This window comes from Lynx rufus, unplaced genomic scaffold (assembly GCF_022079265.1).
Source record: "Lynx rufus isolate CCGP_SWC_20201006 ecotype Redwood Valley unplaced genomic scaffold, mLynRuf1.p SCAF_5, whole genome shotgun sequence".
Taxonomy (NCBI): domain Eukaryota; kingdom Metazoa; phylum Chordata; class Mammalia; order Carnivora; family Felidae; genus Lynx; species Lynx rufus.
Genome location: NW_025814867.1, coordinates 87,067,250 through 87,211,428, shown reverse-complemented (window position 1 = coordinate 87,211,428; position 144,179 = coordinate 87,067,250). Strand labels below are relative to the sequence as shown.

General features: G+C 44.9%; 2 protein-coding genes and 1 long non-coding RNA gene across 4 annotated transcripts in view; 1 reads left to right on the top strand and 2 right to left on the bottom strand.

Moving 5' to 3' along the window:
* The window catches only part of TNK2 (tyrosine kinase non receptor 2), a 43,623-nt gene extending 2,764 nt beyond the window's left edge, over nucleotides 1-40,859 (bottom strand). The window contains 11 exon segments of the mRNA XM_047098693.1: nucleotides 457-548; nucleotides 1,958-2,152; nucleotides 7,104-7,198; nucleotides 7,283-7,429; nucleotides 7,842-7,968; nucleotides 9,411-9,688; nucleotides 10,197-10,349; nucleotides 11,335-11,556; nucleotides 13,491-13,561; nucleotides 14,586-14,766; nucleotides 40,424-40,859. Of these exon segments, the coding sequence (XP_046954649.1) occupies nucleotides 457-548; nucleotides 1,958-2,152; nucleotides 7,104-7,198; nucleotides 7,283-7,429; nucleotides 7,842-7,968; nucleotides 9,411-9,688; nucleotides 10,197-10,349; nucleotides 11,335-11,556; nucleotides 13,491-13,561; nucleotides 14,586-14,748 (1,543 nt within the window). The 5' untranslated portion in view covers nucleotides 14,749-14,766; nucleotides 40,424-40,859.
* A 15,623-nt stretch (nucleotides 40,860-56,482) lies between these two features.
* TFRC (transferrin receptor) lies at nucleotides 56,483-134,347 on the bottom strand. Of its 2 annotated transcripts, XM_047098827.1 has the most exons (21): nucleotides 134,196-134,347; nucleotides 132,207-132,370; nucleotides 90,587-90,606; nucleotides 79,440-79,498; nucleotides 78,661-78,871; nucleotides 77,239-77,452; nucleotides 75,943-76,092; nucleotides 75,665-75,767; nucleotides 73,746-73,859; nucleotides 72,469-72,567; nucleotides 71,928-72,067; nucleotides 69,414-69,571; nucleotides 68,379-68,498; nucleotides 67,202-67,287; nucleotides 66,558-66,621; nucleotides 64,863-64,930; nucleotides 63,659-63,717; nucleotides 63,348-63,429; nucleotides 61,628-61,849; nucleotides 60,140-60,280; nucleotides 56,483-59,516 (listed from the first exon to the last, which is right to left on the bottom strand). In XM_047098827.1, the coding sequence occupies exons 4-21, from the start codon at nucleotides 79,473-79,475 to the stop codon at nucleotides 59,274-59,276; spliced, it is 2,310 nt and encodes a 769-aa protein (XP_046954783.1). In that variant the 5' UTR covers nucleotides 79,476-79,498; nucleotides 90,587-90,606; nucleotides 132,207-132,370; nucleotides 134,196-134,347; the 3' UTR covers nucleotides 56,483-59,273. The 2 variants fall into 2 exon arrangements, with proteins under 2 accessions (XP_046954783.1, XP_046954784.1); XM_047098828.1 differs by lacking the exons at nucleotides 90,587-90,606; nucleotides 132,207-132,370; nucleotides 134,196-134,347 and adding an exon at nucleotides 86,515-86,539.
* On the top strand, nucleotides 97,435-98,835 carry LOC124526090 (uncharacterized). Its single transcript, XR_006965612.1, has 3 exons — nucleotides 97,435-97,617; nucleotides 98,120-98,403; nucleotides 98,759-98,835. It is a non-coding gene; the product is annotated as an uncharacterized LOC124526090 (long non-coding RNA).
* Nucleotides 134,348-144,179: the final 9,832 nt, after the last annotated feature.

Below are 144,179 nucleotides of genomic sequence, written 5' to 3'. Positions count from 1 at the left end.
AGTGGACATACACACCCAAGAGCAATGGGAAGCAATGGGGTGGCAGGATGGGGGAAAACGGGTTCCGGAACAACAGGCACAGGATCCGGGAGATGGATGAGGCTCCTGGCCAACATGAAGCCCGTGGGGTGGTTTTGGCTTGGGAGAGGACAGCAGGATTAGGGGGGGGGGGGGGGGGGTGAGGAAAGCCAGGATCTGAGCACAGCGGGAAGGAGGGAGGAGGGAAGCTGAGGTGGGCAGGCCAACACAGGACGGCCGAGGATGCCCACCTCGGCGGATACAGCTGCTTCTCATCTTCCACCCCACACCCAGCCGGAGCCGGGTCACAGCTGTCCCCCGGCAGCCCTGGCCCAACTGTCCCAGAGCCAGAACAGCCAGCTCAGAGTGCCTGCACAAGACAGTGCCTTTTCCTGGGCAGCTGATGAACTAGGGGGCACTGGGGAGCCAGGCTCTTACTTTTTACCCTTCCTAGATGTTGGGTGGGTCGGGAGGTGCTCAGTTCCACGCTCAGCAGGTCAGGAGGGTCCATGGGGTTTCCCAGGTACAGTCTGTGGGGAGAGAACCGGGTCAGAGGGTGGCGGCTGGGGGAAGGGTGTGGAGTGGTGACGGTCGTGGGGAACCTCAGGAGGAGATGCCCGGGGTCAGGCAGAGAACAAAACCCTGAGTGCATGTAGGGGACCATCTTGTCCAAGCCCCGCACAGACTTGGGTCTGGAGCACAGGACGTGCGATTCCCCGAAGACCGTACTCAGGGAGGGTGTCATGGAGAGAGGGCAGAGACAGAACTGACTGCAGGGTGAAAGGCTTGGACTGAAGGGGCTCCAACAATACCCTACAAAAGCAGAGCCGGCCCTCCATGACCGCCATGGCACCCCAACCCACCTCTAGCAGCCACCTGCTGGCACACTCTCTTCTGTCCTGCCGGGCCCGCTCCCCTGTCGGGGTCCGTAGGAGGCACCCTTCTGCCCCGCTGCCAGGTGGGAGAGGGGCTGGGCCACTTGCCCTGCTCCCGATTCACCCTCTCAAACCCTGTGCTGACTGTCAGGCCTTGGGACTTAGTCACTGAGCTGATGAAAGCCTGGAGGAATGGGGCTGGGCTGGCCGCAGCACGCCAGGAGCAGGGCAGAGGGTGCCGGGCCACCTTCTGGAGGGCGTCTACACACCTCGCCCCAATTCCCACAGGCCCGTGCTGGCTCACACCAGCTGCTCTCCCAGGGCTTCGGGTTCTGGTGTGTGGGGGCAAGAGGGCAGGCCTGCTTCACTGTGCCTCTCAGGGCAGAACCGAATGTCAGGAGAAGTCAGAGGAGAAAGGGCTGCCTCGAAGCCTCCTGGGGCCAGCAGAGAGGCATGAAGCCTGGGCTGAGGAGCTGCCAGGTGGCTCGCTGGGGTAGGGCACCCAGGAAGTGACTAATTCTTCTCCTCTGTGTCCTCTACAGAGGACAGGTCCCCAGTGACCTCATCCTTTCACTTAAAGGAGACTGAACCCCCTGCCAGGTAGAGAGTGAGCACGCAGGGGCGGGGGGTGTTGCCTAACCTTCCTCCTGGGCTTTCCCCACAGGGAGCTCTTTCTCTGGGCCCCCAGCTCACCCCCTGGCACCTGTGCACACCCCAGGGCTTGACCCAGCAGGCTCCATCTCCCAGACTCTACACAAACACTAGGGGGCATGACAGAAACCCTCCTGCTGAACTCATTCCAGAGGCTGTTCTCAAGTCCATGTTCCTAAGGTCGGTGTTCTGGGGCGGGGGGGGGGGGGGGGGGGTTCCACCAAACAGAAGTGTGCCTCCATCCTCTGAAGCTCCTAACCTCAGTTCTGCCTACAGGGAACAGCTTTCAGGCAATAAGAGACCCTCTGCCCTATTGTTGTGACAAGGACCTTGGCAGTGAGAGCCTGCATGCCCAGGGAGGAGCTGCTGACTCTGGAGCCACAGGTGACCCCCACCCCCACAAATGCACTCACTCATCAATCTTGTCGGGGAAGCCCCAGCAGTGGCGGGGGTCACTGTCGCCATGTCCCGTGTGGATGAAGCTATTCTGCAGGGGTTGGCTGATGTCCTGGGCTGAAAGGCCAGCCACGGAGGTCACCACGTTGCGAGGAAAGGGTCCCACACACAGTGTCCGGGTGTTCTGTCCACGCCACCAGTAATTCTCAGCCCTGCTCAACAGAGATGACATGGTGAACACCAGGGTGTGTGAGGTGGCCCCAGGAAGTGGGACCCTTTTCATTCCAAGCTCTCTCCAGCCAGAATATATCTGACTATCTTGGCAGGAGAGGACCCAAGGGCTATGGTTCTGAGACCAGGCTGGTCTGTCATCAGCCTGCCTGCCCCACGACCTGTCACTCTCCCAGTACAGGGCCTGTCTGTTTATACACACCTTACCCTAAGACACTTAAGTGGGTCAGACAACCTTTTCCGACAGTTTACAAATAAGCAGATAGGTTACAAATAAGTGACAGGACTTGCCTACAGTTCCCAGACAGATCATAGCAGACTCAGGATTCAAATTTGGCTGTTAGTCTCCAGCTACCACCCTTCCTATAAATCTGCCTTGCCTCCCTCCTCCCTGGCAAGGCCTGTACCCCTACCCTCTGGCCACCTGACCTTGCTATTCAGCCCAGTTCCTGGGCATCCTGAGCTGCAGGGGCCAAGGAAACACCATGGCCTTAGCACTGGGCTTGGAGCCAAGCCCCCCAACCACACTCTGTCTCCTGCATGCAGCCCCTTGTGAATTTGGAAGCACTGCAAGCAACCCACGCCTTCCCATCACCAGTTTTTGTATCTCCAGTGTCTTCCACCACCTCTAGGCAGGGCTGTGGGACCTGTGCCCTTAACCCCGGTCATCTCCTGGGGAGTTCTACTCTTGTCTTAAATAAGGGATCTATAAGGGGACCCAGCCTCCCAGTGCGGCTGGACTGTGGGACCACCCCCCCCCCCCACTCTGATCTCAGACACAGAACCTCTACTGACGTAGCCTAAGCCTGAGCCTGGAGTGGGGGTTGGGGTAGGATGGTGCCCTCCTGGACACTTCAAGTGACAGGATGCAGCTCCTTTGTCTGCCACTAGGATCGCTCACACCAGACGACATGGGCAGAATCTGAGCTAAGGCAGAGGTAGTGCAGCCTCATGCCGCTGTGGTGGACACATGCACACACCCAGTCAACCCCCACCTGGGCAGCCAGGAGCATCAAGGTCTCCTCCAAACTGGAGCCAGACCACAGGGACCAAGGGTGGATGGAGGCTGAGCTCCTGGACCCCCCTCCATGAGGTGACATGGCCCGTTGGGGCAGCACGACCTCAATCAGCCTGCTCTGGAGATCACAAGTCAAACCCCATGAGCACAGCAGTGCTTGGGAAGCCAAGAGGTGGGGCGGCAGAGGGCTGGGAGCCCAGCCTCCCCATAAACAGGGCCGCTGACCAGCCTACCACCAGACACAGCAGCCCTGTGATTACACCCTGCCCTAGGGTGGGAAGGGCAGGAAAGGAAGCAAGAAGAGAGGACAACACCCAGGAAGGGACAAAGCCCATCGGAAAACAGCAGGGCTGTTCCGAGAAGAGAACGTCCCCTAGCACCCCAGTCCCAAGGACTGGCTGAGGTCGAGAGCCTCCCATGAAGCAGGGTGAAGAGGGATGCCTGACACCAGGGGACCCCCTGCTGCTCTCTGCCCACCCCCACCCCTGCACCCAATGGCTCCCCGGGTTCTGCGTACCCCTTTACAGACCTTCTAAACACCAACCCCAGGCTGGACATTGGACTCTGCTCTCCACACCTCTTCAGAGGTGCTCATTAACCTGGGTGAAAGAGGTAACCGAGGCAGAGAGATAGTTCAAAGTAGAATGGAAGCATGTCCAAGGCCAGTTCCACCCTGTGACCCTGTCTTCCCTGTGTCGACCCTGAGCAAGGCCAGACTGGCAGGTCACTCCCTCCACCCCCTTCCTTTTGCCAGCACAGCCGAACACACGGGGGCTCCTTTGGACCCACTTCTGAGAGTGAGAGATGCCAACCCACCTCCCTTTATTATAGGTATGGCTGAGGCAAGAGCCTCCAGGACTGCTGGGAGTCCCGACATCACTTCCCAAAAGATCTGTGCTACTAGGGGAGGGGAGCTGGAGGGCAGGGCAAGTGTAAGACAGACACCCTCGGAAGCAGCATCCTCTTGACAAGGCTCAAATGTAAGTCTTGAGATGGCCAATGCTATATCGTGCTGCCTACCTGTGCCCCTCTGAGAATCAGTAGGGCCAAAGTACCAGCAGCTCAGAGAGGACTGAGGCCACCCTCCCCACCCTCCTGCACTGGCCACACCCGCTCCCCCTCCTTGAACAGGCCAGAGTCTCCATAGCAATGGGAGGGCTAGGCCTACCATGGGCAGACACTGCAGTGAGGACAGAAGTCCCTGGGGGAACAGGAGAAGGGGCCAGCCCCTCCAGCACGAACTCTCTATTTCCTGCTACCTGTCAGTATCCTGGGACAAGTACAAAGTGGAGTGGCACCTGGGAAGCCAAGGCCTGAGCTGAGAACATGCCGCAGGCTGCCTCTGCTCTATTTAGGACCAGCTTCTGGAAATCTCAGACCTCTGTCCCACTCCCGGTCTAAAGTAGTCCAGAAATGGCTGATAAATGTTGCTTGAATATTCTGCTCAAAACCCCACCCCACTCACTTCTCTCTGAGAGACCCAGGCAGCCCCTGGTTTTGAGAGACAGCCTAGGCCCTTGCATCCCCCTCCCCTACCTACCACTGGGAGCAGAGGCTCCAGGGACCAGGCCAGACCAGGCCAAGGCCCAGAAGATGGACTTCAAAACCTCTGTCTCCCTTCTCTAGATCTATAAAAATGGAACATGAAACAGCTACCAGCCATCCTAATTTCCAAGTAAGAACCCATGGAAAAGACCCAAGTCATCATTTGTCCTTCCATCTAGACAGCACCTCACAGGCTCAGCAAAACATCTAGGTGTCCTGTCTCTGCCCACCGCCTGCTACCCCGAGAAACACTGAGCCTACAGAACCAATCAGAGCCAGGGACAAGGGGGCTCTCAGACTCCACTTGGAAACAAACACTGGCACAGCTTCCGCAAGAGGAGTCCAAGGCTGACAGATGAGCAGAAAGAGAGCAGAGAGCCAGGCTAAGAGGAGACACAGAAACAGAGACCCACACGTACAAGCCCAGACCCAAAAAGACACACACGAACAGAGAGCCCCTCCACTAGGAGACATGGAGACAGAGTCAGCCAAACAAACATAGAGACATCTGGGAACTGAAAAAACAAGGGGGCAGAGTTAAAGCTCTGGTACCATCCGCATACAGGCCTACCCCCAAAGCCTCACCAGCTGTTGTGGCCTCCTGCCCCTCACCTCCCACCTCCTGAGCAGCTCCAGGAACCAAGAGCAGGCGCTGTGGTCCAAGTCGGCCGTGGCCCTGGAGGAGGAGCCCAGCAAGCCCACACTGGCAGGCAGCTGCGGAGCCAGCAGCCCAGGCCAACCGGAGGCTGTGACGCAAGGGCAGGGCAGGGCACGACCACAGTGCCTCCCAAGAGGAGCGGCTCCCCTGGGGCCCCACCTGTTGCCCGCCTAGCTCTGGTGGTAACCCAGGATGCCAGCTCCAGAGACACACACCCCAGGAACACAAGAAGCAACTGAGTCACCCGCTGGGGACCACTGGGTCCCCACTGAGAGCAAGGGATGGGGGAGGTAAAGACCTGAGGGCTACGGTGCACAAGATGGGTCAGGTTCAAGGTCCTCCTGCTCTTGTAGGTAGGAATGGATATAGGTCCAGACTTCTGAATTAACACCCTGCCATGCCCCTCTAGACAGGCCCTCACCCTAATCTTCCTATTTCTGGAATGCTCCCCAGTCCCTTGTCTGGCTCCTCAGCCCCAAACCCACAGACTGTCTTCCTTCCTGTCCCCTGAGCCTCTCTCCATCTAAAAGCTTTCTGCTTTCGTTTACCACCAACTCCCCAAACTTCACCCCCACAACTTGTTGGTTTGTCATTCATATTCTCAGACTGGGCCCAAAGGCTAGGCAAGCCCTGGCCTGGGGAAGAGGTGCTGGGGCCACAGTGAGGGTAGGTCATGTTCCTCCACAACCAGCTTGGGCTCCAGGGCCTACCCTATCACTCTGACCAAACGCAGAAGCTCTCCCCTCTCACCAACACCCCATGAGGCACAGACTGAATGAACTAAAGGCCCAAGACCCCCAGACCTGAAGCCCAGGTAGAAAGGGCTCTGTAGGAAGCGAACCCTGTCCTCATCCCTGCCTGGCTCTGAGTCAGAGGAGCTGGGAGCACAGGGGATTTCCTCTGCCTTGCTCCTCTTCCTGGTCCTCCATGCTCACCCCCTACCCCAAAGGCACCTCGACCCCGCCCTGCCCCAACCAGTTCCTCGGCAGCCCTGGGGATCAGATAACAGAGGGTGGGGTGAGTGGTGGGTAGGGCCTCCTTAGCAGAAGGGCTTGAATGGGGGCTACAGGTAGGAGACATGACTCAGGAGATGCTGCCTGGAGGCAGAGACGTGTGTCCCAGGTGTCTGGGCAGGGGCGGGTAAGGAATGGGGACTGGGGACAAAGAAGCCCAGGTGGGCAGCCCAGCAGAAAATGGAGGGGAGCCCCAGGAGGCGACAGTGGGGCTCAGTGGGAGGGCAGAGGCTGCCAGGAAGAGGGTGGGGCTGCTTTGGGGTTCTGACAGGTACCCAGCCGGGTAGTCTAGAGTCCCTGTCCTGGGAGGAGGTGGGAAGGGAAGAAAGACAGGATGAGAGGAATGTTCAGGAGTTCCAGAGTCCCTAGTTGTGGCCCCAGGGCCAAGGCTGAGCCACTTCCTTCGCCTCACCATATCGGCAGTTTGGCTCTGACCCACACAGCCAGGGCTGGAGCCGAGTGGGAAAAGGGTGAAAGGGTGGTGCTAGGCAGGGAAAATCCCTCTTAGCAGCAGCATCTGGTACTTAACCCCAGGCACTCAAGACTGGACCCGGGCCTGTCCTCCCCTTACTGCCCAGCTCAGGCTCCCCACAGCCTGTGTTGCCATGGGAACCTTGGAGGCAGAAGAGCTCTCAGCCAGCAGGCCCCTCCACCCTGCACCCTTCAAGGCAGTGTAGGCGCAGCCTCACGCTCCCTACCTTCCCTCGATGACGGTGATGACATCATTCATCTGGATGTGCAGCTTGTCTGGCTCCTCAAAGTCCTGAAGCGCCCTCATGTCAGTGGGCTGGGCCTGGGGGCGGAGACCCGTCACTGCCCACCCTGGGACTGACCCCTGCTGGGATACCTCAGCCCCCATGGGCAGACCAGCCCTCACCTCCAGCAGGAAGTCCCGCAGGGCCACAAATGTGGGTCTGTCCTCTGGCTTGTGAGCCCAGCACTGAACCATGACATTGTAGATATCCTGTGGGCAGTCCTCAGGCCGCGGCAGACGTTCCCCTTCCTTGTCAATCTTATGCAGAATCTGGCGGTGGGGTGGTGCAGTTTGAGCACAAGCAGAGCACCCAGCTCTTCACTTCCCACCTTCCCTCCAGCCCATGGAACAACTGGAGCTGTGGGCTGCCATGCCTGCACCCCAAAGAAAAGGTCTGTCTCCAGGAGCCTATCCCTGGGCCTCTGACCCTTATCCCCTGGCTGGGGCCTCTGGATAGGTGGCTATTACAAGGGAAAAGAATGTGAGCAAGCCCCAGTCTGCCCCTCTCCTGACCACTGGAGGCTCTTCTCTTTGCTCAACTATTTGAGAGGTCATGCAGACACCGGGCAAGGGGGACAGGAACTCCAGCAAATAAGAGCTAGTTCCAACAGGGCCAGGTTGGGAACCAGGAATCAAATCAACCCCCACCCATCCTGTAGGGAGCACATCTCCAGCCACTCACCTGACTGCCATTGAGGCCAATCCAGGGCTCCTGGCCATAGGTGAACATCTCCCACAATGTTACCCCAAACATCCAGGTGTCACTGGCATGGGAGAAGGTACGTGTCTTCAGGCTCTCGGGAGCACACCTGGCAGAGGCAGGGATCAAAAAGAAGGCCCCTCAGAGCACACCCACCCACATCAGCCCAATGGACAGAACATATTCATTCAACAAACGTATTGTTACCCTGTGTGCCAGGCTCAACAGCAGGTACTGGGACACGTGCAAAGTGAACAGGGACAGGACATGTTGACTATGGGGTGCACAGATGGAGAAAATCATCTATGTTCATGTCTTTATTCACATGAAGCCTGGGGTAGGAAGAGGGTGAAATTCCCAGGTCAGGGAAGCCAGGAGGTCAGAGGCTACAGGAGTTGGTAAGGGGATAAGATCTCAGGCTGTTTTCTAATTGTGGTGGGAGGATGACAATTTCCGGATTTGGGGCAGGATCCTGGGATTTGGGTCATTTCAGCAGGAAGGTGTGGGTGGGAAATTTGGATAGGGTCTGGGGAAGAACCAAAACGGGTGGAAATAGTTACACTCACTTCACCCAAACATCCCACACTCCCTCTGGGACTCCCTTTTAGGTGAGGAAGAGAAATGTCACTGCAGTGAGGCCAGCAAAGGGGTATTCCGGGGTGGGGTGAGGTACAGAGCGACGGGGAAGCTGACCGAATGGAGTATCAAAGACTCTCTCCCGGGACTGGAGAGCTGGCCCTGCCACTCAAAGGGGGTGGGACCCAGGGACAGTCACTCAAGATCTCTAAAGCCTCACGGTCCTCATCTGTGAAACACGAGTAACAATAATCTGCTTATTTCACAGTGCTACGATAAGGGGACCTTATAATTTACCACCCAAACCAGGATGCTTGGGTGTGAAGGGGGTGCTATTAATTACTCCAGAACAACAGGCATAACGTAATCTGAAATGTATGGTCACTCTACATATAAAATCAGTTATTAGTTAGGGTGACCATGCATCCTGGGTGAGAAGGGTGCTCTGGCAAGAACTAGATCTACTCCTCCCGCCCCAAAACAAGGAGACTACACTCCTCTGGGTGCCTCCAAAGCCAGTGGACCACGATGGTGTCAGCACAGGATGAGTTCACACAGGAGCTAGGGTAGGGCCAGGTAGCACCTCAGTGTGCAGGTTAAACATCCCTGGTCAGTCTACAAGGCCCAGTATGGTCTGGCCCTGCCTGCAGCTAGCTCTACCTGAAACATACTTGCCAACCAGTCTGCCTGGCGAACTTCTGGTATTTCAGAAGCTTAATATGGAGTCCTATAGGATGCCTTTTTGAACTCCCGCAGCACTTATCCCCGTGCACCACAGTACCTGGTACATGGGCCCAGAGAATTCCTGGATGAATGAGTGAATGGACTGCGCACAAGAAGGGCATCCCAGACCCAGAGAAGACAAAGGCTGTTGTGGTTACAGAAGGCCTGGAAACTCTGAGGCCCGGGTACACAGGGACCAAGAGGGGTAGGACGGGGTCCAGGCCCTGTGAACCGGCAGCACCTGTCCCTCACCAGGCAAAGGGCACCTTGCGATGCTCTTGCATGACATAGTGGTCGTCATTCTGGGGTAGTGCACGCATCAACCCGAAGTCCCCAATCTTGACCAGGTCACGGGTGGCCAACAGCAGATTTCGGGCAGCCAGGTCACGGTGAATAAAGCGCTTGGACTCTAGGTAGCCCATGCCCTCAGCCACCTGCACGGCGTAGCGGCTCAGAGTTCCCAGGAGGAAGTGGCCCTGGTGCTTGCGCAGCCGGTCCAACAACGATCCCAGAGGCGCCAGCTCTGTCACCTGAGGCCACGGAGGAGGCAGGAGGAATAAGCGTGGCTGAGCCCTGCCCCTCCCTCAGTGCCCCAAGCTGGATGCTCCTTCCTGGCCTGCCCTCGGGGGACCTCTGAGAGTTCTACAGCTTCCCAAGCCTCTCCCTCCAGGTAACATGGGAACCTGAGGCCCGAGAGAAGCAACCCACAGAGGCTCAGATTAGAATTTCTAAAAACTAAACTCTAAAAAAAATAATAATAATAAAAATAAAAAATAAAAAATAAACCCTAGGGCCAGTCCCTCCTGTGAGTGCGACTCTCTGTCAATGAGCACAAACAAAATCCAAAGACAGACATGGGCTCCAGCGGACACAGTACCAGGCTGGGCCCCCTAGGAGCCAGTCTGCCACATCAGGTGGGGGACCAAAGCATCTTTGTCAGGATGGAGGGAGTAACCACCACACAGGCAGGAGGAGGGGCAGATCTGGGGGGCCCAGAGACCCTGCTTGAGCACCTTGCCCTCTGCCCACAGCACTCACCATCTTCATGGGCGGCGTGAGCACCACACCATAGAGACGAATGAGGTTTCGATGGTCCAGGGAATGCATGGCATTAACCTCCCGGATAAAGTCATCCATGGCCTCTGGCTGGCTTAGCACATCAGGCTTCAGGCACTTCACAGCCACACTCACCTGCCCAGAGTGGGGAGCAGAAGTCAGGACAGGTCCCAGGCCCCAACACTCTGAGCCAAACTGTCCCTCCCTCCAACTCAGCCCAAATATCCCTGCCTCAGATCTGCTCATCTGGATGGATGAGCATGTATGTCACAGGTGTCTGTGGGTTGGCTGGGAGAGGGCAGACCTCCCTTGGGCCTCTCCTTCCTGGGGGAACGTCCAGATTAAACAGCAACCATAAAATAAGAGATGATCAGTATGATGGCAGAATATTAAAATCTTGTAATAAGATGGGATATTAAAATGTTTTTGGTGTGGAAGGAAAATGCTGTAAATATAATGACAAGAAACTAATCTATAGTGACAGAAATCAGAATAGTGCTTCCCTTGGATAAAGAGGATACGCAGTAGAAGAGGCAGGAGGGAGCCTTCTGGGTGCTGGAACTGCTCTTAATCATGATCTGGGCAGTGGTCACATAGGTCCGTGCATATGCAAAAATTCACTAAGCTGTCCACTCAAGAACTATGTGCTTTATTGTATACATGCTACCTATCTTTCTGGGGAAAATGTTTAGAATACCAAGATGAAAAGGCAAGGTTTTAAAAGTTGCATTCAAAATTTGTATCTTCACCAAATTCAACAAAATACCTGGGGTGAAAAAAAGCAGAAATGCTAACTCTGCTTCCCCTGAGTGAGGGGATTACAAACAATTGTTTTTTCTTATTTTTTAAAAAGTTTTCAAACTTTTACAGTAAGTAAATTATTTTCATAATTGAAAAAAGAAACAGAGGTGTCTAATTAAACCTGAGCATGTAGTCCAGAGGAAGCCCCTTTCTGATCTGTGCCCAGCCACACACACCACCATCCCAGCAGAGGGGAAAGATCTGCCTCAGAGGGTAGAGTCGGGGAAGGCCAGGGTGGAGGGAGAGTGGGGATGGACTCTGCCAGAGTCTCTTAGAGGCCTGTCCCTCTGGCACACCCCACATGACCCAGAAAGCTTACCGTCTTCCCCGAGGGGGCGTCCCACTCGCCCCTGCGCACCACGCCAAAGGAGCCATCTCCTAGCTTCTCGAAGAGATGCAGGTCCTTCTCCCCAATGAGGCACGTGAGGCTCTGCAAGGGCCCCTCCCCTGCTGGGCCCCCTGGAGTGGGCGAGGTCTTCCGGAAGGTGCTCTGAGAGTGATGAGGAGGGAACTCAGCCTCCAGTCGCTTTCCACTGAACACCTGTTTGAAGGCAGCCAGGGGCCAGATGGAACTCTGAGGTCCCAGAGCCAGTCACTCAGTCCGGCCCACAGGATCCTCAGCTAGGCCTCGAGAGAGGTCCTGGCTTTGCCAAACTGCCAGGGGGCAGCCTGGCTGGAGGCCCACCCACCCCCCACCTCCAGATCACACCCTCAAACAGGAACCCACAGTCTCAGTGTGGCCTCAGAGTATGTGCCAGAAATGGACTGACAGGCATGTAGCTCATGACTGCCATAGCCCCACACCCAGCTGTAGGGTCAGGGACAGCCTAAAGCCACTCCAGACCCTTCTTGTGCACCACCTGTCCCTCCCTATCCCCCTACCCAGCACAGACTCGGGCCCCTAACCAGAGCAGATGGGCAGGAGCCTGAGGGGCCCTCCACAAACACCTCCCTCTCCATTTTTAGCCTTGGCCCCTTCTCTGGGTTGCCCATTTGGCGCTGTCTGTCTCCACCCTCCCTGGGGAGCTGACTGCCCTTCATCCTGCCAGGGGAGAGGATAATTTGAGCCTGAGGTTGGACCGTGAATGTGTGCGGGGTGGGGGTGGGGGGGTATGTGCAGATGAAGCAAGGTCTTGCTGGGGAAAGGCCTGGGAAGACAGCTGGGCTTCTGGAGGAGCTAGATCTGAGAGCTGGGAAAAGAAGACTGGAGGTGACTCTGTGACCTGGGATGTGGAGGGAAGGGGTCAAAGGTCAAGGGACAGGAGGAAGGAGACCCTGAGTAGCACAGTTGGCCCCATTAGTCTGACTGGGGCTTCCAAAGCCTTGGCCTCAGGCTGCAGACTCTGTCCAGTTGGGCCCCTGCCCCTCAAAGGCTGGCAGAACCTTGTCCGTATGGGGTAGGCGCGTTTCCAATCTGAGAGCCTCTTCTAGCCACTGCTCCGTCCTTCATCCTAGTAACTGAAATCTCTTATGTTTGTAAGCAGTGTTCAGCTAACAAGGCCCTTCACAGCCTTTATCTCCAGGGACCTTTTCCGCCGCCCCGTGAGGGGAACTGGGCACAAGTGCCACCACCACGGTTTTACTGAAGACATGCCTCAAGTCTGGAGAGGTTCGCTGACTGACCTGAAGACCTCCTGCATGGTGGTCCAAGATCCCCAAACCCTGGCACACCGCACAGCTCCTCCCTCCTACCTTCACCCGCCCAACAAACTCATCCTTCCCTAAAACCTGGGCAAGGGACCAGGACAGTGTCCCCAGAAAAGGCCACAGGCTCCCAAGAGACAGCCCCTTTGCCAGATCGCAGCCAGGAAATCTCTGCTGCCCAATCCTAGTCCAGCTGTTCTGCCCTGCCCACCCCCCATCCCAGCCCTGAGGCCAGAAGTGGGGAGGGAAGGCCCCTGGCTGGTTCACTTCCTCTCGCATTGTCTTCCAGACAATGGGCAAAGTTCCACTGAGTCAGACCAGGGACTCACCACTCCACAGACCCAAATTAGGGCAAAGGGAAAGGGGGGCAGATTGTGGGGAAGGAAGTGGTCAGCAGGGCCAGATGACCAGAGAAACCCTCTGCAGACTAGGGAGGGCAGGGGGCGGGGGAGGGAAGCAAGGCAAAGATGTGCTAGGTCCAGACAGTCCCCACCACTCTGTCCTGGACACTGGCCCCAACACTCAGACTGAGCAAGGGCTCAAGTTACGGCGCACTTGTCAACGGGTGCCTGCTCCACACCCAGCGCCACTGCACAGCGGGAGGGGAAGTAAAGCCATTGCCGCACACAGGCTACTCACGTGCCATCTCTGGTGGAGACAGACACTTAGCTGGGTGGTCCTACAAGTACCCTGCCCGGTAAGACCTTGGAGGAGGGAGGTCTGTACAAAATACAAGATCATACCTGCCTGGGAATGGGGGAGTTTCCTAGGACTAACATCAGAGCTGGGCCTGCAAGGCTGCCCACCCCATCTTGTTCCTCATTCACGCACCTTGCTCATCCAAGACTTGCGTTTGCACATGGCCTTTCTCCTCTTCACAGCCTCCCACAATCGCCGCTGTCCTGCAGAGAAAAAAGGGGAATCAAATGCTGTTAAGGTAGTTCACAGCCCCCAGGGCCCCCACTTGCATGCTTCCTTGGTCCCCCTGGGGTGGGCCCACCACTAGATACTGCCCAGCACAATGACACCAAGGAAACAGACCATTCTAACCAACCAGGGGCCATAGTTAGCCAGATGGTCACAGCATTCCACTTCTAGGCAGTGGTTCTCAAACTAGATGGAGGTGTTTAACCACCAAAATTGAACAGCAGTGGTCTTTTTCCAACCCTCAAGGGGGAAAAAAAGGCAATGTGTAGGATTTACCCAATTTTGTGTTTTTCTCCCATAAAATTTTATTGTTACCAGCATCAGATACCAACTATCCAATCCCAAAGTAGTCTATGTCAGTGTCTAATTTAGCACATTACTTATTCAGCTATTTTAAGTTGAATATACTAATAAGTTTCTAATGCTCTACAAGGAATACCATGGCTTCTAGATGCTATGATCACTACTTTTAGGATAAAAACTTATAGAGCATATTTTTGTCCATGGGAAAGAGACAGAATGAGTTCAATTTAAAGCAGATCTTTGCGAGGGAGAGAGAAAAAGAGACAGATTAAGAGAAAATTTGCAAATCATCTGAGGGTTTTTAATCTTCTCTTCTCCATACAGATCTCTGGACATTGACCCCTCTGATGTTCAGAATGGTGAACAGAGCAGACTCAATGCCATGTTTATAAAGGAGGAGGATATGGAGGAAATACATCCTACAAACGTCTGAACAAACCAAAAGCAGTATTTTTTCAATCCTGAGAATCCAGAGCTTTAAGTATGACTTCATTCTCCTCACACTCCAGTTCACCTTTACAACTGCTAACTGTTCTCATGCACTCACTGCGTGCAGCATCTACTGATGCAGCGAGAGTTCTCAGCTATGCCACCCCATGGAATAAGGAGGAGGGCTCTTCCGACTGGCAATCCTGAGGATAGAGGAGGTAAACGGTCAGTGGGGAAGCAACAAGCAAGGCCAATATCCCCACCTACCAGGCCGGCCCATGCCAATCTTCTCCAGGTCCTCATTCTTGACATACTCAAAGTGGGACAGGCGGGTAACATTGAGGTCATCGCGGAGCCGCAGGAAGTACTGTTGTAGCTGCACCTCGGACAGCAGCTCCAGCAGCCAGCCCGTGCCCTCCTCGGGCTGCATGCTGCTGCTCCCCAGCCTCTGTGGGGAGGGAAGAATGGCTCAGGGACCAAGGGATACAGGGAGGTGGCAGGGGACCCTGTCCTGAGTGTCCTAGGCTCACCCACATTCTACTAAACTGCTTCAAGGGAAGGACTCAAACCATGTTCTTGCTCCCCAAAACAACTGTACAGAATGGCCTATACTCCTGTGCCCCTCTTCCTGCCAGCAACAAGGGTAGAATTAGGGCAACTGGAATACAGCCCAGGCCCTGGAGTCAGGGTCTTAAGCCCAAACTCTGTGATCTGTGGCTGAGTGATATGAGATCAACCTCTCTGCTTTCAGAGAGTCACAAGCCCTTTGAGAACAATGAAAACTATCGATTATGTTTCCAAGAAAACACACACATTCTTACTCATGAAGTTTCCATTAAAAAATTGGGGGGTGGGGCGCCTGACTAGCTCAATCAGTCGAACATGCGACTCTTGATCTCAGGGTTTTGTATTGTAGAGATTACTTAAAAAATATTTTTAAAATATTTTAAAAAACAATTGGTGGGGGAGGGGTGCCTCCCCTCAGTCGATTAAGCATCCGACTTCAGCTAGGTCATGATCTCGCGGTTCATGAGTTCAAGCCCTATGTCTGGCTCTGTGCAGACAGCTCAGAGCCTGGAGCCTGCTTCGGATTTTGTGTCTCCCTCTCTCTGCCCCTCCCCCACTCACACATTGTCTCTCTCTCTCAAAAATAAATAAACATTAAAAAAATAGAAAAAAAAAAACAATTGGAGGGGGGGTGCAGGGTCCCTTGAGACCTATCCATAGGCTCCTTGGACCTGGTGGACCCCAGGGAAAGAAAGCACTGTGGACTAGATGAGCTCTAGCTAAGTTTCACCCAATGCCTGACACCACCAGAGGCTGTCCCCTCACCATCCCACAGACCACTCAAGTGCCCTTAGAACCACAGTGAGTGGAAGACAAGAGGCAGGCAAAGGCTGGCTGGGGTCAGCTTTCAGATGCCAGCTCAAAGAGGCAGCCCTGCTTAGCTCCATCAACAGTTGTCACCATAGACTACTGCCCAATGTCATCAAAGCTTTTAATTTTTTCAAGAAATACTGGAAATCTGAATCTATATGTGAAATCTGACCACTAAAATTCTTTTTGAAAAGGTAATATATGCACATGGTAAGATATTCAAAAAGCACACAGGAGCCATAAAGTCTCATTCCCTGCCATACTGTACAGCCACCTAGCCCCCTGTCCCCAAAACCAGCTGCCATAAATGACTTTTACACATCCTTCCAGACTTTGTTTCGCCCCCCCACACACACACATTTACCCATTACCCACACCATTCTGTTCCTTGTTTTCACTTAACATTACATCTTTCTCTTGACTTTTTAATTATATCGACTAATTCAAGTTTGAAATACACACACACACACACACACACACACACACACACACACATGCTGTGCAAGCCAAGCAAAACACATGTGCAGGCTATAATCAGCCAATAGGCCACCAGTGAGTGACCTCTGACCTACACTCTGTGCGGTCCAGAGAAAGAGGACAGGGCACCCATAACACAAAGCAGCCTGGCCCACCAGACACCAAGCCCATCCTTGTCCAAGTAAGACCCAACAGAGCTGAGAGCTTGTCCAGGCCGGCCCCTGACCTGTGTTCAATCCCCACGGAGGAAAACCCACAAGAAGGAAAAGGCCAGCTGCCCCTCGACACCCCACAAGTCAGAGGTGGCCTTGGCCTCCAGCTCTCAACACAGGCTCACCAAGAGAAGCTGGCGCTTGCAGCCCAGGCGGAGCATGAGCCTCCTGCCCCCACAGTTCCCAGCGGTGTTGCCAGCCTAGCAGCAGGACATCAGAGCTTCCCAGGCAGCTCAGGGCAATGCAAAGAGTGACAAACGGGAATGAGAAGCCCTCAGTTCAAACCCTGGCTCTTCCACCAAGGCAGCTGGGCCAGAGGGGGGTTTTTAAACTTCAAGCTGTGACCCTTTACCTAGATGGTTCCCATGAGGTCTGTGCAGCCTCCTAGGGGACATTCTTGGATGTTGGGGGGCCACTAGTGGCATTTAGTGGGTAACTGGGGGACAAGAATGTAAGTTATCCTGTAATGTGCAGGGGAGTCTCACACATTGTCCCAAATCCCACACAACTTAATTCGTGCGGGTGAAAAACTGGTTTATAAACATCTGAACCTAGAATCGAATTCCATCTTAACATGAGCAAAAATGTATTTTTTGGTTTTTAATACACACTGAATCTTCCTAGAACAGAACTATGGTGTAAAATGAGGGAACACTGACCTTTGCTTTGTTCAGAACTTAGCAAAAGTTGTTCACTAATCAGAAAAATGTCACTGAAGGCAACCTGCCCTTATTATTTCCAAACCCCACTCTTGATCAGCACTTGTAGACGCTGCCTCCACGGTGGACCTCCTAGAGGTGTTAGCACTGACTACCTCAACACGTCAGAGTGTACAGACATACCAGAATACATGAAATGCTATCATCACTTTCCTTTTATTTCTCCTTTATACTACTAGGTGACATCGTGTTGACTGACTACACACACACAGTAAAAAAGTTATATTTTTATTATTTTTATTTAAGAAGAACTATAAAAATAACTCTAACATTTCAACTACACTTATTATATGCCAGGCACGGTTCTAAGCGTTTACCTGTATTAACTCACTTATCCTCAACAAAACCATTTGTTACACACAAGGGAGTGCATGGACGTTAAGAGGGCAGGGCACTGCTGCTTTCCAGAAGAAGGCCCCAAAGGTGCACTGTGAAAATCACTGACCTAGGCCGTGTCTCTCCGCAGCCTGGCCAGGCAGGGCCAGCCAGCACTTCCACCATCACTACCCTGTCCCTGGAGCAAAGCAATTGCACCCACTACATGCCCCACGATGTGGCCTGCCAGCAGGGCAAGCAGTTTGAAGTCTCCCTCTTCTTCTTGCCCAGTCTCCAAGTCTCAGGGTTCTAGACTCCCCACTCCCACCCTCTCTGGGGGCAACTGCTCAAAGCCATGCCCTGGGTGGTCAGGACTTGGGGAGACACACAGCCCTTCCCCTGAAGCTGTGCAGAAAGCACAGTCTGGCATGTTCCTTTTCCCTGAGACACCAGCTAACAGATCTCCCTGCTCAGCTGGACACTCCCCTCCCTGCTCACCAGCCCCAGGGACAGGGTTGCTCTGCGTAGGGGTGTGTGGGGGACAGGGAGGAACACTGGGATCCCAGTGAGAAGAAAGCAATCAGGGTCTTAGTTCTGTCTCTACCACCAGGGTGACCCTGGATAAGCCCCTTCCCCTTGGCTAAGTGCCCCTTCCCCGCCAAGTTTCTTTGTCTCTGAAGCTTTCCCCCCCACCCTGCTCACAGTCTTCAGCTGTGTGTGTGCCTGGCCCCCAGCACACCCACAGTCCCACACCTGTGTCTGACGTGTGGCGTGGCACTCTCCAGACATGCACATTTCCCGCATACACTTTGCTAACATGCTCACCAACCAGAATGCAGCAGCTGAGGGGAGAGGCCCTGGTCTCAGAATCCCTATCAAGCCCTCAGCCATTCCCGGTCCTGTCCTCTGCTCCTCAGTGAAGTGCTGGCTCTGAGGGGCTGACCCAGTCCCCAGTCAGTCCTACCCACATCCCCAGCCCCCACTCACTGTGTACAGGCGTCGCCGTAGTCTGGCCAGGAGAGGGAAAGAAAGCTCCAGGCCAGGGAACCGACGGGCTGCTGGCATCTCCACGGAGCTGGACCCCCTGACTGGGACCCTGGGACTTTGGCCCAAGATATGAGGGAGCAGAGCCTTTAGCTCCTGAATTTAAGGTTCTGCCCAGAAGGGAAGTTGGCCAAAGACCTGCTCCAGGAGTCCCCCAAATCCCACAACAGGAGTGGGAAATGGGACAGAAGAAGAGGGTGGGCTCCTTTTCTTTGCTGCACAGCTGTTTCCACAGCTGGCTAGTCTGGCAGGAGGTGAGCTCTTCTCTGGGCTGGCTGCAGCCTGGGTCCTCTGTCCTGTTTCTCTGACTTCTCTTCAGTGCAGTGGTCACAGCTCAGCCCTACTCCCTGGCTCCCCCGCCTGACTGCCCTCCCGCCCTCCCTCCCTCGTCCCTCCCTCCCCGGCTGAGCAGCTCTGACACTGGCTGAAAAAGGACCTTTCTGAATCACTGCCAAAAGGGTGGCGGGAATGAGGGGACTCTTCCTCCCAGCCACCCGCGCTGGCCCCCCTGCCTCCCCATACACAAGGCCCCCTGTCTTTGGCTTCCACCCCAGCCCCCATAGCTGCAGACAACTCTTGGGATTTTAGGGTGGGGGCTATGTGAATCAAGCAGCAACATACAAAGAGGGGCTACAGGCTCCTACATGGGCTTGTCTGGGGCTGTGGGGGCTAGAACACAGCCTGAGTTGAGGGCCTGGACCCCAGACAGACATTCCTGGGCCCTGCAGGCAGACCCTTCAGAGACCCTCCCCCATCTCCCAGTCCCAGTCTTGGCTGGGCGTCTCCTGGCTCAGGCCCTAATGTGGCCCTGTTACCCTGGTGCCCGACGGAAATAGGAGGCCGGCAGCCTGCCAGAGTGGGGCAGTCCAGCCAAGAGCGAGGGGGGTTGTGGGGGTGAGGAATCTCCACCCCCTCCCCTGGGGTTGCCTTGCACTGCCCACAACATCCAGGGTGCCTCCTCCCCCAGACCAGCTAGCTAAGATCCAAAGCCCCTCTAAACAAACAAATATGCCCCTAGACCCTGCTGGGATGTCCTCACTCCAAAGCAATAGGATTCTAGGCTATAGGATGTTTCTTGTATAGCACCCCCAAACACAGGCAACAGCCTCAGCTAAAAAGAACTGGAGAAACTCCACCAAGCCCCCATTGGCCCCCCATGTTCCTACAGCTGACAAATGATCCCTCTGCCCCTCCTCAAGAGTACCAGCTGCTCCTACACCCCCCTCACTACAGCCCCCAGACACACCTGACAGCTGCAGGAAGTCCTCGCAGGCTCCCTCAGCAACCCCTCCCCCCATCAGCAGCCATGTCCAGAGAGCCCGTTTCTTGTACACTGTTCTCTTGTCCCTATCCAGCTGGCTACTAGCTCTGGGAACCCCAGCTGGATGGTGGGGCAGACAGCTGGGTGAGAGTTTTGGGGAGTTAGCATCTTAGGCTCTCTTTCCAGGGCCTCTCTTAGTGCCCAGCCTTCTTAGCAGGGAGGTTACCTGAAAGGTCAGCCATTTCCTGGTCCAACCCTGTGGAGGGGTAGGGGGTGTGGGTGTTGGGGGACATGCCAGCTCTCAAGCTCTCAGTCCCTCCTCCTCATCCCTGTGTCATCTACCACACAAAGCTCGTGGATCCAGCCAGGTATAGCCTCCCTTTGGTCCAGTGAATCACCAGTCTGAGGCTGGGGTCAGAGCTAATAGACAAGATAAGGCCGGGCTGAGATCACACTGGAAATGACTTTTCCCAAAACCCTGGCAGACAATGCCCTTGGCTCAGAGAAGCCTACTGCCTACTTCCCACCAGGCACCACCCTGAAGGAGCCCCAGGGACCTGACTTTAGGGGACAATTTAAGCAAAATTACTCCCTCTACTGCAAAAGGGGGGCTGCTGGATCAGAATGGCCAGATTAAAGAGTCTAGCTACCCCCAAAAGATGTGTCCCAAATCATTCAGAACCCCATGCCTGGCTCTTCCCTTAGACCTTGGGTAAGAACAAGCCTCAGCAACTTGGTCAGCAATCCAGCTGCAAAAGGCTGTGAGGAAAAGCAAAGCCTGGTCAGAGCTCAGGCCACTTCTTGGACCCCTTCTCTCAGACCCGGAAAACAACCTCCACCTTTTCTGTCCCCCTTAGTCCTGTCAGCTATCGCCCTCTGCCGACCAAGAGAGCAAGTGCTTGATCTCCAAGCAGAAGGGAAGCAGCCCCACGAATAACGATCATATTTCCTAAAGCAAATAAGGGCATTTCGCTTGATATGCATATTCAAAAGTAAGCAGGAATGTCCAGGGAACAAGGACTCAGTGCCCATAAAAGACTACACCCAAAGCCTGGCACTGCTTCTGGTGCTCCCACCAGGTGTTGAAGAAAGCCCAAAAGGCAGTTTAACTGGGTCCCAGAGAAACCGGAGACACTGAGGCAGGTGGCAGCATCAGTAATTTCCCACCACTGACTTGCCCCTCACCCACCACATACACACACAAACACCTCATTACCCAGCCTCTCAGCCCCCAGGATCTGTCCTGGGGCCCAGAAGCACAGACGCCCCTCACTCCTGAGAGGCTGCTGCGGAGCAGGGCTGGGCCCTCAGCTCATTGGCAGATGATGGGGTCTAGGACCCAGCTACCTGGCTATCCCCCAGGCCTCTCCCATTACCTGCTGTCCCTCCTCACCCCCAGCCAGGCGCTGATATGCAGATCTCTCCCCCATGGCACCCAAACTCCCGGGCGTTAGAGCCAGGGAGGAGAGCAGAGCCCTCCCGCAGCCCCCGCCCCTCCAGCGGCACCGGCAGCGGCAGCGTCACTGCCCTGCGTCCCGAGGGGCCGGGCCTCCAGCATCCTCCAGAAGGAGGGCAGGGGCTGCTTGAGCGCCTCAACCGAGAAGGCTGGTCCGTACCCCACAGCATACCCACCCACAGCCTCATATCCACCGCTGGTTGGCCAGTGCCGGAGATGAGCCCGGATGGTTGGATGGTCGCCGTCACCTTTGCCGGGCCTGCGACCGGCCCCTCCCCCAATCGCTTCCCCAGCCTCCATTCCAAGGAGCCGCCGCCTCTCGCCTCTCCGCAGCACCACCTGCTGACCCCCGGAGACATCCAGGTGCCTCGACCCCACCTCCACTGACCGCAGGGCCACAGCTCCCCTCAGCTCCTTGGCTACCTCCATGATCCCTGAGCTCCACTGCCACCAATTAGGTCCTGGGGAATCAAGACCTCCCACATAAGGAGGTCCACCCAAGAGGCTCACAGGAAAGGAGCCCCATCCTGACTCGGCCTGAGACCCCCCCCCCTCCGTTCACTGGGGCCTGAAGCCTATCCCCCCAATCCGCCCGGCTTCCACCAAGCTCCAAGCATGCGCCCACCTGCCGGACTCCCTGCCGCTCCACTCCGCACTCCACTGCACTCCACTCGCTCAGCGCCCCGAGAACCTGCCCAGTCGTAGAAGCCACGCCTCCGGCACCAGGAGGGAGACCACAGCCCGCCCCTGCCCCACGCCTCTTCCCAGCCCGGCCTTGACATCTCCCTAGCCTCCCCGTCCCCCTCCCCCAAGACTGCACAGGCTGTGCGCAGGGGAGCTCAGGGCAGGGCACAGTGCTGGGGCTGACCTCTGGCCTCAGTAGAGTGCCTCGAGTGCCCACACTCCCCGCCGTAGGAGCTGCTCCAACACGTGCCCACGCCGGGCTCTGCCACCCAGCACTGGGGCGAGGCCATTGCCTAGTGATCAGGAAGTCCTACTGCAGAGGCTCCTCCTCTCCCTCCCGCCCTGAGGGCCTCAAGGCGCCCCACGCACACCCTTTCATTGTGCTGGCATCTGAAGCATCCACTGACTCCTTAGTACCAGGTATTTAGGGCTGAGCTCAGGGCACCCTCCACTTCCGGGACGGTTGGGGCAGAGGAGGAGGGAGATGCTGAGACACCTGCCCTCCCATCAACCAACTCAACCTTGAGGCTAAGGAAAGGGACCCCAGGAGGATACTGGGTGAGTTCCTATAAGGCTCAATCTCCTCACAAGTTCCTTCACCTTGAAGCATGCTGAGGTAGGGGATGACCCTGCCAGGCAGGAGATCTAATCCAGGCAGAAGTCCCTGGGTATCTTACAGCAGCTATAGCAGTTTTGTGGGAAGCTGCAAGAACCCAGCCAAAGTCAGGAAGCTGTCCTGACCCAAAGTCAGAGAAAAAGAGCATGAAAATGCCAGGCCCATCCATTCTTCCCTTCACTGGATGAATGGTATGATCCAAATTATTCCTCCTTCCTGCTTTCTCCCTATCTCCTCCCCACCCCCCCCCCCAATACCCTCCCTTCCTAATGCCATCCTGCCAAGATTCCCACAGGATCCAAACTACCTTTAGGACTTGGGGGATCTACCCTACACGTATACCCCTGTAGTCTACAACTTGCCCCCATGTCTCTAAAGAGAGATGGGAGTGGCCAGGAACCAGCTTGCCTCTGCTGTCCACTCCCCTCCCCCAGCCTCTCCAGCAGCATCAGTGAAGTGACAAATCCACACTGAGGAGCAGACATGACATGTAATTTCCGGCCAAGAGATTTTTCCAAAACAATCTACCGTATTCTTGGGAATATATGCCAACCTCACCTCCAAGCCAGCCCTCTCCACCCCTGCCCTCCCTCTTCTCTAAGCTCTAGAGGGAAAACAACATATTGGGAGGAGGGGGGGGGGGCTTATAGTTCCTCTCCCAGCCAGAGGATTATCTTGCCTCCACATGCCAGCCCCACAAAGCCCAGTCAACTTCAACTCACCCCTCCATACACAGGCCCCAAACTTCTGGACCAAGGCCAGGCTGGCTCCCCTTGGGACCTCATCCCAGAGGGAACTGCACCAAGCAACCCCACACCTTCAGGTCAGCCCAGTTCTGACATCACACAGATCTGGGGAGGAGGCTGGTCTGGGGCCAATGGAGAGAGGGGGTGATTCAGACACACACCATGGCTGTCCACACCCTCTCCATCTCCAGGACACAGGGGCCCCCTCCCTCCCAGGAGAGCTTGGCAGCTGTGGTTCTGAGGAGAGGCAAAGCTGAGGCATATTTGCTAGTGGTGCTGGGCCCATAGGCCCCAAGTCTAGCCCTGGAGCCTCTTTCCCATCCTCCTTAACTATTGATATTTCCCCAAGACTTCTGAACTCACCCTTCCTTCTCTTCTCAGTGGATGCTCTGCTCCCTGGGGGGTCACTTCCTCTCCCTCCCCTGCCCCAGGGCTCCAATTACCATGTGCTGTCTGTCTTTATTTCTGACCACCTGAAGCTCTAGGCCCACATTTACAGACATTTACAGGACAGCTCCACCAGGAGGATGCACAAGTACCACAAATTCTGTATAACCATACTGAGCTCATCATCACCCCCTTCAACTTAGCTAAGGCATGCTCCTATATCCCAACTGAAAATATCACAAGCCAATGCCAGCCACCCAGGCTAGAAACCTCACCCCTGGCCCCCCTGCAACTATAACTTCCTACCTTCCCCACTGGGCAGGACACAAAATCTTGTTTCTGCCTCCTCATTAGTCCTCCCAATCAATACCATTAGGATCAAGAGTCAGACAGACCAGATCTGAAATCTTGGCTCTGTCACTTTGTACTTGAGCAACTTTGGGGCAAATACCTTAACCTCTAAGACTCAATTTCCTCTCCTGTAAAATGGGAAGAAATAGCAGCACCTCCTTCACAGAGTGCAGATTCAATGAGATAATGAACAGCACACTTAGCACAGCACCTGGCACACAGCTGCCTATTGCTATTATTGTCATCTGAAGTCCCTCCCCTGCTTATATCCTTCTGTAACTCCTCATTGAGCCAAATACAAGGCCCTTCAAGATCCTCCCCTTGCCTATTTGTCCACCTCCATACCTCATCATTTTCTTCAAATGTCCATATTCCAGCCAAATTAAATACTTGCCCTTCCCTACACACACTCCCTTCTTTAATTTTTTTTTTAAATGTTTTTGAGAGAGACAGAGAGAGACACAGAGACAGCGGGGGAGGGGGCAGAGAGAAAGGGAGACACAGAATCCCAAACAGGCTCCAGGCTCTGAGCTGTCAGCACAGAGCCCAATGCAGGGCTTGAACCCACAGACCCTGAGATCATGACCCGGAGCCGAAGCTGGACGCTTAACCGATGAGCCATCCAGGCGCCCCACTCCCTTCTTGAATCTTAATGTTTCAGGGTGCCTGGGTGGCTCAGTCAATTAAGTATCTGACTCTTGATTTCAGCTCAAGTCATGATCTCAGTTCGTGAGTTAGAGCCTCATATTGGGCTCTGTGCTGACAGTGTGGACCCTGCTTGGGATTCTTTCTCCCTCTCTCTGCCCCTTTCCCACTTGCTCTCTTTCTTTCTTTCTCTCTCTCTCTCTCAAAAATCAAGAAAGAAAACTTTAGAAAAAAAAGAACATTTCTCATTAAAAAAAATTTTAATGTCTCTGAGCTATTCTCTTTGTGACAGTCCTTCTCTTTGTCTACATGAATTCCAACACATCCCCCAAGACCCATGTCATCTCCTGTGTAAATTGCCATTTCCTACCTCTAAATGGTTATTTTTGCCATGCTTCCCATGTTATTCCGTTAAAATAATATTTGAAAACAGGAATGGTATAAACACACAACACAGTTAACTCTTGAACAACATGGGTTTGAATCGTGCAGGTCCACTAATGTGTGAATTTTTTCAATACGGTAGAGTACAATGTATTTTCTCTTATGATTTTCTTAATAACAACATTTTCTTTTCTCCAGTTTACTTTGTTCTATCTAAGAATATAGTACGTAATACATATAAAATGTAAAATATGTGCTGTTTATGTTATTGGTTAAGTTTTCCACTCAACCGTGGGCTATCAGTAGTTCAGTTTTTGGGGAGTCAAAAGTTATATGCAGATTTTAGACTGTGTGAGAGGTCAGCATTCCTAGCCCCCACGTGTTCAACAGTCAACTATAGTGTAGTACATGTGGAAAATAGCCAAATCAATGTATAATTTTCAAATTATCCATCACACTCTGATCCTTAAAGGCTCACTGTTCTTATAGCATTCTGTATCAATATATAATTCTACTGAGAGATTCTATGTACACACCTCTACTGTAGTTTGTACCCTGTAAAGTAACCAGCTGTTTTTATCTATCAACTTGAAGGCAGAAGCTGGCAAGGTATCTGGTCAAGAAGAGTTTCCTGAAAGAGACTTCAAACCCATAAGATGGACACTGGAGAAAGGGGGCCTGCTTTACTTCCAGAGGGTATCAGAAATAAGCCTCATTCCCCCACCCCACCCCCGCCCAGGCTTTGCTCCCTCCCAGTATTTCTAATCCAGAAAAGCAAGCACCTTCATAGAAAGAGGGGCTGCCAATCTCATTACAGCCACTCCAGTCCCAGTAAGCTACTTTGCTCCCACAAAGCCGTTTCAGCACCAGGGACGACAAGGCCAGTCAGTTGCTTATGCAGAGGGAGGGCCAGGAATTGGCCTTCTGCAGAAGGCTGCATTCTCACTAGACTGCAGGGACAGCTGGGGTAGGCGATACAACAATGTTGATGGGAAGGAAGCTCAGTTTGTCAGGCATCCCAGCCTCACCACGGGGGTCAAGGGAGTAACAGGGTGGGAAGGCAGGGCACAGAAGCAGGGAATCATATCAGATACAGGGACCCACTATGCCTCATCTTCAACTCCAACAGAAAAGGAGGTGTGACTTTCAGAGAAGAAAGGAAAGAATCTACCTTTACACAGAACCTATCCACTATCCAGACCCACATTGAACTCAACACCTCCCCACATGTACCAACTTGATCTTGAAAGTATTTAGTTGCTGTTTCATGCTCCAGCGGCTCAAGATTGGCATGCCAACCCTGACACTCAGAGACAGGACACTGAGAGCCCTAACACATTCCTGGAGCACTCCTCCCACCAACAAAACCCTACTCATGTGTGACAGAGGATAAATTCCGGCAGCTGTCTGGATCTTGTGCACATGCACACCATGCACGCCCTGGTGCCAGGGCTCGGATGCAGGGCACTGCAGAGAGCTGCCTCTTGCCAATCCTCTGGCCCAGGCATCATCACAACACCAAGCGATGCAGTGACTCCCAGGAAGGGAGGAAGGATGCAGCACAGCTCCCAGCAGCCAGCCACTCCCAGAGCTCTTCTAGGGCTGGGGCTGCGCAGAGGCTGCCTGGCTGGTCCTCTGCCTGCTGGCTCAGGCCTCACCCCACCCCCACCCCTTCAGCAAGAGCCTAGAGCTGAAGGGGCCTATTGTTGAGCCCCGGAGGTGGGGTGGGGAAAGAAGCCAGAGCTGTGAATGGTAGAGCATTTATTCTGCAAGAGGGACTGCTCATCCCCTCTGGACCATGTCCATACCAGAACCCCAGGAGCTAGCAACACCCAGTGAAGGACAGGCTGCAGGGCCCAGGAGACAAAGGGACTGAACCTAGGAGTAAAAGAAATGTTGGACTACCTTCCCACTATATCCTGCCTATCCATTTTAGCAATAAAGAAACTGAGATCCTAAAAGGGGAAGGGACTTGTGAAACAAGGCACTTACGGAGCTATCTTTGGAAACAGATCCCTAGGAACTAGGGGAGATCAATAGTTCAGAGCGGTGGTGACTGTAGACACAGAGGAGCAGCCATACCAAGGTCAGGGATTAGTAAACGTAAGGACTCAGGAAGAGGAGGCCTTGCCTTATTAGAAGACACAGCGTACAGGAGACAGGCAGAGACAGGAAGAGCCCACTGTTCTTACACCCAGCTAAGGCCCTTGGCTCCAGGGCTCCCAGGAGATACAGCTGCTGAAGGAAGAGACCAAGCCAAAACTCTCACTCCAAACCCCGCCTCAGTCACTCACCATGCACCTTCTATGTGCTCACCCTGTGTTAGGGTTTTGGGGAAATAGGAAAGGGAAGGTATGTTCTGGGTCCTCAAGAAGACACTATGTGCAGGTTCTTTTATTTTTTTTAATAGAAAGCAATGTTTTTTTATCTATTTATTTACTTTTATTTTTTTAGTGAGTTCTAAGCCCAATGTGGGACTTGAAATCACAACACCAAGATCAAAGAGTTGCACACTCTACCAACTGAGCCAGCCAGGGATCCCTACATGCAGTCCTTTAAAAGCTTTATCTTCACTAACTGATTAAAAACTTCCCCTTATTACTCTACATTATCCCCGTTTTACAGATGAAGAAATTGACGTTTTGAAGAAGTGACCAAGGTCATGCAGAGAGTAAGAGCTGAAGCCAGGATTCAGTCCATATACAAATGCACACTAAATTTCTTGGCTCAATGACGCGAGCCCACGGAGGGCAGAGTTATAGTCCTATTCATTAAATATATACTGGATATTGAATGAATTCATGGATTCTATGAGGAAGCTTAAAGAGGGGACAGAGGTTCCAGGAAAAAAAACCAGTAAATTGCACACATGCACATAATTCCATTCCTTCTCAAAACCCCTCCAAAACTACATTTTTAAAGAGAATTTGTTTTTCTAAAGAGAATTTTTTAAAAAATATTTATCTATTTTTGAGAGAGACAGCACAAAAATGAGCAGGGGAGGGGCAGAGAGGATCTGAGCAGAGGAGAGAGGATCTGAAGCAGTCTCTGAATTATCAGCACAGAGCCTGACATGGGGCTCAAACCCACAAACCACAAGAGCATGACCCGAGCCGAAGTTGGATGTTTAACCAACTGAGCCACCCAGGTGCCCCTCAAGAGAAATTTTTTGAATGGCAGAGGAAACAACCACAACAAGCTGGAAAGCAGATGATGGGCCAGTGACAACTGGGAGCAGAACCTAAAAAAAAAAAAAGTCACAACTCCCAAGGTGAGAAGCACCTGACTGATCCCACAGAATCCTCAAATGGCCTGGGAATTTGAAGCCCCAGAAACCCCTACAAGAAGAAGAGGTGAGAGAGGGAAGTGCTAAAAAACAGAGGATTATTTAAAAGCTATTTAAGAAGCAGTAAGACCCCACCACCAGCACCACCATACTCCTTCCCCAATACAGAGCCACTGAGTGACTGTCCCTTTACCACCCTGCAAAAAACAGGGATTTCCCTACAGTGGATAAATGGAACATCTTGAGACTGGCACAGTGGGCTTCATGGAAGATGGCAGGGGGGTGGGAGGGAGCAGCAGGCAGGTGCTACATCCCAAACAAGGAAAGCATGTATGGATGTTGAGATCCCAATCCCCTTCTCGACATGCTCCTGGAACATGGAGCCAGGCTTCCACATCTTGGCAGGAGACACAAGTGTCTTTTCTGGCAACTCTGACCTGGCCAAGAAAGATATAAAGATACCAACACTAGGAGTTCCCAACAAATGGCCCATCTAGGTCACCACACAAAGAAACTCCATCAACAAGACCATTCAGTGCTGTAGTTCCCCATCCTCCGTTGAGAGCAGACAACACAAAATTACCAGACACCCAAGACAAGCCTCTAACATGGAAGAGAGAGAGCAAAACACACAGAAAAAAGCAACCAAGGGGAAACAGACTATGCAGAAGAAAATTTCAGACCAAAAAATGCTCATTAATATACCCTCAGAGACAAGATAGTGTATCTTCAAAATAAGAACAGGATATTATTGGGAAACAAAAAATTACAAACACAATAGGTGACATACAAAATTCATCAGACCCATCCCCAACCCACCCAGCAGAGTCTGGCCCATGGCAGGTGCTCGCTCATAAATACCTGTTGAATGGATAAATGAGGTAGTGATTCTCAAATTTTAATGCACATACAGATCACCTGAGGATATTGTTAAACTGCAGATACAGATTCCATGGATATGAGGTAGGGCCTAAGATTCTCCATTTCTAACAAGCTGCCAAGTGACACATGTTTTGGTCCAGTAGACCGCACTCTGAGAAGCAAGGGTCTTCAATAAACTCTGGAGGTGCTCTTTGCCCTGGCTATGCATTAAAATCACCTTGGAGCTAGGAAAGTGTCAATGTGTAGACCCCACCCACTGAGATTCTAATCAACTTGACCTAGGTGAGACTGAGGTGTCATTTTTTTTTTTTTTTGAGAGAGAGAGAGAGAGAGAGAGAGAGAGAGAGAGAGACAGCACACAAGTGCACACGCAAGCAGGGGAGGGGCAGAAGGAGAGGGAGGGAGAGAATCTTAAGCAGGCTCCACACTCAGCATGTGGAGCCTAATCCAGGGCTCAATTTCACAACAGTCAGATCATGACCTGAGCTGAAATCAAGAGTCAGATACTTAAATGACTGACTGCGCCACCCAGGCACCCCTGAGGCGTATCTTTTTTTTTTTTTTCAGTTTATTTTAAGTTTATTTATTTTGAGAGACAGAGAGAACAGAGGAGGGGCAGAGAGAGAGGAAGAGAGAGAATCCCAGGCAGGCTCTGTGCTGTCAACGTGGAGCCTGATGTGGGGCTTGAACTCATGAACAGTGAGATCATGACCTGAGCTGAAACCAAGAGGTGGACGCTTAACCAAATGAGCCACCCAGGCGCCCCCTGAGACATCGTAATTTGAAGGCTCTTCAGATGAATCCAGACTGGAGTTGAATACCATTGCTCTGTAGAAAGCTTGTAATTGTGCCAATTCGTTTGACCTGGCCAGAACAGTCCTGTTCTCAGATGTTCTCTCCCATTATTGACACTGACCACTCTCTCAAAGGCCCTTCTCATCATAGCCATGAGCATCAGTTTATGGGACTACTTATTATACTGATAGTGATTCTCAATTCTGAGTCCCATTAACATGGATGAAAAAAATCATTCTACTGAATTCTCAATAAATTCAGTCTGAGAATGTTTTCCTTATCAAATTCTCACACTTATCTTAATCTAATTTTTTGTTACCCTTAACCTTGAAACTTTATCAGGTTAATAAGCCCTTTTGGGAAGGAGGTTTTGTTTTTGTTTTTGGTTTTGTGTTTTTTTTTAAACGTTTATTTATTTTTGAGACAGAGAGAGACAGAGCATGAACAGGGGAGGGGCAGAGAGAGAGGGAGACACAGAATCGGAAACAGGCTCCAGGCTCTGAGCTGTCAGCACAGAGCCCGACGCGGGGCTCGAACTCACGGACCGCGAGATCGTGACCTGAGCTGAAGTCGGACGCTTAACCGACCGAGCCACCCAGGCGCCCCTTTGTTTTTGTTTTTTAGTGAAATGTGGATAATTCCCTAATCAAAAATCCTAACCCATTCTCCCAAGGTTTCTATTACTAAAGTTGAATTTAGTAGTTTTGTGTCTACCTCATCCATGTCACACATGGGAGAAAATAGTATCAACAGACATTTACTGCTATCATAATTGCTAAAACTACAATAGAAGGGATGGAGGATAAAGTTCAGATCTTCTGCAACAGAGAACAAAAGACACAAAGATGGCAAACAGGAGAGGAAGAAAAAAAAAAAGAAAACCAGATGATCAGTATAAGAAGGTCCAATATCTAAACAAAAGGAGCTCAGAGAGACAAGAGAGAAAGAGAGAGAGAGATGACCAAAATAATACAAGAAAACTTCCCAGACCTGAAGTACAAGTTTCCAAACTAAAAGGGTTCACTGAGCATACAGCACAAGTTGAAAACAGACCCATACTAAGCTACTTAATTAGGAAATCATTACAAAACACAATACTGGAGATAAAGAGAAGATCCTACACATTTTGGGGCAAGGGAGAGGGTCCCATACAGGATTTGGAGTGACCTCAGACTTCAGTGTTAATTCTAGAACCTAAAAGCAATATCCTCAAGATGTGAAGGAAAGCAATTTCCAACCTAGATCTTTATATTCAGCTGAGTGAATAGCAGGCTGGCAAGGTCTCCAAATAATCTCCCACCCATACACCCTCCTCCCTCAGGAAGCTACTAAAGGACAGACTCTACCAAAACTAGAGAGTAAACCAACAAAGGAGAAGACATGGGATGCAGGAGATCCAACACAGAAGAGCAGTGAAGGAGATGCCCAGATGCTGAAAGGAGGTTCCAAGAGGATGGCTAAGCACCTGTGATAGACACCAACCAGACCATGTTGCTTCAGGGCACAAGGCTCTGAAAGAGACTTCTTCAGAAAGATAAATTTGATAGAATATCTGATGGAACTGACATCTTGAGAAACTTAGACAGCTACTGGAATTTGGCTAATTGAAAGGTGCACAGAAAACTAAGCAAACAAACAAAAGCAACTCCAGGAAGAACAAAAAGTTGTGCAGGAAAGGAAAAGTCATCACAATTTACTACACCGTAACAATAAACACAGACAGTAGAGTGAAGAGACTGAAGGATGGGAAGTGTAGAAGGGTAGCAATGGGGGAATTAAATTCAAATTCTCATCTTTGGCCAAGATGGAATAATAAGGATCAGATTTGTTCTCCTGACTGCAATAACAAAAAATTGGATGAAATATACAAAATGGTTTTGAAAATACCAGATATCAGGGAACTAAAGACAGTGATACCTGTGAGTCAGGAAATAAAAGAGGTCAGCCCTATGGTTGAGTTTCCAGGCTACAGCACAGAGAAGGGAAACTGTCAGACCCCAAAAGACTCCAGGAGTTGAGGAGATGGAGCTTAGAGTTTGGGGAGTCTTAGGGGGCCAGAGTTCACAGAACAGAGCAGCAAAGAAGAGAGAGTACCACAGAAGTCTATAAAGGGTTCCCCTCAAGTATTTAGCTAAGCACTAATCATCTATGTGAATGTGTAGAAATTACCCAAGGGTAGGGAAAATAACCACCCAAAAGGATTAGAAGAAACAATGCCTGGTGCTCCCAAGGCTGGGAAAAGTGCCTGTTCCCACCAGCCAAACTAGAAAAGGTAGGCACTGGGTACAATTCACAGATGGGTCTTGCCTCAGCAGGAAAATTAGTAGCCTTAGATTGAACATGGCTCTGGTCCTAACAAGTCTTAAAAACAAGACCCAAGATAATCAAACTGTTTCCAAGTCACTGCATCCTAGAATAAAGCTCAAGAATAGTTATAAGAATACAAAAGTATCCAGCAACCAACCAGGTAAAATTAACATTGTCTGGCATCCAGTAAAAAATTATCAGGCATGCCAAAAGCCAGGAACTAGGACCTATAATAAGGAGATAAAGCAATTAATCAAAACCAACTCAGAACTAACACAAATGGTAGAATTAGCAAGGACATTAAAATAATTAAACATTAAAACAATTATTAAAACTATTATTACTATAAAACTATATAGCTATTAAAAATATTTTTTTAAGGGGCACCTGGATGGCTCAGTCAGTTGGGCATCCAACTTCAGCTCAAGTCATGATCTCACAGCTTGTGAGTTTGAGCCCTGCATCAGGCTCTGTGCTGACAGCTCAGAGCCTGGAGGCTGCTTCAGATTCTGTGCCTCTCTCTCTCTCTGCCCCTCCCCACTTGCTCTCTCTCTCTCTCTCTCTCAAAAATAAAGATTTTTAAAAATTTAAACATATATTTTTAAAAAGAATATAATTGAACTTCTAGAATAAAAACTACATTGCATGAAATGAAAAAAATAAACTGAATGCAATTAAAGGTGATTAGATACTGCAGAAGAAAAACCTGGTGAACCTGAAGACACAGAAATAGAAATGATCTGAAATTAACTCCAGAGAAGAAAAAAAAACTTTTTTAAATAAACAAAGCATCTGCTCCTGAAACAATATTGCACTGTATGTTAACTAAATAGAATTTAAATAAAAATTTAAAAAGAGAAAAAAAAATTTTTTTTAAATAGGGGGGACACCTGGGTGGCTCAATCAGTTAAACATCTGACTTCAGCTCAGGTCATGAATTCACGGATCATAGGTTCGAGCCCCATGTCAGGCTCTGTGCCGACAGCTCAGAGCCTAGAGCTAACTTCGGATTCTGTGTCTACCTCTCTGCCCCTTCCCTGCTCATTCTCTCTCTCTCAAAATAAATATTAAATTTTAAAAAATTTAAAAGAAAAAAAAAATGAACAAAGCGTCTGTGAGCAATGGGACAATTTCAAGTGGCCTAACATTTGTATTGTTGGGGTTCCCTGAGGAAAGGAGAGAGAGCTGGAAACAGAAAAAAATATTTGAAGAAATAATGGCCTAATATTTCCACATTTGATTAAGATTATAAGCCCACAGACTCAAAAAGTTCAATGAACTCCAAGCACAAGACACATGAAGAAAACTGTACCAACATACCTCATAATCAGTAATAAAGAGAAAATCTTAAAATGTAGCTGGGGAGGGTGAGGAAGACATGTTACAGACAGGGAGCAAAGATAAAGATGACAGCAGAGGAGGCGCCTGGCTGGCTCAGCTGGGAAAGCATGCAACTTTTGATCTCGGGTGGTGAGTTTGAGCCCCATGAAGGGCACACAGAGCTTACTTAAAAAAAAAAAAAAAAATGACAACAGATTTCCTGCAGAAATGAAAATGAGAAGACAGTGGCACAACATCATTAAAGTACTGAAAAATAAACTAATGAAATGGAATTCTAGTCCAATGAAAATATCTTTTTAAAATAAAAGCTAAATAAACTTAAGCATACAAAAGCTGAAAGAATTCATCACCAACCTGCACTACCATAAATGTCAAAAGAAGTCCTTCAGACAGAAGGAAAATAATACCATATAGAAATATGGATCTATGCAAAGAATGAAGCACTGGAAATAGCAACTACAGGGGTAGACATCTAAGACATTTTTATTATGTACATTATTTTAAAAAATAAATTGTTTGAACACAAATAATACCAAATAGTGTGGTTTACAACGTGTGTAAGAATAATTTCTGAATAATAGCATAAAAGGAGGAGAGAAATAAAAATATAAATTTTTATACTATTATCACTTGAAGGCAGACTGTGATTAAAGATGTGTATTATGAATCCTGGGGCACCCGGGTGGCTCAGTCAGTTAGGCTTCTGACTTCAGGTTACGTCATGATCTCACGGTTTGTGACTTCAAGCCCCACATCGGGCTGTCTGCTGTCAGCACAGAGGCTGCTTTGGATCATCTGTACCCCCCTTTCTCTCCCCCTCCCCTGCTCACTCTGTCAAAAATAAACATTTAAAAAATTATTTAAAATAAAGATGTATATTATGAATCCCATAGCCAGTACAAGGAAAGAAAACTATCCTCATAAACACAGATGCAAAATTCTTAACAAATTCTCTAGCAAACAGAATTCAACAATACATATAAAAAATAACACACCATGACCAAGTGGAGTTCATCTAAGGAACTCAAGGTTGGTTTAACATTTGAAAATCAGGGGTGCCTGGTGGCTCAGTTGGTTAAGTGACTGACTTCAGCTCAGGTCCTGATCTCAGGGTGCGTGAATTCGAACCCTACATCAAGCTCACTGCTGCCAGTGCAGAGCCTGCTTCAAATCCTCTACCCTGCCCCCTCTCTGCCCCTCCCCTGCTCATTCTCTCTTTCTCTCTCTCAAATATAAGCATTTAAAAAACAAAAAAAAAATTGAAAATCAATGTAATTCAACATATTAACAAACTAAAACAAAAAAATCCCATAGTCACAGAAAAAACATTTTTTTTGTTTGTTTGTTTGTTTATTTATTTATTTATTTATTTATTTTAACGTTTATTTATTTGTGAGACAGAGAGAGACAGAGCATGAACGGGGGAGGGTCAGAGACAGGGAGACACAGAATCTGAAACAGGCTCCAGGCTCTGAGCTGTCAGCACAGAGCCCGACGCGGGGCTTGAACTTACGGACCGCGAGATCGTTACCTGAGCCGAAGTCGGCCGCTTAACCGACTAAGCCACCCAGGCGACCCCAGAAAAAACATTTGACAAAGTCCGACATCCATTCCTATTAAAAATCTCAGGACCTTCTGGGTGGCTCAGTGGGTTAAGCATCCGACTTCTGCTCAGGTCATGATCTCGCGGTCCGTGAGTTCGAGCCCCATGTCAGGCCTATGCTGACAGCTCAAAGCCTGTAGCCTTCTTCTGATTTTGTGTCTCCCTCTCTCTGCTCCTCCCCTGCTCGTGCTCTCAACTCTCTCTCTCAAATGCTAAAAAAAAAATTTTTTTAATAAAAAATTTAAAAATCTCAGTAAAATAGGAACAGAGGGAGTTTCTTCAACTTAATAAAGATCATATATGAAAAACCTACAGCTAATATCATGCATAATGGTGAAAAGACTGAAGGAACAAGTAACCCCTCTTCTACTCAACTTTATACCAGAAGATATAGCCAGTGCAATTAGACAAGAAAAACAAGTAATTATCAGGCATAAAGATCAGAAAGAAAGAAGTAAAACTGTCTTTATTAACAAATGACATGACAGTCTATGTATAAAATCCAATGGAAGCTACAAAAAGCTACTAGAATACATTTATCAAGGTGGTACGATTCAAGATTAATATACAAAAATCAATTGGGTATATATATATATACATATATATATATGTACATATATATATATACACACACACTCACAATAGGAAATAGAAATTTAAAAACAATACCATTTTATAGCAGCATTATTGACGACAGCCAAAAGGTGGGAAACAACCACCAGATGAATAAACAAAATGTAGCATATTCATACAATGGGTTATTACTTAGCCTTAAAAAAGAAGTAAATTCTAACACATGCCACAACATGGATGAACTCCAAATACATTATGTATGGTAAGTGAAAAAAGCCATTCACCAAGGGACAAATACTGCATGATTCTACTCCTATGAGGTATTTAGAATAGCCAAATTCATATAAAGTAGAATGTGGCTCCAAGGACTAGGGTGGAGAGGGTATGGAGAGCTATTGTTTAATAGGTACAGAGTTTTAATTTTGCAAGATTAAAAAGTTCTGGAGATGGATGGTGGTGATAGTTGCAATGTAAATGTACCTAACACTACTGAACCATACCCTGAAAGATGGTTAAGATGGTAAATTTTATGTTATATATATTTTACCAAAATTAAGATAAAAAAGTAAGAAAGCCAAATACCATTTACATAGCATCAAAAAAAAATACATAATACTTAAGTATATATCTGACAAAACACATGAAAAATCTGTATACTTAAACTAGAAAACACTGGTGAAATTCTTAAAAGTCCATATACAGACATATATATTGTTTATGGGTCAGAAGGTTTAATATTGCTAAGATAATGGGCATTTCCCCCAAAATGATCTACAGATTCAATGCAATCCCAATCAAAATCCCAGGAGGCTTCCTTATAGAAATTATCCCCAAATTGATTCTAAAATGCATGTGGAGGTGCAAAGAAGCTGGAAAAACTAAAGCAATTTTGAAAAGAACAACGTTCAAGGTTTTACCCTGATTTCAAGACTTACTATAAATCTACAATAATCAAGACAGTGTGGTATTAGGATAAAGATAGACAAAATGATCAATGAAGCAAGAGAGCCCAGATTGTATCTACACATATACAGACAATTGATTTTTTTACAAAGGTGCAAAGGCAATTCCATGGAAGGACACGTTTTTTCAACAAATGGTGCTGGAATAGTTGGATCTCCACAAGCAAAAAAGCTGAACTTCAATTCATTCCTTGCACCATACACAAGAATTAACCCAAAATGGATCATTAAACCTAAATGTAAAACCTAAAAATCACTTCTAGAAGGGGGAAGGCGGTAGAGCATGAGACTCTTGATCTCAGGGTTGTGAGTTCGCACCCCACATTGCACACAGAGATTACTTAAAAATAAAATTGTTTTAAGAATAAATAAATAAAATGTCTAGAAGAAAAATAGGAGAAAACCATTGTGCTTTGGGTTAGGCAAAGATTTCTTAGACGTGACACCAAAAGCATAAACCACAAAAAAAATAAGTTGTTAAACTGGAGTTCATTAAAATTTTAAATTTCTGCTCATCAAAAAAGGCACCGTAAGGAAAATTAAAATGTAAGCCAAAGATGGAAGGAAATATTTGCAAATCAAACATATCCAATCCCAACATATTCAATAAAGGATCTGTATTCAGAATATATAAAGAACTCATAAAACTCAATACAAAAAAACCCCTCACAATTAAAAAATGGGTAAACAATTTGAACAGACATATCACCAGATATACAAATGGCAAATAAGTACATGAAAAGATGCTCAGTAACATTAGTCATTAGGGAAATGCAAATTAAAATCAAGGAGATAACCACTGCAGACCTATTCGAAGGTCTAAAATTAAAGAAACTGGGGCACATGGGTGGTTGAGCATCTGACTTCAGCTCAGGTCACAGTCTCAAGGTTCATGAGTTCGAGCCCAGCATCAGGCTTGCTACTTTCAGGGCAGAGTCCACTTTGAATCCTCCGTCCGCCTCTCTTTCTCTGCTCCTCCCCGGCTCGCTCTCTGTGTCTGTCTCTCTCTCTCTCAAAAATGAATAAACATTAAAAAAAAATAAAAGCTAAATTAAATTAAAGAGACTGACCATACCAAGTGCTGACAAAGAGGTGGAAGAATTTGAACTTTCATATACAACTAGTAGGTATGTAAAAAAGTTTTTTTAATGTTTATTTTTGAGAGAGAGAGAGACAGAGTGTGAGCGGGGTTGGGGCAGAGAGAGAGGGAGACACGTAATCTGAAGCAGGCTCCAAGGTCTGAGCTGTCAGCACAGAGCCCAATGTGGGGCTCCAACTCACTAACTGCGAGATCATGACCTGAGCTGAAGTCAGAAGCTTAACTGACTGAGCCACCCAGGCGCCCTACAACTAGTAGGTATGTAATATAAGACAACCACTTTGGAAAAAAGTCTGGCAATTTTCTTAAAAGTTAAATGTATACCTACCGTATGATTCACAATTCCAGTCCTAAGGATTTATCCAAGAGAAATAAAATAGTATGTCCACAGAAAAACTTACACAAATGTTCACAGTAGTTTTATTTGTAATAACCAAAAACTAAAAAGAACCCATCATCAGGTGAATGGATAAACTGTGGCATATATGTGTAATGGAATGCTACTCAGCAATAAAAAATGAGCTACTGAAGCTTACACAACATGCATGAATCTCAAAATAATTATGCTGAAAAAAAAAAAAAAAGCCAGGCAAAAAAGGACACATGCTGTCTGATTTCATTTCCATAAAATTCCAGGTAATGTGAACTAATGTATGGTGACAGAAAGCAGACCAGTCTGTTGCCTGGGGAAACGGCATGGCAAAGGAGGGGCGGGAAGAAGGAATTAGGAAGGGGCACAAAGAACTATGGGGGTTGGTTGGGAATAATAGGTATGTTCATTATCTTTATTGTGGTGGTGGTTTTACAGATATATTCATACGTTAAAACCTACTGTTTTAAATGTTCCATTCATTGTATATCATTACACCTCAATAAAGCCACTATTAAAAACAAAAAGAATAACCACTTCCTTCTCCAGAATAAAGCACAGGACAGGGGATAATCGTGAATTTAGGGACCAGAGGAAAAGGTCTGGGAGCACAGACACCTCCTCCCCAACATCTGCCAGCAGGGGTCCCAGGAAAGTGGGCACCAAACTGCCAAAAAGGGGACTAAGCCCTCTGCTCTCAGGACAGTGTAAGGAAAACCATGGCCCTCTGCACAGAAACTGAAGCCCAGAGACGTTATCTTGCCCCAGGAGGTTACACAGGTAGTAGATGGTCTAAACCCAGAACTGTCAAAGTGCTTCTCTTCATCTACCACAAATTCAAAAAAGTTGACCTGAAACAGGATAAAGGTATATGCTTATGTCTATGTGTTTAGAACAGACAAATCTCTCCATTGGCTCCAGAGAGCCAGAACCAGTTTGGACACCCCAGAAGAGCCAGGCACCGTGGACACAGCAGCTGAACTTCCGGTGCATGAGTGTTTGGGGTAGCAGTGTGACAGGCAGGCGTGGGACGAAGCTGACAGTCGGTTTGGGGTTTGCATGAGGAGCAGACTAACCGGCTCCTCCAGCATAGTCCCAGGAGCTGCCTGCCTATGGCTCTGCTGCCCCAGCCACCACCACCACCACTCCCCCTGTCCAGACTAGAGAGGACTATCTCCACCCACTCTGGTTTAGACAAGCGGCTGGGGCCACCTGACTCAGACATAGGACCCAGCTAAGGCAAGCAGCAACTCTGCACCCACCCCAACCTGAGGGCCATAGGAGCAGGAACTTATAAGTGCCAAGTAAGAGGTGAACAACCCTAGGAGGATGAGGCCCATAAACTGGCCAACCAACCCCCTATGGGCCAGGAATGAGTAGGCCTGGCACTTGGGCCACCGGGGAGTCAACAGGAAGCCAAATCTAGTCCCCACCCTGTAAGCCCCACCTCTAGGCTGCGACAGGAGCTGGCCTTGGCTGGTACAGAACCTATGATGCCACAGCTGTCCACCTCCATGGGGTGGGGCTGAGCTCTGGGCCACAGAGAATGCCCAGAGTCCAGTAGTACAAACACCCTCTCCTCAAAGTGTCCCTTTCAAATTAGAGGCCTAGAGCCCACACCCAGACAGAAGGCCTCACCAGTAGTTCTCTGCCCTGCTACCCCTATTCATCCTTGGCTCCGAGCCCTCGATTATTAATCAGCTGTGACAAGAAGGTGTGGCGGGAGCAGGTCAGGCTCGTGCTCAAGTCACTGGCAGCCACACTCACATCACATGGCTAACAGGGTTACTAGATAAAGTCCGGTTAATGCAATGCTGCCCCTTCCCTTTTTTGGAATCTGTTTTGAGGACCTGAGAAAACCTGTGCTGATTGCACCATCCCAGCCCTGGCACGGAGGCACTCCTATCTCCAGGGGCAGACTGATGGAGGGGTGACTACCTCCTCCGCAACCTTGGCCTAGGGCTACCCCTCTCTGCCTTCTGCCCAGGCCTGGTAGCCTCGCAGTCTCACCTCCAGTCTAGACTCTAAGGAAATGCCCCATCACTCTAGTTGGCATTTTTAGTACTGGGGGGAGGGGTCCTGCCTCGCTGTTGAAATTGCACTGCTTCCTTCCTCCCCAGGTTTAAACACAGCAAAGTGAACAAGAGCAGTTTGGAGACCACACTCTCCTGAAATAACTGCAGCCCCCTGCTTCAAAACACGGGTTTCCTTACCTGCTGCCTTCGGCTGCCTCCCTGCAGACACAGTTTCAATGATGTCCAGGCTGAGGTGGCAGAAGAGGATCCAGCAGGACACACTGCCCGCTCTGGGGCAGAGGCTTCCAGTGCTCCAATCCCCAAACCCCTACATCTTGCGCTCACCACGGCCCTTGAGCGATCCGGGCGCTGGGCAGCCGGCCTGTAGGTTACCACCTCCTCCTCCGCCGGCGCCTCCGGATCCTGTGCCCCTCGGGGGGCCCCTCTCCCTCCTGGGACCCCTTCCCGTCCAGGTATGTCTCCTGGACAGCCCGCACCACCTGTCCTTCCTGCACCCCGGGCAACCAATTTGCTTCTTGCACCCCCGGGCGCCCCTCCCCCTCAGGCCCCTGGGGCCCCACAGGCCTGGCCCTCCCCACCAGCTCGAGTCTCTCGCGGCGTGTCGGGGCCGCTCCCAGGACCACTGCCTCCCGCCTGAGGTGCCCGCAGCTCTCCCAGTGCTGAGCCCCCGGCTCCCCGGAACTTTCGAGCCCCTCCCCGCGCTCCCAGGAACGGTCCCCGAACTCGGAGAGCGGCTCGGGCTGCTGCAGCAGCCTGCGTGGGCTCCCCTCCCCCTGTTCCTGCACCCCGGCGCGGGCCTCCCCACGCTCCTGCACTGCGGGGCTGCCTCCCCCCTTCTCCTGGTACTGCTTGCGGGGCCCCAACCCCTCCTCCTGCACCACAGGCCAGCCCGCCGAGCCCGTCCACGGCGGCGGGCGCCTCCAGTCCGCGCCGTCCGGCGGACCCCACACCACCCCCAGGCTGGGCTCGTGGCCACGGCCGCCCCGCTCCTGCACCCCCGGGCCCACCCCGCCCTCCTCCTGCACGGCCGGACCCACGCCCCCCTGCTCCTCCACGCCGAGCTTCAGCCCGCGGAGCAGCTGCGGGCCCCAGCTGAGAACTCCGACCCGCTGCGGCTGCTGCTCCGGCAGCGCCGGACTGAGTCCGCCGCGCTCCTCCTGCGCTCCCCGCTCGGGGCCCCTCGCCGGCACTGCCCAGCGCACTCGCCTGCCCCCAAGAGGCCGCGCGGTCCCACCCCTCCAGATGGTGCTGCCCTCGGCGCCCGCTTACACCGCCCCCTGCCCCGCTCCCTCCGCCCCGTCCCCCTGGGGAGGGGGCTACAGGCTGGCCTTCCCGCGGGTTCCGCGGCCACCCCCACGTCCCAGGCCCGCCTCCCCGCCCTAGCCTCCCGGCGTCGACGTCCGCCCGCCGGGCGCCGCGCCCAGCGCCGGCCCCCGCAGGTGCTGCGGCCCCGCGCGCCGGCTCGGGAGCCAGGAGCGCCCGCCCTCCCGCCTGAGTTCCTGGAGCCCGCCTGCGCCTGCGCCGCCCCAGGGGGGCGGAGTCCAGCAGGGTTGGCCCGCCCTCTTAAGGAGCCAGGTCCCGCTAGCTCCTCCCCTCTCTCCTCTCTCCGGTCCCACTACCCATCCTCCTGCTTTACTCTCCAGAATCTCCCCACCCCAGGCACAGCTTGCGCCTTCCTGTGTGTCTACCGGAGGAGAGACGAAGTCGAAGGTAGGGAGTTACACTGAGACTGTGCAGTTAACTGGGCCCAGTGGAGGAGCACTGAAACAGGAGTCTCGAATTCTCAGTAGCAGCAGTTCAGCAGCTGCTCACTTACCACGTGACAGTGTAAAAAGTCACTTCCATCTGGTCTCCGTTGCTTTGTTTCTAAAATGAGGAGGTTGGATTGGAAAGTTTCCAAGGCCACAATCCAGTGAGTGTTTGCAGAAGTGGACTTGAGTCATAATCTCTCAGCAGCAGCCCAGAGGCCTGGGAACCTGGGCCACCCCCATCCTTTCTCTGGGGCCAAAGGAGGACATTTCAACAAGGGAGAGGTGGTTTCAGACCTATGACACTTTCTGCTGGGAACACAGGCATAAACAGTCCCAGGTAAAGGGGGCCTTCCTCCCTCCTGCACCGCTCTCGTTCTTGGGTGCTTTCCTCCCTGTACCCACAAAGAAGGAGAAAATTCAGAGCTCCTCCTCCCATTAATAGAGCAGCTATCGCACCCAGATCCCTAGCTAGTTGGAGGCAGCCTTGAGGCATGGTGCTTAGAACCCAAAGGTTTAAGGCCAGTTGACACTGTTACTGACTACCTCATCTATGCAATGGGTACGATAATAAAACAAGTCCAGAGAGAATTGTCCCAAGGATCAGACATCAAAGAACTGTGTAGGATGACTCTTTCTGCACCCCTGTTGTCCAGCATTGAGCTCAAGGGCCCTGGCGGGAGGTGGGGGAAGCAGTAGGGCAGATCGGGATGGGTTAGAGACACCTAAGGGGGGGCTGGACTGGGTGGATTTGGGTCTTGGTGTCTTGCCTTGTGAGATAGGCTGGGCATCTTTCCACTAAATCATTTGATAACAGTGTGTGTAGCAGCTTACCTTAATCAGGAAGCCAGAGCATGGGGTGAATGCACCCTACCTGGTCCAAGGGAGGGTCTAGGGCAGGCAGGACTCCTGACACCACCTCTGGGTTCAGCCAAGTTCCCCCTTGCTGCCTGATCTCAGAGGAAGAAGTCAGGGAGAAGGAATCTGAGGGGAGTCCTCTCCCAAGCTCCTTTACACTACATCATCGGTAGTGACAATTGCGGAGGTTTATGGAGACTTCCTATGGGTAAGGCCCTGCATTTGGCATGTATTCTCATCTACCGGCCACCACAATCAAATGATGTTACATATTACCATCCTCATTTTAAAGATGGACTTTACATTGTTAAGTAACTTGCTCCAGGTCATACAGCTGGTGGCATTAAAACCAGGATTCAGATCCAGTTTTTGACTCCAAAGTCTGCCCTATACCACTGATATCAGCACAACAAAGCAATGCTAAACCCAGGAGCCTCACTTTGGGATGTATAAGGTCTGACTAAATTTGGGAGTCAATAGATGCAAACAACTGATTTGGAGCAAGCTTTCTGCCTGTAAATCAAGCTCCGCATCAAAGCAAAGAATCAAAGCACTTGTATCCTGGTCAGTCCTGCTAGGTGATTTTCTTAAGGGAGCCCGAGTCCCCATTCTTCCACCTCCCCTCCACCTGCCCACAAGAGCCAGATCCATCCTTCTTACATGCTTAGTGCAAGGTTATCTGGAGCTTTAGTTTCACAGAAAAGCTTCCTCCATCCTTTTTAGTCCCAACTCTTGGACTCTCTCCACCACTACGCTGAGCACCAGGGGCTATGCTGAGAGAGGTCCCTGAGGCTGTCTGTCTCCCCTGCATTGTTCTGTGAGTCCAGTACCATCGCCTAGAGACACCTAGGAAGACGGCTCTGCCCTCAGGGAGCTGACAGCATATTAGAGGAAATGAGACACAGTCTAGAAGCATAAGGCTCAGGAGCTTAAAGGTGGCTGTGGGGATAAACCCCAACCCTTTAACGTGCCTGTACCAGTCTCTTCCCAGATCTGGAACTTGAGGAAGGTTGCCCACAGCAGAGTGACTGCAGGGAGAAGGGCTTGTCAGGTCTAGTTCTAAATGGAGGTGAACCAAGCTGCTTGAGGGAGGTTTGTGGGGTGCCCTTAAGAATCCCCACCTCGAGATGACTGCACTGCAGGGTATACAGGAGGACAAGGAAGGTGGTGACGGGGCAGCCTGGCTCATACCAGCAAGCAAGTGCTCAGCGAAGAGTGGTGAATGTTGCTGAGTGATTGGGCTGAAGGGTTTTTGTTCTGTTTTGTTTCTTTGTTTGTTTTTTTTTTATAGAGCATGTTTTTTTATTTTTAAAAAAAATTTTTTTTTCAACGTTTATTTATTTTTGGGACAGAGAGAGACAGAGCATGAACGGGGGAGGAGCAGAGAGAGAGGGAGACACAGAATCGGAAACAGGCTCCAGGCTCTGAGCCATCAGCCCAGAGCCTGACGCGGGGCTCGAACTCCCAGACCGCGAGATCGTGACCTGGCTGAAGTCGGACGCTTAACCGACTGCGCCACCCAGGCGCCCCTAGCAATGTTTTTTTAAACTACTGTTGCAACCTATGCATAGGAGGTGAACTGAATTCAGTAGGTTTTAACTGGCTTTTTTTTTTAGTGGAAGAGGACAATAATGCAATAGAAAATATGAGAATGTAATTTTTTTGAACTTTTGATTAAAGTATGACATACATCCAGAGAAGTGCAAACACGTGCACATTTTACAAAGTGAAGGTACCTAGCACCCAGATCAGAAAACAGGACGTAACCAGCATCTAGAAGCACTTCCAAATTTAATTTTTATTTTATTTATTTTTTAAAAAAACAAAACAGACAATATTCTTTTATTAAAATACAGTAAAATTAGAAAATAGGAAAAAAGTCAGGAACCAAAGTTTCTTCTACCTAGAAATGTAAAGTTTATTAAACAATTTTTGTGTCAAAGAGAAAATACAAACAGCAGAATTTTTTCAATATTTTATTAAAATTATTTTATTTTATTTTATTTTATTTTATTTTATTTTATTTTATTTTATTTTTCATCATGAGTGTACTCTTTAATCCCCATCCCCTATTTCTCCCATCTCCCTACATCCCCTCTGGTAACCATCTGTTTATTCTCTATAGTTAAGAGTCTGTTTCTTGGTTTGTCTCTCTTTTTTTTTTTTTTTCCTTTGCTTGTTTGTTTTGTTTCTTAAATTCCACATATGAGTGAGGTCATTTAGTATTCATCTTTCTCTGAATGACTTATTTTGCTTAGCATTATACTCTCTAGCCCTATCCATACTGGTTTTTATTTTATTTTTTATTTTTTTAATTTACATTCAAATTAGTTAGCATATAGTGAAACAATGATTTCAGGAGTAGATTCCTTAGTGCCCCTTACCCATTTAGCCCATCCCCCCTCCCACAACCCCTCTAGTAACCCTCAGTTTGTTCTCCATATTTAAGAGTCTCTTATGGTTTGTCCCCGTCCCTGTTTTTATATTGTTTTTGTTTCCCTTCCCTTATGTTCATCTGTTTTGTCTCTTAAAGTCCTCATATGAGTGAAGTCATATGATTTTTGTCTCTAATTTGACTTAGCATAATACCCTCCAGTTCCATCCACATACTTGCAAATGGCAAGATTTCATTCTTTTTGATTGCCGAATAATACTCCATTGTATATATATACCACATCTTCTTTATCCATTCATCCATCAATGGACATTTGGGCTCTTTCCATACTTTGGCTATTGTTGATAGTGCTGCTATAAACATGGGAGTGCATGTGTCCCTTCAAAACAGCACACCTGTATCCCATGGATAAATGCCTAGTAGTGCAATTGCTGGGTCGTAGGGTATTTCCATTTTTAGTTTTTTGAGGAACCTCCATACTGTTTTCCAGAGTGGCTGCACCAGCTTGCATTTCCACAAATTTAATTTTTAAATAACTGTTATATTAATCTAGCATACCCTTCATATTCATGACTTCTCAACTTTCTGACAACCCTCCTCCCCGCTCTCAACATACAGAATGTAAACTCCACAAGGACAGAGGTTTTTGTCTGTGAGCAGATTGGCACAGACACCTACGACACTGCCTAGTAGGTGCCAGAAATGTATATTGAATGAATGAGAGTGCATCACAGCTAATAAAGGTATTGTGTTTGTGACATTTTTGTTTCATTATACGTGCATATGTGCTCTACTTCTTGATATACAACCTGTTTCTTTCTGTAGGTCACACTCAAAACTTTCTGCTCCCAAAGCCCACTGCTCCAGCTTGAGAAAGTTGTGGAGGCTCTGATTCAGGCCAGGTAATGAGCATGGGTGAAGCAGAACAATATACTGATTATATCAGTGCTTCTCAAACTCCAGTGTGCAATTGAATGAGCTGGGGATCTTCTTGAAATGTAGATTCTGATTCAGCAGGTTTGGAAGGGGATGCTAAGACCCTACATTCCTACCTATCAAGCTTCTACACTTTGAGCAGCAAGGCCTTGGACCCAGAGAGTCTCAATTACACTGCACATAAGAATCACATGAGAAGCTTTTAAAAACAATGATGCCCAGGCCCCACCCCAGAATAATTAAATTGGAAACAAACCAATTTGCACACAAACCAATTTGAAAAAGGGCAGAAGATTTCTTAGTCGGGAAGAGACTAAGAGACCATTTGTCTCTTACTGGAGGAGGTTGAGGGGAGGGATTTCTGAAGGAATTCTTAGGCATGGGGCTATCTGCTAGCCCAGGCCATGTCCTCCCAGGACTGAGAACACACTGTGCCTTTACCCTATCAAGCAAGCCAGAGCTCCCTGGAACTGCTCAGATGGGCCGGCTCATATGCCCCTAAGCAATTCAGACAGTTGCAAAACCTTACTAGGGCATTGGGAGGAGGTGCTGCCAGCTGCTCCCACGCACCTGCCCCTCTGCCCAGCTAGAGAAAGGGCTAAATGAGCCAAGAGATTACAAACCCTGGATCAACACGGGCTATTCAGAAAGGAACACCACAGACCTGGGTTCCGACGCCCCCTGGTGGACACCTAGAATTGAAGTTTAGTAACTAACAAGGACCGAGTGGTACAGGTTTTCAAGATTTTGAGCCAGTGTCTGGCACGGTCATGTAAGACATGGCCCGGTGTACATAATCCAGAAACTGCTAGTGACTAAACATATTGAAGCCTGGCTCCTTTTATGCTCTACCTACTCCTTTACGTCCCTGAAATCCAGCTTCCCCTGGAATTCACTGTACTAAGTTTGGAAATGAGCTGTCAGGGCTTATCCTTAAATGGAGAGGAGGTATTTTTTCACCTTTCCTCTCTCCTTTTGTTAAATCTCCCCATTGGTCGTGTAGACACAACACAGTCCTTTGTGGTCTGTTCCTTTCTCCTGCTGCTCCAACAATGACCATCCCAGAGAAGCCCCAGCAGCTGCTTTTTTGAGACACCCTCTCAGCTTGGTGAGCTCATGTCCACTAACCTCTCCCCCCACCACACACACACACACACACACACACGCACACATCCGAATTAGTGAGGCCTGTGTGGACAGAGCCTCCCACATCGGTGGCTGCCTCCAGAGTGATGATGTTGACTCCCAGACACTTGCATTTGGTCACAGCAATCTGAGGAAGGGTCAACTGAATTCAAACTCTCAAATCCAGCTCTGTCTCCCCTACTCCCCTAGCTCTCTCATTTGCCCAGAAACCAGCCTCAGGTCCTTTACAGCATCTTTATCCAGCTCCTCTTATAGCACTTTGTGCAGACCCCAAACACCGCAGGGCTCCACCCTCCTGCCTCATCTCCAGACTGGCTTCCTCTCAGCCACCACCTCGGCGCAGTTAGGGAGAATCCAGGCCCAGGACCCACCTTCACCACACCATTTATTCATTTAAATGGTAATCAAGGCAGTGCCTGGGTGGCTCAGTCGGTTAAGCATCTGACTCTTGATTTTGGCTCAGGTCATGATCTCACGGTTCGTGAAACTGAGCCCTGCATTGGGCTCCAGGCTGACAGCACAGAGCCTACTCAGGATTCTTTCTCTCTCTCTCCGCCTCTCCCCGACTTGCTCTCTCTCTCTCTCAAAATAAGTAAGCGTTTAAATAAATAAATAAATAGTAATCAAGCACCTTTGAAATGCTACGTATCTAATTATGCATTTACTTCCCTGTGAAGTGGAACACAGCCTTTCATCAGAAGGCCTCTGTTTCTCCCTTCACTGGAAACTTTAAGGATGTGACACGATGATACTGTGATATTTATACTCTTGAATGGTGTTTTACTGGAAATGTTCTTTCCTGACCTTACTGACTTCAGCCTCTCTGTCTCCATGTTAATTCTCCATTAATCTTTCTAAAACACTGGTTAACCTACTCCCTTACTCAAAAGCTTATAATTGCTCTCCACTTCCCCCTAGGTAGTCTGCAAATCACGGCAAGTGATTGGTTATGGTAACAGAGTGGGAAATTGGGTCCAGATGGAGCACCAGCTGAAACGAGGTCAAGATAGATAGGTCTGTGGGTTAGAACTTAAGAAAATTCTGTTTCCAGAAGATAAGGCAGTCAGTATGTCAGAAACCAGGAAAGCATCCAGAACAGCAAATACAAGTCACCAACAGCAAGGATGCTAACCTACAACTCCTGCAATAGTGGGCTTGTCCATAGTAAAAAGGCAAGTTCTGGAATATCAGTTTTAGTCCTCTAAGACACCTTAATATCAACAGCCCCAAAAGAGGTGATCAGATCATTAGACCAAGGGGAACACCCAGGACACCTGAACAAGTGCCTGAAGAATGTCTACAAGATAAATTCAGATTAACACAGTCTCATCAATAGTACATCTCTGCTCTTAGGAAAGAGAAGAAAGGATTATAATGGCACCCTTAAAGGAGAGAACTGAATCTGGGTTTGAAAGAGGAAACACACATTCTTAGTGAGAGAGGGATTTTTGTGTTAGAGCTACAAGGAATATCAGAGAACATCAGGCCTAACCCCCTCATGTAGAAGTGAGGACACTGAGGTTCTGAGAGGTATAGCAGGTTACCCAAGGATACCCAACAATTTAAGAGTGGTGACTGAATTTGGATTAGCATTTCCATGACCCAGATACAAACTCCGATTCTCTTTTAACCCAACTCCCTAACCACTCTAGCCCATACATGTATATGCCATTCCAAAGCTGTGCTGCAAGAACAAGTGGAAGAGAGTGAACATTATTTTAGTGGAGCTGAGGACTTACATATAAGGATTATATGTGGCCCAGTCTCTATGCACTTGGTTGGGGGTGATGAGATAGCACCTTAAGGGATTCATTGAGAGGACCAGCTAGATATCAACGAAGGCTGGGACTGGGTTCTAGCACAGGGATAATGCCTACACTGGTACATTTGATGGTGTTCCATGGGTCCCTTAGGCTCTGCTCATTTTTCTTTATCCTTTTCCTTTCTGCTCCTTATACTGGATAATTTCAATGGCCTTATCTTTAAGTTCACAGATCTTTTCTTCTGACTGCTCAAATTTGCTATCAAATATCTCTAGTGAGTTTTTCATTTATTTTACTTTCCAGCTCCAGAATGTGTTTGGTTTCTTTTTATAATTTCTATCTCTTTACTGATACTCTCATTTGTTCTACATAGTTTTCCTAATTTCCTTTAGTTCTTTGTCCATGGTTTCCTTTAGCTCACTTAACGTATTTAAAGCAGTTGATTTAACATCTTTAGTGAGTAATTCCAGTATCTGGGCTTCCTCCGGAGTGATTTCTGTCAATTTTTTCCCCCACCGTGGGCTGTACTTTCTGTTTCCTGTTTTGTTTTGTTCTTTTTACTGAGAATTGGACATACTGAGCATTATGTTGTGGTAATTCTGGAAATCTAATTCTCACTCCTCAGAGATTGTTAAATCTTGCTTGTTAAGGATTAAAGCCATCTGTTTGTGACATTTCCAAACTATTTTTGCAAAGTGTGTATTGCTTGTGTGTGGTCATTCAAGTTTCTGTTATCTCTGCAGTCAGCCAGTGACCTGACAAAGATTTCCTTAAATGTCTGTTTCCCAAAGAGAAATCATGTCTCTTTAAAACCCTTGTAAGTCACTTCAGCCAACAGGGGCTCAAAAGCAGTGATCAAAAGCACTGTCAGTCAAAACACACAACTCCTGATATTTAGAGGACAAGATCCTTATTGCCTACCCTGGCTCCAGGAAGCTGCACCAGGTTCACGGGCCACCATCCCTCCTCTCGGCTTTCTGCTCTGAGGCTGGGAAGTGGGGGATAGTAGCCACTACATGAAAGGCTAAAATTGACTAGAATTTACTGAAATTTACTATCCTCTTCATCAAGCTCTACCCTGGACTTTGCAAGCATCCAACTAGACTCCCGAGCTCCAAAATAATTACTTCAGACAGGTCTTGCCAGCTCAATAGCTATTTACGTGAAGGAATGGCTTCCTACTCTGCCATCTTCCATGATATTACTTCACTTCATTCCTTTTTATTGTCAAGTAATATTCCATTGTATGTGTATACCACATTTGGGTTTTTAGTTTTTGACTATTAGAAATAATGCTACTATGATCTCTCACGTGTAAGCTTTTATGTGGACATGTTTTCATCTCACTGAGGTATATACATAGGTGGGATATTGCTGGGTACATTGATTTTTGAGCATTAAGCCTACATTCTTGGAAGAAATCTTACTTGATCATGACATATAATCCTTTTACACGTTGTTGGTTTTCAATTTGCTAGTATTGTTTAGGATTTTTGAATCTATATTCATTATAATATTGGCCTGTGGTTTTTGTAACGTCTTTGTTAGGCTTTGGTATGTTGTATTAGTCTCAACAGTTTTCTCTTCCTCTGTTTGCTGAACGAGTTTGTGTAAGATGGGTGGTATTCCTTCCCTGAATGTTTGGTAGAATTCACCAATGAAATTGAGTCTAGAGTTTCCTTTTTGGAAAGTTTTGATAAATTTTATTTCTTTGATACAGAGCCATTCAGATTTCCTGATTTTTCTTATGTTAATTTTGGTTAAGTTGAATTATAAATAAATAAATAAATGTATCTACTTCGTGTAAGTGGTCTAATTTTGCTGGCATAAAGTTGCTCATGGTATACCGTTATTCTCCTTTAATGTCTAAAGGACTTGTGGTGGTAATCTTTTTCATTCCTGACATTGGTGATTGTTTTATATGTTTTTTATTTATTTATTTGAGAGAGAGAGAGAGAGAGAGAGAGAGAGAGAGAGAGAGAAAACACACAAAACAGGGGAGAGGGGCAGAGGGAGAGAACCTTAAACAGCCTCCACGCTCAGCACAGAGCCCAACGTGGATCTGTCTCACGACCCTGGGATCATGACCTGAGCTGAAATCAAGAGTCAGACGCTCAACCGAGCCACTCAGGCACCCCTATGTTTTTCTTCATCAGTCCAGCTAGGGGTTTTTCAATTGTGCTTTTCATTCCAAAGAATTAGATTTCGGCTTTGTTATCTATTGTCTGATTTCCACTTTATTGATTTTTGCTCTGTATAGTATTTCCCTTTGTCCTATTTCATTTGGGCTTACCTTGCTTTTCTGTCTCGAATTTGTTAAGGTGGAAACAGGTCATTGATTTTAAAGGTTTCTTCTTTTCTGATATATTTAAAACCATAAGTTTCCCTCTAAGCCATGACTAATAGAACTTTCTGCAGTGATGGAAATATTCGATTTTCTGCTGTCCGACACAGTAGCCACTAGCCATGTGTAGCTACTGGGCACTTGAAATGTGGTCAGTGTATCTGAGGAATTTGAACCTTTTTTTAGATTTTTAAAAAATGTTTTTATTTTTTGAGAGTGCACGTAGGGGAGGGGCAGGGGGTACAGAGGATCTGAAGTAGGCTCTGCACTGACAGGCTGACAGCAGCAAGCCTGATGTGGGGCTCAAACTCACAAACTGCGAGATCATGACCTGAGCCAAAGTCAGACATTCAATGGACTGAGCCACCCAGGTGCCCCAGGATTTGGAACCTTTAATTCTAATTAATTTAAATTTGATCATGTGTGGCTGGCGGCTACTGTAGTGAGCAGTGCATCTCTACTGCTTTACCGCATCCGCATACTTTATATCGTAATTATCATGAAGTTCAAACTTGTCTAACTTCTCTTGTGATTTCATCTTTGGCTCATCAATTACTTTAAAAAATGTGGCTTAATTTCCTGATGTTTTGGGGGTTTTCTGGATATCTTGTCATTGATTTCTTGTTCCGCTGTGGTCAGAGACTACACTATGTATAATTTCAATACTTCCATTGACACTTGTTTTACAGCCCAGAATACGCTGGATCTTGATGCATATGCCATGCGTACATACAAAAATGTGTTTTGCAGTTGTTGGACGTAGCATTCTATAAATGTCAAGTAGATTGAGGTGGCTGATAAAGTGGTTCAAATCTTTTGTCCTGATTTGTCTATTGACTACTAAGTGGGTGTTTAAAATTTACTACAGTGGGTGCCTGGCTGGCTCAGTCAGCAGAGCATGTGACTCTTGATCTCAGAGTCATGAGTTCAAGCCCCACATACGGCATGGAGCCTATTTAAAAAAAATTCTTTTTTAATTTTTAAAAAATCTACTATGGCAAAATTGTCAGTTACTTCCTTCAATTCTTTAAACGTTTTATTCATGTATTTTAAGGCTATTATGCACATACACATTTATACTTGTACTATCTTTTTAATGAATTGTTCCTTTTATCATTATGAAATGTTCCTAATTTTTATCCATGGTAATAATCTCTGTATTGAAGTCTGTTTTACCTGGTATTTATATAGCCACTCTAGTCTTATGCTAATTTGCCTATTCTATTTTTTTCCATCTTTTAACCTTAAACTCATTCCGGCTTTGGCTCGGGTCATGATCTCACAGTTCGTGAGTTTGAGCCCCACATCAGGTTCACTGCCATCAAGCCTGTCGGCATGAAGCCTGTCAGCATGAAAGGGGACTCTGTCCCCCTCTCTCTATCCCTCCCCCACTTGTGCTCTCCCAAAAACAAGTATCTTAAAAAATAAAAATAAAGTGTTTCTTATAGGCAGCATATGAATGAGCTTTTTTTCCCCCTAACCCACTAACAGACTTTTAATTAGAATGTTAATAGGTCAATAATGTAATTGAATTGGTTGGACTCTGGCATACCATTATTCTATTAGTTTTTTGTCTCTTCTTTTTGTTCTTGCCAAACACTTCAGGTTTTACTACCCTCCAGTCTGTTTGCTTTTATTTACTTTTTAAAGTCCCTGGGTGGTTTTCTTGTTTTTTTTCTATTTTTAAAAAAGGTTTATTAAAAAAATTTTTAATGTTTATTTTTGAGAGAAAGACAGTGTGAGGGGGGTAGGGGTAGAGAGAGAGGGAGACACAGAATCCTAAGCAGGCTCCAGGCTCTGAGCTGTCAGCACAGAGCCTGACACGGGGCTCAAACTCACGAACTCTGAGACCATAACCTGAGTTGAAGTTGGATGCCCAACCGACCGAGCCACCCAGGTGCCCCAGTTTTATTTTTGAAAGAGAGAGCCCAGGTGCAGGAGCAAGGGAGGGGCAGAGAAAGAGGGAGAGAGAGAATCCCCATCAGGCTCTGCATTATCAGCGTGGAGCCCATGGAGCTCAATCTCACAGTGAGATCATGACCCGAGCTAAAATCAGGAGTCTGATGCTTAGGCACCCACGCACCTCCCCTTCTCTTTTTTTAAGTTTTATTTATTTATTTTTGAGAGTGGGGGAGGGGCAGGGAGAGAGAATTTTTTCTATTTTAACCAGTTTATCACTGTAAGCAGTCGGAGGGTTGGGTTGCAGGGATTTCCATTGTGATAGTGGAACCAACAACCACCCTCCCGTGTGTGCTTTTATCAAGGTTTCATGGACATTCTCACTTATGCAGAGACTACTTTGAAAATATACGCAGGAAACTGGTGATTGTGGAAAGAGGGAGAAATTGTGAAAAACAAGAAGAGAAAGTTTTCAATCAGACCGTTCTGTACATTGACCATTAATTAGTATGTACAGATTTTCAAAAAAGGTATTAACTAGTCAAAGAAATCCATGTGAGATGCATTAGATGTAGCAAATGGTAAAGGCTCTGACTGAACCACCTAAAAAAGTAAACCCATTGGTAGCTGTAAGGAAGCCATTCTGATGTATTATATTCCAAGGGAAGTGTATCTTATAAATAAACCGATGTCTTCAAATATATTTGTTTAGGCCTGTCTCCTCACTCACCATCTTTCATGTAGGCACCTCCCGTCTATAGAACAAAGCAGTTTCATTACTGTCTTGCTTCTTCCTCAAGGATATGCATGTGGCTACTAATTCTCACAAGGGCAAGCTTGGACACAGGTGAAGCAATTAAAAAGCCTCCCTATTCTAGGGGCTGCAATTCCTGCAATCATACTGAAGGATCCCAGCTGGCACTTGTAGTGATGAGATGAAACCGTATGATGGTTTTGGTAATTGCACAGAAAGCCTATTAAAAAAAAAAGCAAGCAAGCAAGCCCTACCAATTATGCCTTTTGCTATACAGCAGCAGTGTCCACTCACCGTAAGTAGCTATTGAGCACTTGAAATGCGGGTATTCCAAATTGAGATGTGCTAGAAGTACAATGGATTTTGAAGACTTAACTCTGAAGGAGTATAAAATATCTTGGCAGTAATTTTAATGCATACAGGTTGAAATGACAGTATTTTGGATATATGGAGTTAAATACAGAAAATTTTCACATATTTCTTTTTAGTTTTCTAATGTAGCTATAAGGACATTTATTTTTTTATTTTTTTTTAACGTTTTTATTTATTTTTGAGACAGAGAGAGAGCATGAACGGGGGAGGGGCAGAGAGGGAGACACAGAATCGGAAGCAGGCTCCAGGCTCTGAGCCATCAGCCCAGAGCCCGACGTGGGGCTCGAACTCATGGACCGCGAGATCGTGACCTGAACTGAAGTCGGACACTTAACCGACTGAGCCACCCAGGTGCCCCCCCCCTTTTTTTTTAGATTTTTTGTTTTAAGGACATTTAAAATTACTTAGCTCATGTTTTCAGAGGGGAGAGTCTTACTAGAGTATTCTTAACAAAAACTCATGACCAATTGGACATCCACATGCAAAAAAATGAATCTAGACACAGACCACATACCCTTTACAAAACTGAATTCAAAATGGATCACAGACCTGAATGTAATATGCCAAACTGTAAAACTACTAAAAGACAGCACAGGAGAGTATCTAGATGACATTGGGTTTGGCAGTGACTTAGATAAAATGCCAAAAGCATGATTCACGAAGGAAATAATTAAGTTGGACCTCATTAAAATTTATAAACTCATGCTCTGTAAAAGACATTGTCAAGAGAATGAGAAGACAAACCATAGACTGGGGAAAAAATATTTGCAAAACATGTATCTGACAAATGATGGTATGGTTATCCAAAATATACAAGGAATTCTTAAAACTCAACAATAAAATGAACAACCCAACTAGAAAAAGGGGCAAAAGATTTGAACAGACACCTCACCAAAGATATACGCTGATAAATAAGCATATACGAAGATGCTTAACATCATGTCATTGGACAAACGGAAATCAAAACAAGATTATCACCGCACGCCTATTAGGATGGCCAAAATCCAAAACAGTGGACACCACCAGATGCTGGCAAGTATGTGAAGCAACAGGAACTCACTGCTACAGGAATTCACATCGTACAGCCACTTTGGAAATTTCTTACAAAACTAAGCATACTATTTCCATATGATCCGGCAATTGTACTCCTTGGTCTTTACCCAAATGAACTGAAAACCTGCCCACGTAAAAACTGTTTAGAGCAGCTTTATTCATAGTTGCCAAAATTTGGGAGCAATGGAGAGGTCCTTCAGCAGATAAATGGATAAATAAACTAAGTTACATCCAGACAATGGAATAAAATTCAGCACTAGGAAGAAGTGAGCTATCGGGCACCTGGGTAGCTCAGTCAGTTAAGCATCTGACTCTTGATCTTGCCAGGCTCAGGTTATGATCTGTTGGTGAGTTTGAGCTTGGTTAGGATTCTGCTTAGGATTCTGTCCCTCCGTCTCTCTTCCCCTCCCCCACTCATTCTCTATCTTGCGTGCGCACTCTTTCAAAATAAATAAACTTTTAAAAAAGTGAGCTATCAAGCCTTAAATGCATATTACTACTAAGTGAAAGAAGCCAATCTGAAAAGGCTGCCTACTGTATGATTCTAACCACGTGACATTCTGGAAAAGGCAAAAACTACGGACTGTAAAAAGATCAGTGGTTGCCAGAGGTCAGGCAGAGGAAGATGAAGAGGCAGAGAACAGATGATTTTCAAGACAATAAAACCATTCAGTATTGTATTATAAATGGTGGATATGTTTCATTATAGATTTGTTCAAACTCACAAAATATACAACACTGAGAGTGGACTTTAATGTAAACTATAGGCTCTCGGCGATAATGATATGTCGATGTACGTTCAATTGTAACACGTGTACTACTCTGCCGGGAGATGCTGATAGTAGGGGAAGCTGGGCCACGGGTGAGCAGGCAGAGAGTATATGGGAACTCTATACTTTCCTCTCAATTTTGCTGTGAACCCAAAAATGCCCTAAAACAATATAATCTATTTTTTAAAAAATGACAACTCCGTGTTCAAGCATTTTATTAAATCAGATAAGGAATTTCCACACTGTTGCACATACCAGTTTGGACACAATTATAAGGGCATACCATTTGTTTACAAAGATATCGATGAGCAGTAGGTTGGCAAGTCTAATAAGCCATGTTTAGCCAACTAAAATTTCAAGAACATTCAAAGAGGAAACACAGTAAAGGTCATGCAAGTTCTAGAATAGTGAATCATGATAGAGCTCATTTATCCTTTACCTTCAAAATGCACCTGATATCTATAACCAGACAAAATCTGAAATCCAGCAGGTTGTCAGTAGTCAGATACACATTTCATTCAGGAATATTACGCCTCTCACCACTTACTGGCTTTTTTGATTAGAAATAACTCAATCCTCACTACAGAAAAGAGGTATTTGAAGAGATCTACTGCTGTAAAATGTATGCCCATATTCATAGTATGTCTTGAAGTTACTGAGCTTTCATTAAAGTGTGGTAAAGCATGATACCCAAACCAGGAATCCCAGCTATGACCTTTCCACTTAGCTACACTAAACACCAGTTCAAGATAAAACACCATGAAGACTAAACAGACCGTGAGCAGTGAAACAATTCAGTGAGGCTGTAATAATCTAGACCTATGTTAACTTCGGTAAGGGACATTAAGTCTATGGACTTTTTCTTAGGTGGCAGTTTCTTAGGGTGAACTGCCCTATAACAAACAACTGATTATCAGGTTTATAATGATGGTGGACTAGAAAATAAAGTCTTTACTCATGTAGCTTCAAACTTATTTGTTCACATCTCTGTTTAACTTAAAACCACCATATACTAACGGGTAGGGAGACATGATCAAGGATCCTTTTGCAAGCTTTGCTTCCCTACACATTTCACTCCCCCATCCCCCTGAGTCTCCTATACAAGTCTCCCCTGATTTAAGCTAAAAGATCAATTCTGGATACAAACTTGTGTGAACTAAGTTTCCAGGAAATGACATGCAAATAAGGGGATAAAGTTAAATTCATTTGTCAACAGCAAACATTGTAAATGTGGACTACCATCCCACTAAACAGAAGACCTGGAGAAACCACAAATATAATAAAACACTACATTAGGTTTAAAAACAAAGACTCTCGAATGAAGTAATTTTATTTTATAGTGGTTGAATTCACCCACCAAATGTTTAATGACCATAAAATGTTTCTGCAACTAAAACTAAAAGATAGAGAATTATAGGGAGCTGGGAATACATGTTAGATACTAACGATCTTCAAGCTTTGAAGATGTCATTGCATGAAGAAAATTATGGGAAACACTGTTCCCGATAATTACGTACACCCTTAGTGTAACATATGGAGATCACTGTCTCCGATATAGACACTGTGGTAGGCAAAAACTACCTTGTTCTTTATACATTATGGAAGACACTGCTCCCGATAATGTGAGTTAGGTTTGTGACAAAGGTACTGGAAATTTTGCAAAATTCGAATTAAAGTTACACCTTGGATAAATTGAGCTGTAAAATTTCACATGTATGAGTATCACAGTCTTTAAGTGACATTAATGTATAACTTGGTCACAATTCCTTCCCTTTAAGAACTGCCATTTTTATCTGGTTGACTAAAATTCTAACTTGATTAGCAACTCCTAATTCAATTGAATTCTTCACCAATATTTAGCTTTATAATTTTATTTGGCGTGTGGCCGTTTTTTAAAACCCTCAAGTGTTGACCATAAATGCAAAACTTCCAGTATCTGTTGGGTTTTATTAGCAGATGCTGCTTTTATTAAAAAAAAACGACAGTATAACTGTCATAATTATGGAAGGCACTGCTTCCGATAATTATCTTCTATAAAAAAAACACCATTTATAGTGAACTCTGTCACTGATAAATAAACAATAAATATCTCAGTGCCAAAATGATAGAAAGCTTTTCCAAAAAATTAACACTTTGGCCAAAATTTGGCAGCGTGTTCTTTAAAGTCTGACAAACTGAGTTTGAAATTAAACACCTAAAGCTGGTTTTCTTTCAAAATACTTTGGGAAACACAAAGACGACAAAAAACTAATACAAAGGCTTATGGGGCAGGGGCAGAGGAAAAGAAAATCTAGGTCTTTGGCTTCTGGTCTCCTCTTCTCATAAATAATCTTGAGGTTAACACATTAAGGCCTTACTCCTGTGATAAACAGTTGAACCTCACTTTATCCAGCGGAAGGACCTCTGTTTCAGACCTCACTGGCAAGAAAACAAGTCCCATCTCTTCTGAAAGTTAACTGTTTCATTCAGGGATGTGGAAACCAGCTAAATCCTTATGGAAGGCATAGATCTCATTTGGAGAATAAAGTCTTACAACCTGGTATCTCCTATCCAGCATCAAGTGCAGGTGGAGGATCCCACTAAGCTACCACTTCCGGCCTCCAGGAGACACCACCTCCCTCCTCCCACTTAGAAGATACCAGTTCATGTCCTTAGGATTTAGAGCAATAGTTTACGTAACTGGTTCTGACTTTGTCATAACTCTAACAAGAAAGAGGCAGTTACCATACAACACATTTAAAATTTTAGAGATAATCAGAGAAAAGATTCTATCATGAACATTTTTAAGTGGTTATTCACTTTAACTTGAAGTGCAGGTACCTACCCTGTATTAAAAGCTGCTGCCTAAAGAAATCTAGTGGTACCAAGATGGTCGGGTAGAATTTTAACAATATTAGGTTTTGTAGCCCTACTAAAAATTTAGCACAACCAGCACAAGTCTAAAAATCACACTACCCTGCTGTTCTCATGTCAGTTATGGGTACCACATTTAAAGCTCATTGTCAATGTCCCAAATGTCACCAGAGAGGGCATTTGCAGCCCCCTGAATAGTCCAAGTTGTTAGAGCCAACTGGTTTCTAAACAGTGTTTCATTAAAAGCACTGATATTTTCCTGGCGCAGCTTCAGATGCTCTAGTAATGCTGACAGAGTGTGAGAGCCAGTGCCCCAAAAGATATGTCGGAAAGGAGACTCTCTCGGAGATACATAGGGTGAGAGGAAGTGATATTCCACCTACGGAAACAAAACATACATGAGAACTTACACCGTGCTGGGACTTTTGGTGTAAGGGCCTGACACAGTAAAACAACGGCCATTTTCTCACTTGAAATGTGAAAATTCCCCCAATTTAGCAATGTGGAGAACCAGGCTACTTATCTTCTAACATTAAAACTGTAATCAATCAATCCTTTTGTATAGTCAATCCTTTTGTAAAAGTGAACTCTAATTATATTGGTTTTTTTAGTTGAAGCACATACATGGAAAATTTACAAGCTTCTACTGTAATCGAGTCTTCTGCCTCTTCCAGGCAGATTAAGATAGAAGCAGTTAAGGGCTGAATTAGAGAACAGGAATACAGAGAAAATGATAGCTAAAAATCATTAATGATTCCTTCTTAAAAATGTTTCTTAAAACTTACAAAAGGTTAATACTGGGACAAATGTCTCTTGGACTTCCAGTTTAGATATATTGGTTCTAGATCTTGCTAATAAGTAAGAGTTAAAAATCTGTGCTCAGTTCTAAAGCAGCAAATGATGCTAGGCTCCTGGAGTTACTACTCTGCTTTTTAGAAATGCAAGGCCCACCAGTTAAAAATTAACAATCTTTAGTTCTTCTATTTTTAGGAGTTTACTTACTCTCATGATACGGTCATTGATGTCCCTCATGATAAATCTGTTTGTTCGCTCAGCATTCCTATAATCTGTTGTCAGTCTGGAGGTGGCACGGAAAAAGTCTCCACGAGCAGAATACAGCCACTGTAGATTCAGACCCATCTCCTGAAGCAGAGAGACATTACGTTCTTTAGTAGATGTTGTATTTCTAAGGATGTTATACTATATACCTTTCTAATTTAGTGATAGCAAGGGAGTTGGTTCTGGTAAAAGGGGGTGGCTCGTGGACAAGCTCAAGATGCAAAGAATGGTAGACTTAGGCACCTTGCCCAGGAGGCCCCAAGCTCTATAGAGTGGTATGCTCATATTTGAGCCCAAGAGATGGCACAATTTTCCACTCTTAGTCTCATAAGGAAGCTGTCCTCCTGGAGAAATTTAACATAATTAACTTAATATATAATCCTGTGTAGTATACTGTTTCCAGTTCAATTTCCCTATGGGGGAAAATTTGAAAACATTTTGGTTCAGTGAACTTCAGAGTCTAGTGATTTGTCTCACAATTCCCACTTTCTGATCAGTTACAATTAGTTTCAAGTTTCAAGAAAGCCATAATCATTAAGATTTGTTTATCAGTGATTTGCTTCATTTAAGGGATCTCTCTGTTAAATTGACTTCTAGTACCATAAAACCAGTTAGAAGCCACATATTAATACTAATTTGGTTTTTTAAAAGATTCTATTTTTAAGTAATCTCTACACCCAATGTGAGGCTTGAACTTACAACCCTGAGATCAAGGCACACACTCTACCAACTGAGTCAACCAGGTGCCCCATTATTAACTTGGTTTTATCAAGTATTTGAATACTAGGCACATAGGATGAACACTAAGTAGGACTGTAATTACTGACTGTGTTATCTCTCTAGCCGTGACATCCCTGAAAGGCATATATGATATACGGCCCAAACTCATAGTTTCAAAGTCATGGTTGAGATCTTTGTATTCTCTGGATTCTCTTCACAGGTTGCTTGGAATTACAAAAACTTAACATACCTTAACAAAAGTTAACACAGTTCTAGACTCTGAAATACCTAGTGTGGTATATCCTAGATTTATAACCCACAACCTCTCAACTTTCAAATGAGTTAAAAATCTAAGAAAAATGATATATCAGTTCCCTTAAAATGTACTTTGGCTACCCATCATGTCCTTTCTCAGGAATAGCTAAACATCATAATTGCTTGATATTTCAGCAACAAGAACCTGATTTTAATTAGTACTTACTTTTTTTTTTTTTTCAACGTTTATTTATTTTTGGGACAGAGAGAGACAGAGCATGAACGGGGGAGGGGCAGAGAGAGAGGGAGACACAGAATCGGAAACCGGCTCCAGGCTCTGAGCCATCAGCCCAGAGCCCGACGCGGGGCTCGAACTCACGGACCGCGAGATCGTGACCTGGCTGAAGTCGGACGCTTAACCGACTGCGCCACCCAGGCGCCCCAATTAGTACTTACTTTTATGTCTGCTCTGAATCGGCTCACATCCCTCACAAATGAAAGTATTTTGTCATTATACATCTCATAGTTCAGGTTCAATTCAAGATCATAGGTAAGTTTCATTATAAGCTGACCAGCTACTTCTGCTGCTGCACGTGCCATTTTGTTCAACTGAGGAACTTTCTGAATGAGTTTCTCATAGACATCCATGGTAGTACCCAAATAAGGATAATCTGTGTCCTGAAAAACAAAGCTAGGTTAATGTACTCACAGGAGGGTCATAAGAGTAAGAGCCTCACATTCATTTTCCCTTCAAGGTGATAACAGTTGCAATTCATCCCTTGCTTCTAATACATACCTACTCCAATTTTATCTCACATCCACTACTTTAATATCACTCTTGTTATTTCCTCTGAATCTGACCTACTCCTTGAATGACTACTTTCTTCTAGATTCTATAGAATCTTTGTCCCATCACATCATAGACCCTGAAAAGATTTCTAGCTGAATTTCTTGAGGTTGTATCCTTGTTTTCTTCTCTGGGAAGTTTGGTTCATTAAATAAGGAAAGAAGAGAGCACGTATGAAGTGTGCTTTTGATATAAAGCATCACGCTTAGACCTGAATTTACCTTCTTCCTAATGATTCAGCACTCAATCCATTCATACATGTTACCTTTCTAACAAACATGTCTGATGCTCACAACTTCTCCCCACCTTGATTAGACAATTTAAGTAACTACTTTTTCAGCTCTATTCCCTATCTTTGTCCTTGGTGACAATTTCACTGCCAATCCTTTGATCTGACCTCAATTATTTACTTTCAGACTATACACTTCTGTATTACCTGCTGGGTTTTTGACATCTAAGAAGTTTTTAAGAAACCTTCTGGAGGTCAAAAGAAATTATCCATAAACCTCCACAACGGTAGCACCTGACATCCAGTTCTTCCTAACGTACTAAATAGATACCGTGACCAGCTATTTCAATGCCATCCATACTGCTGTTCTAGCAGAAGGTCAAGGGAGTTCCACCTATGTTAATCTCTGAATCCAGATCTTACATCACTCCCTAGCTTCAAACCTTTCCCCTCCTAGTTCCAGGCCAAAACACTCAGTGATAAGAAGTCTTGTGAGGACCTGGCCTCCAGAGCATCAATAATTTGATGCCAAAGTCAACAGCTTCCACCCTGACCTCCTACATTAACTCTAGGATCTCTTCAGCCCTGGGAAAGCCCACTACAGGACTGGCTTTCCAGCTTCAGCGCAGAAGCCTTCATCATTTTGTTTACTCATTGTGGCTTACAGGGCCTTCTGACGACTCCTGAAACAGGCCAATCTTGCTTTCCTACAGCTTGGTCAGTTCAAAGTTCTGTGTCATAACAACCTTGTACCTGGTTTAGGAGATTAACATCTTTGGACAAACGTCTAGAACCGTATTTCGACAGGTATCAAGAACAGCAATGTCCAGCTGAACTTTCTATTTGGTGGAAACAGTCTATACCCACACTGTCCAGTAGGTAGCCTTGTTATTAAAACTCATCATACCTAAGTGAAGATGGTTTAGCAAATAAACTCCAATGCTAATTAAGCTGAGAATAATTCCACGTTAAGACATAATAAGGGAGCATGTGATAACTGCAGGTGTATAACTTCTGACAACATTTCAAGTACTTTAGGAAATTTGGTCTCAAAACTGATGAAAAGGCTAAGATATAACTTGAGAGTTCTTCATACTTACCTCACAAAAACAGAAAGAAACTGCTGGGATTCCAGAATACGCAAGGAAAGGGAAAGCAGCATTATCCAAAGAAAATTTCTCACTGCAAGGAAAGCAAGAATGTGTCTCTAGGTTTTCTGAAGAACAGCCTGTGCTATCTTGCAACCCTACCCCTATCCCCAAATAAATTCTTAAATCGACTGTATAGGTGGTAAGCTCACTGCAAGGATAGGTTTAGATCTCTACCTAACATAGAATACAACCTAACATAGCAGGGGCTACTGGATGATTCTGCTTTTCTACTAGTTGTTCATTCACTTTTCTCAACTTACACTTTGTTGATCCAATTGCTGTCCCGATAAAGAGACTGCCCAGTAACTGGGTGTTTCACCTATAAAAGGAAAAATTAATTTGTCACTAAAATGAATCTTTCTGCACACAGTCATTCAGGCTAGTCACAAACATACTTCGATCTGTAAACAGTTATAAAAAAAAATTTTATTGTTTCTTCTTGAAAAAAATTTAAGACAGCTAAAACAATCTCCAATTTCTAAAGTTATTCCTCCTACGCTCATGCTGCCAGTTCCTTTAGTTACAGCAAGAGAAAAAATGTTTTCCTCCTTTAACCATTTTAAAGGTGGCACAGTTTTAAAAGCCCTTTCTAGCTTTCATGATGCCTACCTTATTTCTGGCTTTTTCCTTCTAGCACATTTTATACTACTGCAGCCTAATCTGCACATTACTGCCTTGCTGGAAACTCGATAGCAATTCCTAGTTTCCCATAGGATCAAGGCCAAGTTCTCTGACCCCTGTTTCCTCCATCTTTAATGATTCCAATATATGGCCTCTAAGCCCATTAGCCAAATCTTATTCCTTCCTATTGCAAAACCACGGTCATTTGCATGTTTGTTTTTACCCAGTGAATATTTCATCTGGCCTTCTTATTTAAGTATTAGGTATAGTTCATTAATTTTTTTTAATATTTATTTTTGAGAGAGAGACAGAGCTCAAGTGGGGGGAGGGGCAGAGAGAGGGAGACACAGAATCTGAAGCAGGCTCTAAGCTCTGAGCTGTCAGCACAGAGTCTGACGTGGGGCTCAAATTCACAAACTGTTAGATCACGACCTGAGCTGAAATCAGTCACTTAACCAACTGAGCCACCCAGGTGCCCCATATTTTTCATTTTTTAAAATTAAAGCCATACCCACCATGGGGCTTGAACTCACAATCCCGAGATCAAGGGTCACATGCTCTACCAACTGAGCCAGCTAGGCATTCTCAAGTTCATTTAAAGCTTCCTTAGCATTATGACTCTGTAGACAATCCCCAGTGGGCAGTTTACCCTCACCTCACACAGTTCAATAGACTGAGAGCAAATAAGCTAAGAGCATGACTTAAATAATGCTACTATAGAATTTATTCTAAATTCCTGTACTTGGTTATTTATGATGATTGTTTAAACATCAATGCTTTTCACTTTACGTAAATTAGATGAGAAAATTAAGTTACAGATTTTGTAATTAGGTATACACTCACATCTTTCATCATCTTCTCAATAAGCGAATACAACAGTGGACTGGCAGAAACCTTGAAGTTGCTGGTACCTGCAAAGAGATTATTTGAACATTGCTTCTTCTCTAGTCAAGTGATTTTTACATGGCTACTTCAACAACTAAAAGTACTTGACCAAAAAGGAAGACATTAACCTAGATCAGTGGCAAATAGGACTACTCTTCAAGAAGTAGACAAAGTGATTTAAGAGTCAAGTTCTTTAGTAAATGCTAACTCTAATTGACTGAAGATCTTACTCCTGAGTTTGCATATGTTAACAATCTGTTTCTTGGTACTTTTTCAGTTTACCTATCTTAGGGCAATTACCTGCTAGCTACTCTTGCTATATTCCATACATTCTGCTGTATAGGTAAGATGGCAATGACAACTAATCTAATAAAGGTTTAGTTCAATTTTTAAAAAAATATTTTGAGAGATTGCATGCATATGCATGCACAAGTAGGGGAGGGACAGAGAGAGAGGGAGACAGAATTCCAAGCAGGCTCCAAGCTGACAGCACTGACAGCCTGACACAGGGCTCAATCCCATGAACCAGGAGACCATGACCTGAACCGAAGTCAAGAGTCAGACACCCAACTGACTAAGCTACCCAGGTGCCCCAAGGTTTAGATCAAATTCCTTCCTTTTTCTTTCAAATGAGATATTCTACTATTCTCAGTTCATCCACTGGCTACATCTGTACCTTTAATAACATTCAAACTCTTTCAGAACTGGTTTATCTGGTATTTCTATTTGTGATACCACAATCTAGCAAGATGTGAATTAGTCTATAGAAGTATCACTCTATAGTGTACAGTTGAGTTCCTTCTGGTCTAAAATATAGTCCAGACTAGTGGTTCTCAGACTTTAATTGGAATCACCTGGAGTGCTTGTTAAACCATAGCCTGCTGGATTTATGTTCCAGTTTCTAAGTGGAAAAGTCTGGGTAGGGCCTGAAATTTTACACTGCTAACAGTTCCCAGGTGATCTTAATGCCGCTGATTGAGGACCACACTGAGAATGACTGCATTAGACAAGGCAATCTGCACCTATTTTATAATTTAATGGACTACTAAGAGAAAGCAAAGTTAGTCTTTTGATCAGGGAATGGACAATGTGAATTGTAAAAAAAAAAAAAAAAAAAAAAAAAAAAGACAAGTGTTGCTTTAGAAAGCCTTCTCCTGGGGGCACCTGGGTGGCTCAGTCAGTTGAGCATCTGACCTCGGCTCAGGTCATGATCTCATGGTCCGGGAGTTCGAGCCCCGCGTTGGGCTCTGTGCTGACAGCTTGGAGCCTGGAGCCTGCTTCACATTCTGTGTCTCCCTCTCTCTAACCCTCCCCATCCATGCTGTCTCTGTCTCAAAAATAAATAAACATTAAAAAAAAAAAAAGAAAGCTTTCTTCTGGTTTCTTTCTTGGAGTTTTATTTTTTTCTTTGAGACAGAGAGAGCGCAAGCTCACAAGCAGCAGAAGGGCAGAGGGAGAGAGAATCTCAAGCAGCCTCTGCACAGCCAGTGTGGAGCCTGACTTGGGGCTTAAACTCAGAAACCATGAGATCATGACCTGAGCCGAAATCAAAAGTTGGACGCTTAACCAACTGAGCCACTCGCTTGCCCCAGCTTTCTTGTTTTGTAAGTAGTTTATCTGAATTCATTAACAGCTGATGAAAAGGATACTTACCAAGAACAGCTTTGTCCAGATTAATGTAAGTGAAAGCCTTTAAATGCAAGGAGGAAAGGTATCCCTAGAAGAGATGGAAAAATACTAAATGTACTAATATGTATTAACCTGTCACATAGAGTAGCTATTATTAGGGACTTCTTTTTAAATTTAGAGTCTATTAACACTAAATATACAAAGGCAAAAATGATATACAGTTGACTTCCCTAACATGGGAGGTTAGGGATGATGACCACCCCCACTATGCACTTGAAAATCCACATGTAACTTCTGAACTCCTGAAAACTGTCCTACTAATAGCTTATTGTTGACCATAAGCCTTACCAATAACATAAATAGATAACACATATTTTGTATATGTATTACATATTGTACTTACAATAAAGTAACCTAGAGAAAAGAAAATGTTAAAAAAAATCATAAGAGAAAATGCATTTAGAGGGCCATTACTATACTTTTTTAAAGGACTAGTCTGCATTTATTAAAAAAAAAAAATCCACCATAAGTGGACCTGCACAGTTCAAACCTGTCTTGTTCAGGATCAACTGTAATCAAATCTAAAAGAGTCTGGTTTCTGGAGGACAAATGAAGCCAAGGGCAAGTTCAGGTGCCCATTCTGGGTATGAGTGTTATACAAATAATACCTCTAGCCATTCAGTGGCACCAACAGCTCCGAAGTCTCCAGCACTCCAGCTGGCAAAGACAATGCTTCTGCTGGGTTTAAAGCCGCCTAAAAGATAGCAAAAAAGTTAATTTTATCTTGGGAAAGGTTACAGGTAGGCAACTGACTTCAGATGAAATCAGAAATTTCTAACTCAAGACAGCAGATTCAAAAATATTTCTTTCCCTTTTGAGGCCCCAGGTGAAAGAACAAAAAAAAAAAAGAATAAATTTTAAAGGTAATCTACAAAAAAAGAAGAAGAGAACATTTGCAAATAAGATTTCAAACACATAGTAGAGACCAGTTTTTACAGGAAGTCACTTTTGTTTCAACTCCATTCTTTGAGCCCCCCTAAAATTCTGCACCAAGAGATACTTGAAATCGCAGTGTAACTACAATGTGTCTCTTCTCTGAAAAGAATCTGCATAGAAGTCAGTCACTGAAAACATAGGGTTACTTTACAATTGTTACCAAACAGAGTAAATACTTACAAATTTAAGTTATGAAAAAGTTTACAGAGAAATTACATTAATGACAGCTCCCCTCCAAACCTCCCCTTTTCCTGGGTATGCATTTTTCTGTATTATGTACTTTTCCACAAAAGTTAATAAGCACTGCAACTTACCCATGGCCCAAGGATTCAAGAATGTGATAGGGGTTTGTATGTGTGTGTGGGTGTGTGTAGAGGAGTGGCAAATACCAAGGGAGAAAGGCTTGAAAGTGTTTATATATTATAAATATATAAAAACATATCCAGTATTATGTCTATAAACATAACACATCAAGTTACATATTATAATTTTATACCAAAATTATAGAAACTTAGTACAGAGGTCTGCCACTGCTTGCTTTAAAATAGATTTCTTAGGGACCACGCTAGATTAGCCATGTCATTCTGAATATGTCAGACTAAGAGCTAGGGTCCAGTACAACACTTTTTGAGTATCTCATCGAAGTTGATTCCCAGTGCAAAGACACTGCATGGAAAGCTGTTTCAAAGTCAAAGGCAGATCCAACAAAAGATGATCTGCTTTTGTGCTCAAACTCAGAGTCCAGCACAAGTGAACCACAATAATATGGGCCAAAGTGAGAAAGCATATAGTATTTAGAACTATATATAGCAAATAGATATTCAAGGGTCCTCACAATTTGTACTCTACCTTTTAAGACCATATCAGAGAGTATCCGTGCAAGTTCCAAGAGGAGAGCTGTTCCTACGCTAGACTTTGCAGCTCCAGGACCCCAGGCATCCCTCTGAGCCCCTACTACAACATAGCGATCTTTCAAAAAAAAAAAAAAAAAAAAAAAAAAGATAAATTACACAATCAGCTTTTAAACTGTTTTTAATACTGAGCTTTAAACTCTAGAATAAGCATGTTTGTAAGAAAGATAAAAATGCAATACATGCATTAAGGATAAGAGAACCTTTCTTCATAGCTGACTTAGGACTCTAGGAATTAAAAATTTACATGACAATACTAATCTCTTTTTCCTTGTTAGTATTATTACTCTTTTCCACATTACCAGTTAAGTTTACTTATCGACTACTAATTTGTACTACTTAATTGTTTAATCAGCGACCAAGTCCAAGGGCTTTCCTTACTAAATGACATGACTCTTAGATTCTACTTAGATAGATTGTATTGACTACTTCTACTTAATTGGTTAATAAGCAACCAAAGTCCAAGGGCTTTCCTTACTAAATTACATGACTATTAGATTCTACTTAAATAGATAGACTGCATATTTCAAGGACCAATCAATAAACCACAGCCCACATGCCCATTCATTATGTATTGGTTACAGCTGTTTTCATGCTACAACGTCAGCGTCAGCATAGTCAGCTAGTCAGAGTTAAGTACGTAGTTGCAACAGAGACTGTATATCCTGCAAAGTGTTTATCTGTCCCCTTAAGAAGTAGTTTGCTTACTGATGACATATTCAATAACTTGAAAGAGATTCTCTAGTCACAGTGGTCAATTTTTGACAAATTAATTTCCTAGGGCCTTATTACCTCCCAATAAAACTGACACCTAAACAGTTCACTGTAGGACAGACCAGAGCACTCCACAAAACCAAGCCAAAGCCAGCCTTCCTGCACTCTCTCTTCTGGCCACATTCTTATGAACTAGGAAAACAGAAACAAACTAACAAACAAAAGAAAAAAAACAAAACAAAAAACCAAGGGTCTTTACCAGGTTCTTCAAAACCTTTAATAACTCCAAACACGTTAAAAATTCTTATCTCTTTCAGCACGTTGTTCACAGTGAGCTTCACATTCCAGTTCCGTGAGGTTTCCAGCCTACAGGAGGAGTCTGTTTCCCAAGCAGAAGGACAGTCTCCTTCCATATTTCTAGAAGTAGAAAACAGACATTAGAGTTCTGATTATTATGGCTTCCCTCAGGTTTACAAAATCAATCTTCCTTACTCTCCAGTGAAGTTTTAGGCTAAGAGGACATATAAAGAAAACATATACAAAATTTACTCCCTGGTGGCTAACCATTTGTGTCTTACTCCGATCTGTAGGCAACATCTGAAAATCATCAGTTATCTCCTGGTTTAAACAATGTTTTAAAAAAATTTCTGTACGTATCCTCATCTGAAATGTGCCTTTCTGCCAGAGACACAGCTATCATTTACATGTGAAGTAGATACCAAGATGGACTCAGAATGAAGTTCTGACATAAAAACCCATGAGTATATTCCCATGTTTCCTGACTCTCTACACTAACTAGTATACATTCTTTTTTTTTTTTTTTTAATTTATTCTTGAGAGATAGAGACAGAGCATGAGCAGGGGAGGGGCAGAGAGAGAGGAGGAGATGCAGAATCCGAAGCAGGCTCCAGGCTCTGAGCTGTCAGTACAGAGCCCGACGTGGGGCTCGAGCTCACGAACCGCGAGATCATAACCTGAGCTGAAGCCGGAACTTAACTGACTGAGCCACCCAGGCGCCCCTATACATTCTTATCATAATTATAAAAGAATATTTTCATGCTGCTGATAGTTACGTATCTTCCCCTGTCTAATTCCTCATGTTACCCAAACAATGACTGCTCTATTTACATAAATGTCAAAACATGATTACCCCACACTACACAAGGATAAGACAGGGAAGGGAGCTGGGATCACAGGTTAGGGAAGACCTGTAGGTGGAGGTAAGAATGATCTGATTTGAAGTTTGGTATAAGTCAATAAAAAATCACCATTTTTAAAATGCTTCATGGGATGCCTGGGTGGCTCAGTCAATTAAGCGTCTGACTCTTGATCTCTGCTCAGGTCATCTCATTGTGGGATGGAGCCCTATGTCGGCCTCTACGCTAATAGCATGGAGCCCACCTGGGATTCTGTCTCTCCCTCTCTCTCTGCCCCTCCCCGCGCATGAGCACTACTCTCTCTAAATAAATAAATTAAAAAAAAAAATGCTCATAGATAGCATGGTTAATAGTCACATGGTGTTACACGTGTGTCCTTACATGTAAATGTTCTTCATTTGAAATCAGTCACCCTGCTAAGTAGATTATATTTTAGCTATCCAATTAAGTGAAAGAAACATGATCAGTGGGGTTAGAGTAACTTGTTCTACATCACACAGAAAATCTAAGTGTCTGAGACCAGATCTACATTCTATACCAATACCAGGTGGGAAGTATGTCTAGATCAAGATAAAAACTAATGACATGTACTCTAATCAGACGGGGTTCTATTTTTAAAGACAGATACTAATACATTAGGGAGGATATCCAGGACTAATCATGACTGTAAAGCATCTGGAAACGGTCATGAGAACTGAAGATATTCCATTATAGACAAGAAAACTTGAACTGTTGTTACTAAGAAGAAAATCTAGAACTAATCGGTGTTACAGGGAATAAGATTTCAGTTCAACATGAATTCTAACAGCTCTTTTCCAATAACTGAATAGGTTGCCAAGGGCAACAAAGTGCTTTACCTCAGGAAGTCCTCAAGGAGAAGCTATGCCAGGAATAGTACACAAGGAATTCACTGGGTAAATTGAACAAGGACTTGCAGAGTTTGTAAATCCAATGTCTAATTATTAATATCACTTTATGGAGGAAAAACTTCATGTTTATCTACACCAGCGTAAGAGCTATCCACCCCACGAGATGCCAAATATGGAAAACTACAGCCAATTATCTAAAATGCTATCAAATTGAGGCGACTTTTAAGCGTCTGACTCTTGATTTTGGCTCAGGTTATGATCTCATGGTTTGTGAGTTCAAACCTTACATCATGTTTTGTGCTGACAGGGTGGAGCCTGCTTGGGATTCTCTATCTCTCCCTCTCTCTCTCTGCCCCTCCCCTGCTCATGCGAACTCTCTCTCTCTCTCAAAAACAAAGTAACCTTTTTTTTTTTTTTTTAATGTTTATTTAGTTTTTGAGAGAGACAGACAGAGTATGAGCGGTGGAGGGGCAGAGAGAGGGGGAGACAAATAATCAGAAGCAGGCTCCAGGCTCTGAGCTGTCAGCACAGAGCCCAACGCAGAGCTCCAACTCACAGACCCGGAGATCATAACCTGAGCTGAAGTCGGATGCTCAACTAACTGAGCCACCCAGGCGCCCAACAAAATAACTTAAAAAATAATAATAATAATAATAAAATGTTATCAAATTAACTTAAGGAGATTATTATTCCTTTCTACTCATAAAACCAGTTTTCAAAAAAGACAATTTTCAAGTAAGAACTTACCCAAACAACTTCTCTGCAGTGGCTCTGGAGATTGTTTGGACAGGTATATTCGGCAATCCTGATGACTGCGATGGTGGAAACTGAGTATGATTGAAAGAAGGGAATCCAGGTGTATATGGGTCACCTGTTCCCAGATGGGCCTAGTTAAACAAAAAAGTAATGTGCTCTGTCAGACATTTATTCAAGAAATCCTTAGAAGATTCAGACTCAGTATGAGGGTATAGCCTAAATTTAGTTTAGCAACTCAAACCATGAAGGTCTGAGTGGCTCTAAAATATGTGACTCTTGTTTTTATATGGCAATGGCATATGCCAAATCTCAATTCAAGACACTATTGAAAAGGTAATGTTAGCAATAATAACTAGGTCTCAAAGTCCCATAATCCATTTTCTTGTTACTGCTAAGACCCTCCCAGGAAAAAAAAAAAAAAAAAAAAGAGTATTTAATAAGGAAGGCATGTTACACTTCTACTAATGCAGATGGAATCCAGCAACAATTTGTAGAACCCAAAAACTCATTTACGTAAGAAATAAGAACTCACATGTCCAAAGAATGGAATCTCTGCATTAGTAATGGGAAATTTAGCCTGGTCCATGTATATCAAGACACCAATTGCATTGAAGCTTTCAGCATTTGCAACCTAAAGAAAAACATGTAAAGGTCAGAAGGTGAAGATGTAATCACAAAGTTAGAAGAATAGTGTTGGGCTTTATGCTAAGACAAAAGGTTACAGAGGACTGCACTGAAACTCCCAAATGTTGCAAATAGCTTACATGTTGAGAAAAAATACTTCCCTTAACTAACTCATTAAGAGAGTTTCAAAGATAAGAGAAATAATAAAAACCCATCTAACACAACCACTGTCTTTCAGTATGTTCCATTCTAGGCCCTTATCACGTAGGTTTGACTTTCAATTTTCTTTTTCAAAAAACATAGTTATACATATATATTCCATATATACATAAAATTTGGTTATATAGAACTTAACAAAGCACCTTAATTAACAATGATTTAGCAATTCTATGTAACAACAGAATATTGTTATTTTAAATTTATTTTTTATTTATTTTTTTTTTAATTTTTTTAACGTTTATTTATTTTTGAGACAGAGAGAGACAGAGCATGAACGGGGGAGGGTCAGAGAGAGGGAGACACAGAATCTGAAACAGGCTCCAGGCTCTGAGCTGTCAGCACAGAGCCCGACGGGGGGCTCTAACTCACTGACGGCGAGATCATGACCTGAGCCGAAGTCGGCCGCTTAACCAACTGAGCCACCCAGGCACCCCTTGTTATTTTAAATTTAAACTGCTTTCACTGAAGCATTTCTGATTACCTCATTGTCACCGAAAGACAATGACTACAGAATACTCCAAGTGGCTATGCCATAGTTCTGGAAGTATCCTACAGTTTAGATAATTAGAACTTATTTGATTTGTTGAATACTTTAATAAATTCAAGTTTAGGGGTGCCTAGGTGGCTCAGTAAGTTAAGCGTCCCACTTCGGCTCAGGTCATAATCTCCTAGTCCGTGAGTTCGAGCCCCGCACTGGGCTCTGTGCTGACAGCTTAGAGCCTGGAGCCGGCTTCTGATTCTGTGTCTCCCTCTCTCTCTCTGCTCCTCCCTGCTTGAGCTCTGTCTCTCTTTCTCTCAAAATTAAATAAACATTAAAAAGTAAGTAAATATAAAATAAATTCAAGTATATTATTAGGTATGAGAGTTTAAGACTGATGGTTTCCAGAATGTGAAAAAAAAATAATCAATGATACCACTTAAAGGAAGAATAGTATGATACCAGTGTATTTAATAATTTATACTCACCTTTTCAGCAAAAGTGATTTTCCCTGCTCTAACAATCACTAAAGATCCATTCACAGGAGAGTTTAAATTCTCAAAGTCTTTTTTAGTGCCAAAATTAGCATGGACCAGTCTACCCTAGAATAAAAACATGAGATTTAATGAGCATTACGGTATTAGAACAGCCGTAGCGTCTGAGAGAGGATAGTTTTACAGATCAAACCCAATAGAGAAAACAGATAAAAGGAGGCCAAAGCCTAAAAGGATGTAAGAATTCTAGTCAAACTAGTCAGTTATTAGGAGTGAATCAAGACTCTGGCCTCCTATAGTCACATCTTGCATCATCACATGCTGCCTTGCATCTAATTTGCATTGATCTCTTGACATTTAATCTCTTTTACATTGCTTCCAATATTGTGTGGGGAGAGAAAGTCTAACAGGATATGATAAACAAAGAGACATATACCAATATAAATACTGTAGGCTAGCCCTGGCTGCACCAATTACATAAAGTTCCTAACACTTGAATGCTAGATAATTGAGGACATACATAAAAATAGGTCTTAACGGAAAGTTCTAATAAGAAATCTGTATGAAAATTGTTAAACACTATCACAATAAAGTGCCTTGCATAGATCAATTTTTAGATGTTTATAAAAGCTGTCTCATAATATTCCTAAACTATTAATAGAGCTATATAAACTGATCCTGACAACCAAATAACCTAAATATAGAAAGCTTGCAGGTGAACTAAAACCTTCAATGTTTCTGACAGAACAGTGTACCCACCTCCAAACCCCTAGGTTATAGGTAGTCAGGGAAAGTGATATAGCACAGGTAAAACTTCATCTGGCTTGAAAGGCATCCAGTAAATAGACCCCCGACATACAAACATTTGTTTTTTAAAACCTGAAAAACCTAGGTAGATCTATCAAATGTTTTTTAAATTTCTGCAGTAGTTTGGCCATATTTGCCTAAATTAAAGATTCAAGCTAAGACTGGACTCCAGCCAAGATGGTTACTTATATTATATCTGTCCCCACATAAAGTGGAATCTTTTTTTTTTATTATTTAAAAAAAAAAATTTTTTTTAACATTTTTATTATTTATTTTTGAGACAGGGAGAGACACAGCATGAACGGGGGAGGGTCAGAGAGAGGGAGACACAGAATCTGAAACAGGCTCCAGGCTCTGAGCTGTCAGCACAGAGCCCAATGCGGGGCTCAAACTCACAGACCGTGAGATCATGACCTGAGCCGAAGTCGGCCGCTTAACCGACTGAGCCACCGAGGCGCCCCCATAAAGTGGAATCTTGATACACGCATTCACTCAACAAACACCATCTGTCAGGCACTGTCCAAGGCTCTATGACACAGCAGTAAATGAAGCCAACCTCTAGCCCTGCATGTAGCTTTCATTCTAGTGTGGAAACAAATGAGTAATGTCAGGGGTGTAAGTGCCAGTAAGAAAAGTAAAGCGGATAAAGGGAAGTGATTGGAGGAGGGTCATTTTTAACAAGATAATCAAGGAAGACTTCCCTAAGGAGGTAACACTGGAAAAGACACTTGCACAAAAGGAGGGAACAGGCCATATTGGTATTCAGGGGGAGAGTGGGCCCGCAGAAGGAAAGGGAGTTTTATAAAAGCCTTAAGGTGGAAGCATGCCTGCATTTGAGTGGTTTAGGAACACCGGGGAGGCTGGAGTGGCCAGCAGAGTGCAAGAGGAAGAGAGCAGTAGGATTACTTAGAGCCTTGCCGTCCTGAAAGAAGACCTAGGATTTTACTTTCACTGTGGCATAGGATGGCTGAGAATAAGAATATCTCACGATCAGTTACATTTTAAAAAATAAATTTATACCAAAATTCCTAAGAAAGGTAACAACAATGAGTTTCTGAGCTCTTCAACAGGGAAGACCATCTCATGCACCGTTTCGCCTTACTTACAGTAACTGTCGCTGCTTTACTGTATGCCACATAGCCCTCTGGACTCTCCACCAGGTATACCATGCCACTGTTCGTGCCCACTATGGTCACTGAGTTTGAAGCACTGGCAAAAAAAGATTAAGTTAAAATGAAGCTGAAGCTAAGGACAGCCTTGGGAAAAAAATGGCTTTAGTACATTTAGCATCTGATTTGCATTATTTATTCTGAAAGTCTTTGCTGTATTAGCACACCTGAAAATAGCTACTTCTAGAAAATAAGTTTACCATCTTTCAACATACCTGCCTTTGACCTGAACCTTAACAAAATGTTCATCATGCCAGGCTTTGCTAAGTTGAAGCTCACGGAATCGGTTCTCAATGAAAAAGGCAAGGCTTTCATCTTTTTGAGATCCAGCCTCACGAGGGAAATAGGAATTTTCATTCAGCTGCCTAGAGGAAAAAAAGTCACTGTTACATGAACTAAAATTTAATTTAAAATAAACAATGAACTCAAATATCAAGAAAATTGTTTTAAAATAACTCGATACTATTCATCATCGCTAAGATAAGTTAACTATGACCCCAAATTTCAAGGTTGACTAGAGACAAACTTAGAAGAAAAAAATTATGCCCAATGTCTAAAGGAATTTATGACTTCAGCTTTATCCAACCTCTGAATCCAATGTATACTACTCCATCAAGAGCCCCATCTTAACACATATATGTGGCTTAGGGTAATTTTAGGGGAAACGAGTAAGCAAAATCAAAGTATTACTGTTGGTGAACTCAAGATGTACAGCTTTAATTTTCACCTTTGAAGCAAAACTACTCCTTGTTCTGATCTTCTATGTCTCACTGTAAATATATATACATCATATTAGTTATTTGATTTTTGTTTGGTAGACTACACTCTTACGTTATCCATAATGCCTGGTATACGGTATATACAAAAGTATTCATTAGATGAAGTAAAAATGCCAAAATTCCTCATCTAAGACTAAAAGAATCATTGTACCACTGAAACTACTGGAAGCCAGCTAATAGGTAAACGATGAATACGTTCTTTACACAGGGTTATGTATGTGTCTAAGGAAGGTCTTCAAAATCGAAGGACAGAAACCTTAAGGACACTTCTAAGGCTATATGGGTTAATGAGAACCAGAAGAAATCACGAATACTAGAGACATGATATGTCTCTATATCAAGTCGGGCAGTCAAGTTAGTCCTGATCTAAAGAATAAAAAAGGCTACTGATGCCCTTGTTGATGGTAGCAAAGCTCAGCGTGCCTTACAAGGGGTTGAGATGAAAATCAAAGAAAGTCTGACAGCAGGCAACAAGCTTAAAAGACCAGATGACAAAAAGATCAAAGACCTCTGAATTTTTTAAAGAAAAGGGAGTGTCCTCACAAAAATTTTTTCCCCATCCAACAAGTTTGAATTCTTTACTAATTCTTTACCCTCCAGCTAAATATGGGAAGTCTCCCCTACTGTAAGAAGTCTTTCCTCCAGACTGTCATGTTTGTTTTGTTTCACTGCTCTGAATAATCAGTATTTGTTAGGGACTGAGATTAAATTTGTAAAGTAGCTCAAGTTTACCTGATGGTGCTGGTGAACTCTGTGTTACTCAGTTTCTCTGACAGCATTGTTTTGAGGTCCGACCAAAATAAGTGAGAAGGTGCTTCAGGAAAGTACTCTTCTGTTTCTGAAGGTTCGGTTCCCTCTACCTCCAGAGACTCTGTTCCTGCTGGTCTCTCACATTCAGACTTTGCTTCTACACGTTTACAGTAGCCCAAGTAGCCAATCATAAATCCTATGGATAAAAAGTTTCAGAACTGACAATATATTCCTATAGGAACTGTTAATATTTTCAGCTAAGCCTTGAAAATACTGGCTTTAATCAAATTGTAAGCAGTAGGAAAGTAAATAATGAATCTCAATTTTTTTATATTTTAAACCATTCAATCTAATAAATCATACAGTTGACTCTTGAACGATGCAGGGGTTAGGGGTGTATACCCCACACAGTAGAAAATCTGCATGTAACTTTTGACTCTCCAAAAACGTTAACTACTAATAACCTACAGTTGACTGGAAGCCTTATGGTAACATAAAGAGTTGATTAACACATATTTGTATGTTATATATGTTATGTGCCATATTCTTACAATATCTATCTTTTTCTTATCTTTTTCAGTATTTCTACAGTACACAGTTGGTGTGCAAGTTTTTCAAATTGTCACAAATCTCCAAAAACTTTTCCAATGTATTTATTGAGGGGCACCTGGGTGGCTCAGTAAGTCAAGCGTCCGACTCTTGGTTTCATCTCAGGTCATGATCTCACGGTTTGTGGGTTCAAGCCCTCCATCTGGCTCTGCGCTGGCAGTGCAGAGCCTGCTTGGGATTCTCTCTCTCCTCTCTCTGCCCTGCCCCCCACTCACTCTCGCTCTCTCTCAAAATAAATTAAATAAATATATACATACGTATTTTAAAAAATCCGCATATAAGTGGACCCACACAGTTCAAGTCCATGTTGTTCAAGAGTCAACTTTATAGTAACTTTAAATACTTGCCTTTTAATTGTGTTTAAGTTTATTTATTTATTTAAGTAATCTCTATACCCAACCTGGGGCTTGAACTCTTGGCCCCGAGATCAAGAGTCACATGCTCTACTGACTGAGCCAGCGAGGTGCCCCTAAATAGTTACCTTTTTAAAATATAGGTAACTTTTCTTCCCAGAAGCCTTCTTTAAATCCTTAGGCCAAGCTTCTATGCTACAGATATCCTGTGTGTATTTCTAGTATAACATTTGCACATTACAATGAAATGATTCATGTGTCTCTCTTCTTCCACCAGGCCAAACTCAAAGGCAGGCATAGAATCTTAGTCATTGTTTTGTATTCCTAGTGCCTAGCATAATGGCACATAAAAGGGCACAAAATAAATGTTTGCTTGGCTGAATTAACAGATTTCCTGGAGTCACTCCCAAGGAACATTTAAGTTTTGAATAGCCACTCTTACCAATCAAGAAAAAGAGGATTATAGCGATAGTCCCATAGCAGATAAATCCATTAAACCTTTTTGGTTTTGTGACACTGGCACCATTATCCCTCATGTTATTGTCAACATTTTCTTCTTCATCTGCAGCTAGTTTCATCTCCACATGACTGTTGTCACCATCTACTTGCCGAGCCAGACTAAACCGGGTATAGGACAATGGTTCTCCACCAAACTGAGATTTGAAGAAAAGAGAGAAAGAAAGCATCATGAAAGAGAAGAAAGGGAAGAGGAACATTTACCAAAAGTTTGGTTAGGTACTATACTTAGTAGTGGACTATTACTATGACTTGCTATATATTCTTAAGGAAAAAGAAGTTCCTCTTTCAAAGCAACATTCTTCCTGATACCTAGTTCTGTCAATGGTAGATGGGGGCTAGATCACACACTGGCCTTTTTCATCTCATTCAGCCTTTTCATTCAGGGTTTCTGTTACATATGTCTACTAACATAGGTATACATTTTGATCAGCTTTCTTTGTTCATCTTATCAATGTGGCTGTCCCCCTCCTACCATACTTGAACCCTGTATGTTCTTACAAAATTTCCCATAGTTAACTCCACACAAGACTGAAGATACCCTTTGTGGGAGGAGTTACATCACCAAGCCACCACTTCAACATAAAAAAATACTTTATGATAGCTTTGAATATTACTTCATGCTTATTGGGTGAGAGCCATTCTTCTATATTTCATATTCTCACAAACTGGTGACAAGGAATAATAAAACTTAAAATATCTTACCAAGGTAGAGAATGCTGATCTGGCTTGATCCATCATTCTGAGCTGCCACACAAAAGAACCTAGTATTAAAACAGAAATTTAATACAAAATAGATACCATTGTACCAGTTATAAGAGGTTTTCATTACCACGCTAAATTATTATATATCAAGTTTACTTTTAAATATATTATCACATTCCCAGAAAGGGTCTTTAATAAAGACATGTAGTTTATAGGAAAACTAAATTTAATATAATCCTTGATTAGATCCTGAGTTGAGGTGGGGTGGAGGTGAGAACAACTACAAAGGATATTATTGGGAAAAATAAGAAATCTGAATACAGACCACATAGTGGATAACAGTATTGTATCAGATTAGATCTGGAGAGTGTGATATATTCGATTTGATTATATTAGATTTGGAGAGTGTGATGATTTATTCTGTTTTTGGAAAAGAATGCCCTTGTTCTTAGGAGATTAATGCTGAAGAATTTAAGAATTTAGTATTGGGGCACCTGGCTGGCTCCACTGAAAGAGCATGTAACTCTTGATCTCAGGGTCATGAGTTCAAGCCATATGCTGGGTGTAGAGATTACTAAAAAAAAATTGGAAAACTTAAAAAAAAAAAAAAGGATGAAGTATCCTAACACTTATAACTTACTTTCAAATAGTTTAGTTTAAAAAAAAGCGTCTGAAAAGAAAAAGGGGTCTAAGAGGGGCACCTAGAGGCACGTAGGTGGCTCAGTCGGTTAAACATCCCACTCTGGATTTCATGAGTTTGAGCCCCACACTGGGTTCTGCACTCATGGTGCAAGCCTGCTTGGGATTCTCTCTCTCTGTCCCTCCCCTGCTCACTTCCTCTCTCAAAATAGACTAAAAATAAATTAATAAATTACTTTAAAAGCGTGTAAGAAATTGGGGCGCCTGGGTGGCTCAGTCGGTTAAACGTCCGACATCGGCTCAGGTCATGATCTCACAGTTTGCGAGTTCGAGCCCCACATTGGGCTCTGTGCTGACAATTCTGTGTCTCCTTCTCTCTCCGCCCCTCCCCTGCTCATGCTCTGTCTCTGTATCTTAAAAAATGAATAAACGTTAAAAAAATTTTTTAAAAAAGTGTATAAGAAGTAAAGCAAATGTGGTAACTGTTAATAATTGATGAATCAGAATAAAGGGTACATGAATATGGATATATACTGTACTATTATTTCAAGTTCTCCTACCATGGTTCTACCTACCATGGTAGATAAATTTAAGTAACTGAATTTAGTAGTCAAAGGGACAAATACAACAGACTAGCACCTGGGGGGAAAAAAAAACCCAAAGTAGAATTAAGTCAAGACTGGTCATGCTAAAAAGACCTGTAACAAACCATCTTCAATATAAAAGGAGAGAAAACCTGATCCTTCTGATTAAAGGAACAGTTCTTACAAATGATTTGATAGATCTTTGATGCAAAACGAATAGACAAAAGAAAAACACACCATGCTGTTTTACACACAAAGAAGCCAACCATCTGAGATGTTCAGTGTCTTGTTCAAGGCTGAAAACTGATAATCCAAAAACTGAAGTTCAATGGGTTACTGAGTTATAAAAATTCTGTTCTCATCTCCAGAAATTTAAGAAATTAATCTTAACCTTAGAATCACTATGTTGTGTACCTAAAACTATATATTGTATGTCAACTATCCATAAATAAAATAAATTTAAAAATAAATAAATGACAGCCATTTTATTATTTTTTAAGGATTTAAAATTTTTTTTATTTGAGAGAAAGAGAAAAGAAAGAGAGTGGGGGAGGGATAGAGGGAAGAGAGGGAGAGAGAGAATCCCAAACAGGGGAAGGTGCAGAGGGAAGACAGAGAGAATCCCAAGCAGGCTCCACACTCAGCACAGAGACACAGGGCTCAATCCCACGACCCTGGGATCAAGGCCTGAGCCGAAATCAAGAGTTGGATGCTCAACCGACTGAGCCACCCAGGCACTGCTAAAAGATTTTTTATTTTCAAATAATCTCTACACCCAACATGGGGCTTGAACTTACAACCCAGACAGAGATCAAGAGTCACATGCTCTACCAACTGAGCCAGCCAGGCAACTTAACACCCATTTTGAAGGTGAAAAACACCTCTATAACCAACAGAGTTCTATGTTAAGTCAAAGCACTGGTAGGTATTTAGTGAAATCCAGATTTTCTAATTAATTTGATTTGAGTGCCTCTAAATGTTTTAAAGCAATATTATGTTGAGATATATAAAATGGTCATTTATTTCATACTATTTTAAGGCTTTTCCTACACTACAAGTACACTTAACAGAGCATTTAACATGCACATGTCACAAAGCAAACTGAGATATACACAGACTATAAAATAAAAGACATTATATAAACTGGCATTAGAAAAGTCTCCTATCAAAACCTATTAACAACAACAAAAATTTAATCCCCAAGCTTTAACGACCAGAGCCAAGAAGCAAGATCATATTCTTAGAAGCAAAGTCTCTTGCCCTATCTGGTACAAAAAGTTTACCATTATCACTGCACCAGAACCCTACAAACCCAATCACTAGAACCAGAACTAGAAGACCCCACCCTGAACCAATTTTAATCACCCTTTTCTAGGAAAAACCAGTTTACAAGTTTAATGCTGATCTGAACCAGCCATTCCTCAAGGTTTCCAGTTTTAAATTAATTTTGAGATTAAAGTGACAACACTTTTAAATAAATGATCTAAATAAAGGATTTAAATAAATGATGAGATTGAGTTGATTGCAATTCTGCATAAACAGATATTAATAGAACATGTAATTATGATTTTGTATAATTAAAATCTAAGTACAGTTTTTACTGAGAACACCAGTATGTTACTTCTATTTCAATATCCAGACACAAAATGAAGACTATAACATAAAAGAAATCAAGTCAGAGGAAAAAATTGTGACTTAGGCAATTCCCATTTTAACTTCATAATTTAACCCCGCATCTATGAATAACACGATAATTCTAGGATATCTACAAAAGTTACTCCTTAAGTTTTATATACAAAAAAATTGAGTCATTCTTTCAAAATGACTTCATACATGATAAAGCTGTGTATTGAAAAGAACCCCTTACTGAATTTTCTTTGAACTGAAATCACTCTAATTTATGTACTCTAGAAGCATCAGAGAAACTTTTCCTACCAGTTATAATCATTGTCTATAAACAGTTCTGTTTATAGTTATATAGTTCTGTTAAAAGATGGCATCTAAAAGCCAAACATCTTTTATTATAGCTTATTTCACGATGTCACCACCATTGCTGATAATCCATAACAAGAGACAAATCAAACACCAACTGGATTTTTGTACATATTAGCACCTTGTGTATCTTTGGTGCTCTCAATGATAACTTGAAAACGTATTGAGTTTCTCACATTAATAATGAAAATTAAAGTAAGCAAAACAGAGCCGTGTATGTTTTGAACATGAAATGGAAGGAGTAGCTGAGTCTTTTTTTTTCTTTCTGAAATGTCTTTTTTTTTTTTTTTCAACGTTTATTTATTTTTGGGACAGAGAGAGACAGAGCATGAACGGGGGAGGGGCAGAGAGAGAGGGAGACACAGAATCGGAAACAGGCTCCAGGCTCTGAGCCATCAGCCCAGAGCCTGACGCGGGGCTCGAACTCACGGACCTCGAGATCGTGACCTGGCTGAAGTCGGACGCTTAACCGACTGCGCCACCCAGGCGCCCCTGAAATGTCTTTTAATTGAGCCATGGGATGGAAGACAGGAGGCAGGCGAAGGTACAAGCTAGACTACAGTCCTAAACTTCTTTATAATTCATATCATCTTATTCCTACTTTCTTCAAACGTGGCATTAATTTCTATTTAATTTTTTTAAATACAGTAAATACCTTGAGGTCTTAAGCTACTTTGGGGTGTCTCAAGACCAGGAGTCTGTACACAATACATACAGCTGAGGGTGGGGGGATCTTTGCACCAAAATACATGGTCATCTATGTATAACATACCCAAAACTGCTACTCCATTTTACCTGAAATAAGAATGAGTCACTTGTTTATTATTGACAAGCCTACTTCCATTTGGAAAATGCGTCACAGCCTCAAGTCCTTGCAGCACACATGAAACAAAGTTCCTCTACTTGCTTTTAAGGCTCTCTGTTCTAGAGAACTTCACTACCTACTAAATGCTGCCCTCTACTATCTCCAAAATGAGACAGAATTCAGTCCCTGCCTCTACTAACATCCTTCCTTTGTTCTACTCATCCTTCCTTTCTTCTTGACTCAGCTCAGGGAACATCTTTATGAAGCCTTCTCTGATTGATTTCGCTACCCTATACTTGATAGGGAATATACAAAGAATAATTAACAAAGAAAGATATTTTATTTCTTAACAGTATGGGGACATACTTAAATGTATGTAAAGTTCATTTCTCATATCATTTGGAAATTACATAAAAAAGAATACAATGAAAACCTTGCACTTGGAACTGGAATCATCTCCCATCTCTGCCACTACTCTGGTTTATTCTGGAATCACAGGACAAAGCATGGATAGTAGGGAGATTTTAAAAAGGAGAAAAACTTCAGGGGCGCCTGCGTGGCTCAGTCGGTTGAGCGTCCGACTTCAGCTCAGGTCATGATCTCACAGATCGTGAGTTCGAGCCCCGCGTGGGGCCCTGTGCTGACAGCGTGGAGCCTGGAGCCTGCTTCAGATTCTGTGTCTCCCTCTCTTTCTGCCCCTAACCCACTCGCATTCTGTCTCTGTCTCTCTCAAAAATAAACATTAAAAAAAATTTTTTTTTAAGTAGAAAAACTTCACGGGCACCTGGGTGGCTCAGTCGGTTAAGCATCCAACTCAGTTTTGGTTCAGGTCCTGATCTTACGGTTCATGAGTTCAAGTCCTGCATTGGGCTCTGTGATGACAGCATGGAATTCTCTCTCTCTCCCTCTCTCTCTGCCCCTCCCCTGCTCTCTCTCTCAAAATAAGTAAACAAACAAATTTAAAAAAAAAGGTAGAAAAACTTAAAAGGTTACCTGGTGGGGCTCCAAGATCTTAAGCAATTGGTTATGGATACCTGTTTTGCAAATTGTTTCCCTATGCATTTGCAGGAGAAATGAAAAGATGACATGAACCTACAAAACTTCTTCAGGGCCCCCAGGACACATATAATAATTGTGTCTACCCAGGATGGTCAAGCTCTTTCCTAGCTTTAAGGGTCTAAAATGAAACCCCATGGAGGAAAACAAGGAGAATCTTCATTTCTATTCAGCTTTCTGTAAAAAGATTGTCCAATTCAGTCTACCTGTACAGTGCTCATCTGAGACAGCAGACAAATGGCACATCCAGAGAAGGGTTCCAAAAGGCCTCAGAGGATCATTTTTAACTAGCTTTTGTTGTTGTCTGATTCAAGTTTCGCCGGGCACCTTGCTCCACTATAGTTAAGTACATTATCAGAGGCAAATAACTGCCACAACCTAGGGCAGGGTTAGCGGAGTTGTTGTCTCTACCCAACAATCTTCAGTACAGGCTAAGTTCACAACCATTACTTCACAAAAACATTCCATATTCTATCAAAGAAAAGTTAAAAGGTGCTATGCTGTAAGTCGATTTTTGGAAAATATTTCATATCGATGACAAAACGTTTTAAGTTCTAGATCTTGTGAAGTATACTAAATTTATGATAATCCAAAACAGAAAAAAGAAGAGCCAAGAACTACTTTAAATAGACTAAACTTGAATTTTGCAGTAGACGACAACTTCTGGAAATCACCTTAAACGTCTTTGTCAGTAAGGTCAAACTCCCTAGCTCAGAGGCAACTGAATCAGCATCTAGTATTCCAACTCCTATCTAAGCCTGGAATAAAGATATCAGGTATCCATGTACTTTTGTAAGAGGACAACTACTTCCTACTTCAATCCTCTCACCCCACCCCCCAAAAAAGGGAGAAAGCAGAAACAATTAAGTTCCCTGCTTTACCCAAGGTCGCTACAGAGGAAAAAACGTTAACCGAAAAAAGTCAAGTCACAAAATATTTTCTTACTCACCCTACCCACTACATTAGAAAGCTATCCACTAGAAAGTAACACAATGGGCGTCTAAGACATTTGTCAAAATAGCAAGCCCTTTAACCATACTGCTAATTTCCTGAAAGGGAAAGCCAATTCTAATCTAAACAGCTTTCACTTGGCCTCTAGACCATAGCTTTCACAAAGTAGAAGTCTTATTTCTGAATCTCCCATCTTATAACAAGGAGAGCAATCGGAATATTCTTCGAGTCAGCACCTGCGGCAAACAGCTTCTGCCAAGGGAAAACGGAGAACCCACACACAAAGCCAACGGCATCGCTGAAAGATCAGGTTGTGCCGGAGTTCAAACGCACGGCTTACAGAAGCTCACATCAAATTCCCAGGGCACACTCGTAAGCGAGTGGAGGACAGCTCTGTCACTTTGAGCAGTGAGACCACGATCAGGGTAGGCGCCGAGAGAGCGTAGGGCTACAAGCTCAAGGTCACCCGCGCACCCCGACAGCAGTTCTTTGGGGAAACTTCCCGGAGTAGCCACGTGCTCCCAGCAGAGCCAGTCTACGCTGCGGCAGCGTGGCTCGCACTCCCGCGCCCGCGGCCTATGGCTGTCCCACGAGGTCCTGTATCTTTTAAGGACGAGCTAGTGAGGACAAGGGATCGGGGTGGCCTGAGGAACTGCCGGAAGCAGAATGGCGGGGCGCAGAGCGACAGCCGGGTACCCCTCATCCCGCCTTCAGTGCCTTAACGGAGAAACCATTCGCCGCCCGGCGAGACGAGAAGGGCGCAGAAAGGCAGAGAAGGGCAGCCCTTCTCCGCGCCGCGGCTCCACCTCGCTGCACCTGCAGCCCGCTCCCCACGCCGCGGCGGCCCCTTCCAGTCCCGCACGCGGGCCCCGCTCCATCCCGCCCTCTCCTCCCGAAGGCTCCGCAAGCCTCCCCGCGCCCCCTGCGGTCCCCCAATGCAGCTGGACAGCACCAAGGGGGCCCGCACCGGAGACCGCTCGCACCCGCCCAGCAGGCTGAGGGGAGGCCAGGAGGGTCGGCGAAATTCTAGCATCGGCGCGTCACTCACACAGTCTCCCCCTCCGGCCGCTACCGCCCGAGCCGCTACAGGCCGAAGCTGAGGCTCTGTGGGGGATGTACGCCCCCAACCGGCTGTTTATAACCTGGCCCCGCCCTCTTCCGACCCCCCCAGGCTTTGCGTCACTTCCTGCCTCACGTACACCCCAGAGGTGCCCTGGAAATGGACTGCCTTGGGCGAGCCGTGAGCACGCACTGGGACAAGGGCGCTCGACTAGTGTGCGCGGAGGGGCGGGGAGGAGCGGGTTGGGGCGTGGTCGGAGGGAAAAGGCGCCAAGCCTGCAGGTGCCGGGAGGAGCCGTGGAACCCGCACTGGCTTCCTCCTCGCCGCCTTCCGCCGCGTCCCGGGCCGCAGCCTTGATACCCGGAGCCCTCCGTCTAACCTTGACCGACCTCCAGGCCTTGCAGTACAAAGGGTGATGGTATTGGCGTTTACTTTTACATCTTGGATACTTAACACTGAAATAATTCCTTAAAGTGTATGCCCTAGTTGGAATATTAGGTAGCCAATAAAGACATATTGTGAGTATATATTTTGCAGCCTCAGAAGTGCTTAGGAGAAGCAAAAAGGAAAAAGAATTAAAAGCAGAATGCAAGTTTGTATTTAGGATGTGTAAAAAATGCACGTGGACCAAGACGGGCACAGTGCTTTGCATGATGTTTAATGCATGAGGGAGTGAAAAGGAAAGCAGAAACAAGTGATTTATTAGGGGGGCATAATTGTAGATGAACTTTAATGTTCACTGCCATTATTGTTATTATAAGGTTGTGCAATGCATAACAAATAAAATAGGATTCTTGTCACTTTTTAAACTCTTTCAAACAATCACACCCGCTCCCCGCCTTTAGTCGGTCCAGGCAAGAAGATTGGACAAGTTTACAAACAGGTACAAAGCGAGAAAACGGGCAGGGCCATAAAAGGGTCATAGATAAAGCGCTTTCCAGGTCCGAGCCCTGAGGGACAATGAACAATCCTTTAAAATGCAAATCCGTTTCCTGGCTTGGGCTCCGGCTCTTCCCCCAATTCTGCGCTAAATTTCAGGAAGTACCACGAGGTTTGCGCACCGCCCCCTTCCCTTTGCCCCCCTTTCTTTAAAATCTCGCCCCAGGGAGGAATATTTTTAAATCTTATAAGCAGAAACATAGCTGCATTTTAGAGGGTCTACTCAGGAAAAAGTGAAATCGAGGAATGGGACGGATAGGGATTAGCTGTGGAGGGGCCGCCTTGAAATTCCGACAATGGGCCGGCTGAGTCCCTTCTCCCTTTCCTTGCCCTGTGGGATCTTAACAAACGGCTAGAATCAGGTGAAAATCTTACAGCCACATGGACAAACGGGCTAAGGAGACCAAGGTTAGGAGGAACCTACGAAAATCCAAATTAAAAATTTTACATTCACTGGTACAGCAACTGTGGAAAACAGTGTGGAGTTTCCTCAAAATTTAAAAATAGAACTACCCTGGGGCCAGTAATAGCACTGCTGGTGGTTACCAAAAAGACACACACACACACACACACACACACACACACACACACACACAAAATCAAAGGGATACATGCACCTCTATTTTATATAGCCAAACTATGCAAGGAGTCCAAGCATCCATCCATAGATGAATGGATAAAGAAGACGTGGTGTACGGATAAAATGGAATATTATTTGGCCATAAAAAATAATAAAATCTTGCTATTTGCAATGACATGGATAGAGCTAGAGATAATAATGCTAAGCAAAATAAGTCAAAGAAAGACAGACAAATACCATCTGACCTCACTCATACGTGGAATTTAAGAAATAAAATGAATGAGAAAAGAAAAAAAAAGACAAACCAAGAAACAGACTCTTAACTATAGAGAACAAACTAATGGTGACCAAAGGGGAGTCAGAAGGGGGATGGGAGAAGTAGGGAATGGTAATTAAAAAGTACACTTATCATAATGAAAAAAAAATTTTTTTAAAGGTAACCTGAAAAAATTTACAGTCACTAAAATGAAACAACCAAGAGGACACCACTTTAAACAGTATGTCAATTATATTTTTAATTTCATATCTTTTATTAGCAACAATGGACACTATGGAATTAAATTCCCTTTACTACCCCTTTCTCCCTAGAAGCTTTGCAGGCTCTCCCTCCTCTGCAATTTCAAGTACATGAATATAAATTTGTCTTGCTTTGTTGCAGAATCTATACCCACTGAGAGGCAAGTTTGCTTTGTTTGGTATTCCATACAAATGGTCCAACATCTTATTTTTTTAATCTGATTTTCATTGTTGTCATTGCGGTTGCCATTATTACACTACATTAGCTCCCACTTCTGGAGACCCAATAATTTGGATGCTTGCAATGACATCACTTTTCATCATCTTTATTTAAACTATCTGGCCTAACTGAAATGGCTATTATTCAAGGTCCAATCTTCTTCAGACTTAAGAGACCTTAGAACTGAAATTCTTGGACAATTCATATAATAAAAAATAAATGAGAAAAAAAAAAAAAAAGAACTGAAATTCTTGCAGTTTGGGGAAAGGAAAATTTTTTCCTCCATCCTGGACAATTGCGGCTTATATGCCATGCTGAGCTAAGGAATGGGAGACGGGCCTGGGGCTTTAAATGGGAAGAGGTATTTCACAGGACTATAAGAAGAGCAGGTGTTAGGTAATTAAATGTTTGCCCTGCCATACAGATGGGTCATTCAGACAAAATTCATCTCTCTTAGTAATGCTTACTGAAAATGGGATTAAAATACCTGCCTTGCAGATTTTCTGTGTGTTTAAATGAGATACGGCAGGCGCAAGCTCCTAAAAACACACAGTAAACTGGCACATAATAGACTTTGGTCAGCGTTGGTGGAGTCAGTCTGGGTGGGATGGAGCAGAGTCAGGCAGAAAAGTAACATGGAAGATGTCTGCAGACTAGTGTAGGATTTTAGGTCAATGAAGAGGAAGAAATGAGGCTTTCAGCCTAGGAGAATGATTTGCGCAAAGATTCTGAAGTGACAAGGAGCCTGTGGCATGCCAATGTTAAAAGACCCTAGTCTACAGAAATACCTGACAGCCACATCAGGGGAATTACCGGTGGAGAAAAGGGTACAGGAGTCATCAGCTATAAAATTCTCTCCCTCTCCCTTTTTTCTTCACCTGGAGATGAAAGCAGAAGTCTTGCTATTTGGTGAAGGAGAAATTGCAGGAAAAAAACAAGCCAGAAAAGCCACTGACATAGTGAAAAGGCATCCCAGCCTAGAAGTCAGCAACTGGTCTCAGAGCTGTTACCGATTGTGGTGTAGAAACATGGGTTTAATGGCTCCATGTATCAGTTTCCCCATTGGCCACATGGAGATAACACCCTTTTATTTCCTTCGCCAGTGAATTAAAAAGTAGGAAAGTTCCTTAAACCACACGGTTATACAGATATAATGTGCAGCTAGTTCAGAGCCCAAGCCACTTGAGTAAATGTGGCCAGAGTGGGGAAAAGCCTGGAAATGGGAAAGTTCTAAGCAACTATTACTTAAGAAAAGGAAAGTTGTCTTTAACGGCTTTCAATATCCTGATTACAGAAAAAAAAGACTCATTGGTAATGGCTGAGAAGAAAAGGTAATTAATTGCCATTATTATTAACATTTACTGTAGTAGTGTTGTGCATCAGGCAAAGACTCGTAAGCAGATATGACAAATCTATACCTCTGAAAAGACAGGGACACAGAAGACAAATGGGGAAACAGAATTTATACTTAAAAGACAGATAACAAGGATGCAAATGTTAAATACAAGCAAAAATAAAAGCAAGCTGGGGTCTATGACAGCGAAATGTCCAGATCTGAAAAGATACAGAAGGCTCTGATGTGCCCACTAGGACATACCTGTAGTTCTCTAAATCCTGCTCCAAATTATATGCCTATGTAGATTCTAGTTAATCTTTCTGTTTAACTGTTTTTAATAACCTATTTTTAACAGAAATGTACAATTGCATGTAGACACATTCTCCTCTCTAACTCAGGCACAGATGCAGCAAGAGGGAACTTTGGCTGCTTGTCCCATAAGATCAAAGTCAAAATGTATACCTCTTACCTTAGTTATAGACCAGGAACCTAGGAAGAAAAAAAAAAAAAAAAAAAGGTGAGTAGAGGAGGGGGAAAGGCATCATCAACCCAAAGGTACTAGAGGATGCAAATTGGAGGTGGGAGGTTCTTCGTTTTAGTACTTTGTTTCTTACATTTAAAAACATTAATCTTTTTGGGGGAGCCTGGGTGGCTCAGTCAGTTGAGTGTTGGACTTTGGCTCAGATCACGATCTCACAGCTTGTGAGCTCAAGCCCGCATCAGGCTCGCTGCTATCAGCGCAGAGCCTGCTTTGGATCCTGTGCCTGGCTCTGTCTCTGCCCTCCCCCACTCACTCTTTCCCAAAAATTAACTAATTAACTAATCTGTTTATGTTATGTATATTTTATCACAATTTTAAAAAACACATTAATATGCCAACTCACTAACAGAGGATCCAAAACCATTTGTTCCTTCTGGTGTCATATCTATGGTCCAAATGCTAAATGGGGTCTCTTAGGGTCAAAAAATTTTTTAGTTTTTTTAGATTCAATTTATTTATTTATTTACTTTATTTGAGAGAGAGAGAGAAAGTGGGGGAGAGGGGCAGAGGGAAAGAGACAGAGAATCTTAAGCAGGCTCCATGCTCCGTGCAGAGCCCAGTGTGGGGTCCATCCCACGACCCTGGGATCATGACTTGAGCCAAAATTAAGAGGCAGACACCCAACTGACTGAGCCACCCAGGCACCCCAGGATCAAATATTTTTGATGGCACTCGATGCTAAAACTTTTGGTAAAATTTTATTTCACAACTCCGTATACATGTGTGTGTATATGTTTGTGTGTGTATGTGTGTTTATGTATGTGTGTTCACAAGAGTTTCATGAAATAATACCTTTGCTATGTACAAAACACTATGGAGCTTTCCGTTTAATTTTTGAAATGTTGGTTTCAATCCATTAAATTGATATCTCAATGGGCTGTGACCTATGTTTGAAAACCACACTCGGAGGCCATCTCCTGTCTCAGAGCACAAGTCTTGTTAGTGAACAGGACAAATGACTTGCTCAAAGTTAAATTTCAACTCCCAAGGTTTTTCCCTGTTACTTTGCCCACTGTTTCAACTTTCTACCACCCCACACTTCTGCAAATATTGATTGAGGTTTATGAGTTAGAAAACACCCATAAACTATTTTCAAATGCTTTCAAATCCTGGCACGCACTTTGGCCAATCACAGCAGAGCTCTGCCTATCGCACAGTAGGTGTTCATAGCAACCACCACAGAAGCCACCCTAACCCACATTCAGCCCCGACCACATCTCCTATTTGACAAACTGTATCCATTTTCTTTACCTTGGAATCCTAAGCCTAGGGCAATCACTTTAGGACCAGAGTCATAAAATAAAAATGTGGAGCTCTGCACATTGGAACAGGATGCATTCCAGAGAATGGAGGTAGATTGTCAGCTCACATATTTGAGGCTGGTACTATTTTCCATTTTATTTTTCATTTTTTTTTCTTTAAAAATGTACTTGGGAACCTTCAGTTTCCTGTCCTAATTCTGCTGACTAAATCATTTTTTGTTTCCCCTGTACTAAAAGGAAGCTTACACAGGAGAACATAGAGTAAGAGCAATAGCCAGGTTACTATGGAAAAGTTTGCTCCTATTTTAGAGCAAGTGGCAAAAGTTACTCAGGGCAAGGAAAGAAGAATTAATAAGAATTAATTAAGAATTCAGAATGATTAATTTCTAAATTGATTATAAGGATATTTATGCCCATTTGCCAGTGTTCTCGGCTGGAGTTTTGAGCAAGATATGAGGTTCTATTTAGTTTCATCTGGGCAAAATAGAGCTTCGAGTTTGGCGGGAACTTTAACTCCTGTACCATCCCTGGCCTATAATAGACGTTTGATAAATGTATATTGAATTAATTGAACAAAATCCCTCTGCTTCATACCATCAAGTGATTACCCAGCTTCTCCTTAACCTTTCCAATGAGAGCAAATCTGTCACTTCCCAAAGCAGAGAGCTTTGGATAGTTCAGATGGTTAGAAAGCTTTTACTTGTATTAAACTGAATTGTCGCTCCCTCTACTTTCTCCATTTGCTATTGCTTGAAGAGTGCTCTCATGTCCACAGCTGTCTTCTCTTCTTCAGATTAAATATCCTAATCCCTTCCAAGGGCTAACACAGGACACAATTCCACATCTCCCCCACCCACTGGTCACTCCTGGAAGTGTGGTTTGACCAGTCTAGGTGGAACAGCGTCACGTTCCTCTGTCCTAGAGGCTACCGCCTTTACAAAGGCCATCTGTCTGCCACCCCATTCACTACCTTACCAATCACTGCACACTGTCAACTCATGCTGACCTTTCAACAGGGTTTAATGGGAACAGATTGGCCACTGGAGCAGAGAGACCTGAGTTGAAATTCTAGTTTTGCCATGTACTTGCTGATTGTACGAGTAGCCCACATTTCTCTCATTTCCATGGATAATGTGATATCCATACATTGTTGCAGTCTGATACACTGTACAAGACTGTCCGTCCCAGTATATCACCAGTCTAGTCAGCTCATGATGGAAAGGAGCGTAGCCTGCTTGCATCGGGGAGTGTCCTCGCCATCAGCACGGAATGATAACAGAACAATTGCTGCTAGGATTTACTGAGCATCTACTGGGCGCTGGGAACAACTCTCATCCTTTTACGGTATTAGGATTAGTTCATGTGATCCTCTTAATGATCCTTAGAAATAACAATTAACATTATCCCTGTTTTCTAGGTGTAAAAACTAGGATTCTACAGAAGTTAAAAAATTGCCCCAGGTCATAATGGCTAATAAATGGTGATAAGCAGAATTCAAACCTAGGCAAACTAGCTTCTGAACCCAGCTCTAAACAACTCCACTTTACTATCTCTTTACGAATCTAATCATGGCACAGCTGACTGTATACATACAGTCTTCTCCCCAAGGCAGAATCTTTACTAAAGAGGTTCAGAGACTGTCCAAGTAGGACAATTTGAGAAGATCCAATATTTGGGGGTCTGGGGAATCCATTTAGTTTTCATTTCAGCTTTAATAGCATTTCAAAATTTGGATTCGTATTCATGTTGAGGAGGAAATCTCAGATCACTCTAAACACAAGATTTTGTAGTATAATTGATGCTCCAGAAATGTTTAACAGAATTGCGGTGCGCTCATATTTGTCCTTGCAAGATCCTGATTTCCTTAAATTCTCCCAATGTATGCTACCTTTGATAAGGAGAGTTACTGAATGAAAAGAATCATATTAACTTTGTTTCCAAAATATCAGCACATCTGTTTAGTGTTTCTTATTTTCATCTTCCTCCTTTGGACATCTGTACTTTGCAATTCTTTCACTCCTGTTGGGAGTTTCTCTTCCTCCATGGTGGACATCTGGCATCTTAAACAAGAACACTTATGGTAAACTGTATGCCATGTGGCCAAACATTGCCTAAAGAGGCCTTTGAAAAAACACTGTGACGTGCTCGGTGGCTGCTGATGTGAACAGGGAAAATGAACATATGTGTCCAGAAGACACTTGCAAGCAGATGATTAAATCTAACTCCCAAGTCAGCACATCCAGTGTTCGGGAAAAATACCGTATCATCAGAAACTTTTTGGTTTCTTCAGCTTAATATAGACAAGTAGACAAGTGTTCCCTTGGTTTGTAAAATGATTGTGATGAAATTTTTATTTCTCATACATGGAAATGTGGTCAAGGAGGCAACTTTTTGGTGGCTACATCTGTGAGGGCTGGCCCGGTTTGCCCTGGTTCATCTCACACAGTCTCTTAAACGGTAGGGAAGCTGTGTCCCAGAGCCAGGGTTCTAGAGCAACTAACATTCACTGAGCCCAGACCCCATCCAGGCGCTGGGTGGGGTGCTTCTACTGTGTCACACACTGTATCTTAGCCTCCCAACGATCCTGTGAAATAGGCACCATACCCATTTTATAGGTGAACGAATGGAAGCACAAAGAATACAAAACAATTGACTTCAAGTGCCATGCTTTTTCAGTGGTATAGCCTAGCTTCAGATCTTTGAGATCTTCTATCTGAAAACCACCTTTCACTACATCTTAAGTTGGAATTTTGAAATACTGTCCAACAGGCAGATGGTCGAAGCTCTGTGCCCAGAGTACAGTAACTTACTCCAGCCTGGACCTTACAACCATACTCATCTTAGGAAGGTTTGAGTCCAATTTGTAATGGAATTTGATGTCACCGGCACAAAATAAAAGACCCTAAGATATAAAGACAAGCTCACTAGGTGCAGTGTGCCTGGAATAACAATCTCTCAGAACATTTCCCAGAAGTAACCTATGCTACAGTGAGATTTTGAATTTGCTTAACTGATGACATGAAGGTCCACAGCCCACAACCAGGTAAGCAGAAAGCAGCCAAGCTAAAATGTAGTCATGATAAACCACTTTTTTTTTTTTTTAACCTTTATTTTGAGAGACAGAGAGAGACAGAGCCTGAGCAGGGAGGGGCAGAGAGAGAAGGACACTCAGAATCGGAAGCAGGCTCCAGGCTCTGAGCTGTCAGCACAGAGCCCGATGAGGGGCTCAAACTCACGAACGGCGAGATTATGACCTGAGCCGAAGTCAGACACCCAACCAACAGAGCCACCCAGACGCCCCTTGATAAACCACTTCTAAACCTCATAACATTACGCTTCTGAGACTGGATTCAAACAAAGAAGCATCTGAAGGGACCCACTGGCTTGTGTAATGAAGTCCAACACAGGACTCAAATGTAGGCAGCGGCAGCTCCAAAGGGAAAGAGAATCCAGGGAACAGGAGGCATTCCTGCTGAGCCCAGTGCTGTCCGCATTAACGGAGGGAGATCCCAGGTCCACCCTTAACTTTACTAAGGAAAAGGCAGGTTCCCTGCAGGTGTTGAGGCTGAATCAAACTGAAGTGGATTTTGAGATCCACATGGAGCCTGGACGCTAGCCTGGGGCTTCTTAAGCTATACTGTGCATGCGAGTCTCCTGGGGGTCTGTTAAAATGCAGATTCTGACTCAGAAGTTCCCAGTGGGGGCCTGTGACTTGACTCCGCATTTCTAACAAGCTCCCTGGTGATGCCCAGGTTGCTTCAGAGCACACTTGAGTAGATTGTAGAGGAAAGAGGTTTTCATTAGCCTGCTTCTCCAGCACGCCCCACAGGGAGGGCACACTGTGTGGCCAGCTGACTTGAAAGTGGTTTCTGCTTGGCAGCTGTTTTCTCTAACTGTAGCAGCTTATATTCTACCAAGCTTTTCCGTGGACAAGGGCAATTCCTGGGACGATCACAGCTTAAATAAAACAGCCCTTAAGACCATTCAGCTCCTTTGCTGGAACTCCACAATTGCCAAACAACCCACTCATCCTAATTCTTGAGGCTTTTCCCTCCTGAGAGGATGTTAGACTCCAGTATGAAGATTCAGCCTTGCCAGCAGCCCTCTTGCTCCGCACAGAGTAATGAAGACGGCTGATGAATCAGTGTTTTGTGCTGTTGGGTAGCAGATTTCTTAATGACCATAGGGGAACTGATAAAAATTGAGTTTCTGAAACTGAATTAGAGGAATGACCTATTGTGAACTTCACGGAGTTACTCCAGGAAAGAGCAGCTGGATAGCTAGTCCCTGCAGACTCTGCCCGGGAACACCACCCTCTCCTGCAGACCCAGCCAGGGCTGGAACAAGAGTAGGATTTTTCGAAAATGATCAAACATCACCACGAATACCCCACCCCCATCTTTCAAACAAACAAACAAAAACTCTTAGCTTTACTATATCACTCCTCCCTGCCCGCCCTGCCAGCCCAATCACACACTCACAAGAGATGAAACAAACCACAGCGTGCACATTTGGGAATCTAATTTTGGAGTCCAGTTAAAGGTTGGCTGTAGTGGGGGCACCAGCCTTGACCTGCTTCCTTTTATTCACCCGATTTAGCAAGAGGGAGGTGGCCTCTGTGTCAGGACTCTCACACTTGGAGCCGTGGAGGACTGGTACGGGCATAGTGCAGGTGGCATTGTTGGGCCTTGCCTGGGAATGGGCTCTCAAGACTATCCTTTCTGCCCCAGGGTAGCCTAGACCTGAGGTGTCCCTGACCCACCAAGGCCCTTCCCTAGAGACCGAGCCTTGGGTGAGTCTCTGATTCTGCCCCTGAGGACCTCAGACACTGAGCCACAGCCGCTGCTTCAGCCTGTCTGGATATCTCTGCGCAATTAGCTCTGGAAGGCCCGCCCTTGCCCTGACCCATTTCTCTCTGGCTGCTTAGCACTGGGCTGGGTCATGAATAGCCCTAAACCAGCATCCTGTCTGAGTGGCAGCGGGCACCAATCTGGGCTTGTGTGCAAGATCCCTCTGCAAGAGAGACTATATAACATCATCCTGTTTGTAAGCCTGAGCTGCTTTGGGGCCATCTGTCCGGTCCCTACTGCTTGTCTGAGGCATACCTCTGATTTTCCCTGTGTACACAGAATAGAGAGAATCAGTCTGTGAATGAGTGAGCCTTTATGGGTTCACATTCCCATTCATCTTATTTATGGTGTATTTAATGTTTATGGAGGATCTACTGTGTGTCAGGCACTGTGCCAATAAACAGCTGCCTCAGAATGCTTCCCTTGAGGGGCACCTGGGTAGCTCTGACTTCAACTCAGGTCATGATCTCACGGTTCATGGGTTCGAGCCCCACATTAGGCTCTCTGCTGTCAGCACAGAGTCTGTTTCAGATTCTCTGTCCCCCCCCACCCCCCGCAAAAATAAATAAACATTTAAAAGAAAGAAAGAAAAAAAGAAGCCTTCCCTTGAGTTCTCTTTGATCACTCATCTGTTTTCCAGCAGCCTATTATTCTACTTCTGCAGCATCAAAAGCCTTTGAAACATTAAGAGGAGCATCCTTGTTTCATATTTGCGTATCACTTAACACAGAAAAATGGTCAGCACAGTGGATCTATAGAAGTGCTTCATCATTATCTAATTTCTAAGAAGATTTATAAAACAAGGGGGGCAACAGATATGCAAATGTCATGAATTATCTGAGAGAAGGTACGTGATGAGTTGAAGGTTAGCTACCCACATGCTCACATCTGGACCTCTACAATGAGATTCCTTCTGCTCCCTGTACAAATACCAATTTGTGTCCTTTTTCTCTCTAAGTGCCAGATCTTTATTCCCAGGTGCCTGTGGACACCTCCACCTGGATAACCCACTCAAATCCAACCTGTCCCAGAGAGAACCCAACATCCTCCTCCCCAAAGCTGGGGCCTCTGCCTCCTGTCTTCCCTGCTCCAGAACACTGTGTTTTACAGATTTAGGGCAGTTCTGGGGACTCTCCCCAGAGCCACCTGGTGGGTGCTCGATAAGTGTTTATTGAAGGGCACTCCTTTGGCATCGGTTTGTTCCCGGGCTCAGACAAAACCAGCCTGTTCATTGGGTGACTTCTCCAAACAAGTTGCCCTGAATTAGAGATAATCACAAAATGGGTGCTGCTGGTGAAAATCATAGAAGAGATTCCAGCACCTCCATCTTTGTTTTTGTTTGTTGTCAGAGCTCACTCTTGGGAGAGTTTCAAGTTTCCACAAGGAAGGAAAAGAGATATTGACACGTCCTGCTTTGAAACCTCAGCATGTCACCCCACATCACTGTCCTGGAAGAAGAGCAAGGACTTCACCTTGGCCCGGCTCCATGATATTTGGCCTGTGTCGAGTGATGGTTTCTAAGTGGTGAGGAGGAGGCTGAGACACTCCAAACAAAACTGTGTTTCTGGAAGTTGTTTGATATGTACATAAGTGTGTCGAAAATGGTCAAGAGGGAGATGCACCACACTAACAGGTAATAATGGGGGAAGCTGAGTGTGGGGGCTAGGCAGGAACTCTGTACTGTCTTCATAGTGTTGTTATAAATCCAAAACTGTTCTAAAACACAAAGTCGTTTGAAAAGAAAAAAAGTTTAGGGGGGAAAAAATGAAAAAGCAGATTGTGAAAAATTCAGGAATTGCATAATAAATGCAAAAGCTGAAACTCAAGGCAACATGTGCTTGCCAGGGACCTGTTAGACAAGGACTTCTGAGGGTTCAGAGGAGGGAAGACTGGCCAGGAGGATGTAGGGGGCCTCCTGGAGGTAACAAGGCCTGGGGAATCCGGAAGGTTCCATCTGGGCAGGCCATGAGCACTTTGATACCCCACAGCTAAAGCACAGAAGGTATTCAAGAGCCCACAGACAAAAAGAAGGCACCTTTGGAACCAAAAAACTCAGATTGAAATCTCATCTTAAGATAAGTGTCTTAGAGATACGTACTTATCTCCAGGTATCTTAAGTTCTCCAAACCCCAATCATATCTCTTCTCTCTAAAATGCTATAAAATAGTGCTCATCTCACAGGTTTGAGTGAGATAATGCAGTAAAGTGTTTAGAATGGTGTGGACACCTTAGAGGGGCATCAACTGTATTAGCTGTTGCTGATGCTATTGTCAAAACTTCAGGTCAGAATGACTCCTAAACTCACTGAAGCCCAGATTCTTCTCCCCAAACTTCTCACTCTCAGCTTCCATTCAGATCAGACCCCAATTGTTCTCCCCTCCTGACTTTCTAGACCGACTTCCTTCATCTTTCTCTATTTCAGGCCCAGGGGGCCCTTCATCCACTTCTGCCATGGGCTCCTTCCCTCTTCCCCAGATAATTTCTTATTCATATTCTTTTTCTTTTTAATTTTAGAGAGAAAGAGAAAGAGAGAGAATGCAAGCAGGGGAGAGAGGCAGAGGGAGAAAGAGAGAGAATCTTAAGCAGGCTCCACGCTCAATGTAGAGCCGGACACGGGGCTCGATCCCACAACCTGGGATCATGACCCAAGCCAAAATCAAGAGTTGGACACTTAACCGACTGAGCCACCCAGGCACCCCAATAAATTATTATTCTTTTTGTCTTTCCTGTTCACTGATCATCCTGACCCCCTTTCCCCAAATGTGTCCTAGTACCTGTCAGTCCTACTGAGTCTCATTAAAGCCAGGACTCCTGATGCTATAGTTATTTGCTCCTATCACAGTTGTATCTTAAGATTCATCTCCAGTTAGAATTCAAAGATAATAAGAAAGGGACCATCTTATCCTAAGATAGTCAACCCAAATTATACTTTTCCTACTATCAACAACAAAATAAAAAAGGCTAACGAAAGTATTGGTTTTAGAAATATAATATCTGTAGTTCCCTATAGCACGGTACCATCTGGATTATTGGAAAGGGGTGCAAAATATACGTGGCCTAGAGGAAATCTCACATGAGAGGTTGGGATTATCAGTTTAGCAAAGAAAGAACCTTTCCTCTCTGCGACTATAGTCCTTTACTGTTAGCAGAATGAGATGTCCTTGGACATCTGGTGCTTATAAGTTTACCCATTGGCAAAGAGATTGATAAAATTCATCAAAGGGGCTGTATCTCCCTCCCAGGCACACCCTTACTTTCCTGTGGTTTCCCACGGCTTTAGATCCATCAGAGCAGTAAAGAGCAAGATTAATAGAGGGCCGTAAATTTAGATTTGGAGTCATTTTAGTTGAAAAGTCCTCTGTCATAGTGTGTAAGAATTCTCATTCATTGCTGGTGGAAATACAAAATGGTAGAGCCACTCTGGAAGACAGACTGGCCATTTCTTATAAAGTTACATATAGTTTTACCATTCAATATGGCAATCACAGGCATTTACTGAACAGATTTGAAAACTTATGTACACAAAAATCCACACACGAACGTTTACAGCAGTTTTATTCATAATCTGCAAAAATTGGAGGCAACCAAGATAGTCCTCAAAAGGTGAAGGTATGAAAAAAAAAAAAACTCCAGTACACCCACACAATGGAATACTATTCCGAAATAAAAAGGAAGGAGCTATTAATTCATGCAACAACATACAAAACATTGCTAAATGAAACACATATTGCTAAGTGAAAAGAGCCAATCTTAAAAGGCTATTCCATTTATATAACATTCTGAAAAAGGTAAAATTATAGAAATATAAAACATATCAGTGGTTGCCAGGAGTGTGGGGAGTGGAGAGGGCTGAATAGATGAACTGCATTTTAGGGCAGTAAAACTGTTCTGTATGTTACATGAGACTGCATTTTTCAAACACACAGAACTTTATAGCACAAGGAATCAACCTTAATGTAAAAAAAATTAGGTCAGGGAAATCCCAGAGTAGAATGTAGACTATGATAAAAGAATCTGTTATTAAAATATATGATAATAATTTAACTGAAGAGAGTGGATGTTGACCTAAATGACTTTGGAAATGAGTGGAGATTGTAAGACCAAAGGCAAAAGGAACTGTACCTGAGCACTATAATTTAATTGATAAAGTTATTTCCTATGCAGATATGGGTTAACAATCCTGAAACCACTATACGCATATACTGGGATTAAACAAATAAGTAAGTGGGTGGCAGATAATGGGAGCCAAATTTACTACTCTTGCAGTATGAAGTTACAGATGAGCAAGGGGAAAGGCTAGAATGAATTATGTGATACTAGATTGGAGTTGGAGATATCAGTATGAACCTGTGTTTAGCTTAATATAGTCACAGATGGATATAATATAGTAACAATTATGGATGTATGTGTATGCACAGATTAGTATACACATATAAAAACAATAAAGTTAATCAAACCAAAATTTGTCCTTTGAAAAGATAATCAAGATTGACAAAATTTTAGCTAAACTGACCAAATTAAAAGAGAGAAAAAACTCACTCAAAATATGAAAATCAAGAGTGAGAGAACATCACTACCAACATTACAGAAATAAGAGAGATTATAAAATAATACTAGGAATAGCTGTATGCCAACAAATTAGACAATTTAGATGAAATGGGCAAATTCCTAGAAAGACACAAACTGTGGATACTGACTGAAGACGAAATAGAAATTTATATAAACTTATAACAAGAAATTGAAATAGAAATTTTATAACTCCATACAAATAAAAGCTCAGGCCCATATAGCTTCACAGGTGAATTCTAACATATATTTAAGGAAGAAAGAGTAACAATTCTTCACAAACTCTTCCAAAAAATAAAGGCAGGGGGAACACTTTCGAACTCACTCTATGAGGTTAGTATTACCCTCAAACCAAAACCAAACACTTTATAGGAAAAAAACAGAGCAATATCTCCCATGAATGTAGATGTAAAATTTTTCAACAAAATACTTGAAAACTGAAATGAGCAACATATAAAAAGGATTATACACCATGACCAAGCACGATTTATCCCAGGAGTACAAGGTTGGTTTAACATCTGAAAATCAATTAATATAATATACTATAACAATAGAATAGAAGACCAAAACCACATGATCATCTCAATAGATCCAGAAAAAGATTTGACAAGATTCAACACCCTTTCATTGTAAAAACACTCAACAGGAGCGCCTGGATGGCTCAGTGGGTTAAGCGTCTGACATCAGCTCAGGTTATAATCTCACGGTTTGTGAGTTCAAGCCCCGTGTCGGGCTCTGTGCTGGCAGCTCAGAACCTGGAATCTGCTTCAGATTCTCTGTCTCCCTCTCTTTCTGCCCCTCCCCTGCTCGCACTCTGTCTCTGTCTCAAAATAAATAAACATTGGCCAAAAAAAAACCACTCAAGAAATGAAAGGAAACTACCCCAACCTGATAAAGAACACTTATTAAAAAACCACAGCTAACATCATACTTAGTGCTGAAACACTGAATGTCTTCCCCTAAGATCAGGAACAAGACAAAGATGCCTACTGTCACTACTTGTATTCAACATGTGCTGGAGGTTCTAGCTAATCCAACTTGGCAAGAAAAAATAAGTAAATAAAAAGTATCCAGATTGAAAAGGAAGAAGTGAAAATCTCCCACTTGTAATTAATAAGATTCTGTAGATAGAAAATCCTAATGAATCCACTAAAAAGCTATTAGCATATACATATATATTTCTTAGTTCTGTCCACTGAGAGAGCCTAGAAGCAACAACACCCAGGTACAGTGAGGACACCCAGTGCCCAGATCTTGGTTTCCAATACCATTCCTCAATAAAAAGAAACTAAGCTCCTTGGAGAAATGGCTGGGGCATGGAACATACAACATAAATACGGAACATCTGCTAGTGCCAGAAAGCAAGGAAGTACTCAAAGAAAAACATACAAGGATATGTCCATGGCAACCGAAGGAGCTCCCAATAGCCAAAACTGGAACAATGTCCAGCAACAAAATAAATAGCATGATAATACTGGCTTATAACTCCAAGTATAAAATAAATACCCACATCCTACTGATACCAATAAATGATTGACTAAATAAATAAGTAGAAAAAAGACAGAAGAATTCCAAACAATATATGTAGATATTATTTCATTAAGGACATAGAGAATAACTTCCTACCCCTAAAGGATAGGGTGTGCATAGTGACTTTCTTCCAAAGGATACCATATGAAAGGGGGAGAAAAAAGAAAACTTTACATATAATACCTCAACAGGTGATCAAGGTCAACATCTACAGTGAAAAGTCATGTTGATAGTACCATTGATATGATGTGATCAAATGGCACTTTATTCCTATGGTTTTCCTCCCCCAAACCCAGAGCCCCAGTCTAATCATGAGGAAAACATCAGATAAATTCCAACTGAAGGGCATTCTACAAAATACTTAACCAGAACTCCTCAAAACTGTCAAGTTCACTAAAAACAAGAAAAGTCTGAGAAACTCTTGCATTCTAGAGGAGCCTAACGAGACATGGTAACTATATGTATGTGGAATCCTGGATGAAATCCCGGAACAGAAATGGAACATACATAAAAACCAAGAAATCCAAATTTAAGTATGGACTTCAGTTAAGAATAATGTATCAGGGTGTCTGGCTGGCTCCATTGGTAGAGCATGAAATTCTTGATCTCAGGGTTATGAGTTCAAGCCCCACACAGGGTGTAGAGCTTACTTAAAAAAAAAATGTCTCAACTTTGGTTCATATGATAAATATGATAATGTATAGTAGCAATGTAAGATAACAGTAGGAGAAACTGGGTGTGAAGTATAACTTTCTGTATTATCCTTGTAACTTTTCTGTAAATCAAAAAAAGAAATTTTAAGTAGAAAGTTTATTTAAAAAAAATATATGGGGACGTCTGGGTGGCTCAGTCGGTTGAGCGTCCGACTTCGGCTCAGGTCACAATCTTGCGGTCCGTGAGTTCGAGCCCCGTGTCAGGCTCTGGGCTGATGGCCCAGAGCCTGGAGCCTCCTTCCGATTCTGTGTCTCCCTCTCTCTCTGCCCCTCCCCCGTTCATGCTCTGTCTCTCTCTGTCTCAAAAATAAATAAATGTTAAAAAAAAAATTTTTTTTTTAAATATATGGTTGAAGGTGAGCAAAACATATAAACTTCTAGTTATAAATAAATAAGTCCTGGGGATGTAATGTACAGCATGGTGACTATGGTTAATAATACTGTATTGCATAAAGTTGCTAAAACATGCACACACACACATATACATACATATACACATAGTTGTTGGCAAGGAATAGAAGAAAAAAATCCCAGAAAGTTAATAGCAGGTAAGTTTCTTAAATGTTTCTTAATGAATGTGTATTACTTTGAACATTAAAAAAAAAAACCTGTCATTTTTTCCAGCTTTACTGAGGTATAGCTGACAATTCGAAATGGTATATAAGAGATTATTTAATATACATATACATTGTGAAATAGTTACCACAGTTAAACCACTTAGCATCTCTCTCACCTCCCATAGTTAACCGTTTCCTTTTCTTTTTGTGGCGAGAATACTTAAGATCTACCCTCTCAGTGAATTTCAAGTACATAAAACAATCTCATTAACCATAGTCATATTGTTGTATATTAGATCTCCAGAGCGTATTCATCTCGCAGAATTGAAATTCTGTACCCCTTGACCAACATCTTCCTGTTTCCCTCTCCCACATTTTTGTAACCATGGAAAAAGAAAGTAATTATTTAAAAACAAACCCCAGCTTTCTCACTTCTATATTATATCCACTCCTATTACATAATAAGAGGCATATCTTTCTCTTATGCTGATCACGATGCAGACACGAGATTCGTGCCAAAAGCTGACTCATGCTGAGCACATACGATGTGCCATGCATTGTGCGTACATCAATTCTCCTTATCAACCCAATGAGGTGGGCACTCATGTAATCACTGTGCCCATTTTACAGCTGAGAAAACTTAGAGTGGTTAGGAATTTGCCCCACTAGGAGGGTGTACAGCTAGAATTTGAATCCAGGTCAACAGACTCCAGAACCCATGATGGCCTGGGCTAGGATGAAGCACAAGGCCTGAGGGCTGGCTGGTTGTCTGGTTGGCTAATACTCAAGTTTCAGAGTAGTGGCAGGAGGATAGGCTAGCAGGTCCTGAGCATCTCTGCCTGGCAGCCACACAGGCCACAGTGCTCTTGGGGCTTCCCAGTGCCGCCCCCCACAAGCCCCCCACCACAGCACAACCACGGTGGAGCGATGGGGCTGGGGTGGAGCTTTTCCTTCCCTCCTCAGCAGAAAGCCCCCTTCTTCCAAAGACAGAGAGTGCGGGGAGGCCAGGCCATTGCTGACAGGGTCTCTGCATTGCACTATGTTCACGTGTGTGGGTCGGTGCTCCCTGGAGCTGTGTGACTCAGAGGTCTGGTAGCTGGTAGCACCGTCTATGAGGTAAGAGAAGAGACTGTGGTCTCGGCAACCTAGATTTGGACAGGGTAAGTAGACCCCAGCTCCCCAGCCATGGAATCACCCCATGCCCCCAGTATGTGTGCAGCAATAGCTTCCCTATGGCAATGGGTCTAAGCCCAAGACCCAAAGCAGCCCGAGACTTACAATGGTCTTGGAGAGAGCTAAGAAAGCAATCCCATTCAGGCACCCTCATAAGCCCTGGGAAGGCCAAGTTGACAATAATGACAAAGACTACCCAGAGCTCTGCCTTGGGACCGCACTGTGGACATCTCAAGCATCACACCACTGCCTTCATTGAGGGACAATAATGAAAAGTCCCAAGAACCTCAATATTGATTGAACTTGTCATAGGAGTGATTAAGAAAGATGGCCTTCACCACATCACAAACAGTGTCTGTCTTTGGGGGCTCTGGGAATTTTTCTAGGGCTTCAGTACCAGAAAAGGCTGAACTTCTGATCAACTGGGTTGTTTTACTTTTGACACAGTTTTTAATTACCTTTTTTTCTTTTTAACGTTATTCATTTTTGAAAGACAGAGACAGAGTGTGAGTTGGGGAGGGGTAGACAGAGAGAGAGAGAGACACACAGAATCTGAAGCAGGATCCAGGCTCTGAGCTGCCAGCACAGAGCCTGATGCAGGGCTCGAGCCCACAGACCATGAGATCATGACCTGAGCTGAAGTCGGACGCTCAACTGACTGAGCCACCCAGGCGTCCCTTAATTACCTTTTTTTTTTTTTTACACAATATACACAATACACACACACAATGTACAAAATACACATTACTTACAATATACACATGCAAAAGTGAATAAACCTTGAGTGTCTGACTTTTAAAATGTCCTTATGTACTTGAGCCCAAGTAATCAGCTCCTGATTCACAGCGTGGAACAATGCCAGCTCTCAGGAACCTCCCACTTGCCACCTCTCAGTCAATACCCTGCCCACAATGGTAACTGCTGTTCTGACTTCTTTCATCATGGCTTTGCTTTTCCTGCAGAGGTTCTGCTGGGAATCTTGTTCCTGATTGTGTTTCTTTCTCTGCTGTAGCCCCAGGGAGTTAGAATCAATTCTGGGGCACCATTCCAGCACCGTGCACAACTTCAGGGTGTGCATTTTTTAGATAGGGGCCCTACCCTTCTGGTTTCCTCTTATCTTCCTGTCATCCTCAATAGGACCAAATGGTTTAAACAACAGACTTGGAGCCTGTCCAACCTTCTGCATTGCTGTCGACCAACTGGGTGGCCTTGGGCCAGCTACTTGATCTCTTTGAATCGCCTATGAGCCAGCCTCTCCCAATCCTGCTGCCCTCCCTCTTCTGCAGATAGTAATCCCATAGGCATTTTTAATAAATGTCCTGTGTACAAATCTTCCTCTTGATCTGTTTCTCAGACACCCTACCTTCAATGATCATCCTTATCTATAAGATAATAGTACCTGCCTCACAGGGTTGTTCTGAGCATTAATAAAATATGTAAAATAATTAGCCCAGTACACTGGCCTTGAGTGGGACTCAATAAAATATAGCTAATATAGTAATTTAAAAGTTGTATTTACCTCCATCGCCACCTCCAACCCTCTTTTGGAATGATACAGAGGTAAAACAAGTATAAAGATAAAACTCTTACGAAGTTCAGACTTTTCCCATGCAGCTACATGGAACATTGTTTTCCTATCGATAAAACACAGAGGAAATGGAAATGGAATCATAAGGGTGCTTGGTCGAATGGGTTTAGGACAAGAGAAGTGTCTCTCTGGAAATTACCCAAGGCTGGAGAGACCTGCCTCATGTCCTCCCCATGGAAAGGGTCACCCAGCTCCAAAGCTTCTTGCTGTAGGATCAGCTGAGGCCTTCACTCCACCTGCAGCCCAGGCCAACCTCTGCCAATCCTGCTGCCCTCCCTCCTCTCCAAGAGTTAGATGGGAAGTCATCTTTAATAACCTCCTGTGTACAAATCTTGCTCTTGGCCTTCTTCCCAGACACCCTACCAGGGACAGTTACATGGTTTGATTATTAAGGGGCCCCATCTCTGACAGTCTAGTACGTCTGTCTCCACAATGGGCATGTACCGTCCTAGTTCCCCTGACAGGGGACTGTCCCCTCCAGACTTGGTAATCTGTAGAAAATGATCAGAGTTGGAGACTGGCAAAAAACACACAAAAGTCCTAATGTTTCCTCCACTCCTACCCAAATGCAAAAGAAAAATTTTAACAAAGTCCCACAAACCACTGAAGAGGAACAATCCAAATCATACTTCTCAGAAGTATGTGGTATTAACGTTGCTTCAGTCTGTAAGGCTCCATAGTAAAAACTGAGTTTTTGTTTTTGCCTTAAAGCCTCAAGTTAAGCAAAAAGGAAGAACCCACTGTTGGTAGCAAGTAAGAAAAAGTACAAAAATCTTCAAGACTAATCAAAACTTAAAAACTTTTTACAGCCTTTTTTTTCAAAATTTTTAAGTAATCTCTACACCCAATGTGGGGCTTGAACTCACAACCCCAAGACCAAGGGTCACATGCTCCACCGACTGAACCACCCAGGCACCCCTATGGTAACTCTTTCTTTCTTTCTTTCTTTCTTTCTTTCTTTCTTTCTTTCTTTCTTAATATGAAATTTATTGTCAAATTGGTTTCCATACAACACCCAGTGCTCATCCCAAAAGGTGCCCTCCTCAATACCCATCACCCACCCTCCCCTCCCTCCCACCCCCCATCAACCTTCAGTTTGTTCTCAGTTTTTAAGAGTCTCTTATACTTTGGCTCTCTCCCTCTCTAACCTCTTTTTTTTCTTCCCCTCCCCCATGGACTTCTGTTAAGTTTCTCAAGATCCATATAAGAGTGAAAACATATGGTATCTGTCTTTCCCTGTATGACTTATTTCACTTAGCATCACACTCTCCAGTTCCATCCCCGTTGCTACAAAAGGCCATATTTCATTCTTTCTCATTGCCACGTAGTATTCCATTGTGTATATAAACCACAATTTCTTTATCCATTCGTCAGTTGATGGACATTTAGGCTCTTTCCATAATTTGGCTATTGATGAGAGTGCTGCTATAAACATTGGGGTACAAGTGCCCCTATGCATCATCACTCCTGTATCCCTTGGGTAAATTCCTAGCAGTGCTACTGCTGGGTCATAGGGTAGGTCTATTTTTAATTTTTTGAGGAACCTCCACACTGTTTTCCAGAGTGGCTGCACCAGTTTGCATTCCCACCAAAAGTGCAAGAGGGTTCCTGTTTCTCCACATCCTCTCCAGCATCTATAGTCTCCTGATCTGTTCATTTTAGCCACTCTGACTGGCGTGAGGTGATATCTGAGTGTGGTTTTGATTTTTATTTCCCTAATGAGGAGTGACGTTGAGCATCTTTTCATGTATGATAACATTCTTAATGTCTATCTATAAGGAATTCTGATGCACCCATCTCATGCATACTATACAGCTGTTTATTATACAACTATTTAAAAGAACAAGGTAGAGCTGTAAGCACTGAGACCAAATCACATCCAAGATAGAGTCAGTCAAACAAGCAAGCTGCAACGTGGCTGCCTTTGGGAGGGCAGGAAGTAGGGACAGTGGGAACTGACTGGAAAGGGGCATGAGGAAACCTGGGGGATGGAATACATGGGATATTATCAATAATGATTAACTTTTAGGGAGTGGGCCAAGGTAGGAAAGAGGGAAAGAGAAGTTTTTCATTTTATAGCTTTCTGTAGTATTTGAGATATTTTCTTCCCCTATGCCAGTGTCTTTTTTATTTTTTTCATGATGAAACCTTTATAATAGGTGACTTTATAATAAAAGGAATTTTTCATATTGGATGAGAAAGAACTCCCATAACCACCTCTGTTCTACAAATTCATATATAATGGACTATCAGCTTTGAGTTTATCTAGAGTGCCAATGGTAGGCTTATGGTAAGCCAGTTGTTTGGACCTAATGACCCAATCATGGCCCATTGATCTTAACCATGCTTATACCTAACCTTTGAAGCATACAGCCACATAAAGGATTTAGTTGTTCACAAACACCTACTTGTGAAAAAGTAGAGGATCATTGCAGGATCTTAAGAAAAATCTCTGGACCATAGCATATCCCTGTGGAGAAAGATAAGTAACAAAATAGAATGTGAACAAGAACCCAAGGCTTACCACACCACACCAGATTCATTTCAAAGGAACTGAGTTTGGGAATCCCCAGTGGCCCACAGAACCCATATAAACATATATATACTCATGTGAAAACAATCAATCAGGAAGCTAACAAATATGCAGTATTCTCCTTAACAGTAAATTCCTAATTAATGATTCAAGACTTTAGCAATCTGTAATTTCTTTCTTTCCTTTTTTTTTTTTTTCTTTTTTACTATACAAGACCTACTTCTAGATAGGCCCACAGTAAATATTAAATAAAATCTTGCAAAAATTCAACTGAAAGAAGTAAGCCCGGTTTGTGTAGTTCCTATGTGAGTTTAGAGAGCACACACACAATGTCTGTAACTTCGTATATGCTACATTACGCTCAAAAAACAAAACAAAACAAAACACACACACACACACACACACACACACACACACACAAGACCTCTAGTTTGTTTAAAGACATAAGCATGAGGGGTGCCTGGGTGGCTGAGTCAGTTGATTCTCTGACTTTGACTCAGGTCATGATCTCAGTTCATGAGTTCAAGCTCCACATCGGGCTTTGTGCTGACAGCTCAGAGCCTGGAGCCTGCTTCTGATTCTGTGTCTCCCTCTCTCTCTGCCCCTCCCCTGCTCATGCTCTCTCACTCTGTCTCAAAAATAAATAAACATTGAAAAAAAACCTTTAAGGTATAAACATGAAAGCCCAAACTATAAAACAATATAGAAAACCATCTTTATGACTTTGGAATAGGAAATGATTTTTTTTAATACTCTATGGAAAGGGGAAATCATACATGAAAATAATGATAAATTCTATTCCATTAAAATTAAGAATTTGTTTTTATGAAAAGATTCCATAAATAAAGCAAAAAACAAGCTATAAACATATCGCTAAAATACATAACCAAGAACTTATTTGTATATAAGATCTGTCATAATTTGTAACGCATTAGATCATTTATATGTGTCATAGATACTATTTTGAGGACATATTTTACAGTAAAAAAAAAAAATCACAAAAGACATAATGCAGACTTGGAGCTGGAGTGAACCTACTCTGGGACTAAGTTCCTGAATCTCCTCAACCTCAGTTTTGTCATGTTCTACATGACCTTAATAGTCCCTTCCTTGTAGGGCTCCCAGTTTTATTTATTTATTTTCCTAGAGCTTTAAATGGCATTATGTATAGAGCAGCTGACACACAGCAAGAGTGCAACAAATGGTTAATGATTACAACTATAAATAAATAATAGAGTCAGAGCAGGATCAGAATCAAATTCAGCTCCTGATCTAAAATAGGCTTGGCCCCAGAACACATGGCTGGGGTTAAGTGGCCTTGACTGTGGAGGGCAGGGGGAAGCAGGTACTGACAGATGGAATGTGTCCACTAGGCTGCCTCTTAGGTAGCCAATGACGTCCGCTCCCGAGTTATATCTCCTATTCTCCCCGCTGACTGACTCTGAGGTCAAAGCCATGTGCTCCAGACGACATTCCCCACAATGAGTCTCTGGAGAGAGCTGTCAGCTGGGCCAGGCCTGGATGGGTGGGGGGGGTGAGGGGGCTGGATTCTGAGGGTGGGCACCAGCAAGAATACTTGGGGTAGATAGTCACCTTACATTTTTAAATAGAAGAATCCAACATAAAGCTCACAAGGCCCTGACTCAGCTGTGCTGGAACCAGGAACTCTTACTCTAAACAGGTTTAGCTTCTGAGAGAAATTCCCCAAAACTCTTGGCCCATTCTTAAATTGTCTGTTTTGTTTATACACTTCAAACTGTCAAGTAAGATAATGCAAACATAAAAAAACAAAGGACTAAAACGAGGACTAGTCAAAGGACTAAAACGAGGGAAAAAAGAAAGAAAGAAGGAATGGCGTGAGTGATGCTTGTTTCAATCCTGATGCCACAGACAATCAGGGCCAGGTCAGCCAAGAAAGCCCGGGGCTCCAGAATCAGAAATGCCCCTCCCTGCTGGGACTGCGGAGCCAGGAGTCCCCTCCTCTGGGCCCTTGTAATAGAAAGCTGGGTGTTCGGTGGCTGGATTGGATGGAGAGGGTACCCTGGGGAGGCTGGAGCAAGTGACGCCCACGAAATGAGCGGCCAGCTCCGTTCACACCATAAATAAGCCCGTTCTTATCTGATCCTGTGTATTTTTTATTCCAAAGGATACTATGACCCTTTCATTCTAGGGCTTTTTGAGGGATCATTTGTTTGTACAATGAGAGCTTAGGTCAAGGGAATTTGGTTCCTCTCCAAATCACTGAGAGAAAAATGTGCTTATTGTAAACAGCCCAAGCAACTGGCCCAGAGGGTACAGGCCATGCAGTCCTAGTGCCCCAGAAGACACGGTCCTTAGGGGGGACAGTGGCCCCATCCACACTGTCCCATGCTCCACAGTCAAGGGCACAGAGAATTGGGTAGAGTAAACAGAACCCGGGAGTGGGAGCCACTCTGGATCTGCTGGGCTGTAGCTAGGCAGGAGGCTTTTTCTGGAACGAAGGGAGGCTCAGAGCTGACACTTAAGTGAATGTTCTTCCTCTCTTGTGCCCTTGCAAACCTCACTCTAACTGCCACATTGACCCCAACTAGGCACCCCTGGACAGAGCATGGTCAGGCATGTGCAAGGGAGAAGAGGCCTCCAGACCAGGCCTCCCAGAATGGCAGCTAGTCAGCAAGCTCAGGAGGCCAGAAGGTGAAGAAAGGAGAGGGCCCGTTTCTCAAAATCCACATGGCAAATGACTTACAGGGCCGCTTTGGGGGGATTTCATGAGAGGAAGTTGATCCACAGAGGCATGGTTTGGTAACTTCTTTCCTGTAAGCCGCGGCTAACGTTTTGCTACTCTTCCAGTCTTTATCCAAACCACAAAGCATTGCCTTCTATGCCCGGGAAGAATTCACTGTACCAGGAGACTACATTGCAATACCATTCCCAGCGTGAACAGTCTTTTTATTTTAGATCTTTACTTATCTCCCTGCCAGGTCATGAAAGTATGACCTGAAGAATTATCTTCACACTCCAGAGACCTGTTCCTGGTTTATTTTATTTATTTATTTAAAAAAAAAATTTTTTTTTTCAACGTTTATTTATTTTTGGGACAGAGAGAGACAGAGCATGAACGGGGGAGGGGCAGAGAGAGAGGGAGACACAGAATCGGAAACAGGCTCCAGGCTCTGAGCCATCAGCCCAGAGCCCGACGCGGGGCTCGAACTCACGGACCGCAAGATCGTGACCTGGCTGAAGTTGGGTGCTTAACCGACTGCGCCACCCGGGCGCCCCCTGTTCCTGGTTTATAACCAACTGAGCACCAAGTCATGCCCCAAAGACAGAACAATAGGTTATACATTCAAATGGACATTTTGGGGAGGTATAAGCAAAACCTGAACTTTCATTAGAGGCAGGGAGAGAGAATCCCAAGGAGGTCCGCACCACCAGGGCAGAGCCAGACACAGAGCTGGATCCCATGAACTGTGAGATCACGACCTGAGCAGATGAGTCCGACACTTAACTGACTGAGCGAGCCACCCAAGCGCCCTTCAGTGTGTAATTTTAAATCATCTAGTAGCCACATATAAAAAACAAGAAACAGGCTAAATTGATTGTAATAAAGTCTACCATTTCACCCAACATATCCAAAATATTATAATTTCAACACGTATCCACATAATATTAATGAGATATCTTACATTCTTCTTGTCATGCAAAGTTTCAAAATCTTGTATATATTTTACACCTGGAGCGTATCTCGTTCAGAGCAGCCATGTCTCAAGTGTTCACAGCCTCAGGTGGCTAGTGGTAACTATATTGGACAGTACAGGTTTAAAACATCGAATCTGAATTTTACAGCTTAGCCTCCTAGGCTCTTTCTAACTGGATCCCCACTTACTGAATCAGGTGTATTTATGTTACTTCTGAACAGAGAAAAGGCATCTTAGAGAACTTCCCTCCTTTTACAACTAATCCCTTGTCAGCCCAGACATGGAAACTGGCCTGCTTGAGGTCACACAAATATTTGGTGGCAACACCAAAAATTTCCTGACTCCTGGAGTAAGTGGAACTACCTGAACCAATTAAATACAGTCATTTATTTAAAAATGCTACTGGATAGAATTAATGAATGAATGGGCCCCTCTCTGCTTTGCTGAGGGTTTTAGTTGACCCCAACTTCTCAGAATTAGTCACCCCCACAGCCAGTCCCATGACTGTCTCAGTGCCAGGGTGGGCTGACCTTTAGATGGCCGTTAGGAGAAAGTGCCTTGAGCTCTGTGTGACCTAGGGATTTCTGGAAGGTCATTTCTGGTCACAGCCAGAGGTTCTACAGAAGATGCGCCACACTTCCCTGTTCCAGGCAAATTCAAGGCATGGTCAGGGTCTCCCATGTGCCCCCACCTGTTGGACTCAAACCAGAGAAAGGGAAACAAAAGTCACATCCAGACAGACTTGCAGAAAGCACTAGTCAGGCTGGACAGGCTCTGGGGCCAGGCCTCCCTAGCAGGCAGGCGGGAGACATAAAACAGCAGCTCCAGGAGCATCTGGTCTCAAGATCAGGAGGGCCAGAAGATTCTGGTTGCAATGGGGCCAAACCCCTCCACTTAGAGATACCTTCAGTGCTCATTCCAGGGGCCTGTCTCGGGGCTCCTCAAACTTCAATGCTCACCTGAATCCCCTGAGGATCTTTTGCTAAAATGAAGATTCTGCCTCAGTAGGCTAGGGTCGGGCCTTGCATCCAGCCTTCCTAACCATCTCCCAGGTGACAGTTACTGTTGGTTCAGGGACCACACTTAACAGCAAAGGCCTACCGCACCAACCTGCAGGCGGCCCGGTCAGGCCGGATACAGCTGGCCCACTTCTCCCTTCCGAGATTTATGGGACAAGGTGCAACCGCTGCCCTCGGCCCTTACACCGACTCATTTAACCCTCACAACAGCGTTATGAGCTGGTGACTCTTATTATATTCCTCATGTATGGGTGAGGAAACCAAAGCACAGAGAGAGCACAGGACAGGCCTGCAGCTGGTAAGTGATGAAACGGATCTGAGGGCAGCCGGCCTGGTCAGCCCCGGCACCTTAGGGCCACGTAACTCGGCAGGCTTAAAAGACTCTGAGACCGCTGGAAGTGGGCAGCAAAGGGGTGCCAAACATGTCTGTGGTCTCATAGCAGAAGCCTCTCAAACAGTGAGGAACTCTCCCAAGTTTGTTTCAGAATACATGGAGGCCATCCCCTCACCAGCCTTGGCCCACAAAACACTTTTTATCTTCAAACAACTTCAAAGCTTGTTTGTTGTTTTGTTTTGTTTTTTAAAGAAAAGTTTAGTTTCTTAGGAATTCTGAAGGAGTATTAAAAGTAATCAGCGTGGGCTTAAGGAATTTTATCTTTAACTTCCTCACTCTGGGAGACAGGCCCTATTAATATGCTTCAAACGTGGATCTGTCTTCTCTTTGTTTGAGGGGAGGCTGGGCCGTGTCATCCTGTTGGGCCCAGTTTTCTCGTTTGTTCTTTGTTTGATCCATGGCCATTTATAGTTATGACTGGAGGTGAGAATGGTGGAGCTGAGCGCTAGTCCAAGGACCAGGCTAACTGGGTTCCAGTCCTGCTGTGCCTCCAGGTGGCTGTGTGGCCTATTGGCTCCCACCCCTTCTTCAGGCTCAGTTTCCTCATTTGTGCCATGAAGGGGACTGGCCAGCCTCTGAAGTGCTATAGCACACAGCATGTTCTTTTTGAGGGTTCCCAATCTTTGTAAGGACTTTCCCAGCAGCTGCTGTGAATCACACAGATTTTCTGTGTGACTAACTGTTCTTACCATCAGGGTGACTAGTTCCTACAAAACAAGCAGTCCCTAGATAAGCCCCAAAACAAAGGTGAGAAGTTCTTTGGTAAAAAAGTTTCAATACTGAGGGGCACCTGGCTGGCTCCGTGGGTTAAGCATCTGACCTTGGCTCAGGTCATGATCTCACAGTTTCTGAATTTGAGCCCCACATTGGGCTCCATGCTGGTGATGGTCTGCTTGGGATTCTCTCTCTCTCCTTCTCTCTGCCCCTTCCCTGCATACTCACTCTCTCTCAAAAATAAATAAATAAATGTTATTATTATTATTATTTTTTAAAGTCTCAGTACTGATCCTGGCTCCCTGTCTGTATTCTGGGTCCCTTTGACTCATTCCCAACACTCATCCTTCCTCGTGGATATTTGGTAACCTGTTGACTTCCTCCAGTTCCCACTTCTAGCCCTGGCCTAAGCCCCACACTGGCTCCCTATTGCCTGCTCAACCAAATCCACATTTATCCTGGGTCTAGGGCCCCTTGTGTTCTGCTTACATTCTTCCAGATGTGTTCTCACCTCTCAGCCCTCTGTGAGTGACCGCTTTACCCTGCATCTTCCTTCTTACCTCCAAGCCTTTTTCACGTGCACGGCATGTCTTGCCTTCCCCTACCTGCCTAGCAAACTCCTACTCATCCTTTTCTTTTTTCTTTTCTTTTCTTTTTTTGAGGGAGAGAGAGAGAGAACTGTGAGATCATGACCTGAGCTGAAATCAACAATTAGACACTTAACCAGTTGAACCACCCAGGGGCCCCTCCTACCTATCCTTGAAGACCCTCCTCAATGATGTTTTCTAAGAAGCTTTTTATGATCCATTGGGAAAAACAAGTCCGTTTCCACTGCATCTCATGCTGACCACAATGAGCTTTCAATTCATCTATTTGTATGCATTTGGCTGCAAGTAACAGAACATCTGACTAATAGTAGCTTCAACAATAGAAACATTTCATCATTTCACACAACTGATGGTGGACTCTTCAGGATTGGTTCAGTAGCTCAACTCTGTTCTTCAGGATCTAGGCTCCTTCCATTCTGTCGTCTTCAGCATGTTGGGTATGTCTTGCCTCATGGCCACAAAACAGTGGCTGTAGCTCCAGGCATCACATCATCGCACCTCAGCATCCAAGAAGGAAGAATGGGGGGGGTAGGATAAAATGGGCCTTTTACTCCTCCACTTGCCCTTGGCCTCCCGATGGTTGTTCTTTCCTACCCCTGCTTCTTGCACTCCATCAGATGCTCCAGTTTTAACTACTCAACCTGACCAGGCACACTTAAATATCTATACCAAGACCTGACCCCTTCAAGTACCTCAGCTCAAAGACCTCTTTTGTCATTTAAAAAAAAAAAAAAGCACTCCCACAGTCTGAAAATCATGAAAGGTTTTGACTGGACATTTATTCCCTTTTGAATAGCTCTGTTGTACGTGTGGCTTTTACTGTGAGCCACCTCAAATAGGTTTTGGAAGTAGGTGTGGTATAAATAATAAATACGTGAATGAATATCTGGAAGTGTGGCTGTTTTTATTTAGTCTTGGGAGAATGTGGTTATCTCTGCGATAAGTCCCTCTAGCTAAGAGTAAACAGGATGGCTTGGCCCCTGTCTAGAAGCTAAAAGCTGCCAGCTGATGTAGGGGATAGGGCCAGTGGTGAGTGGAGGTGGGGGCTGTTTGGGACTTGAGCTTGTTTTTTGGTGCAGCCTGTTGGATGCATGATGTGAATTTTGGGGAGAGATGAAGTCTGAGGCCTCATCACTGACTTCATAGTAACTGCGTGTGTGATATAAGGATCCTTCTCTCTGAGCCTCAGTTTCCCAAGCGTGTGACAGCAGTTTGGGCCAGATGATCTCAAAAAGCCCTTCTAACTTGGCTGATCTATATGCATGTGAAGTACTTCCCGGAGGGGTGGAACTATGCATTAGGGGGTAGTAGGAACAGGCAATGGGGTCCCTGACCACTTCTCCTCTCAACCACCGTGGCCTTGGCTTCCCCCAAGAGCTGGGAAGAGGGTTCACTGTCCCCCTGCCTGTCTTAGAAGGATGGGGTTCCTAGTCTTGAGGCTGTTCTCTCCTCGACAGAAGGCTCAACAACAGATCCCTGCTACTCCTGCTCTGTGCTCTCAACTTAGGGATCGCCCCTTCCAGCCTCAACCAAGACAGGGCAGGCAGGGAGGGCGGGAAAGAGCACCACGTGCAAATTCTGGGGACAGTGGACATCTCTCAGGTGCTTGAGCAAGTCAGTAAGATGGATACTATCATCGCTGTCTCCATTTTATAGCTGAGGAAATCAAGGCTCAAAGAGAATATTCATTTTCTGTTGTTGCACAAATTTAGCAGCTCAAAACCACATAAATGCATTATCTCAACTTTCTGTAGGTCAGATGTCAGGGCACAGCATGGCTCAGCTGGTTCTCTGCTTCAGGTTTCACAATGCTGAAATCAGCTGCCCGCAGGGCCGTGTTCCTTTCTGGAGGCTTTGAAGATGAATCTGCATCCAAGCCCATGCCAGTAGTTGGCAGAACTGAGTTCAATGCAGTGTAGGATGAGGTACCAGTGTCCCTGCCGGCTGTCAGCTGGGGGTCATTCTCGGCTTCTGGAGGCTGCCTACATCCCTTGGTCTGTGGCTCCCTTCCTCCATCTTCAAAGCCAGCAATGGTGGTTGGGTTCTTTTCACATTTCAAATCTCTCAGACCTCCCTTGGACCTCATTTTTCTTCTTTCTTCAGCCAGAGAAAGTGTCCTGCTTTTGAGGGCTCATGTGATTAGACTGGGCCCACCAGGATGATCCAGGACAATGTCTCCATCTCAAGGCCTACAACCTTAATCACATCAGCAAAATCACCTTGCCAAGTAACGTTATGCATTCACAATTCTGGGGATTAGGGCATGGGTCTAAGATCATTACTCTTCCTACTACAGGAGTTTCCAAAGCTATCACTCAGCTAGTCATTGGCAGAGGAACCCGAACTCACATCTTGTATCTACAAAACATGTACTTTTCCCACCACATCTGAGCTGTCTCAAGAACTTTTAAATGTTTATTTATTTTGAGAGAGAGCACAAGCGGGGGAGGTGCGGGGGGGGGGGTGGCGGGGAAGACAGAAGATCGAAAGCAGGCGTAGAGTCCCGATGCAGGGCTGGAACTCACGAACCAAGAGATCACTATCTGCACCGAAGTGGGACCCTGAACCGCTCAACCCTCAATCAACTGAGTCATTCAAGCGCCCCTCAGGGTCTTTTAGAGCATCATTTAATTCATCCCATTTCTTTCAGGTAATTCACACCCAACTGGGCCCACAAAGGAAAGTATCACCAGACAGAATGATTCTGTGGGCCCTCCACCTCCTGGACTCTGCCAGCTCCCTCCTTCCTGGGATGGTCCAGGAAGTTCTTGAGATCAAACCTAATTGGTCCAAGATGGAGGCTGAAGAAGCCGAGGGCATCTCTGCCCATTTACATTGAAGTCTCCTGGACGGGCTCGCATATAGACGTGCAGTGTGCACGCGTAAGACACTTCCTCCCCACTACAGACTGGGCAGAGTGAGAGTGAGCTGGAGATTCCAAAACAAACTGGAACTCAGACTGTGGTGAACATTTTCCACCCTATTTCTGCCTCTGGCTCCAGGTAAAAGTACATTTATTTTTCCCCATCAGTTATTTCCTCCTAGAAACAGAATTCTAAATACCTTTTGTTCATTCATTCAATGCCTATACTTGTGTACCTGCTTTGTGCGAGGCACGATTATACACACGCAAGATCTACCAGTGAACAAAACGGACAGAGATCCCTGCTCTCCTGGAACCTACACTCTGGGTGGTGGAGGCTGGACACTAAAAAAATAAATAAGCTTATTATTTAGACTGCTCGAAGGTGATAGAGCTGTTGGAAAAAGAGCATAGAGCAGAATGACGGGTATGGGTGGGAATGCAGACCGCAGTATTAAACACGGGCACAATGTGGGCCTCGCCGATGAGGGGAGGTTTGAACAAAGACTTTAGGTGAGAGAGGTGGCCAAATGGATACCTGAGGTGAGGGTATTCCAAGTAGAGGGGACCGATGTGCAAAGGCCCTGAGGGAGAAGCATGCCTAATGTATCGGAGGAACAGTAAAGAGCCCAGTGGAGCCCCGGAAGATGGCTTTGTAAGGAATGGATTTAACTTTGAGTAAAGAAGGAAACTACTGTGAGGTTTCTGATCAATGGAACGTCTTGTAAAAAGAGTTTGCATTTCCATGGAGTGCTGATGCAGGGAGTCAGTTAGAAAGTAAAGGTTTGTGGGGGCACTTGGGTGGCTCACTCGGTTAAGCATTTGATTTCGGTTCGGGTCATGATCTCAATTCATGAGCTCGAGTCCCGCATTGGACTCTCTGCTGTCAGCACAGAACCCGCTTCGGATCCTCTGTCTCCCTCTCTCTCTGCCCCTCCCCTGCTTGTGCTAGCTCTCTCTCTCTCTCAAAAATAAATAAACATTAAAAAAAAAAATTGAGAGGGGCGCCTGGGTGGCGCAGTCGGTTAAGCGTCCGACTTCAGCCAGGTCACGATCTCGCGGTCCGTGAGTTCGAGCCCCGCGTCGGGCTCTGGGCTGATGGCTCAGAGCCTGGAGCCTGTTTCCGATTCTGTGTCTCCCTCTCTCTCTGCCCCTCCCCCGTTCATGCTCTGTCTCTCTCTGTCCCAAAAATAAATAAACATTGAAAAAAAAAATTAAAAAAAAAAATTGAGAGAGTAAAGGTGTGGGGACTGTGATGATAAACCCGAGACAGATGGCTGGGCCAGAGTAGAGGTTTTATGCTTTGCATAGTGTAGCCTCGGGAAAAGGGAAGAGGAGGAAGGTGAGCCCTGGCCTCAGGCTAGCTCAGTGGTCTAAGGGGATAGGTTGCCAGGCCTGTGTAGACTTGGCTGGCGGGGCCCACCTAGGGCCCTGTGTCAGCTTGCATGTTCTGGCAGTACCCGATTACCTCAAGCAGCCTGGATGGAGAGGGCAGAGATGGAGACTCTCCAGGGTCTCACAATCTGAGCAAGCCACGTAAATGGCCCAGTATCCAGGCCGGGAAGTCAGAGAATCAGCAACCGGCCAAGCCGTGTGAGGGGGGGCCCTCTAGCTTTTCCCATGTGGGTTACCAGCCAGAAAGCCAAGCTAAAATCACAATTGTCTTGTTGAAACTGTGAGGGGGATCCCACAGAACCAGACCCGGACAGTGGGAATGGTGAGGTGCCTGTTATATGAAATGAAGGATATGGCGGTGTTAGTGGTGCTCCTTTGTGCAGGATGCCGTCTTGGTTGTGTTAAGACACAAGAAAACATGGTCATGGGGGATTTTATGGTCTTAAGCCCAACTCTGTGCCCCTCCACGTGTTGTTCCCCAAGAGAATTCAGTCCACTGTTGAGAGAGTCTTGCTCCTTGAGGGTTCTCAGGACAGAGTGCACCGTGGGGAAGAGATGTCCCCATCTCTCCTGGGCAGATAATCCAGTCAGCCATCATCAGTGTGGGCCAAGCCCTGCCCGGGGAGCTGGGCCTAAGGAATGAGGCTGGGAAGACTTCCTCTAGGGTCTCTGGGGAGACTACACTCTTGACGGTAACTGAAGAGATCAGCATCCCAGGGGGCGGGACACAGGATGAGGCCACCTATGCCTATGTATGCAAACTGAAGTATAGAAGAAAAATGAACTACAAAAATATTTCAGGGGTGCAGGTTTATCGGTCATATTTTTCTTCCTCATATGTACATTTTTATTTTTACTTATTTATTTTTTAAGGGCAGAAAAACTTTCATTATCTTTTTTACATTTATTTATTTATTTATTTATTTATTTATTTATAATCTCTACACCCGACATGAGGCTTGAACTCATGACTCTTAAGATCAACAGTCGCATGCGCCAGCCAGGCGCCCCAATCATTTTTGTATCTTTCAAGTATTTTATAATCAGAGAAAAACAATGAAAATATTGGATTTGTAATTACAGTGGCAGAAAACCTAATCTATATAAGGAAGAATTCCCTGGAAGGGGACTGACAGGAATGGGGTCCCCGGGGAAGAGGCTCTGCCACCCCTTTGTCCCAGGGAGGGTCAGACCCCCCCCCCCCCCCCAGTGCCTAGAATGGCTGGCACCTGCTGGGAGGCCTGGGGCAGAGCTGTTGACCTCCACTCCATGCTGCCACCCTCGGACATCCCCGTGGTCCTGAAATCAATTTTGCATTTCTAATCCCATTATCCATACACCTGGCAGGCTATGCCTTGAGTGTACTGAACGAATGCTAAGCTGATTAGAGTTAGTTGACTGGGTTTCAATACCTGCTCTGTTTGGGGAAGATTTTATTTCCTCTGTGGACACACAGGGACTGAGGTTCCTTCCCTGGGGATATTGTTCCCTGGGAATCCCATGTGCTTTTCCCTTTAGTCAACTCACACCCGTCTGGTCACACTGCCAACCCCCATCTCTGGAGGACCGTCCAGATCTTATTTATTCTTATTTTCTTCTCATTTTTATTATCCAAGAAAGTTATACTTAATGTAGAATGTTTTTCAAAAATAAGCAATAAAAGGACACAAATCATCTGCAGGCCCACTGATCAGAGATAACCAGTATAGTCAAAATGAGGGGTGCCTGGATGGCTCAGTCGGTTGGTTGAGCGTCTGACTCTTGATTTCAGCTCAGGTCATGATCTTGTGGTTCGTGGGTCCGAGCCCCAGATGGGGCTCTGCGCTGACAGCATGGAGCCTGCTTGGGATTCTCTCTCTCCATTTCTCTCTGCCCCCCCACTGCTCGAGTTCTCGTTCTCGTTCTCTCTCTCTCTCTCTCTTTCTCTCCCACCCTCAAAATAAATAAATAAACTTTATTTTTAAAATCTTAAAAAAAATAATCAAAATGAAATAATACCAAACGTACTGCTTGGAAATGTGGTTTTTTCATGAAACATATATCTTGAATATCTTCTCAAATCTATAAATATGTACATCTACACGTGCATTTTAATGAGTACACAGTCGTTATGAACCATTCCCCTGTGCACGGACAGGCTTTCTTAGCTTTTGTCCTTAACAACAATGCTTGTACTCACCTTTGCCTTCACTTGTCATGATTAGCTTAGGCCAAATTAGAGAAGATAAACTACTAGTCAGAAGGAAATGCAGTCGCTTTAAGTATGCCTCTTTAAAACCGGTAGAACCTAAGTGTTGGCTCAGAGGCTCCCTCCAGCCGGGACCCCGAGTCTGGTTTCTCTGCACAGTCAGGGCCGTGCCCAGGATCTCTGCCTCTAAACCCTGTGACTGTTGTCCCATTGCCCTAGACACATCTCTTCTGGGTTTGAAGGGTCTTAAAAGTGTTTGTGATCTTTTACCAAACAAGTGCATTCCACTCCCTTTCTCAAACTGTCCCAGATGCGATTTCTCTGCCCCCTTCTCCTCCTTTTGAAATAATTCCCTTGGCTCCCTGCTCTGCTCGGCTGTGCAAGCGTCTGCTCCCACAGTGCCTACAACACTTTCATTCATTCAGGTGATTCAGCAAACAGTAAACCTTCATGAAGCACTTACTCTGTGCTAAGTCCTGGGAAATACAGAGGTGAATGAGGAAAGTCTGTCCTCATGGAACTTACAAATACTTAAAGACTATCAGACAGTGATTAAATTATCTGAAGAAACAACAGGGTAATAAGAGAGTGACTGGCTGTGGAGAGATGCTTTAGATAACATGGCCCAGTGCATCCTCGCTTAGGAGGTGACATTTGAATGAAGAGCATAGTTCGCTACACTTCTCTCTTGATATGTCTTCCTGCCTCTGTTAAATGGAGAACATGTATTGTTTTTGTACCCCCACACCCCAGCCACTCCCCGGAGACCATGTGTTGTTATCACAGGACAGAACAGTGTCGCCCAGCAGCCCAGCACACAGGTTAAGAACAGAGACTTGCAGTTGGCATTTACCCACACTGCAGCCTTGAGCAAGTTATCTAAATCTCTATGAGTCAGGTTTGTTTGTTTGTTTTAAGTTTATTTATTTGTTTTGAGGGGTGGGGAGGAGCAAATTGAGGGAGAGAGAGAATCCCAAGCAGGCTCCCCACCGTCAATATGGAGCCGGATGCGGGTCTCAGACTCATGAACCATGAGATCGTGACCTGAGCCGAAATCAAGAATCAGACACTTAACTGAATGAGCCATCCAGGTGCCCCTATGAGTCAGTTTTTAAGTCTAGAAAATGGAGATAATAGCACCGGCCTCACTGACTTGTGAGGATTATGTTGAGATAAAGCGTATAAGAGCTTGACAGGAAAGCAGGCTCAGCAAAGGGGAGCAGCCAGCCTGGCTGTTCCTGCGGAGCCCCAGGCACCAATGACTGGGTGAAACAGAATTTACACGCGCCATCAGGATCTTCCCAGAGTGTGGGGCCAGAGGGCCAGGCAGGAGGTGGAGGTTTGGGCAAGACTGCAGGAGAGGGAGAAGACGGCATGTGGCTGTATTTTCCACATTCGTACCCACATCCTGACTTCTCTTTAAAAAGAACTGTTGTACAAACAATATAGAGACATTAAAGGAAATTTTAAAGGAAAAGTAAACACCTATGATCTCAGCATTCTAAGCCTAAAATTTGTTATTTTCTTTCTGCCTAGTTCTTCCTGTTTGGCTAAATGCACACATACCTGATATCGCCTCACTTCTGGTGATCTATGTCATATTTTGCAGGTTACTTAACATTTTTAAAATAAATGCTCCTTCATTATCCTACTGTAGTCTTCACACACAGAATTTTTAATGGCAGCCCGATCTTCCATCAGGTTGATGAAGCTATATTTAGTTATTCATTTTCTTTTCTTTCTTTTAGTTTAACTTTATTTTTAAGTAATCTCTACACCCAGAGTGGGGCTCGGACTCACAACCCTGAGATCTCCCCTGAGATCAAGAGTCATAAATGCCACTGACCGAGCCAGCCAGGTGGCCCTAGTTATTCATTTTCTTAATGCTGGATCTTTAGTTTGCTTCTTCTTTTTTTTTTTAATTTTTAAATTTTTTTTTTTTAAGAGAGAGAGACAGAGTGTGAGTGGGGGAGTGGCAGAGAGAGAGGGAGACACACAATCTGAAGCAACTCCAGGCTCTCAGCTGTCAGCACAGAGCTTGATGCAGGGCTTGAACCCACAAACTGTGAGATCATGACCTAAGCCGAAGTTGGAAGCTTAACTGACTGAGCCACCCAGGTGCCCTTAGTTTGCTTCTTTTTGCTGTTAAAAATAAATAGATATTGGTTTATAGACTTTTTTTTTTTTTTTTTTTTTTTTTTAGAGAGAGAGCTAGTGGGGGAGAGGGGCAGCAGGACAGGGAGAGAGAGAATCTTAAGCAGGCTTCATGGTCAGCACAGAGCCCGACATGGGGCTCGATTCCATCACCCTGAGATCATGACCCAAGCTGAATTCAAGAGTCAGAAGCTCAACCAACTGAGCCATTGTGGTTGGGTTAATACGACTGAATCTTGTTAGCTTAATCTGGTATGGCGTGGTATTTATTTACTATTGGAGTTCCCCTTGAATGAAATTTAGTTCATATTTTTTGCTCATAATCAGTCTTGATTAGCTATTTATGAACCTAATCTTTTGTCTTATTTGCTGCAAACTTTTTCTCCAGTCTGTAATCTTTTCTCTTTTAAAATTACATTTTTAATAAAATTATAAAAGCAATACACGCTCATGGTAGAAAATCTGAGAAACAGTATTAAAATAAATGTCATCACTTAGTTCATTTATTTATTTTTGAGAGAGAGAGAGAGAGTGCACATGCAGGAGGAGCAGACAGAAAAGGGAAAGAAAGAAGGAAAGAGAGATCATGTACACAGGAGGACCAGAGAGAAATGGAGAGAGAGAGGGAGAGAGAGAGAATCCCAAACAGGCTCCACACTGTTAGTGCAGAGCCTGACATGGGGCTGGAACCCACGAACCAAAGCCCTCCGCATAATTCTAATGAGCAGGTTTAGGGACCACCCCATTGGTGTCTTTCATTCCTCATTACATACCCAGAACGTACCATGTTGCCTGGCAAATTGTACGTGCTTAATAAATACGTAACAAAGGCACTGAAGAACAAGTGTTTTAAAGTCTTTGTACACATGCACAGAAGTCAGCGCTACCTGTTTGGATTTCCACAACCACTTTGTGAGGCAGGCAACACAGTGGATTGTCCCTGTTTCTCAGAGGCTGAGAGGTGAAGGGACTTCCCCAAGGTCACAGATGGAGGGACCAGAGACTTAGGGTGAGGGGCACATTTTAGGGAGAGGAGAAAGGAAGTCTGATCCCGGGGAGCAGAGGCAAGGGGGGAAAAGAGGAAAAACAAAGAAGAGAAGGGACCAGCAAAGAAGCAGCAGGGGAAGGTTAGAGGAGCCCTGAAGATATAGAAATGGAACAAGACAACAAAAACATAACAAAACAAAACAAAAAACAGAAAAGCAAGACTCTGATGCAGGGACAGATGGAGACCAGACAGGATTATGAAGAGGTGGGCCAGAGCCACTTTCTCATGGGGGGTGAGTGGAGGACAGGGGGGCTGGAGGTTGGGGGGAATCAGAGGGAGACAGAGTAGGTCTAGAGAAAAGAGCTCGGAGGATATGAGGCCACAGAACCTGTTTCTGGGGAACAGGCATGTGCCACTGGTCCCTGAGTGTGATGTTTCCCTTCAGGTCAAAGCGCTTGGTCCCAATGTCACCATGGAAAACACATCCTTCTGATGACTGTGGCCTCTGCCCCCTGGCCTCCTCCTCTAGGACTGTGTGTTTAGGCAGCTGCACTGCATTTTTAGAACAATTTTTAACTTGTAGGCCGTACCTGTGGAACCAGAATGTCTGGTCAAGACCAGTTACATAACACCCTCAGCCCTTCTGGTGCCAAGGGCAGCAGCAGCCAGACCTGGCCCCATGCAGGTGTGAGCTAGGCCTAGTCAGAGGGGGCAGGGGGTAAAAGGAACGGGTTCCCCTTCCCACCTGGAGGACTGAGCCCCCACTTCTGGAGCCAGAAAACTACGTGAGACAGGACCTAGTCTGAGTCTTCTATCCAGGACCCCTAAGAATGTAGCTTTGTACTGGTCTAAGGCTTCCTGAAGGACACAGACTAAACCTAAGAAAGAATTTCACCATTGGGATTGGCAAAATATGAACATGCTACACAGAAGTTTCTTCAGTACCTATTTAAAGGATTATCTGTAATGAATAGTCAAGCCCAGAGCAGAGGGGTAAACTCTGTGACTTCTGGAAGACTCCCACCGATAGTTCATGGTGTTCTGGGTAGATCCCAGGCCAGGACACCCCGGTGTCAATACCTAAGTATGCTCAACTGAGAACAAGGCCAAACTTCAAAAAAAGGTTTGAAGAATAAAGATGAGGAGCTAAGTTCACTGCGGCCCTACAGCTCCCCAGGGCAGGCCTGAGCAGAGGGAAGAAGGGGATGCAGTCAGTCATCAGGATGGCTGGAATGCATCTTATCCACAGAACCCAGAGAGGTGGGTGGGAGATAGAATCCCAGAAGCCAGCACAGACTATGCAAAGCAGCTGGCTCAGCCTCCTCATTTTATAGACAGAAGACTGAGAAGTGACTCACTTGCCCACAGTCACGTAGAGAAGGGGAAGATGATGAGGCTGATAGATCAGTGACAGCTAGTTCAAGGCCTGAAGGTCTTTCACGAACTTCAGGAGGACGAAGGTGAGCCTAACTCTGACGGCTGCTGGAGTGGGCTTGAGGGAGGATTTGAGAAGCCCCTGTATGCCAAGCCCTGGGTCTGGAGCCGAGCTTTAGCTACAGCCTACAGATAAGGGAGGCCTCTAAGAAGTATGGAGGAAGAATGGCTAACAGGACTCAGATGTGGACCTCCCAGGGCCAAACAAGGGACCCAAAGGGGTGGCGGACGTCTCCACCCCCACCATTCTTCCCAGGCTCGCAAGGTTACTGCCCAACCCTGCCAACCCCCCAGGAGCAGGGCCCAGCCTGCTCACCACTTGCCTAGCCATTAAATAGGCATCCATGGAGCCCACTTTGGGCTGTGTAGCCCCTCCCTCCCTTCCATTCATGTGGCTCACAGGCTGGATCCCTTGCCACGGACACCGTAAAAGCCTCCTTGGTCACGTTCACCTCGCTCCAAGTCACCCCCACATTCACCTGGACACCCACCACAGCCCCCTCACTGGTCCTCTGCCTCCTACTTTTGCTCCTGCTGTCCTCCTCCACTTAGCCAGCAGCCAGGGATTGCTAAAACACAATCTAGACCATCTCACTCCCCTAAAAGCTAGGCGTGGCTCCCCAGAGCCTTCAAGATAAAGCACCGACTCCTTAGGAGAGAACACAAGTCCTTCAGGAGCGGGTCTTTCCCATCCCAGCCTTGCATCTTACCCTCTGCTCTAGGCTCTGCTGTGTTGCTTCCAGAACCCACCAAAACTTCTCACACATCTGGCTTTTGCACGCACTTGGCCTGGGAGGCTCTTATACCTTCTGGTGCACCTCGGATATCTCCCACTCATCTTTCAAGTCTCCATCCAAAGCTACTGCTTCTGGGAAGCCCTCCCTGATCTCCTCAGGCAAAGGCTGGCATTTCTCCTCTTGAGCTCCTGCACAGCCCACACTTGCCTCTCCCAGTATTCACCACATTATGTGCTAATTACCCCTTTGCCTATTGTGGCAGGCAGCCTCTAGTTGGATGGCTCCCATGATCCCTGCCTCTTGGTATCTCTCCTGTGTCACGCCCTCCCCTTGAGTGTGGGCTGGGCTCAGTAACTTCCTTCCAACAACCAGAATAGGGCAGAAGTGAAGGGATATTGCTTCTGAGATTGGTTACAAAACGACTGTCTGTGGCTTCTGACTTGGCTGCCGCCGCCCCCCCCCCCCCAACCCAGAGCCCTCACTCTGGAGGAAGCAAATTGTCACTTGGAGTAGTTCCATGGAGGGGCCCGTGTGGCAGGGAACAGAGGTCCCTAGCCAATAGTCACTAAGGACTTGAGGTGAGTCCACTGCCGTGTGAATGAGCCAGAAGCAGATTCTTCCTCAGTCAGGTCTCTGAGGTGACTGTAGTGCCTGTTGATACTTGGTTGGCTTTATTGAGTTAGAGGCATCTGGCTAAGCTGTCCCCAGGTTCCTGACCCATAGAAACTGACATAACAAATGGTTGTTGTTTTAAGCTTCTAACTTTTGGGGAAATTTGATAACCAATAAACATCTTCTCCACTGGCCTTAGATCTCCTTGGGGACTGACTTATTCATCTCTGGATCTGCTAGGGCAACTCACTGGGGACAATGAAAAGAACCTACAAGTTTTGAGGATGCCAAAAAAAATTACTGAAAAAATAAATTAAATAAAGGTTACATAAGAACGGTTCCTGAATCAGAATGACATCAGCCTTCTCAACAGCAACTCTGGAAGTTAGAACACAATGGAACCAGATCTTCAAAATTCTAAGGAAAATGATATCCAATCCACAGCAATCGAGTGTGAGTGTGAAACATTTTCAGAAGAGATCTCAAAAATTTACCTTCTGCGCACCCATCCACTGTCTCAGGAAGCTACTCAAGGGTGTGCTCTGCCCAAAGAACAGTGTAAACCAAGAAAGAAGAAGGAATGGGATTCAGGAGCTGAGAGCCAATAAAGCGAGGAGGAGGGACTGTCTAGCTGATGGTGAAGGAAGAGCCCCAGACAACAGCAGTGGCCAAGGCCTGGAGGGTGACTAGTCCGGATCACAGCAGATCAGAAGGCAGATGAAGGGATGGGTCTGTTCTGGAAGCAGCAACTGAGAGAACAGCTAATGTAATGAGCATATTGCCTAGAGATTTACACACAAATGGGGGGATGATTGAGGTTGGATTAATAATGGACATAAGGAACACTAAGCAAATGAAAAAGGTAAGGTAATTATTAACTCCAGCAAAGACAAAATGTTGTACAGGAAAAAGTCATCATAGTATACTACATAAGCTGTGACTAGAGTTTACAAGGCCAAAAACATAAACAGTAAATGCTGATCTAAAGAAAATTACAACATAACTCATTTAGGAGGAAGGGGGGAATGGGAAGTGTGTTGTGCGATGGGGGCAGGGAGAGCAAAATGAACTACATCCTAATCTTCGATAGTGATAAGTAGATAGACAAGGAATTAGCTGAAAAAGTTGAAAGTGGCTCTGAGGAGTTGGAAATGGGGTCTAAGTTGCAAGAGACAACTGTTTTTTCTTTTTTTGTTTTTTTAAATGTTTATTTTTGAGACAGAGACAGAAAGTATGAGCAGGGGAGGGGCAGAGAGGAGAGAGAGAGAGAGAAAGGATAGAGGATCCAAAACAGGCTCTGTGCTAAAAGCAGAAAGCTCGACACGAGGCTCGAACTCAGGAAACGAGATCATGAACTGAGCTGAAGTTGACGCTTAACTGACTGAGCCACCCAGCCTCCCCGAGACAACTGTTTTTCATAACAAGTCTTACGGAATTATTTAACTCGTTAAACTACATCTAAGTATAATGCTTTTAAAAGGTAAACCTAAAAGTCTACCACAATTTCTACATACAGACGATTTTCAATAAGTCTCAATCTTTACTATTCCCTCTGTATGATGTCTTCATCAGCCCACTATACTTGCAGGTAGGTATGTATTAGGACACTTGACCACAAATGACAAAGCCTCAACTCAAACTGGTGAACAGCTATTGTGTCCTGTCACAAATGGGCTTTAGTCTTGGCTGGATCCAGTGTTCACACGGCATCAGCAGAGATCTTTCTGTCTCCATTTCTTGGCTCTTATTTCCGTGTTGACTTCATTCTCAAGCAGGCTCTTCTCACACCTTGGCAAGCTCGTCTCCAGCACCTCCAGGTTTCTAACCTACCAGCTTTGTGATCCTAACGGACGGAGACGGTCTCTGCCTGGTAGGTGCAAAAAACCACCTGGGATAGACACTCATTGATCTACTTGGGTCACATGCCCATCCCTGGACAGACTGCTACAGCCAAAGAGATAGAGAAGTGGGATTGGCTAAGCCTGAGTCACATATCCGTGCCTAGACCCATGGACAAAGTGCGGGTGAAATGGTCTCACAAAGGTTATCTGGATGCTGTTACTAGAAAAAGAGAGGCTAGATGCTGCAAAACCAACAGTTGTGCTCTCGCCTGAAGACAGACACTGCTGCTTGCCTTCATCAGCAGAGGAGCTGCTGGTTAGGAACCTCCTAGAACACTACATAACTGGCCCATTCCCTCTGCTTCACATAAGCTGTTAAATTTTTAAGACATGTCCCGCGTTCTCACATCTTCTTGTGTCTAGGGAAACAACCTAGGTCCTCTGATTTTCCTTGCTTGACAGTTTCTTTTTTTTTGTTTGTCTGTTTATTTTTGAGACAGAGTGAGAGAGCAAGAGGGGGAAGGGCAGAGAGAGAAGGACGCCCAGAATCCCAAGCAGGTTCCAGACTCCGAGCTGTCAGCACAGAGCCCAACGTGGGACTTGAACACATGAACCTCGAGATCATGACCTGAGCTGAAGTTGGAGGCTTAACCGATTGATCCACCCAGGTGCCCCAGCGTGACGGTTTCTAGACTCCTCACCTTCCCAGCTCTCTTTCCCCGGATGCTGAGTAGTGTTAAAAAACTAAAACGTGGTACCCAGCGTTGAATGAAGCTCCAGATGTGGCCTGACCAGCCCAAATGCCCATGGGTTGCTTGTCTCATTTCTCCTGGTCAGTGGAGCACCTGAAGGTGCATTAGCTTTTTTTTAGTGACTGCAGCGCATTGTTCGCTCACATTCAGCTTCCACCAACACCTTTCTTTATATAAGCTGTCATTAAGCCAGGAGTTCCTCATTCTGCATTCATGCAGTTGGTTCTTTGAACCTAAATAAAGGAATTTGTCTTTGCTAAATTTCAACTTATAAAATTTGGCCCATTATTGCAGCTGGTTGAGGTGTTTTGAATATGGATCCTGTCTTCAGTATAAGCATCTTTCCAGGTTTTGCATAATCCACCTATTTGATTGGTAGACATACTCTTTATTTTCATCCAAGAGGATAATAAGATAAATTTGGGTCAAGGATAAAGCCCTCTGTCCTACTGCCCAAGTCCACATGCTATCCTGTGATGATGCAATCAGCTATGGAGCAACCAAGTCGTTTTAGCTTCCCAGGGTTTCCAGAACCATTACCACAAACTGGTGGCTTAAAACAACAGACATTCATTCCCTCACAGTTCTGGAGGCTAGAGGTCCTAAGGTGAGGTGTCAGGAGGGCCACGTTCCCTCCAAGGACTCTAGAGAAGAACCCTTCCTCGCCTCTTCTTAGCCTTTCTTGGTGGTCAGCAATCCTTGACATCCCTTGGCTTTAGCTGCATCTCTCGATCTCTGCCTCCATCTTCACATGGCATTCTTCCCTCTGTGTGCGTTTTCTATGTGTTTCTATGTACAGATTTCCCTCTTCTTAAACAGATACCAGTCATTGGACTTAGCTGGCACCCTGATCCCAGTATGAGTTCATCGTAACTAGATTATATCTGCAAAGACTCTATTTCCAAATGAGGTCACATTCACAGGTACCAGGGGTGAGGACTTCCAACATATCTTTTTAGGGGACACAATTCAACCTACTACACAACTGGTGTCAGATTTCATCTCCCTTATCTCTTTCTTGACCTCGAAGCTCTGTAGAGCATCTCTATCAGAAGCTTTGCTGCAATCCAGACAGCCATGGGATTCCATGTACCCTAACCACATAAATCAGTCAACTTGATCTACTAACACAGTCTAGAGTGCTGGTTGCCACCTGGAGCTGTATGTGGCTGCCCTGTCCCTTTCTACTTTTCAGAGATTCTGATAGACTCTCCCCCTGGGGGAGGCCAGAATCTCCTGAGGGTGGTGGGGACGGGGTAGTTAGAGGAGGGAAGCCATAGAGGGGCATGGTTAAGAGTTTGGACTTTGGAATGAGACAGACCTACGACTTTGGGCTAGCTTACTCAATCTCTCTTGCATCCCATTTTCTTCACCTGTAAAATGTGAGTGATAAAACTTACCATAATGACATCCCAGGATAGAAGTTGCTATTGCCATTGTTGCTGCTGCTGCTGCTCCTGTGAGCTGCTTGGGAATCTGGGTGAATGTAGATCTGAATCCAGATCTTCAGTGTCCCCCGAGGCATGTTCCTTAATGCAGCTAAACCCTTTTCAGGCTTCCGCATCTGTAAAATTGAGAAACCTGACTCTCAGGCTGCTGTGAACTCTGTGTATACCCAGCATAGAGCCTGGGGCACAAAGCAGCTTAAATGTTTGCTTCTTCTCCTTCCCTTCTTCTCCTATAAACAAGGAAAGTAATGTTAGTCTGGCATGACCTATTCTCAGGAAACTCAGGGTGGCTCCTTTATAATCACTCTGTTTTCTCTGTCTTCGGAGAGACACCCTGGATTTAATTTTGAGCCTGATTTTATGAAGACTCTAAATTGTTTTTGAAAACAAATACTAACTCTATATTTCTCCAGCAGGCCACTTAGTTCATTAGGAAGCCCTCTTGCGTCACTATGTTTATTTTTATGCCCATTTTACCCAGGCAGTAAGTGAAGGCAGGGGTTAATAATGGCCCCGTTGCCTTGTAGTAACGAGGGATGATAGGAATGGAGAAGGGCTTTGATCCACACTTTCAAACTCCAAGTCTTATGCTTTGCCTTTACACACAAAAAATTAGATTTTTAAAAATAAGCCTGGGGCACCTAGGTGGCTCAACTGGTTAAGCATCTGACTTCAGCTCAGGTCACAATCTCACAATTTGTGAGTTCGAGCCCTGCATCGCGCTCTGTGCTGACAGCTCAGAGCCTGGAGCCTGGAGCCTGCTTTGGATTCTGTGTCTCTCTCTCTTTCTGGCCCTCTCCTGCTCATGCTCTCTTTCTCTCTCAAAAATAATAAAATAAAAAATACATAAATAAAAATAAGCTCAATTACATATGTAAATTAATTTCCTTTAAAAAAAATCAGAACAGGGACTTAGCTGGTTAAGTGTTCAACTCTTGGTTTCAACTTAGGTCATGATCTCATGTTTCCTGAGTTCGAGGCCCATGTCAGGCTCTGTGCTGGCAGCGTGGAGCCTGCTTGGGATTCTCTTTCTTTCCGTCTCTCCCTGCCCCTCCCCTGCTAGCATGCTCTCTCTGTCTCTCTCAAAAATAAATAAATAAACTTAAAAAAAAAATCAGAACATTACTGACATACATTCTTTGTCCATCACTTTCCATTAGAACTTGTTCTTGTCTCCACATCCCCAGGAGTAACTATTATTTATGAGTTTGATATGTATGCCCCAGAACTTTAAAAAATATAGACATTTCCATTCCTTTATATATAAGTCTACACAAAATACACCGTATTGTGTTTGAAGGAGTATTTTCAGAGACGGCATCATGTATGGTTTAGCATCTTGCATTTTTTACTCCACATTTTGAGAGTTCTTCTGTTGAAACGCATAAATCCGGTCTGTTCCTTCAGTCCGCAGTATTCCACTCAAATGTGCCATGCTTGATCGACCCTTCCCCTGTTGGTAGCCCCGTGCCCTTGCCCCATTTCCCAGTGCTTCTGAGGGCTGGAAGCTTTGTGGACTAGGCCCTGAGCCACTTTCAGAAAGCCTCCTGGGCTCACGGACTTACTCAGCTGGGGAGTTCACTTTGAAAGCAGAGGCCATCGGCTGACCTTAACTGTCTGGGTTCAAGATCAAGGGCTTCCCCCAGGCCACCTGCCGCAGAAGCAGGAAGGCCCGGCAGAGCCCCAGGGGTTTGCTGCAACTTCAGTCCCTCCCTGCTGGGCCAGCCCTCCACAATGCTGCTGGCCAACAGGACCTGCTAACAGTGTAAGATAAAAAGAGAAGTACAATAAACACGGTAACTGATAACTCTAACTCGGCTGTTACTGAGTAAATGGCAGCAGTAAAACAATAAAAACAAACTAAGTGATTATAGTGCAAATACAAAAACAAAGAGAGATTAGACCCTTTTTGATGAGGCCTTGATCTAAATTAGGACTCACCAAGAACAGGGCCTGAGGTTGGTGGCAGGGAGCACCTCTCCTTGGGAGTATTTCCTCTCTCCTGCAAGGATTCATCCTTCCTCATGGAATCGAGTCTGGGGTCCTCCTGAGCTGTAGTCCTTGTTTAGGGCCCATCGTGGCGAACTCCCAGCCCAAACTTCTTCTGGTTTGGTAGCGACACATTTGGATCACCAGGGAAGATTTAAAACAAACAAACAAACAAACAAATAAGCAAACAATTTCCCAGTAGTTGGGGGTAAATCAATTCGGGGGTGGGGAGCTATGAATTAATACTACGTTAATTTGTAGTTTTTGCTTATTTCCATGGTGTAAATACTGCCCCCATGGCCCATTTAAGTTGCTCAACTGCTTTGCCAACTGGCTTGCAAATTCATTCATTCATTGTTCAAGATAGTGGCATCAATTTAGAACCCTTTGTAGCTTTTCTGCTTTCCAAGAATTTCCAGTATACACCATGATCACGGAAAGATCAACCAAACAAACTTCAAGAAGTTATTTATAGCCAAATAATCTATAAAGCAACTCTCTGAAATCTCTTTCAGAAAGTTTATATAAGAAAATATTCAATGCGGGCTGCGGGCATGTTTTACTGTGTTTGATATGATACACAGGGGCTTCCATGAGGAAGTATTTCCAGGGCCTACCAAGAGCACAGGAGAGAAGGCGGTCCTCACTATGGGGAGGCAGACAAAAGAAGCAGCCACTGGCCACAGAAACCCTCCTCTGCACAACCTTAGAGTTCACAGGGAAGGAAGCTTCCAAGATTCTGAGATGTAAAGCAACTTGCTCAAGGTCAAATGGCCAGGTCCCAATTCAGGACTTCTGAACCCAGAATTAGGCCCCTTTCCAAAACATACTAGGGCACTCCTCATGGAGTCTGAGACCTCGACTCAGGTCTGGAAGCTTTAAAGTTAGGGTATTCCCTCCCTTTGCCCGTTTCTTGACCCTGAGCCACGCGCTGCAGGGGCTGACCTGGCAGATCCCAAGTTGATCCCACCTGAGCCATGAGTGCCCAAGGTGGGGAGGGGCCTGTGAGCCCACAGCCACCTGACACCCAGGAGAAAGCCTTAATTACCCATCTCTCAGCCACACCCGTGCAAGGCTTCCCAGAACAGGAGAGGTGCCTGTGGGGCAGGAGTAAGGGAAACCAGGAGAGCGTTCAGACCTTCTGCAAAGGTGAGGAGGCGCGCTAGTGTGGTTCCTAGGGCAGGCCCACACACAGGGAGCTGTTTCCTGAAGCCCAAGTCGTATAACCCAGTAGAGGTGGGCAGGCAGTCGTTCCTACAAAGATGAGGGGACTCCCCCACCACTTGCAGTGAGCTACGCCCCCAGGAGCTCCTTGGATCACCCTTTCAGTGGCAAAGCTACCGTTTCCCCACTTCCTGCACTGGGGAGGGTTGAGGACTCTCTTGTGGTCAGGGTCTGCTCAGCTAGAAGTGCAGCATAGTCTCAGTAAGAGTGAAGTTAGGCGGAGAACAGTTGATTCCCTCGAGTATCATCTACTCTGGCCAGCTCTGGGCTTGCTGGAGTGGGGGTGGGGCTGGGGAGGTATCCCCAAATAGCCCTCAGGGTGGCTTGGGAGTCCTGGCCTCCAAGGTCAGCATTGCAACTGAGAATCCTGGAGAGGCCCTGCTCTATACCCTCCTTGGCATGTTTCCCTGGTCAGACCAGCTGGGCATAGCTGGGAGGAGGAAAGGGCAGGCTCCCTGTGCGCTGGTGAGGGTATCTGCTCCCTGTGGCAACCTCTCCTGTCTCTAAAATTATATGTGGATTAAAAACACTCCATCTGGCAAGAGCAGATGGAATCGGGCAGAAGCATAGTCAGGACACTGGATTTCAGATCTGTGGCTCTGTGTATATCAGGAAGAAAAATATAAAAGACAAAAAGGCCAGGAAAGAGGTATATGATAAGGTGTGTGTGAGTATGTGGTGTTTATGTGCCACATGATGTGCGGAGGGGACACTGACTCAGTGTGGGTGCAAGGAAGCTGATTTTGTGAGGAGGAGCGGATTCATCCAAGGAAATGGGAAATTCAAGTCAGAGTAGATGAGGGAACTAACTGGAAAGCAAAGCAAATTGGGAGCGGTCAGAGAAAGACAGCAATGCCCTCCAGGCTCCCAGAGCACAAAACATTCTAACAAAAGTCTGAATAAGGAGAGGAGAGGTCCAGCTACACCAGTTCCTCGAGGGCCTAAGGGCATCCCTCCTGCCCTGAGACACAGCTCGCAAGAGTGAGAGCAGAAGGCAGTGCCAGTCAAGACTATGGCTGCAAGCAGCAGAAAACCTGACATGCAGGCGCTAGAACAAATAGGGGTTTCTTTGTGTCCCATAATAAAATATCTGAAAGTGGGTGGGTGTGGTGCTCAATAGTGTCAGGGCTGGCATCTCTGTGGTTCTCTTGGCTTTTCCTGTGGAAATATGGTGACTGTGGTTTCAAATATCAGGATCCTTTTCAAAATAGGAAGAAAGAGAAGGGAACGGAGCCAGGCAACTTCCACCTGCGTCTCATTGCCCAGAACTGGTCACATGGTCACCCCAGTCGCGAGGTAGGCTGGGGAAGCAGAGCGCAGTGTTGTCATGGCTTAGCCCTGCGGGCCACTCTGTTGCCCAGGCAAAATCGGGGTTCTGTTAGCAGGGAAGTAGGGGAAATGGACATTGGGAAGGCAACCAAGCCCAGAAGGGACACCGTGAATGGCAAACATTTTCGGTAGAGACTGAGTTAATATTCCAAAGTTGAGCTGAAGAACGCTTTGAGACCGGCAGTCCAAGACCCTTGGTAACAATCCCTTCAATCATCACTCATTGTCTCATTGAACCTTCACAGCAATCACACGAGGTAAATGCTCTTATTTCTCCCATACTGCAGGCAAGGAAGGAGAGTTTCATACATTGCACATCACACTTGGCAGGAATACACATCTGAGTCAAGATTTCACAGGCTCTAATCCAGATACTCCTCAGCTTTTTTTGATCCTAAATTATTTGCTCCTTATAGGAAGCTGTCCCACCCTACTTCACTAAGTTACTGATCTCTGACCCTTCCCCAGGATCCAAACACCAGTAAAGAGGTTTTCGAAGTCAGACAGACCTGCATGCAGATTTTGATTCTTCTACTTGTCAGCGTGTGGCCTTGGGCAAGCTACTGCACTCTCTGGGCCTCCTAAACCTTGAGAAGTGGCAGGATTAAATAGATGGTGGGTTAGGGCACCCAGCACAATGCCTAGAGACGGCAGGTGTTTGACAGCATCGGTACTTTGCTAGAGATACAGCAACGTGGAAGTTCAGCCATGGACCACCTCTGGTTTTGCATAAACCAAGGTCACATTGTTTCCCACACAGTTTCCTGACAAAATCTAACTCTTTATAATCAGGAGTCTTCTATTTTGTTTTCCTTTGCTACTAAAAAGCTGACTCGGCTTCAAGTCCTCAGTCGTTACTTCAGCTAACACTTACCAAGCATCCCCCAAGTGCCAGGCACTCTGCTACTTGGGGGCCGGGTCCTTGCCCACTGGGAGTTTACGGTCTGTGTGCAGAATGCCACATGCAGGCAAGTACCTCCAAAACAAGGCAGGCCGTAGGGAGACATGCGCTATGATCATTCAAGATGCCGGGACTTGAGAAGTGGCAGGGGCTATCTGGGCGTGGTGTGGTCTTGTCATTCCTTCCCTAGGGAGCAGTTCTCCAGGGCTGCGGTGGAAGAGGTTCCACCAGCACCAGCTATATAACTTGCAGGGCACCTTGTAAAAATAATTTCAACAACCGCAGAGCCTTAAACCAAATGTGGGGCCCTTTTGAGCACAGGGCCCTTTGTGACCTTACAGGCCACATGCCCATGCAGTTAGCCCTCAGTGCCACCATTCCATGACCCCCACGCTGGTCAGTCAGATCCTGCAGAGACAGCAGCTGCTGCCTCTGGGAAAGGTGGGCAAGGGCAGATCTTTTGGGAGACAGGCCAGCGGGCCTCCTCCAAGCTGCTGACTGTGCGTCACAGCTCCTCACTTCTGCTTGAGACTCATTCCTGTCTGATGAGAGTCAGACTATGGGGGTGACGATGGGTTTCCACAAGCTGGAATGGACAGCAATTTCCCCGGCGTGAGAAAGAGCTGCCCTGCGATGGTCTCAGGGTGGTTGACAACGTCCCATCCCTCGCTATGTCTTCTGCCTCCCCCACAAACACCAGCAGAAGTTTCAGGGGCTAGGAAAAGGGATGTTAGCCACTGATACTAATAATCTCAGATTAAGGAAGCTCCAGGAACACTCTATTCCCAGAGACAGATGCCATGGACAGAAACTGAAATAGGACATATAATAAACTAGGCTATATATACAAGTATTTATTTGATGCCAACATAAAAGTGATATATCAAGTGACATCTTGGACTGGTTGGGCCATCTGGAGGTCGATAGCCTCCAGTTATTTCAAGGCAAATACAGAAAGTTCTGTGATGTGGAGCATCGCTGGGGCGTCAACCATCTGGGAGGCCATGTCACAGTCTGAAGACGCACAGAGCTGACACTGCCACCTCCTTGTACTGCTCTGGTGCCCACTTATGACTTATTTTGACCTTCCTCAGGGTCCAAGAACAGATCCTTGTCAACACCCCAGTTTGGTTGAGGACCTCTATTTCTGTGCCCTGCCTTTGGGACAAGCTCTGACTGAGGGCAACCCAGCTCCACTCCTTTGGCTTCGGCCCCAGACACCAGGCCAGAAAGACATAGGCTAGGCATGGGATTCTCCTGGCAGCAATGCCAGAAGCAAGGAAACCATAAGTGTGCTGTGGTTAACCCCGGCTTGCCAGGTCAGGCCTGAATTTGCCCCTTTAAAGCCCTTGGATACAGAAAGGGTTAGAAACCCTCCTCTAGGGGCGCCAGGGTGGCTCAGTTGGTTAAGTGTCCAACTTCGGCTTAGGTCATGGTCTCACGGTTTATGGGTTCAAGCCCATGAGTTTAGGATATGCAGCCAGGTCCCTCCAGTGGCATCCTGAGTGATGGGTCGCAGCCAAGATAGGTCTCCTGGCTGGTTCATAAGCCCCAGGGAAACTGAGGCTTTGTAATCAACCTCTGTGTATCCCATTTGTGCTGAGCCCAGGTATCAGCATCTGGCACTCAGAGGGTATAGGCAGAATTTCAGCTTGGCCTGCCCTCTTTAAAAATGACAATTTTTAGGGGCACCTGGGTGGCTCAGTTGGTTAAGTGTCCGACTTTGGCTCAGGTCATGATCTTGCAGTCCATGAGTTTGAACCCTGCTTCTGGCTCTGAGCTGTCAGCACTGGAGCCTTCTTTGGATTCTGTGTCTCCCTCTCTCTCTCTGCCCTCCCCTGCTCGTGCGCGAGCTCTCTCTCTCTCTCTCTCTCTCTCAAAAAATAAAGGAATGAGTTAAAAAATATTTTAATGTCGATTTTTAGCTACCATCAAAAAACTGGAAAATAACAACATTGGCCAGGATGGGGAGATAAATTGGAATCCTTGTGCACAGTTGATGGAATGTAAAATAGTGCTGCTGCTATGAAACACAGCGTGGTGGTTCCTCAAAACATTAAAACCTCCATATGATCCAACGAGTCCACTTTTGGGTGTGTATCCCAAAGAACTGAAACAATGTCTTGAAGAGATATGTGTATATCCATGATCACAGCAGTAATATTCACAACAGCCAAAAGGTGGAAGCAACTCAAATGTCCATTTACAGACAAATGGATAGCATATGCATCCGAATGTAGCATATGCATACAACAGAATATTATTCAGCCTTAAAAAGGAAGGAAATTATGATACATGCTACAACAAGGATGAACCTGGAAGACATTATGCTAAGTGAAATAAGCCAGTCACAAAAAGGCAAACACTGTATGAGCCCATTTCTGTGAGGTACTTGGAGTAGTCAAATTCATAGACAGAGTAGAATGGTCGTTGTCAGAAGCGGGAATGGAGTGTTCTTGTTTAAAGGGTTTGTTTTGCAAGATGAAAGAGTTCTAGAGCTTGGTTTCACAACAAAGTGAATGTACTTAACGCTACAGAACTGAACAAATGATCATAAAAGTTGTATGGAGCCACAAAAGACTTCGAATAGCCAAAGAAATCTTGAAAAAGAAAATCAAAACTGGAGGCATCACAATTCCAGATTTCAAGTTATATTACAAAGTGGTAGTAATTAAAACAGTATGGGACTAGCATAACAATGGACACGTAGATCAATAAAATAGAACAGAAAACTCAGAAATGAACCCACAATTATATGGTCAATTAATCTTCAACAAAAGAGGAACGAATACACAATGGGAAAAAGACAGTCTCGTCAACAAATGGTGTTAGAAAAACTGGACAGTACATGCAAAAGACTGAAACTGGAACATTTTCCTTCAGCATACATAAAAATAAACTCAAAATCGATTAAAGACCTAAATATGAGACCTAAAACCATAAAAACACTTGAAAACAGCACAAGCAGTAATTTTCCCAATTTGAGTTGTAGCAACATTTTTCTAGATATGTCTCCTGAGGCAAGGGAAATAAAAGCAAAAAATAAGCTATTGGAACCGCATCAAAATTAAAAGTTTCTGCACAGCAAAGGAAACAATCAACAAAACCAAAAGGCAACCTGCAGAATGGGAGAAGATATTTGCAAATGACATTTCTGATACAGAGTTAGTATCCAAAATATATAAAGAACTGATACAACTCAACACCCAAAAAATAATCCAATTTAAAAATGGGCAGAAGACATGAACAAACATTTCTCCAAAGAAGACATACAGAAGTCCAACAGACACACGAAAAGATGCTCAACATCACTCGTCATCAGGGAAATGCAAATCAAAACTATCTATATCACCTCACACCTGTCAGAATGGCTAAAATCAAAAACACAAGAAACAACAAGTGTTGGTGAGAATTTAGAGAAAAAGGAACCCTTGTGTACTGTTGGTGGGAGTGCAAATTGGTGCAGCCACTGTGGAAAACCATATGGAGGTTCCTCAAAAAATTAAAATTAGAACTACCTTACAACCCAGGAATAGCACTACTGGGTATTTACCCCCCAAACAGGAAAACACTAATTCAAAGGGATACTGCATCCCTATGAGTACTGCAGTCTTACTGACAAATAACCAAGACATGGAAGCAGCCCAAGTGTCCATCAATTGAAGAATGGATAAAGAAGATGTGGCATATATATACAATGGAGTAGTATCCAGCCATAAAAATGTATGGAACTTGCCATTTGCAGCAACATAGATGGAGCTAATGTGCATTATGCTAAGCAAAATAAATCAGAGAAAGACAAGTACCATATGATTTCACTCATAATGTGGAATTTAAAAAACAAAACAAATGAGCAAAGGGAATAAAAGAGAAAGAGTGAGACAAACCAAGAAACAGACTCTTAACTATAGAGAACAAACTGACGGTGACCAGAGGGGAGGTGGGTGGGAGGATGGAGGAAATAGGGGATGGGGATTAAAGAGTGCACTTATCATGATGAAGTAAAAGAAAATAAAAATAACAACAGCAAAAAACACTATTGAACTGTATGCTTAGAAGTGGTTAAAATGGTAAATTATATATTGTGTGTAGTTTACTACTATTAAAAGCATTTTGCCACTATTGAAAAATAAAAATCTTAACATTTTGTTGTTTTTCTGCATATAAAAGAAATACTTATTAAAATTCTTGAACTCACAGAAAAGCCTAAAGAAGCAAAGATGTGATATATCTCATATATTACGTGAAAAAAATCTCAGAATGAAATAAAAGTTACCATTAACCTCACTACTCAGAGACAACTGCTGTTATTAACATGATATACTTCCTTCTGTATTTTTTTTAAATTAAAAAAAAATTTTTAACGTTTATTTATTTTTGAGACAGAGACAGAGCATGAACGGGGGAGGGTCAGAGAGAGGTAGACACAGAATCCGAAGCAGACTCCAGGCTCTGAGCTGTCAGCACAGAGCCCAACGCGGGGCTGGAACTCACAGAGCGCGAGATCATGACCTGAGCCGAAGTAGGACGCTTAACCGACTGAGCCACCCAGGCGCCCCTAAAATTTTTTAAGTGTTTATTTATTTTTGAGACAGAGAGACAGAGAAAGACAGAGTACAAGCAGGGTAGGGGCAGAGAGAGAGAGAAAGAGAGAGAGAGAGAGAGAGACAGAATCTGAAACAGACTCCAGGCTCTGAGCTGTCAGCACAGAGCCCGACATGGGGCTCAAACTCATGAATCATGAGATCATGACCTGAGCCGAAGTTGGACACTTAACCAACTGAGCCATCCAGGCACCCCTACTTCCTTCTGTATTTTGAACATATATACATGTGTAAACATCTATCCATCCATCTGTAATTTATATCATTCAATAGGTACAATCATAGGGGCACCAGGTGGCTCAGTCGAGTAAGTGTCTGACTTCAGCTCAGGTCATGATCTCATGGTTCATGAGTTTGAGCCCTGCATCGGGCTCTATACTCAGAGCCTGGAGCCTGCTTCGGATTCCGTCTCCCTCTCTCTCTGCCCCTCCTCCACTTATCTCTCTCTCTCTCTCTCTCTCTCTCTCTCAGATAAACAAACATTTAAAAAATTAAATAGGTACAATTATATATGCTACGTTTTCACTTAATGTATTATAAGTATTTCCCCAAATCTCCCATAACATGATTTTTAATGGCTTCCTGATATGTAATCATATGGACATAACAAAATTTGTTCAACTAGTGTTCTATTTCTGAACATTCAGGTTGTTTGAACCTCAGTATTTTAAACAATACTGTGATAAACATCCTTATGTATATACTGTTGCCCACATTCCAAGTCATTTTCTTTAAAGAAAAATTTTTTTTTAATGTTTATTTATATTTGAGAGAGAGAGACAGTGCGTGAGCAGGGGACAGGCAGAGAGAGAGAGAGACGGAGACAGAATCGGAAGCAGGCTCCAGGCTCTGAGCTGTCAGCACAGAGCCCGATGTGGGACTCAAACTCATGAACCATGTGATCATAACCTGAACTGAAGTCGGATGCTCAACCTACTGAGCCACCCAGGTGCCCCCCTCCCCATCCCCAGTCATTTTCTTAGAATCATTTCCCAGAGGTGAAGTTCTTGAGAAACAGACGGAGTGTGTTGGGGCAGATGGCGCACACTCACCAGGCCTCCTCTGATAACCCTGTTTTGGCTGATGGGGCCAGGACTCACCCAGTGCTCACGCTGTCCTTTCCAGGGCTCCTAAGACCCCAGGCTTTCTCTCCTATCACTCCTGCTAGATTTGACCCGTGCGGGTGCCGGAGAACTAGATGCTCTGGGATTTAGGCAAAGTGAAACAGGGCTCCTCTGTCTCAGTGGGTTAACTTTGTAGGTTCAACCACCATCTTACAAAAAGTCCAGAATCTATTGTGGGAAGGGACTTAGAGATGGCCTCATTCAACCCTGTCATTTTATAGAGCAGAAAAATTAGGCACACAAGGAGGATAATATTCCCTTTCCTTGATGGATAAACTGAGCTAAAACTGAACTTGGTCTATCACCCCAGGGAGGTTTAAGATCACAGCAGAGAGTAAATTCTCCAGCTCACTACATCAAGTGCCAGGTTCCAGAATAGCTGTGGGGTCAGCTGGGGCCATCTTCTGACAGCCTGAATGACAACTGTCTTATGACTGTTCAGGCGGAGCCGATAAAACTCTCTCCAGGACAGTGGCTCAGACTCTTATACAGTAAACTCAGAAAACCAGGTCTCACATTTATAATGCAGGCGCCCTTCTGTGGGCAGGCATGTGGGTGCGTGGTCTGCACCTGGCCAAAGAGAGGCAGACAGGACCCAGACTTGCCCTGTGTGAGAAATGGAATAGGGAAGCACAGGGAGAGGATGCCACTTTGAGCACCTGCTGTGCGCCAGGCCTGTGCTGGGCACCCACTTTATTGCCCCAGTCCTCAATACCATCCTCGGAGGTAGGCATTAGCTCCCTTTCGCAGATGA

Coding starts and splice junctions, on each gene's coding strand:
- TFRC (XM_047098827.1), bottom strand. CDS start 79,475: ATGATGGATCAAGCCAGATCAGCATTCTCTACCTTG. Junction 77,453..78,660: donor AATCCTCTTTTTCTTGATTG/GTAAGAGTGGCT, acceptor TTTTATCCATAG/GATTTATGATTGGCTACTTG. Junction 69,572..71,927: donor ACTGCAGAGAAGTTGTTTGG/GTAAGTTCTTAC, acceptor TTCTACTTCTAG/AAATATGGAAGGAGACTGTC.